The sequence below is a fragment of the Anoplopoma fimbria genome, chromosome 19 (genome assembly GCF_027596085.1).
Source record: "Anoplopoma fimbria isolate UVic2021 breed Golden Eagle Sablefish chromosome 19, Afim_UVic_2022, whole genome shotgun sequence".
NCBI lineage: Eukaryota > Metazoa > Chordata > Actinopteri > Perciformes > Anoplopomatidae > Anoplopoma > Anoplopoma fimbria.
In genome coordinates this window covers 15,909,018-16,053,196 of record NC_072467.1, presented here as the reverse complement: position 1 = coordinate 16,053,196, position 144,179 = coordinate 15,909,018, and the positions used below count along the sequence as shown (strand labels likewise).

Here is a 144,179-nt window from a genome sequence, read left to right as displayed (position 1 = left end):
TGCTCTGACCATCTCTGACCATCTAATAATGATGCAGATGGTTTTACTTTGGAGTTGAAAGCCTGGTGGGCCTCTGCATTAGACGGCAAGGGGCACTGACCAAGCACAGGAATCTGACAAGTTGGAAGTGAGAACAGTTTATCATCTGAGGTTTAAGAAGCTTAAACTGTTCCTATATAGCGGCTTAACCAAAACAGATCATTTTTCTCACAGAATTTATTAATGATTCGGTAGTCCATGTCTGTATGGATCAGAAAACATGATAATGGTCCACCATAGGAAAGGGAATGTTATGATCTTGGTTTTGATTCAGTTTGTTCCCTATTTTATTTTGCAGTTCCCTGCCTCGTGTATCCTGTGATAACTTCATTTCCTGCCCTTGTGTGTTTCCCCGCCAGTGCGTTACTTTCCCTGCCCTGATCAGCTTCACCTGTAACCAATTACCCCGTTTTCTCCTTGTCTTCCTTTGTAACCTGTTTTTTGACTCTGCTTTCGAGTAAAGACTTTCTTTTTCCAATACCTTATCCTGTGTCCTGCATTTAGGTCCAATGTTTTCACTGTGGTACAGCGGTCCTGTTCTTTGTATGTGAAGGGACTGATTTAGTTTGGATTATTTGTTAACTCTTTGGCATGATGCTGTTTTGTTTTTAAGTTCTGTTAAAGATGGCTTTAAATCAAAACTATTGTTGAACATCGATAGTTTTTCTTTTTTTTATTATACACTGTATGCCTTAATGGATGGTTGAGGTTAGGGAAGGTGCTCAAGGGACCAATTGTCCAATATGGGCTCTGTCTGTCTGCTTACAATGTTTCTAGAGTTGCTGTCATGCATTACAAGAATAATTACTTGAAATACTATACATATTTTATTTTATGTTATTTTATTTCCCTCACCATGAAAATATCGTAATTTGTGTTAAGATTTGTTAACATTCCGTTGCCTATTGAGTTTTAGCTCTCTGCCCCTATTGGTCAACTTCATGGACATGATGAAACTCGTCATGTTCTCCACAATTACACATTACCCAATATGAAACAATCGATTGCTGCCCCCAAATCCCATTGTCTTTTCCCTACCCTACCCAAAGCCCTACGTTTGCCAGGTCAGGCTATAATCAGGCTGACATTGTGTAGTCTGAATCCAGCATTAGGTTACAGTGACAAATGAGAAGAGAGTCCTGTAATAAGAGGGGGCTGTCCATCCAGCAACACAAAATCACAACACCAGACACAGACCAGAGATGCAATGAAAGCAGTTTTTCTACACCATTTTGTTTTTTTTGATGAGGAAAGAGCCAGCATTTTGCTAGTACATTATTTGAGTTCTGATAGGATGTGTGTCTTTGTTTATGTAGGTGGGGAAAAGGTGTCTGCTGATGTCTTCACCTTGACTGGAAACCTGAAATGATAACCTCAATAAAAAAGAAAATTTATGTAATGACGAGTAACAAATGATCGTTACATTTATGTATACAATTACCAACTTTTGCCATTAATTGCGTAAATCCATTGTTTTTAGCATTGTTTGAATACTAGAGTACAGTTTTTGAATGAAATTTGTGATAACACTATAGTCAGATGTTTGTTTCACCTCAACCTCCTCCCTATTTGGACTTTTTTGCTCTATAACAAAGACCATCATTATTACAACGGACACTTCATGACACTTTTTCCACATAAAAGCATACATTTATAGTTATTAGGATGGACTTTAATTGGGGCAGCAATACATTCCTTCGAAACAGGTTTTGTTCATGTGTATGAACATTATTTGTCAGGTATGTGGTTGCACTGACGATTACATTGCCATGAATAATAATTTTCTATCTCTTGTGATTTAAATTCAGTTCAAATCCTACTCTCTATAGCAGTCCAAAGGTGAGCTGATAGAAAAAGTTGTGGGTGTAGAAAAAGAAACTGCCTTAGAACCCTTTTTCTCTGCAGGTTGTGGTGTATCACCTTGCACGTACACACACACACACACACACACACACACACACACACACACACACACACACACACACACACACACACACACACACACACACACACACACACACACACACACACAGACTCACAATCATAGTCCCGTTAAGACCACAATAACCTAATGATCTTGTCACCACTCTTGTTTCAGTGGTGGAAGGTAGGAAGCCATCATTGATCACTCTCCAAATGCTCTCTGATGATTACCGTTCCTATTATGCTGTTTGATGCGGACAGTAATTGATAGGTGCTGACATGATGTGGATTGTGTGAGATGTAATGGAATGAAACTTTTCAGAGCAAAACTGCAGGTCATCTGTCTCGGATCCCCTCTCTCTTTCTCTCCGTGACAGCCATCAGCTCCTCTTTCTCTCTCTTTTTTTCCAGTCTTTTGTTAGGTAAATGAGGAGAGGTTGACCCCATTCTCATTTTGCAGCCACCCGCCGGCCGACGTTAGACAGAAAGAAATGACGGGCTGAATGAATGAATGAAACAGAGGGAGAGACCCAATGAATAGTTTTTTTTTCCTATTCAAAAGTGCCTCACTTCTGAATTTGCAGTGTATTAAATTTGGTTGTACCTTTGTGTGTGTGTATGTGTTATAATATTGCTGTATCCTGAATTTCCATCCCTGGCTTCATAGAGACCAACCAATCCTCACACAATCCCCGTAATTTTTAGACATGATGGACTACTACTGAAAGTTGGTAGTAAATACACATGGTGACAAATGAAGGAAAACCCAACATCAACTGAGTTAGTACAATGTAGTTCCACCACGGGTCTCCTCACAAAAATAGAACTTTTTTTCTGTTGCCTCTGCTTTTACCCGACGGAGGAGAAATCCATGGGTCGTGACGGATGTATGGAGTTCCTGGACATCACTCTCCATTCAGTTGATATGAAAGCGTGCCTTCCAGTCGCAAAGTTGGAGCACATCCGCAAGATTAGAATCTTATTGCAAGGAGAAAAATACATAACTAGGCAGCAGTTAAGCTTAGTTCACACTTGCCGTAGTGAAGCCAGTGCGCTCCAGATGATGACGTAATCACAGCCGGCGCGTGGTGAGCGTAGGCCCGCAGTGGCCGCGCTAGATCTCGTGACTGTCACAAATAGTTCACTGATAAAACACTATAAACATGTCTGGGTAGTCTGGCAAGTCATCTCACACTCGCTGGACATGGCGTCTTCTGTGTCTAAATATGCTATCTCATCTATCTCGTTGATGGGTGCCGCTGTGACCTGCGTTTCTGTTCTTTTCTGCTTGCTCCCTGCAATGGTGTAACATTTTCTACAACGAGCTGATGAGTTCCTCTGAGTCACTTAACTTCTACACGGATGCCGCGCCGTCCATTGGTTTTGGGGGGTTCTATCATGGACAGTGGTTTGCTAGTCACTGTCCTCTCTTTTCACAGTTTGATCTCCATCTGTGCAATAATTAGATTGTGATCTTTATCATCAACAGAGGGCGCTCCTCTCCCAAAGACATCATGCCTTTTATGAGAAACATCACGTGGTCAGCCATCACACATGACTTTATTCAGCCGGTCAGGTGCAGGTAACATAAAAGATGATTCCCGTTCCCGTTTGACATTCCAGACTTTCCGGAGCATCTTTCCACAGCCAGCAGTATCAGTATCAGTTCCCCCTTGTCAGACCCTGATGCTTTTCTAAATCAAAGCTTCATGGTTAAATGTATGGCTCAGCTAAGATGTATAAGAGTAAGGGTTTAGCAGTTTCCACGGTAAAAAGTTATGATTTGCTTGGAGTACTTTTGCTTTGTTTTGGTTCTGTTGGATTGCCTCTTTGACTTGTTCTCATAAATGGTGTGCCTTCATTTGCTACTGCATTGATGGCTGCATTTTAAACCTGCCTATTTTCAAGTCAGACATTTTGCGCTGTTTGATTCTGTTTTCTATTAGCTGTCTATGCTCGCTCAGATGTGGTCAATTTACATCATCTTCTAAATCCTTCAACCAAAATAGACATCACATTTTCCGATCTGGCCTTTCATCCTAGGCATTATATGTTACGTATTATATGCTCGGGAAATGCAGAGGTTCATGCTCTGTTTGTGGTTCGTACATACTGTTGCTCCTTTTAAAGTCATGATTAACTACCTACGTCTAAGGCCCCTACTTGCCCCAGGTAATCTTCATCTGTCTAAATCCTGGTTTAACTATCAATTAGAGGTGATCCTCACAAAAAGCAACTTCAACCTCAGCATTAGTCAGGGCATTCTTTAAGAATAGGTGCTGCTTCTTCGGCCACAAACCAAGGCATCTCATTTACATCCTTGAGACAAATGGGACATTGGTTATCCTCTGCCTTCACCTCCATTAAACATCAGCAAAGCCTAAAAATAAGGTCCGCATTTCTCATTTCCTGGTCGGCAGTGACCTGGTCTGAGTGACCCAAATTTCTCATTTCCTGGTCGGGATTGTCCCAAAATCTCTCATTTCCTGGTCTAACAGGACCTGGTCAATAAGGGCCACTTTTCCCAATTTCTGGTCAAACATAACCTGGTCTAACAGGACCGTATTCTAATTCTCGGGTAAAAAACAAAAACAAAACTAAAATTACTGTCCTCTCCTTTATCCGGTCTCCAGGGATTCTTTAGGTCTCTCTCTGGTCTCTCTCTGGTCTTACTCTACCCCGCTATTCTGTTTTCCGGTCTTAGCTGACCAACTATCTGGGATGAGGTCTAACGTGACCACAACTATCCTGTTCTGCAGTCTAACATGACTCGCAACTATCCTGTTCTGTGGTCTAACATGACCCATAACTATCCTGTGCTGCATTCTAACTTGAACCACAACTGTTCTGTTATGGGGTCTAACAGATTCTCCAATTGTTTGGAACTCTCCTTCAGAGATGAACGACATCCTTCAAATGATATTCCCATATAATTTTTTTTGATGATGGTGCTAAGGAGCAACACGCATCTTCCCAGTGCTGATGTGCATTAATTCTCCAAGAAAGCAGTAAGTGTATAACATTCACTTCTTGGCAAATCCCACCCCCGACACACTGACTTATTCCGTACATCTACATGGTGAGTTTGGTATTTAACAGGTCATTATACACTGCGATGTGGCCTGTGTGTGTTGTGGTTTACACGTTGTTCCGAAATTTCCCAAAAGTGTTTTAATTGGGTTGAGATATGGTGACTGTGAAGGCCATAGCATATGATCATCATCAGTAAGCCCTTTCCTTTCATTTGATACTGGTCTGAAGTCAACATAACCGACATACTTGTATGTTAATGTTAATTGGTTTACCCTCAACTGGTTTAGTGGATGCTGGGAGAAGGGGTCATGAGGGCATAACAAAACCACCAGATAAAAATTCAAAACGTTTTTACGAAACCTTTCTCCATTTTACTGGGATATAAATGTGTAGTATAACAGTATTTGGTGGGACAAATAATGTACTTTTTATTCATTGCTTATTGTATGATCCTTCCTGCAAAGTGATGCTTTCTTGCAGCATGCGTTTTCCATTACACTCATTGTGGCTTTTAGAGGAACTGTTCTAGTGTCCAAATGAATTGAGCTAGCTAGGGCATTAGTCATTAGTCATTAGTCGGGCAAACCCCAGGAGCAAGTTCATTCCTGCCAGCTATAGCTAAGTGACTGTAACTACTGTTTTACAGTTTAAGCCAGTTGCATTTGGTTATAGGTCTTGATTATACAATAGATTTTCCAGACATTGTTTAAATTTGGAGGTTTGGCATAGTATTGCTTAAATAGCTCCCAGAAGAGAGCAAGATAACGGTGACAACTGACAGCTGTCCCCTGTTAATATGTCCAATGTGGATTTAATGCGCACCGATAGATCTGCTCCTCACGCTCATCTCCTGGATAAAATGTCTGAATTCTCACTGTCCTGCGTTTTCATAGATTATGATAACCCGTTCATGGGCCACATCTCTCTCGCCCGTTTGCACATGCTGCCTCGCTTCTGATTCCTTGCGGCAGATTTCCTGCTTGAGTAGCCGGCAGTGTTCTACCATGTGTAGTTGCTGTAGCTGCTTTGATATACGCAGCGGCCATTGGTGATCAGGTTTCTAAAATTGTCCATTTACTTCAATGGAAAACCATAAATGTTGTGCAGCAATTAGTAGGACATCACTATAAAGAAACTGTCCCTGATTGGTACATTGGTTCAGGTCACTGAAGATTGAACGTGGTCATGTGAGGCTGCTTATGTTGATGCTTGCTGCCTGAATGCACCATTACACTGTGTGCACAATTTTTAGGCATGTTGTATTTTTGAGGATTCATTTTATTATTGAACAACTACAGTGCTCTCGGTCAATCCAAAATGTTAATAAACCTCAAACCTGAATATTTAAGAAAGTAAAAGTGAGGTTTTGGCTTTCTTGGGAGAATATCTATGTGTGCACAATTATTGGGCAACTATTAGTGTGCACAATTATTATGCAACTAAATGAAAAACAAAAATTTTCCCATCTCACTTGTTTATTTTCATCTGTTAAAGTGAGAATAATAAACAAACAACTCAAAATTTACAAATAAACATTTCTGACATTTAAAAAAATCAGTGACCAATATGGCCACCCTTCTTTTCAATAACAGTCATTAGCCTTCCATTCATGGAGTCTGTCAGTTTCTTGATCTGTTGACGCTCAACTTTTTGTGCAGCAGCAACCACAGCCTCCCAGACACTGTTCAGAGAGGTGTACTGTTTTCCTTCACTGTAAATCTCCCGTTTAAGAAGGGCCCACAAGTTCTCAATAGGGTTTAGGTCAGGTGAGGATGGGGGCCATGTCATTATTCTTTCATCTTTAAGGCCTTTACTGGCTAGCCACGCAGTGGAGTACTTTGATGCATGCGATGGAGCATTGTCCTGCATAAAAATCATGGTCTTCTTGAAAGATGCAGACTTTTTCCTGTAGGCCTACCACTGCTTGAAGAAAGTGTCTTCTAAAAATTGGCAGTAGGTTTGGGAGTTGATTTTGAGTCCATCTTCAACCCGAAAAGTTCCAACTAGCTCATCTTTAATAATACCAGCCCATACCAGTACCCCACCTCCACCTTGCTGGCGTCTGAGTCGAAGTGGAGCTCTGTGCCAGTTACTGATCCAGCCACGGGCATCTGGTCCGTCAAGAGTCACTCTCATCTCATCAGTCCATAAAACCTTTGAAAAATCTGTCTTAAGATATTTCTTGGCCCAGTCTTGACGTTTCAACTTATGTGTCTTGTTCAGTGGTGGTCGGGTTTCAGCCTTCCTTACCTTGGCCATGTCTCTGAGCACTGAACACTTTGTACTTCTGGGCACTCCAGGTAGGTTGCAGTTCTGGAATATGACAGCACTGGAGGATAATGGGTTCCTGGTAGCTTCACGTTTGATTCTTCTCAAATCTTTGGGAGTTAATTTGCGTCTTTTTTTCTCAACATGTTTCTTGCGACCCTGTTGACTATTTGCAACAAAACGTTTGATGGTTCTGTGATCACGCCCCAATATCTTAGCAATTTCAAGAGTGCTGCATCCTATTGGATTTAAGCATATCAGGTGATGTGTATTTGTGTTATGAGGGAGGGTGTGGCCTAAGGAGTTCAACACCCTATATCAACACCCTATATCAAGGTGTGCATAATTATTAGGCAGCTTCTTTTCCTCAGGCAAAATGGGCCAAAAAAGAAATTTAACTGACTCTGAAAAGTCAAAAATTGTAAGAACTCTTTCAGAGGGCATTCAAGCTAATACAGCTTGGAGTTGGAAAATATGCATAAAATTATGATATGGTCAAAATACTCACTTGCCTAATAATTGTGCACACAGTGTAAACAACAGATTTTGGGACACTTGGGAGCACAAATAATTCATGAAAAAGAAGGCTGCATTTGGTTTGATTGTGGTTTGGGTTGAAATAAGTACATTTGTTACATAACTAGCATTAAGTACGGAAGTTTCATAACGAAACTACTGAAAATAAGTAACTTGGTTTCACACAGAACACTATAAGAGGTCTTCTTGGTTTAAGTCCTGTGTTTGTTTGACCATCGATCCTCCTGTCTCACCAATGCACCAGCGCTCCACTGGCTCATCAGCTGTTTTGCCTGACTCTATTTGCCAAGGGGCAGTTTTGAAGCACCCACGTTTGTCGCAACGCATGTTGGTGTGATCAGCCTCTAAGGGTACCTCAGCAAGTTCTATCAGACGCCCAGGGGCACTTACCGAGTTTGGATATTTGACAAGTTGGGAATAGGTTGAAGTGGTCAGTAGACATGTAAATAGTAACATCCTAAGACCCTTTTGTTTCATCTGTGTAGAGTGTATATAGAGTTTTTTGTTGTTTCATAGTGCCATACATGTGAGCTAAATTTGCCTTTAGTTGCTTTAGGCACTGTTGTTGTACATTAGAGTTGATGCTGTAGATATCAATGCTGATGAGGGGCATGAGCAAGGATCCCTTCTTGTGAATCACCATAGACGATAACAAGTCATTTAATTGAAATAACTTTATTATGGAAACCTACCCAGATCACTGGAGAAGAGAAATACTTTACACTTTAAAATTAGAAACAGATTTACATCCCAGACACAATCTAATGTTCACTTTTTTTAAGCTAGCAGAGTGTTTGTTCTGCTTCCAGTCTTTCAATAGTTGCTTTACTGTAGAATTTCTGGACAAAGGAGCTTTGGAATAAAAATAAACTGAGATTTCCCCCCCCCTAAACATTGTTTTTCAGTTCAAAATCAGAGTCCATGCCAGTTAGCATATCACATCCAGATCTTTTTTTCTTTTTTTTTACAATACCAAACACATATCACCAGAATTCACATTCTGAAATTCTATACACATTCCAGCGTAGCGAGCTTTTGGAATCTGCTGATGAAACTTATTCATAGTTCTTTTCAAGTTTTATTAAGTTCCTCCCTTTAATGTTTCAGTCAATGTCTTTTTTTTCTTTTGCTACAAATACACCAACATGATATAAATTAGGAACAGAAAATGGAGGTAATATGTCTTCCCACAGAATGTCCAAATGGACACATAGCAGTTTATTCCTGTCTGGAGTTCAGCATTACCAAAGGATGGACTACCTTCCTGAGCTTCCTGAGTACGGCTCAGGTTAGACCTTTTCATTCTGGACTTGTGCCAAAGTGTCCTCATTAACTGAACAAGGAATGACAGCTGGGGATGACGTGGCGACAGATCTCTCCAAGAAACTTTGATCCAGTTGTACAGTAGCGGAACTTGTACTGGTTAGTGGTGATATAAAAATCCTTCATTTGGAAGAGTACTTCTGTCCTGCTTGTCTCCAGAATTTGGTTTCAACATTTTCTCGCAAACATTAATGAGAGTAATTCCTTCATATTCATTTTGCTGCAGTGCAGTCTGCTTTAGGTCCTTTTTCACATTCAAGCTGTAGAGTAATGGTAGGTCATGCTTTGATGTCCCATACAGTACTGTTGCAGTAGTCACCCCCAGTGACCACTGCAGGCAAGATCGGTTGCCATGGGAAATGACATCACTGCAGGCGTGGCCAGTACTGTGACATGTCCCCTTCATTTCCTGGAACTTGGACAGGAACTGAGACACCAGGGGAAATCAGACCTGGTGATAGGAGAGCAAAGAGGTCATTAGGTTTGACAGACATGACAGAACAAAGTTTAAAGGTGTTATTTGCCTCAACGCAAAGCAAGTTGTAGAAGTTGCACAGTTACACATTAAGTGTAGAAGTCTTTCCATGATGAACGAGTAAAAGAATCCACATGTGTTTAAACCAAACTCACCATGTAGACATATGGAAATAGCAAAGAAAAGGCATGTAAAGCTACTTGAGGATGCAAAATGGTTTCCAATCACACCAACAATCAATAACGATGATAATGATCACTTGTGGAGATTCCAAAGTTTCCAAAAATACTGACATGACACATGAGTTTGGATGTTAGGGAAAGTGTCTATAAAAGATGCTAAATGTACATTTGATGGAATGGTGCGGAACATGATATCTTGTACTGTGGAATTCACTGTTGTTGTGCAGCTTAAGTGTGTTTGCATCTAAGCTTTTTATTTAGTCGGTAGTTTGTATTTAATGATCCAGTTACTAAGGTTTGCTGCTGTCTTAAAGGAATACTCCCCCCACAAAATGACCATTTGTTTGTATATCAGTTACTCTCCACATGATACCTCTGGAAAAACTTGCCTCCACAACAAAGGGGGAATCCAAAACTGGAGAAGTCTTAAATGAATTGAAGTTAATGTGTGCTTCCCTAAATCATCTTCCCTAAATCCTGTGTTATCCTGGAATTATAATAATAATAAATAATACAATTTATTTATAAAGCGCTTTTCACAGACAGGGGTCACAAAGTGCTTAACAGAAGCGGAATTACAGTCAAGCAAGAAAAATCAATAAAAACAAGACATAAAACATTAAAACGTGTTAAAAAGGTACAGAAGACAGTCAATAAACAATAAAAACATATGTTAAAAGCAGACCTCTGTCTTACATCTGTAAGTGAGGGTGAGAATTTTAAAGTGAATCCTATATTCAACAGGGAGCCAGTGGAGAGATTTGAGAATGGGGGTGATGTGAGACCGTCTATTTGTCCTAGTCAGTAGTCTAGCTGCAGCATTCTGGATTGACTGTAAATGGTTAAGTGCAGATGTACTGAGTGAGGAGAATAGGGCGTTACAATAGTCAATGCGGGAGGAAATAAATGCATGTATGAGCATCTCAAATTCAGATTGTGATACAAGAGATCTCAGTTTGCCAATGTTTCTGAGGTGGAAAAAACAAGTTTTGGACAGCTGTTAAACATGGCGGTCAAACGACAAGGATTTGTCAAAAATTACCCCTAAATTTCGCAGGTTGGAGTTGCCAGCAGAGTTGAGTGGACCAAAAATCTACTCGATCATAGGGACAACTTCATCCGGTGCAATAATCATGACCTCCGTCTTATCATCATTAAAAACCTCACTGGGTTTAAATGAAAGACAGAGTTGTCATCCGCATATAAATGATACGCCACATTGTATTCACTTATAATATTTCCCAAAGGTAATAAATATAAAGAAAACAACAAAGGGCCCAGGACTGAGCCCTGCGGTACACCACATGACAGTTTAGTGGTATCAGACACAAACTCTCCAGCAAAGACTGTAAAACTGCTGTCAGTGAGGTAAGATGAAAACCAGTCCAATGCTATGCCAGATATGCCTACCCAATCACGTAGCCTCTCAATGAGGATGTTATGGTCTACAGTGCCGAATGCAGAGCTGAGGTCGAGAAGTATTAAGACAGAGCAATCATCTGCATCAGAAGACATATATATGTAAGTCATTTGAAACCCTCAGGAGAGCAGTTTCAGTAGCTGTTTATGAAACCCTGACTGGAACTTGTCGTAAATGTTATGCCTCTCCAGTGCAGCAGTAAGTTGGTTCTCCATCTACACATCAGACTTCAAACATAACTCTGATACCTGCCACCTGCAAAAGTTCTCTGACGACTCTGCAATCGTCGGCCTCATCTCCGCAGGCGATGAGAGGGAATACAGAGAACTGAACCAGGACTTCATAGGATGGTGCCGGCGGAACCGCCTCCAGATCAACTCTGGTAAAACCAAAGAGCTGGTGGTGGACTTCCGCCGGGAAAACACTGTCCTCCGGAACCAGTGAACATCCAGGGACAGGACATTGAGATTGTGAAATCTTATAAGTACCTGGGTGTTCACTTGAACAATAAACTGGACTGGACTAATCACACTAACGCACTGTATAAAAGGGTCAGAGCAGACTGTATCTGCTGAGGAGACTGAGGTCTTTTGGAGTGCAGGGAGCACTCCTGAAGACCTTTTTCAACTCCGTGGTGGCATCAGCCATCTTCTATGCAGTGGTCTGCTGGAGCAGCAGCATCTCAGCAGCTGACAAGAAGAGACTGAACAAACTTGTCAGGAAGGCCAGCAGTGTGCTGGGGTGTCCACTGGATACGGTGGAGGTGGTGGGAGACAGGAGGGTGATGGCCAAGCTATCATCCCTGATGAACAATACCTCCCACCCCATGCAGGACGCCCTGGCAGCTCTGTGCAGCTCCTTCAGCCACCGGCTGCTTCACCCCCGGTGTGTGAAGGAGAGGTACCGCAGGTCCTTCCTTCCTGCTGCTGTCAGGCTGCACAACCAGCTCTGCTCCCAGCAGACCACATGACAATAATAACCTGTGCAATACACTACACCGTGCAATAATAGTTAGGAAAGTTAAAAATAGTTAAAATAGTTGTTGTTTTTTTTTTCTCTGTCTGTAAATATAATATTTCAGTTATTGTTTTTTTTTTTTTTTTTTTTTTTTTTTTTTTTTTTCTACTGTTTTTTATTGCTTATTTATAATACTTGTTTTATTTTATTTTTATTTTTATTTCTTTATTTTTTATTCTTAGCTTGTCTTCTTCTACTATGTCTCTTGTGTGCACTTTACTCTACGCTGTTGTAAGTCTGCAAATTTCCCCGCTGCGGGACTAATAAAGGATTATCTTATCTTATCTTATCTTATCTTAACCACAACCTTTTCTAAGATTTTAGAAAGAAAGGGGAGTTTTGATATTGGCCTATAGTTCAAGGGCAAATGGATCTAGGTTTGTTTTCTTTAAAATAGGCTGGATAGTTGCATGCTTAAAATAGCAGGGGACGCTTCCGGTAGACAATGATAAATTAACAATTGATGTTAAAGCAGGGCCAATAGTTGGCAGAACTTTCAAAATTAGAGAGGATGGTAAAACATCTAGAGGGCAAGATGATTGCTTGATTTTCTTAATTAAAGTCATCAGGTCTTGTAGGCTGGGTACCATGATTTATCGGTTTAAAAATTATAATTTTGGGGTGACGTATTCCTTTTAAAAAACGTAATTGTTCTAATTATATTAACAACTGTTCAGATTTTACGAGTATTAGCCGTTATTAACCTTTAATTTTTCTCAGTGTTTCTCCAAATTTTTGCTAAGCTTCAAGTTGGATAGGTTTTAAGATTTTTGTTATTACAAGATTTATTTAAAGGAACATAATTTATACACTCTGAAGTATTCAAACCCAAAATGTTTTAATGGATACATCATTGAATATCATCAGTATTCATGTCTGCCCTGTCTCACTTAACTAGTTATCACCATGCATCCTGCAACAGTAGCCAGTTAGTTACTTCCTACCTGTTGACGACGTTGCAGAGGACGTCATTGACTGGCCGTTGATGTGTGGCTGCATGTGTGGAGGAGTATATGTCTCATAACTTCTTCCATTTACAGTAGGGCTGGTCGGCAGCATGCAGGAATAAGAGGGCTGGCTGGATGCCTGGAAACAAAAAATAATATTACCCATTGGAACAGCAGAATTTACCACCCTTATAAGCCATTCACCGTTGGGTTGGTAGCATGCAAGATTAACACAGTTAACACTAATAATTAATCACTCATTTAATTGTATTATTTACCCACAGAAAAAGTGATGGTCAATGAGTCAAATCAGGGTGAAAAGGCATATTTATTCAAGAAAGACTGCTTGAAATTAGTTTTAACAATTAAATCAAGTGACAACCACCACGGCTAATAAAAGCCAGAGCTTTAATCTGCAGTTTTTTCAATAAGTTACACTCCAAAGTAAAAGAGAATACTTTTTTAAAGATATTCAGCTCTCAGTCTGATGTGTCTTTGGGCATGCTGGTGGTCTCAAATCCTTCCAGAATACTCAGGTACAGGAGTTTTCATGTAGATGGCCTGGCTCCTTAAAGTGGGTGCTTAGACTTAAAAGAGCCCAGCCCTAAAAACATGCAAGGGGCAGCTTTGGTATGGCCAGTGACTACAGGTAGGTGAGTAGATGAAATATGATCCAGGGAGTCCAGTTTGAGAGACACTGTACATGAATGAGTTTCAAAACTAGTCAGACAACACACTGTACAGGGATGTAGAACACTATGTGGAACCGTTTTACAACTCCAACCATTTAGTTAAATAGAAAAGTTGGCCCCAATCATTAATCCTCCATCAAGGCAATCCTAAGAGTAACTCTTTAACAGAAAGGTTCAAAAAGTGTTCTTCCTGAAGGGCTAATGTTCTACCCAGAACCATATTCTTCTGAAGAACCCTTTTTTGGAGAATGTTTTTTTTAATAAGGGGTCTTTTTAAAAATATGTGTTCTATTAAGAAGACCCCTTTCTGGAAGTAAGAGTTCTTGTTGAAAGCATGGGTGTGTATGATGATCAGCCCGGACCATTTAGGAGCCTAAAGAGGTTGTTGGATTCTAGATAAACCCTTATAAATAGATATATAAAAGGGTTCTCGATAGACCCCCTAGGTTGGTAGCAGATGAAACCCCCTGTATTTAAAAGGGTACTTGGTAGACCCCAAGCATGGGTTCTTGTTAGTACTCTGAGAGGCTGGAGAGGGTTCTGGGTGGAACCATTACAACATAGAAGGGTTCTCTGTAGAACCTCTCATAGGGAGTTCTGAACCTTTCACAACTGGTTCTAGGTATAACTAGGTATATATATATATATATATATATATATATATATATATATATATATATATATATACCAAATTAGACTTTCCCTAGGGAACAAGCCAAAGAACCCTAAATGGCTTGCTTGTATTTGCTTGGCCAATGCCTTGCATCCTCAGTTGAGATCAGATTTAACAAAATACGAGCCAGGCTCAACACCTCGCTGGACATTCCTGTGTTTTTTCTTTTCCAGAGCATCCATGGACTGCCTGATTATGCGTTTGAGATTTACGATGAGCCATGTTTTCTGTGACAAACATTCCTAGAAAGATGTTCTGAGCAACTTCGGGCAATACATCAACTGTTCACATGTATATCAGCCAGATAATCAGTCCTTGATTAGTTGAGTATTGTGCTGTCGCGTAAAATAATCTTACTTGCATAGGCAGGCTGGCAGCCATACTGAAGCTGGGCATGGCTGGTATGCTGTAGCTGTTGGACAGAACTGGATCTGACCTTCCCAACATGGATCCTGATGAGAAGGACACTAGAGAGATAAGGATGGGGAAATGGTGAGAACACAGATATTTTTTCAGTATCCAAGGCATCATAACAAACAATATAGTTCAATGTTTCCATGACATTGGCGGACGCAAGGGAGATAGTTGGTCCATGTCACTGTTTTGTAAGTCACTATACCACCTGAGGTTAAGTAGCAGAACCCATTAATTGTAAGTTCAGAGGTATTGAGTTATGGACAAAAGGTTATGGTGTTTTCTAAGGTCACAGTAACCTTTGACCACAAAATTGAATCAGTTCATCTTCGAGTCCAGGTGGATGTTTGTGCAAAATAAAAATATTTGCTTAAGGCAGTTCACAAGAATATTCCAGAAGAACGTACGGACAGACAATCCAAAAAACACAATACTTCTGACCATGGCTGTCGCCGGCGCAGAGGCATAAAAAATGTACGTTTTGTAGAACAACAACTTAAACAATATCCATTAGCTATTATGCTCATAATAAGTGTCAGTCAAATATTATATGTACTTGTAGTACATGTCTTCTGTGGTACCTGGTGTAGTAGGCTGTGGTATTGGCTGGTAAACACTGGTGTTGAAGCTGCTGCTGATAGGAATATGGTTGGAGGAGTTGGAGACCTGACGACGTTGATTTCTTAGCTTCTCCTCTCTTCTCCACTTTGCTCGTCTGTTGGAAAACCAAACCTGCACATGCCAGAATAGAAGTAGAAGTTTAAAGGATGGCATCACATTTTTTTTAAGTCTTTCAAAACAATACTGACATGTTTCATTAATGTCATTAAATGAAAACCACACTCATACATACATACCTAAAGCAATGATATAAATTTATAATATAGCCTACCTGTATTCTTGCCTCTGGAAGGTCTATTTTGTTGGCAAGGCGTTCTCGGGCAAACACATCTGGATAGTGAGTCCTTTCAAACTCTGGAACAAAAAAACATTGTGTCATTACATGATAACTTTAGTTGTGCCACTTCTAATTGTTATACATCAGGAGAGTCAATTTAAGGTAAAAAAATAAAAGTAAAGCGATGCTTTCCGACATTGGATGTAATAAAGTGCTGTGAGGGGCTGTGCTTTTTTTTTTACATACGAGAGTCATGGGTTTTTACAGACTGAATTTTGGATAACTCTTTGTATCACCCTATGAAACAGAAAATAATGTCAACAGTATTAAAAAATAAATGTTCTTCACGTTTTAAGTAATACAATGTTGTATAAATCAGGCTATGAATTATATATAAAGAAATCCCTATGTAAAAGGCTTCAGAATATAGTTAGGAATATAAGTGGAAAGTTTGGTGTATGTAAGTGCTACTGAAGTGGAGCTTTCTGGCTGAGTTGATTACTTAAATCAAGACCATTATTTTTCTAATAAGTTTTCTGAAATTATATGTTTAAAAATGTAAATGAGGAATTATCTAATGGAAACATTGTGTGAATTGAGGTGAAATCCGCTGTCGGAAATTTGTAAAAAAAACACCTAAATTGTATTTTGGATGTTTTCCGTCCACCGTCCATGTTATGGATATAAAATTCCCGAACCCAAATTAAGTTTTGAATAAAATGTTGAATAAGTGATGCAGTTGGTGAAACATTTTAAATTTTATATCCCCAATGCACATAATTGAAATAGCTATTTACAAGGTTAGAGAGTTTGATGACCATGTCATTGTTAAAATACATTGCGAATCTGACCTGGCGCAGGTGAGTCAAAGTTATTTCTACACTTTGAAAAAAAACAAAAACCCAAACATTTACAAAGTAAACAACTCACTACTACTTATAAATGTACATATATGGGTGTACTATGTACTGATGAACCACTACCAGTTACCTTTCTCCAGAGCTTCTATCTGGTCCTGTGTGAAAGATGTTCTGTTTCTCTGCAGTTTCCTCTTCAGCTGAAGCCTCATCTGAGTCTCCTCTGAGTCTTCACCGTTTGAACTAACTGATATGGTGTTCTCCACTCCCTCTGCCTGTGGACACTCTGCACCAAGGAAGGAAGGGAGGAAGAAGTTGGGTTTGGGCTTGAATAGGTTTTGACATCGTACAACGTAAAAAGAAAAATAATGCAATCAAAATGTCCCAGATAAAATCTGAATTTTGATGTATATGTATTTTCAGAAAAGGCACTAAAATATCAAATAAAGATATTATGAGGAGTTTAATTTCCAATAATATATCATATTTCCAGTTTAATAAGTGGAATCTTTCTATTCTCCAGCAATCAGATGCATTTAGTGGAGTAAAAATAGCAATATTTCACTTCGAACTGTATTGGCTAAAATGTAATAAACATGAAAATGCTTAAGAAAATTCCAGTACCTCAAAACTGTGCGTACATGAGTAGATGTATTTTTTGAGCAACTACATGATCATCTTAATACAAATGTTGTATAAGAAAAAAACAAACTATAGCACTAAAACAGCTTTGAGTAGGTGATGACCTGAGAAATTCGATTGACTGGAGGTTTATTAGAGTCGGCAAATAAATTAAAATTGTATCTACAGTACACCCTTGAGCCACCTTATGAGACCGATTCTAATATAAAAAGCTAGAGTACATTCTGTTTGTTTACTGATGAGAGAGGAAAAAAAAAAATCCTTAAATTAAATTAAAGTATTACATATGTGTATATGTTTTCAACAACTCATGCATAAAACAAAACATCTCTTGAAATGGCTTGTTTACTTTTACAAGATAATATATTATGATGAACGTTAATTTAGGCACAAATTCGTTCCTCTCACTGTGTAAAGATAATGCTGACTTAATGCTGAAAAAAAAAAAATGGGTATCCAGAAAAAAAGTTTTGTGAAACACTGCTCTAGCAGGTTAGCAATACCAACTAAATCAATGGCTGCAGTACTTCACTCAAACCCAGGCCTTGATCAGTGTAGACAATAAAATATGTCCCATGCAAAGACGAGAGAAGGCACAGGGCAATCCAGAGTGGAGATCTCCAACATGAGATCCCTGAGCAGACGGGAGCTCGACTCTAGCTCCCTGTGGAACTCGTGTTATTTGTGGTGCTAGCCTAATTATTCATTATCCCCAGCAGACGGAGACTGCAAAACAGAATGAAGCCATTGCTCAGTGTCACAGTCAGTCAGGCAGAAAGAGACACAAATGAGAGCAGACGCCCCCCTCCTCCCTCCCCTACTCACACACACACAAACACACACACAGGCACAAACATGCTGTAGACGGATGGGGGGCAGCAGCCGTGGTAGTATAGCATGACTTTGTTTCTCTGTTGTAATCCCAGGGTGCTGGAGGAGGAGCAGCAGCATATGAGCCTCCTCAATACAGCAAATGGGGCCCTCAGCTACACAAACTCAGAAGGAGCTGCTTATATCAACTCTATACAATGCTTCCTCTGTCCCGTATAATGTGAATTTTGAAAATAATTGAATGCATGGTGCAACGGGTCAAATCTGATTTATGTAGTCTGCAGTCACAGTCAGTAATAGAGACACTAATACATTAAACGTGTGTGACTGAGTAAGAAGGGGATCACTACATTGTTATCGTAATAATCCATTGTTGACAAACAAAGATGTGTCCTGTGCTGCTTTTAAAAATAACGTAGATTTTTAATGGGGGAAATTGATTCCACATTAGAGAGTCCAACTGGTTTAAGCCTTGAAAAAAAAGAGAAATGAGCGGAATGACTAACACACAACGAGATATGCCTTGTTTCCCTTTCAAATATGGTGAATAATCTCTTTAAGGTTTTTCATTTCAACATCATGATCAAGAAAATAATATACAAAGGCAAAATAATGTTAACTGAAGGGCCACTTTCTAGGAATTATTTTAGGAACTTTCAAATGCAGGGGACGGAGTTGGCCCTGTTGTCTTCTCATGACAACTGAGTGGCGTATGAGGTTTGCTGGGCTTGGAGATAATGGTTCTCAACCTTCTTTATGTCAAGTGTCACTGCCTTGCCCCCAAATGGGGTCCCTTGTGTTTCTCTGTCTTTCCCTCTCCTGCAATGTCCCAGGTTGGTCCCTCTCTGTGTTCTGTGTGTGTGTAGCTCCTGTCCTGATGTCTACTGGGGTCCCTGTTCACCTGCCTTCAACAAGCTCCTCACCTCTCCCTGCTCCCTGCTCTGCACACACCTGCCAGCAATAAGCTCATCACATTTCAACCCCAGCTCTCAGCCTGTCTTCATGCAACGGTTCGTATGATATCTCACAAAAAAGCTACTCCTCATTTTTTGTACATTTTTGTAAGAATGGCCAGCACGTGTCAGTTTCTGCTCATTAAATGCATACAGTCTTTTAAATATAAATTCTTCACAGGAAACAGCTTACTTAGGGTAAGAAAAAGAACACAAAATACATAGTAGGGTTTAGCAACAAAACCATTTAGTTAAGGGTAGAAAGAGAGCAGGAAACAGTTAGGTTTGAGCAACAAAACTACTTTGAGGAAAAGATCATGTTTTGGTAAAATGATTTACTGTTGGCTTCTCGTTTCACGCGGGGTAGACTAGTTGTTGTTTGACTCATCCACCTCTCCTCCCCTGGTGCCCGTCCTATGTGGGTGTTTGTGGTCTTTATAACAGCTCGATCAGGATTTTGTGGCTAACACATTGATATATTGGTATTTGATATTGATATTTATGAATTACAGCGTGTTTTTGTAGGTGTAGCTACAAAAGCTGTATGAGAACAGCTGCAGCTCTTCTCTCATCCGGTGCCAGGTCATTGTTTCAGCCATTGTGGTTAGCTCATATTTCTGGCCCCTTGGTATTTCTGGCACATCTCTAATCTGCCACGCTCACACCAAGCCCTCACCTCTGCTCCACCAAGCCTCCATCAGTACTGTAGTAGTAGTAGTAGTAGTAGTGGAGTTAGTGTCTTACCAGTGTTAGTGAGTGTAGTCCCAGCGTACCACCCTGAGCGTCCTCCCCAGGTGGTTTGTCCATTGAGCATCTTGAGTTTGTCAAACATCCCTTCAGCTCCCACTGTGCCCATTTGCTGCTTATCACTGGCCAGGTTCCTGAGCACTCGATTTATTGATGAAACCTGGTGATGAGTGCCGAAACGTGATAACATTAGAGCAACTATTTTGTTTCATATGTAAGGCATTGGTGGTCAGAAACTTAGGAACCAAACATTGTCAAAAAATGACCCATAGTCAACTATCAGCCGGCCTCGTCATGTCCATTTACAGAACCACTACAGAACATCAGTCATGTTAGTGTCTTTCAGTTAGCTGGATACTCTGTTTATCTCGTCGCATTACTTAGTTGTGAAAGTATCCTAGTGACATTTGTCCTTTTGTACCAGCCATCACTATTTGAAAGGGTTTACTGGCCTTTTTTGCTTCTTTTTACTTTCTTAAGTCCATATCCATTCATGAATTGAATTAATAAAGGTTGGGCAACTGTTCCACGTACAGAAATTTAAACCTGTGTGTAGAGATGTAACAAAGGCATTATTTGTTTCACGCGGAAGAATATAAAAAATATATTTATATAATTCATTGGTGAAATGCAATTTTTAAGTCAAGATGAAATGAAAAAATGCCTTTTTAACCCTTTTGGGATCACAAATCCGGTCATATTTAACAATATAAGCAAAAAATAAATTTGTTCAAATTTTATATTTAAAATCCAATCATCTTTTGTTACTGTCAAACCAAATATGACGTGTGCTTACAAAAACAACTACCAACCAAATCAACCTATATCATAACTCTCATCCATCAATCAAGCCCGCCCACTTTTTAGGTTCCAATCAAATGTGAAGGATTTGATTTTAATCCTTCTTGTAACTGTACAACGCTCAAATATTCAGGTTCATTTGGGAATACTCACAGAACAGAAGCTAAAGACACTCTAACTTCTGTTGTACTGGGAATTTAAATACGTTTTTTCTAAGCCATCATCTGTCTACTCAAAAAAATAGTACCAATCCAACCAGCAACCTGCTATATATAGTACAATAACAAATACATCAGCTATTATGTACAAGGTTTTTCTATAGTCTAGCTTTCCTTGCACCAACCTCTGACTGACATGACTTGGCTGAAGAACGGAGGGGTCTTACACTGGGTATATTGTCGTTGGTGCAGACTCCCTCTGCCAGCAGTCGGTCTCTGATCTCCCAGGCGAAAATGGACGGGCACTCCCTCTTGTAATGAGCAATTTTCCCCACCACCTCTGGAGTGGCCACCCTGGGTTTACTCCCTCCTATGGCCCGAGGACGGATCGAACCTGTCTCGTAATACCGGCCCAAGATCTTACTCACACAGCCGTTAGACACCTGGACACAAAAAAAGCACACATCAAACATGTTATTCATATCTGGGGCAAAAATTGATATTGGTATCCAAAAAGTTTCTGTTTGGTAGATTGATCTGAGGAATGATCATGGCAATGGTTGAAGAAGAACCAATTAAACACCTCAACATGTGTATACAGGTGTTGAAGAGTCCTACTGAATGTGTGAAAAAGTTGCATGAAGCCTTAAGCATTTCTAGGGAGCAACGCAAAATCTGATAAATTGCCTCAAGTGATGTCACCTGAGTCAGCGTTTGTTTGAGGCTGAAGTGTACAAGTTTGAGAATAAAAAAATCTGGGGGTGTGGAGTGAGAAAGAAGTGGGCTGACCAGACATCTGCAGGACGCTGCTCATCTCGCTTGGAGTCCAGAGGCTCCATCTGACATTAGCTGCTACTAGCATAACATCCCAGATTCCCAACGTGATCATGAATCCCACTGCATTTATTGGCAAGACCTGCGTAGCTGGTTGAGGCAGAGGATGGTTAAGGTCAGGCATTGGCATAACTAGTTAGGGTCAGGATAGCCCATCACTCAGGCCATCGGACCTGAACTAATCAGGTTACCGGTACCTGGGTGAGCATGGACAATCAGAGCACTTAAATGCTACCCAGGTCTTGCCTAGAAAAGCAGTGGGATTCATAGTAACACCTGAATTCCCCACAGAACTGTTTGTTCAAAGCTAGGTTTGACAAGAAGGGGAAGGAGTAGAATAAAAGATAATCTCTCTGGTTCTGCTGCATTTATTTTGATAGTTTTTTTTGCCAAACTTTCCATTGAGTCCAACAATGTTATTGAATAGCAATGCTAAATCAGTTGACTCGGTGGTGGTTGTAGGAACCAGGAAACGGGCAGTGGTGTCCAATGTCAATGTCAGATGCTTTGTTAACCCAATCATCCACCCGACCCTCCTTTACTACAAGGAATACAACGTCACACCACCTCCTTCTTAGTTCCTTGTTTGTTATGACTGTAGACACCATGTAGACAATCCAGGAAATGACTGAAGCTGTCATTTTTCCTGGGAGGTGATTGACATAAGACTTGCACCTGGATGCTATACCCCTAACTTCTAACCCATTGCAACATTTCTACTGCATGTTTTTTTTGGGTCACCCATCCGTAGGTCCAGTATCCACTACCACTGTTAGTGCCGCTTCTGAGAGTATCAACTCTAAGCATGACGAAATTACCTGCAGTATTCTGGATATGTCACAAGGTCGAGCCCCACTGTGTGCCAGCTCCACTATCTTCTGCCTGGTAGAATCAGGTAAAGGTCTCCCATTCACAAACACACCTCCCAGCTGGTTTATTCCACTGTGACCTACACACACACACACATAGTAGAAAAAAAAAGGTTTTCAGCAATGTGTTTACTGCTCTATAGAAAAAATAATGAAGCAACTAAAGTGGTAATGAAAAGTGAAGTCTAACTACAATGAACTGAAATGCCACACTGATCAGGCACATACGGAGGATGGGGGGGGGGGGCATACAGCAAGGAACACAGGTTAGAGGACATGAAGAGAGTATCTGAAGCCACAAACATGTAGTTTCTCATGTATTCTTACGAAGATATTTTCTTCTTTACAGAACATGCTAGATTTTAGCATTTAAAAATGTTCAAATCTGGTTTCTAGAGATGTGAAAAGTATGTTAAAACATAACATTAAATTAGTTAATACCATGGGTGGTTTATGAGACAATGGGCCTCTCGGATCAGGCATGCAAAAACTCCCTTTTTTTTATGACTTTTTGTAGTTCTCATGCATCTCTCTTTGGTTTTGTGTGTCTTTGTAGTCATTTTGTTTCTTTTTGTAGTCGTATTTCTTCTTTTTATAGTTTCTTTGTGTCTTATTGTAATCAATCTAACACTTTGGGCCCCTGGGCACATTCAGAAACCCATCATTGGGTATTACAACAGTGTTAAGTGATGCTTTGATGCCATTGGCCCACCCCCCTGAGAGGACTGACCCCTGTCTATGCTGATGTCATACGTGACTTAATTTACCCCTTTTCATCCAAAATTACGATGTTTATCTGTATTTTTTAAGGGGGGATTAACCTGTGCATTTAAATATATATGTCACTATATAACTACATAAAACTGATGATTAAACCATTGAATTTGATCTGAAAAGAAAATTTGGGACTGAATCAAAAATTCATTTTACTGTACCTCATATGAAATTGTATTTTTAAGGAACTACCAGGGAATTGCAGCCCCTCAAAGTCAAAAGGCAAAGACAACAACAGCACTGTCCTTTTATGCTTAAGCTTTAATTATTAAATTCTGTTCGTTAAGCACTGCAGCTAAATTTCCAGCTTCAATGCGGAGGGAGACGAAAATAGTTGAAAGTGACAGGCATGGAGCTGCAGACCAGCGTGTCGTTAGGTTTCTCTGTAGAGCTTAAAGCGCTCTGTTTACTGATCAACATGTTGCAGGTCTGACATGTTTCTCTCAGCAGCAGCAGACCACAGTCTGTTCTGTGACACAGTGCAGGTTAAGTAGGGATTTACACTGAATCAATTGTCTATTGTCTGTTAATGGCTCTGTGGGGGAAAGCATATTGCAGATTTATAAACCTCTCAACGGGACATTAATAAATCATACACACAGACACACACACACACGCACACGCACGTAGTGAGAGCAGTGAAGTGGGGCTGCTGTAAATCAAAAGATCAAAAGGGGTTTCACTATAAACGTTCAGTTCAGTCATCATCAGAAAGATGACTACCACATATATAAATAAGAACAATGTATTTCTAAAGAATTATATACAAGCAGGGTGGGAATCACTGCAAAAATGTATCATGTTCGTCAAGACATTTCTGTCCTAAAACATTAAATTCTTTAAAAACAATATTTCTTTGTGTTCTTTATCTTGTTTCATAAAGACATCGGCTTTTTCCAGAAGTGGGTGTCTTTATTTTCTGACAGGAACTAAAATAATAAGACTAGAATCAAGAAATGGTGATGGACATAAAAGACATTTTTGCAAGGTAAAAAATAGTTTGTCCCCCGCCGAGACTGGCCACTACAGTCATACTGGAGTTGAATGGAGCTTATATTAATCTTCACCACTTTGATAACACATAGGCAGCAATAAAAACACTTAAACATGATGGACACTAACCAAAAACAAGAAGGAACGTTGTCCGCTCATTGTCCGACATCATTAATGCATGGTTGACTTTGTTTAATCTGGACATGTTCTTTAGTTTCAGTGCCCACAGTTACCTGCAGGCAAGGAGTGCCTTTCTTTGAGACTGTCCTCCCATGAAAATTGACAGCATTACTTCTTGTTCAAATACCTAAATGTGACCTGTGTTTATGTTACTGACAGACCATCTCTAAAGGCAATGAAATATGATGGTTAAGGATAAATGTGGAAGTAGTGTGGTGTTGTAGCACCATAAACATGACTGCACAGAAGTTTCTGTAGATGGTCAACAGAGCAAGTGATCTGAACATGGGAGACAGCTGCTTGTTTCCAACTATGATTGTTCCCTAACCAAAACCAAACCAAACCCTAAAGCACAGGGGCGGTAGAAGCAACAGCGGTGACAAACGAGGGATGTTGGATGAGAAAATCTCACTTGTGCTGACACACAACATATACTTTGTTTAAGGCTATCAAATTGCTGCATGGGAAGATCATGCGTTCTGTCACGTGCGTGTTCGATGTGTCTCTCCGTATGTCTGTCCACAACTAATCTTACATTCTGCTGGACCCATCGGCCTAATATTTTTGGTGCTCATTTATGAAGGTATGCTCAGAGACCTCTTCTGGGTTCGGTGATTTACATGTTTTGAAAAACGTATTCAATTGGCTGTATTATACAGTCATTGAGTGCTGACTCCTCTTAACCAGCCGGTAAGGGTCGCCAGGCACTGCTTCAGTAGAAAAAGGTTCTGGCAATCGGCTTGGTTAAAAAAAGTCTCACCTAGTTTGTTACAGGCCACATCATGGCCTTTGTCTTGGCTCACATGCTGACATCCTTAATGTTTTTTTGTCTCATTTTGAACTATAGCATCTGCAGATTAATTCTATACCTGAAATGTTATGATCCACTAAGGTAAGGCACGATACAATATGAATAAATCCATTTTTCTAGTTTGCACAGTTTTTATGTAAATGCCTCATGTGTTTTCAAAGTGGTAAGGAGAGACACAGGAGGCGGAGGACATCCTTTCAGGCGTACGCACAAATAAAACAGTGACAGAGAGAGAGAGTGTTCCTTCATAAAAACAGACGCCGTTAGTAAAAGCAGTAAAAACTGAGCTAAGTTTAATCTATTATATTTATTCCCATCCATGTAGAGGACAGAGGGGAGAGGCAAGGGGAAAGTCTTTATGACCCTCACCCCCTCCTCCATCGAAGAAGAGCAAAAAACAAAACAGATGGAAAACCTGGAACACACCTTCCAATCCACCTCACACCGTCATAGCTTTGAACTTCTCCTCTGGCTAATTAAATTAAAAAAGAGTCGTGGCCCGCGTCAAAGCTGGCTGTTTTTACTTTGTGATAATTTCCCCCTCTAACTCTCCCTCATGCTGCCTCACATCGCGTTCACTCCCTGCGTTCAGGGGTCGATCGCTTCGCTGTAGAAATGTTAATCACGATGTCATTTCCCAGAGGAACACACCCGGGCTTTTCCTCTGCTGACACACAATTAATAGACATATGGAGTCAATTTGGCTGTGGTCCCCCTGTGACACACACATACACACACACACTCAGAGAGAGCATAGCAGGCCCCTGGGAGTAGCTCAGCAGCTTTCACTTTAAATCAGCTCATTCACACTGAACCTGACTTCAATTAACTTTCACTTTAACCGTGTACTGTTTTCTCCACATTAAACAGCATAATGCATCGTTTTCACATAATCTCCAGAACGATCTGATGTGATCTGCAGGACGACATCATTATTCTGTGCCTTCAAAAACTGCTGCAAATCACTTTCGCAAAACAAACCAGTTTTATGACTTGATACTATGATTAAGGTTTGGTTGGCACAAAACAGGATTTAGCTAGGTTAAGTAAACTAGGTTAAAATAGGAATATGGTTACAATAATAAACACTTGGTTAACATCGGAATAATACAGCCTTTTACAGCCAGCATCAGAAATATGCTGCGTATGTTGGCAACGGCAGCATCATTTTGCCACAGCCATCTGGACGAGTTAGCAAGCTTTTAAAATTTAATTAAATGTGTTACCCGCATCGACATGTCACAATGACATATGATTCCAACCCACTGATCTCAGAGGAAGTCTCAGTAAGTTGGATAAATCAGAATTTTTTGTTTACTAATGAATCAACATGCATTGACACTAGCATTCTCTCTGATCATCTAACTCCTCCTTTTATCAATATTTCCTCAATATTTCTTGAAATATTATGACTTTATTCTCATTCAATTACAACTTTTCTAGTACTCCGACTTTATTCTCGATTTCTCAGAGAACACAGATATGTGTGACATGTTGCTACTGTTCAGAAGGTTTTAAACATGAACAGAAATCTTCCTAAAACACATATGTGCTATTAAAATCCATAGGATTTATGAATTCAAATGAATGAACGTATGATGAGGTTGAAGACGCAAAAGAGGCAGGGAAGGAGGAGCAAATCATGGCTACGTGTGTTGACTCAGCTCACTTAAGATGATCTACAGGGGAATAATATTTGTAAGCAATATAGAATTATAGAATTATATTCCATTATATTTTGAATAGTGACCTGGCGCCTGAATTTTGTGTTTTCCTTTCCTGAAATAAAGACATTTTCACTGACAACTTTAAGTGACACATGTTACAATTTTACTAGCATATATAAAAAAAACTGCCAATAGCGAACTTTCTTGTAATAACATTACGTAACAAACGTAACAATGTTAAGTAACAAGCGTAACAAACAAACTAGCATAAATAAATAACAACCACCCTTGGCGTGCTTTGTTACGTATTGTTACATTACAGACGTAATGACATTAAATAACATGCGAAACAACATAACTGGCATGAATAACTGACAAACCACCCCTTAGTGTACTTTGTAACAAAATGTAACAGTGCCAGGTGTAAAGTCAACATTTACTTTTGGTTTCACATGGGACACGAACAGCGGTCTCCTTGGTGAAAGTGTTTGTTGGTCCCATCCACCACTCCTCCCATCCACTCTAAGTAGACTTTGTCACTTGTTATACTCATCATTATACCAGCTATTGATATACTACATCACTTTCCCTGACTGAATGCAAAAACAGCGACATTCAACGTATCACTGATTTGAAGAAAAGGACCAATGCCAACACTTTTTCCTGGTGACTGGGCTTGGTATAATTCAAGCCTACACAATACTGGGAAAATACATTCTTCTGCTCTTGTTTCACCAGTTAGTCTGTAGTCATGTCAGCTAGAGGCTCACTCTCTTACACATGCTGCACACACACACACATGCACAGACTGATTCATAGTAAAAGAGAGTTAAAATGCTGAACAGAGCAGGCTGCAGACTGACTGAACCCACTCTCATTCCAATCAATTACTAATGTAACCTGTGCTTCACTCACTAATGATCTTAGCAAATTAATATTGGTGTTCACCTTCAGTTACACCTCAACAACCTTCAGCTGCTTTATTTTCACTATATTGGAATTAGAATTGATTAAAGTGGAGGTGACATGATAATAGTCAGACAATTAACCTGACGATACTGCCAAACGGAAACCGGGGCCAAAATTGTTGAGCAACACCATCTATGAAGGCAAAATGTAGAAGCAGTGTAGTGCGGGGCTGACACCGGTCACAGGAGAGATGCAGGACAAAGAAACAAGCACACACACAGAGAGAGAAATAATCCACACACCTTCACTGCAGACAGCGTGGACCTCTTGTCCCGCAGTAAGAAAGAAGAAATCAGGTGGAGTTCATTGTCAGACCACTCAAAAGGTTTTAAACAGCCCAGATATTTTCTTAACTATTTATGATTCACAATGCTATTCAAAGGGCCAATCAGTAATTTAATTTAATGTTACTATGAGGAACTTTTACTAAGGGATTATTTTGGTGGCCCCTGTGTCCAGCAGCGTGGTGTAGGTGTTGGCTCCCAGCAGGGACCAGAGGAGCAGAGAGGAGAAGCTCTGCTCCTGTTGACGGGCGCAGAGCTTCTCCTCCTCCCACCAGAGCTCCGATCTGGGTCTGTCTGCAGTGGGCTGGTCTCTGCTAGAGGCCCGCTGGAGTCTGAGCCAAAGGAGTTTCGGATGAACCTGGGTAATTTCGTCTGATTTTGCACGGTATCCGACTTAGTGGCACCGATCACAAGCATTAAGAATAACGATAAAGCAATAGACAATCTTCTCGCTGATGGTCTCCTTTACTGATGGAGGTCATATAGAGGATAAGGATTAAACTAAAACTGATTCACAACCAGTTAAAATTTCCTAGTAGTAACTTTGTTATTTTGTTGGAAGTTATTTTGAAATAATACTGTATGTAATGTCGTCCATGAAGCGTCCAAATAAGCATCTAAGACCCAAGATGTGACAAACCAGAATTGGTCCATATTAAGAGATATTTAACAGCACCAGAAAACATTACTAACTAGAACTTCAGATGGCTGAAATGATCAGAAACTGAATAAGTAATTGGTTCCAGTTTTGGATGTTGCTAGTGAAGCTATGCTGTTGGTTGCATTCAATTTTGTTTTCACGAATTCCAATCCAGCACTTTGTTGTTTTTGGTGAGGGTTGATTTTTATTTGGCCACTAGGAGTAGTTTCCAGATGGAATATCTAAAAGTGGGTTGGTGTATAAAAGGAATATGCTTGTATTTGTAGGCTTATATAATTCATTTACTATTAAAACACAGTTTCATATGATTATTCAAAGCACCTAAAGATACAGAAACATCAAAAGCATAAAAAACGTTTGTGGTATAACTCACTGTTTTGCATCATGGAGGCTACACCAGTCTCCCAGCTCGTTTGACTCCTGAAATCTGCACAGAGAGAGAAATGATATGTGACTGTGTTATAATATTCAGCACATGAATAGACAGTTTACCACACACACCTGTCTCTCCATAGACCACACTGAATCGGAGTAAAGGAAGAGAGAGCATCCTCTCCAATCTCCACAGGTGGATTCTTGAAACACACACAACATTAAACCTCAGACACTGTCTGGACAGAATGGCCAAATGCCAAGCCGCCCTGTGATTGGTTCATATGCTAATGTATGCTAATGTCCATAAAGTTATGAGGAAAGACTTAAGTCCCACTCTGGGAGTCTAGCTCTCACACATCCAACATAAACGTTGCTACTACACACTGAAGATTGGACTCACATTTCTGTCTCTTATTGTACAGATCTGGACATTTTTATTGTTTCTCTTAAAGACATTAGTGTCTGACTTTGAAATACAAGCTATGTGTTTATCAGACAAAGCTGAAGCTTCTGCAGAAGGAAGGCTCTCTACATTTCTTTCTTCTCGTGTTTGTTTTTCTGTCGGTCGGAATCTGTTTCTGTGTGTTGCTGAACCATTTCATGCCTGCATGTTGAATATACTCACAACCCTGTCTCCTAAAAAATGTAAAAAATATTCCAGTTTACGGTTTGCAGTTTGAAACACGTGGTTTACATATTCAATTGAAATAAAACAAAAAATGCTACAAAACTACTTGGTTGTGTTCAGCAACAAAAGTACTTTGTGTTCATCCTTTGAGTTAATTTGGGAAATGAAAAGTAAACTCTACTGGACAAAAACCTTTCTTTTTTTTTTTCCTGTCCACCAACCTCAGACTAATTTGATAGGTTTTTGTGATACGTCAAAAGCAAACGTTATCCACAACAAAATATATGAGATTTGTTGTATAGGATGTGTGTAGTTTTATGAGACAGGGCCGGGCATATCAATGCTGTATAAGAATATATCTGATTTTGGCCTGACAGCATTTAGGGGCCAGCTGTTGTACTCTATAGGAAAATAAAGTAGCGTATGTTTCAAGTACATTTATTACAGATTATATTAGGGGGCAAAAGTCAGATCACACCCAAAGTTTTTAGCAGATATAATTCCAGATCACATATACTTGTTGCTGTTAAGGCCAAAGGAAGAAGTCCAAAGCCTGAATAATGGAAGTTAAATGAAACACACATGAAGAAATACAAAACAAAGGACAAATGAACCCATAAACATGACATTTTTTATTATTAAGGAATGATATTTCATCCTGTTTCATCCAACAGGCAAACGCATAGCTGATTCTGCCCTTTTGCCCTTGTATTTGATAGATCAAGTCTTACTTTATGATTAGTGGGATCATCATTAGGGTTAAAAAGGTGCCATAATACCAGGATTTGTGACAAGAACATTTGGAGAAAATAAAAATAAATGAATTGATAATAAATGAATAACACTTTTGCAATGGTTATTTTACTTATTTTGTCTGTATTTGTATATATTATTAGTTATTTAATATAGTCCTATTTATTTATTGAATTCTGAACTTGGAGCGTCGCAAATTTGCCAGATATAAAAAAAAAAATAAGGACATCGGAGTCACTACTCACTGATATTGAAATCGAATAATAGCATGACAAAATAAAAATAATTGGGTCTTTATCTGAAGGATTGCAGAATGAGTGATAATAACCGTTTGTGACCTCGTGTTCAGTTCCGGGCAAGGACCTTAAGTTTCCTGTCTATAAATGCACATGTTAAATAAATCATGATAGAAAGATAGTAGATCATTGTTCACCAATAAATAACTGTCCATTATCACAAAAAAAATAAAGGGCACTGATGTGAAAGGATGGTTGGACTACCAAGATGACCAGTTTAACTATCTGTTGTCATTAGAGCGCGCAGAAAGCACATGACATTCATTCTGCTGCATCCCAATACTGAAACCCAGAGCCCTGTTAGGGTTGGCTTCAAAAAAAAGCTCTCCAATAAAGGCTTCAAAGCAACTACTTTTCTGAAGCTCTTGTCATCAACAACCTGCATAATGAACGTGAAGCGGCTCCACACATACACACTAACACACACACACACACACACACACACACACACACACACACACACACACACACAGCCCGGCTATAGGCACCTTGTCCCCGCTGTAACTCGGCGCCTTTCTCCCTGTGAAAGGAGACAAAGAGCCGGAGGAGCGGAGCCGCGGCTCTGCTCGGTAAATACCCGCCGGGGCTTTGTGCGGCGACGGGGTTTTTTTGGTGTCGCTGCCTCGTTAGTTGCGGCTCGTTAAAAAAAAAAAAAAAATCTGCGACACAAAACCGCGGCGGGGAGCCCAATTTGAGCAGCACAGCCCGCATAAAGGGGGTTCTGTTCAACACGCCGATGACAATATAAAAGTTTCATTCAGCCGCATTCAGCGCGCTGATATGAGCAGAAAGGAGCCGGGAGAGGCGCGCGGAGCTCCGGCCAACACTGCTGCTGATGTAGCCGACTCTAAAAGCACGGAAGTTATCCAACCACATGTTCAGAATAATAAAAACATATAGTAAAAAAAATAAAACAATGGTAATGACAAAACAATGTAAACATTATAATAATATTTAATTCCTACACACAAGTAACGGGACACGGGCTGTAATAGGCCTAAGTAGAGGCCACATTTATGCTATATATCTATATACAAAATATTTAACGGGATTTTGGAACACCACGGCAATATCACCCGTTTTGTCAATACTTAATAAACGTCACAAAACAAATAATTATATTTTTTTGTGGTTTGCAGGCGTTATCCAAACCGTTCAAATATGAAGCAGTTTTGACATCTAAAGGTGGGTAGACAAAAACTAAAATACGTTATAAAATTACCTTTACCGGGATAGATAAAGTCGTATTGAACTGAATATAAGTGTTCTGTTAATCTCTTATATTTGTTGTGTTTTGTGTATTGAATGCGCCCGTTCACATGGCGCGTTTAGGCTTTGTGTCCGCTGTGTTTTGCGCCATTAGAGAAGCAAGTTCCTGACAACTTTTGTTGCAACGGCGATGGACTGGACCAACTTCCCTTGAAATGAGGAAACAAAACAACTTCCATAAAAAAATGAAATTAGGTTAATTTGACCCTCAGTGGATCAAAGTCGAGCTGTGTGTGCTGCTCTTGGATCAGATTTATTTCAGAAAGCAGCCAAGAAACTGGACAATTTTGGAGCATCAGATTCTATTAGGTGAGTCTGTGTTTAGATAATATGAAATAGTTTTTAAGCTGTGTTAAAGGATGGTGACGTGATACAAAATAGCAGCCAACAAATAACAAATTAACCTGTAATGATGTATTTCATATCATTTAGTATTTTAGTGTCCATAGTTAAATACCTTCTGTATTCAGCCAATGCAGCTTCTAATGACACTTTAAAAATGATCAAAAAGCCTAGAATTAGAAATTTAAAAATAAAAACAACAAATAGTGATTATTGTATGATGACATATAAAAATGCTCGTTGGTTAGGCTGCCCCGCTCACTACCGGCGTTAATAAAACGGCTCAGGTGCGTTCATGCACATCTCGCGTTTCCTTCGGAACATATGGGGGCAGCGCGCTCCCGTCCCTCTGACACTAACACACACACACACACACACACACACACACACACACACACACACACACACACACACACACACACACACACACACACACACACAAAATGTTCCAGATTCACACAGTGGATAAATTCACTTCCGACCTGATTAATCATGCAGTTAATTGGATTCGATTTAATTAAGACGTTAATTAACCGCCGACTTAATTAGATCATCAATTAAGACGCACTTTATCGTCTTGTATTTGGGATTTTAAAAAGCCCCCGCCAACTTGAAACAGAATGTATTGTCGGCATATAGCAATGATATTCATAGTCATAACCTCTTTTACTATGATGAAGGATTTTTTTAATGTGACTCCAACTCGAATGTCTTCATGTGTTCTGTCTTTTCTTTCTATGCTGTGAGAGTTGTGATGTAAACATTAAGGCCTTTAGGCCTCCATGAACTCCAACTCAAAACAAAAGTGAGAGGCCTTCATTGGATGTTTGAACTGGTGAGGGTATATGACCAGATACCGCCAAGGATGGTCTAAGTATTAATTAAAGAGAAACATATTCTTACCTAGGCCCTTTTTTTAGGTCACAATAAAAAACGACGTGGTGCTCTTTACGAGCTACAGATAAATAAAGAGGCTGTACTTTGACCCTTTGGTGTTCGGGTCAGATAGAGCTACATTTTCCCCTCACATACAGAATTAAATATGATATATGTGGGTGTCTTTATAAAGTTCTTATCTTATCTAGGTGAGATAAACATGGGTTCACTTGTTTTATTTTACCATATTATTGATTTACAGTTGTAAGAGTTAGCGGCCTTGTTACCTCACCTTTTGTTTTTAAATGGGTATTACTTCCTGCGTTTGTAGCCGTAGGCTTAATCCTTTAAAATAAATCTGTCAGTCACTGTCCAGAAACTGAGATCCTGGTCCAGAATATTTGAGTTTAAGAAGAGTGTTCACTTGACGTTGATCCACTGATTTCATGGCTATATGGAAAATGTTTATTTTATTTATTTATTTACCAGGGATAGTGCACATTAATTAACTCTTCAGTTTTCACCTTAGTTAAAATGTGCCAGATCTAGCTAAAGAGCAATTTTTTGTCTAGTTCTGGGCTGGTTATTATAATTTAATGGCCTAATATCATCAGTACAATGCTACAGCAAACACTGTACAGCACAATACAACACTATATTATACAATACAATAAAAAACATAAATACATTACAAAAGTAGCAAATTTGAAAAATAAAGAGAGTATATAATGGCAGTGCCAGAGATGAGGTAGTGTAACTACTTGTAATTGCAGGTTTGGTTTGCTTTAAGCCATCTCTTTAGTGTATGTTTAAACGTTATGTAATTAGTGCTATAACTTGAATGTGAAGTCAGTCATGTACATATGAGGTCCAAGAAAATAAATGAGGCCTGAGAGGTGTGAAATAAAGTCAGGGTAGATGACAGAAATGGTTAAAGGTCGATATACAAATGAAAGGTGAAATACATATCGTCAAAATGAGATTGTTAAATGAGGTTCAATAACATTTCCAAAGGGGCAATAACCCAACCATTTACTTATTTCTCAAAAATAATTTCTGGACTCACAGAACCATGACACGGGAATATTACACGCTGCGTTTAGGTATTTAGGAGGGGACATCGCAATAAACGAGGACTTCCAACGGCTCATGCGTACACGCACGCGCACGTACACTTGTCTTCCTCCTCTTTCTAACCCGGTGTGTTCGGGGGGATCTCAAGCATCTCTCTGCTGCCGACCAGCCTTCATAATCCAGGAGACAATCTGAGTTTATGATTAATCCACACCGCGTGCGCTGACGGAGAAGCGTGGTGCCGAGCGGGCGGCAGCACCACGCGCTCTCGGCGCGAGCGTCAAAGCGACAGGGAGTTTGTTGTTTTGTTTTTGCCAGAGTTGTGTCCGTGTAAGACCGCGCGATGTGCGGATATAAACCCAGAACCGAGCTCTGCGGTCCGGCCCGGAGCAGGAGGCAGTTAGGCTTCAGCTGAACGTGTATTAACTCGACCATCGGCATCTTTATGTCTGAATGTCATGGCAAGGTATTGGACAACACATGTTGAGTAGCGTGTCATGAATGAACTTTTTCTTTTTATTAAAGCTGGACTCCGTGATTCAATATCAACTCCTGCAACACAAGCATCTGTTAATTTGACCAGATATTATTATTATTATTATTATTATTATTATTATTATTATTATTATTATTATAATAAATCAATACAGATGTTAGACGTGATAAATCATTTACACATCCAATCATTTCAAAAGGAATCCACATTTCTTCTACTTTCTCTCTCTTTGGATGTTTGAACGGTTGATTCACAAATATTTTTTCTGCCACCAAAGAGGCAGAGGCAGTGATTGGAAAACTAACTTTCATAAAACACTTTTTTTGTCGCCGTATCCCTTAAACATGTATTGCTTTTCTGCTCATCTTTTCCTGTTGATCATCTGCTCTTAAAGCTGTAGAATTGTCCAGTTGTAATATTTTAATTTCTTAATCTTTCTTTAAAAAAATGTCTTCTCTCTTTTGTTCTTTTTAAACTTTAGACCACAAACAATGATGTCTTCGCTTTCTTTCTCAGTTCAGGTTCCAAATTCATCCATCTTCATCTTGTCCTTATCTGCTATATACACTTTTTTATAAGTCCATCATCAGACTGATGGAGAGAGAGAGAGAGAGAGAGAGAGAGAGAGAGAGAAGGGAGAGAGATGAGAGGGATAGAGGGGGAGAGAGAGAGGGGAGAGAGAGAGAAAAGAGAGAGCGAGCTTACCTTTCTGTGGCATGCTGTAGAGAAGTAAAGTTTTTGGTTCGTTTAGTTTTCCAACAGCTCCTTTCTTCTATTCTTTCCTCCAATTAGTTTCTCCTTGACTGGGAAGACAAGTGCAGAGAGAGACAGAGCTGCTCCTCTGAGGAGGAGGGAGGAGAGAGCGGAGGGAGGGAGGGCTAGCGAGTGGGAGGGACGAGAGACTGCCGGAGAGAAAGAGGGTGAGGAGAGAGAGTGGAGGGGAGGGAAGGGGATGAAGTGTTTGAGCTATGAGGGGTGAGAGCTGAGAGTTTGTTCATTAGAGCGAGAGAGAGAGAGAGAGAGAGAGAGAGGGAGGTGTGTGTGTGTGTGTGTGTGTGTGTGTGTGTGTGTGTGTGTGTGTGTGTGTGTTTGTTTGTGTGTGTGTGTGTGTGTGTGTGTGTGTGTGTGTGTGTGTGTGTGTGTGTGTGTGACTCCTGTGATCACTCTCCCACACTTGATCCCTTCCCTCTGCTTCAGTACAGTTCACCAAACTTTACTAGCAAATACTCAGGATAAGACAATACGGATATAATTCATGTAACAGAGTTAAAGCTACAGTTGGTAACTTTTGTCATAATCACTTTTCGTTATATATAAACTCAAACTGTCACCTTATCCTGACAGTAGGACATAAAAACATAAAATCTGTGCAAAAATCAGGTTCCTCTTCCTGGTTTTGGTTCCCTTAAAGGCATTTGCAAAATTCCACCACGTCCGAAGGAAAACAACCAATTAGAGCAACCACAAGAGACAAAAAAACACTACAAAGACACACAAATCAACAACAAATAGGCTGAAAATGTGAGTCAAAGCAACAACAAAGAGATTCAAAATGTCTACAAAGAGACTCAGAACAGACACAAAGTGACCCAAAAAGACTACAAAGAGACCAACAAAAACTACGAAGAGATGCAAAACAGATGCAAAGAGACACTAAGAAACTCACAACGAATATAAGAATAGTTCATAACAGCCTCAAGAGACACAAAATGACTACAAAGAGACACAAAGCAATCATAAATTAACTCATAATGAATACAGAGAGACACCAATAAAATAGAGGGAGACTCAAAATCACTTAAAAGATACACACATAAACAACAAAGAGACTCAAAATTATTACAAAGAGACTCAAGTCAATAACAAATAGAATCAGTATGTCTACAAAGAGACACAAAACAACTACAAAAAGACTCGAAATTACTGACAAAAAATCACCACAAAGAGACACAAAGCAACTAAGATAGAGATTTCTAAACGGCTTCAATAAAACACAAAACAACTAAAAAGAGACTTAACAACTACAAAGAGACTCTTAACAAGACTGAATAACTATAAAGTCTCTGTGTCTTGCTCCAATGTAGGAGAGGTGTTGGGGCCTTTTTACCCACGGGCTCATTGTCTCATAATCTGCCCATATGCTTGTTGTTGTACAACGTACAGTGGACCACGACATTGGACAACAGGGTTCAACCCCGTCCTGAATGGTCCGACAGGTATAAGCCTCCTCCTGTGTGGATCACACTTCCTCCGATCCCTCTTCAATAACTCTATCTGTTGCATGTCTTTGCAGTCACAACATGATGAATTGTGCAAACAGATATTATGGCTCACAAACTTTACCTCTACTCAAAGACATTCATTCAAACATTATTACATTCCAGTTGCAACAGCTGGCTACTAGGTCCATTTGAGAAAACTGATTGCCTAAAACATTTAAGGTTGCATAAACACAATATAAACACCCAAGTCTGACACAACTTAAAAGTTATTTAGTTTAATTCTGAATGCTCATAACCAACTCCATAACATGTTAATGTTCGAACCTTCACAGCTCTCAAAAGAGAGATTACTCCTCTCCAGTTACTTTTGTTTTTCTAAGTTTTCAGAAAGAAAAAAACTGAAATCAGAAGTCAGTCAAATTGAATTATAACAACGTGTTCAACAAATCCAACGGGACAATGAAGTATAGAATCCTTCTATTATGCAAAATAGGATATGACATACACTGTTACAATGTGGACAATCTTTTGCACAAATTGTATTAAAAACTACATAATCAAACTACATAATCAAACGTGTCTTATTGGTGTGATTTGCACAGGAGCTTTTTAATGACACAAACATCTGAAGTGAAAACTTCTGAGGGGCCATAGTTCACTGTATGATCATGATGATCTTATAGAACAAAACGGGTAGACAACTTTCCTCCAGCTTGTTTTTCAAGGCCTGCAACATTCTACCACTGAGATTCAAGCTAGCCCCTTTCCGTGACAAACATTTATATATATATTAGCGAGTGCAAATAAGCTAGTCGTTGCGGTGTTTGACGAACATTATTAGGTATGAGAAGGGGACTGTCCATTGTTCCAAAGACACATGGTTTCGAAACACCAATAGTCCAAAAAGAGTCGCATTGTATGGAAAATATTGTCCAATAACCTGTTGTACCGAAAACAAACACTAATTTTCCGAAAGACCCATTGCTCTGAAAATACATTCTACGTGCAACAAGCAGCACATGTTGAAACCCTAGACTTTATATATATATATATATATATATATATATAAATGTCTAGGGTTTTTCGTGAAAGGTAAGAACAGAAGTCTAGTCTAGTCTTTGTTGCCTTTGTCAAGTTTGAAAGGAGTTAATAAACAAATAAAGTTTTCTAGCTAAACCTATGAAAAATTAATTTGTAGATATCCTACGAAATCAACTAATTTTGTTGTATAAACCTAACTTAATATTTAAAGATATTTTTCCTAAACCTAACTTAGTTGTTTATTGTGAATACAGAAGTTTATTTTGAAATGTCTGTATGCATGAACCAAGTAAAAATTGCCACACGTTGCTGGACAAATACGTTTTCATACTGCTTGTACTAAGGAGCATCCGTGTTTTTGTTTCATAAATCAAGGTGCACAACTTCACGGTTGATGCTTTTATCAGCTGTGCGAGAGCTGAGGAAAATCAACCCTGTTCTGCCAAAAGAGTAATCTTCTTTTTAGACGCAAAGTCTTCATAAGAAAAACAACAGTTCAAAAATACATTGACGTGCATATTGATTGCATGAAGAAAACGCAGCCAGTGTAAAGGCTAAGTCAAGACATTTAATAACAATAAAAACTTACCTTTGTGGTTTTGTGGTGGAAAAACTGTACATTTTTCATGACTCTAAGATCTTGTTATCAGCTAAAAAAAACAACAATAGATAGAGGAACATTTATTTTAATTGCATGTACTGCGTAAGTGTTCATACTGAGTCACACAGTGACTTTCTAAAATAACTGTTACAATGTTTGGCTCAGGGAATTTCAGGGAATTCAATATTCACACAAGCAGATATCAAGCTTTTCGATTAATCGATTAAAGAACTCCTGGTCAACATACTTAACTTCACATCAGAATCATTTGCACTACATTTAACTCACTTTCTGCGGAAATAAAAGCTTTCCCTCTTTTCTCTATGTAGCTGACAGAATAATAATACCTGCTGCCTGTTCATGTTCATACTAATCACGTATTTCACCTTGATGTATCATGACAACACAGTGAGCCCTAGAAATAGTCTTTATATGATCTTTATATATAGCACACATTGCTTAAGTCTTTGCTCTCAATCAGGAACAGAAAGTCTTTTAACCTACTTTTTGTCATGTTACAGTGTTTGAAAATGTTTTAACATTTTACTAATTTACAAGAGTCGGTCAGCCTGTCCACATATTGATTGGGCTTGTATAAACAAACTGTCATCACAAGAAAACAACTGCATTGGTTCACATTGCTGCCCAGATAACGTTTTTTAATCAACATAATTTTGATATGGAATGTCTCAGTTAAATGTTCACTGACATAGTTTGTCATCTGTTTTGTCTACAGTATCCAATTTTGCAGTAGGATAACTGTTCGAAGCAACTACAGCGTGGATACATATTTTTAAGGATATATTTGTACTTGCAGCATAAGGGTAGAGAAAGATATTGGTCTAGGTTAAACCTAGAACCTAAAATGTTTTTGGTACGCAGGCAGAGGACCAACTACCACGATCCTTCTGATCCAAAGCAGTCTGTCTGAGGTAAACTGTTGTATAGCCTAAGCTATTGTAAGCTATTTCATTGAATTTCCTTTTTGTGAAATGCTCTCAGTGAATTTGAGTTCCCTCTGGTAAGCAGGTACATGTCTCGGGCTTTTATTGTGAAAGGTCAGAATGAAATACATAGATCTTGTCAGGTTGAAAGGAGTAATAAGGTTATCCATCTTTGTTTGGACTACGGAGCCGCAACTTTTTAAATAGGTCAGTTCTGCATGTGAATGGTTGATGCGGTGAGAAAGCTAAAAAAGACGCGTTATATTCACATATTCTGTGAAAGAAAGTATCATGACAAAAACAACACATGACTTGTGAATTATTAACGACGCGAAAGCAGTGTGTAAAGGCTTTATGGGAAGTTTAAGGAGAAGCTCTCTAATGTCCTCTGAATTTACCAACAAAAGGCATGATTTAATTGGTAGCCCTCTAGTACTACCATTAAAACAGTATTGCCGATCTGGCGCCACTATTGACCGGAAGACACAATAAATCTGCACCATTCCAAACTGCCACAAATCACGCTTGAAATAAAATGGCCTGGTCTGAGCAATTAGAGCATAAATTGCACGTCTATTTATTAAGTCATTTAGCATGTTATAGCACTATTTATTTGATTTGTTTGTCATTTCGTGCTGCATAGGGACGGGTCAAACAAACACACGACTTTCCCCCAGGAGACCTCTGTTTGTGTCCCTGTGTGAAACCCAATGTCAACCGTTGACTTATTTACGTTGACCACTTAATTTACGTACATAACTTAATTCACATAACATTTATAATTCTTTCAACTCAAATTATGATCTTTTACAAAACATAACCAAGTGGTTTTGTTTCAATTCACAATGTTAAACCTTTTGTGTTTGAATCTGGGACCGTGCGTCTGCGTGTGACAAGTTGGGAATGAGAACGTGCTTAAATGAGTCGAAAGCTAAAAATGTGAAGACAGGACATGCAAAATGTCCTTAAAACTGCCGTGCTATTTATCCATTCCATGAGATCACATTGAATATAGATCTATTTTATGATGTTACAATACAATGGCTAAGGTTTGGTTGATTTAGTCACAAAACGTCATGGTTTGGGTTTAAATAACATTTTGCTCCTCCCTGACTTGATACATTACTACGGCCACTAGAGGGCTTTGTAGTTTTGTTGCACTCGCTAAATCGATTCATTCTGTCATTCTTCTTGGGAGGACCGTCTCAGTGCTCCTCATTTTCACACAGCATTTGCATATGCCACGGGTCGGCCCTGCCATTAATTTAATTCAGAGCAGCGGCGTTCAAAGCATTACTGTAATTGACAGTTGTAAGTGTGTTCATATTTTAGCCAGTTCATGTCAGCCACACATTTCAGATTCGGTCTCCCCATGGCCGCCTGTCTCTCTGCGCTGAATGAGAATGAAGCAGTGGGAGCTAATGTATGATCAGATGCTGCTGACCTGAACATTAAACTCTGTCCTGTGCTCTCTATTAGCCTTATTAATGTTTTTAAATTCACGTCTGTAACAGGGCGATATCTCTCAATCCCCTCCTCCATCCCTCCCTCCTCATTCTCCAGCCTCCCTCCTCTCTTCCTCCGTCATTCCCTCCCTCTGTCCATCCATCTTTGCTTTGTACCAGTCCTCACATCAGGGTCTGTGATGCAGTGATATCTCTCTATCCCTTATTCCTGCCACAAAGCACATGCTGTGCAGTATGTTTAGAAAATGAAACTGAAAGGTATAAAAACATGTTGAAAAAGAAATACACAAAAAGAAATACAAGAGATACAAAGTGTTATAGTGAAATAAAAGTCTTCTTTTTTGTTGTTTTGTTGTTTTAATGTGTTCCTTTGTTTTTTTATTCTATCTGTCTGGGTCATGATTTGGTTTAAATATAACCAAAAAAAGTGAGGGAAGCTAGAGATTTAATGAAAATGGTATGGTTATTACAATGGTATTGTAATAATCAGCCTATAATGCAATAAACTTAGTAAAAGTAAAAAACAAAACATACAATTTCACATTAAAGAGACAAGTAAAACATTTCCTCAAATGTAATCAACCAATGAATTAGCAGTGTTGTTCAGTAACAGGACAAGTAACACTTAATTTTACTTAATCATCTTATTTTAGCTTATTATTAACTAGTATGATAAGTTATTACATTTTATGCCTCTGGAATATTACAACAAACACAATAGTCAGGTGATTGCATTATCAATCAGAAGGTTGATCCCTGTGTCCTTGAGGGAGACACTGAAGGCAAGGCAAGTTTATTCATATAGCACCCTTTTTAAAAAAAATTAAAAGTAATTTAAATATACTTTACATCTTTTAAGGGAATAGAAAATAAAAACAATCTTAAACAGAATGAGACAGGTATAAAATACAAGAATAAAAGTAACAGTGCTACGATTTAATAAAAGGTAGCGGCAAACAGAAAAGAGTTGCAGCTGACCTGCAGTTTTCCGGGAGTTTGTTCCAGATACAGTATATGGGCCGTAACAACTGCATGCTGCTTCTCTGTGTTTAGTTTTGACACTGAAGACCGAGCGAGGGCAGACCTGTCACAGACCATCTGAGAGGTTAGGATGGTTCATAATGTTGCAAAAATCATAAATTAATCACCCAGTGCTTTATAAACCAACAGTGGTATTTTCAATTATTTTACCAAGAGGAGGACCTACTGCATCCTCACTCCTTATTTGACATCAACACTCATTAAGAATATGTATGCAACACACCCACCCGCAGGATTACGGGCAGAGCATCTGACATCTCATAAAGCGCAAGATAGTCCACATTTGAGGGAAGGAAGAGGAGGTGGATGGGTCAATCAAACACAAGATTCTCTTCCAGGAAACCACTGTTCGTGTCCCATGTGAAACTAAATGTAAAGTTAGCATTTTGTCACGTCAGTTGTTCGTCTTGTGACCCCTTTAGTCACGTGAGTCGCTCGGTAGTGTCATGAGCTATTAGTCAAGTTAATGTCAACCAAGCTATTTTCCTAAACCTATTTAAGTGGTTATGTTGCCTTAACCTAACTTGCTGTAAAGACAGACGTTTATTAACAAACATATAACGGCACACCGTCACCGTCCAAACAAAACAGTCACTATCGGGTATGTAGAGCATCATAGCTTGAAGCTTAGTGCCACTGACCAAGCTGCATTACCCGACGCATCAGAGTTCAAATGTGTTGGGTGGGAAGCAAGTGTAAAGACGTCAGAACTGTAGTGATGTGATCCACTTTCTTTGTCCTAGTGAAGACGCGAGTTTCAGCGTTCTGAATCAGCTGTTTATTCAAATTTTTAGGGCGACCTGTGAAGAGGGGGTTACAGAAGTCAGGTCTACTGCAGAGAAATGCATGGACAAGTTTCCAAATCCTGGTGAGACATAAACCCCATAATCCTTTATTAATAATGACGGTGATTGTAGGCTGACTTTGTAAATGTCTTAATGTAGCTGTTGAAGTTCAGGCTTAACTGCACTCTGGTCTGTGGTTTTCTAACATTGTCGATTGAAGTTGAGCTCTAACTTTTTAATAGTTCCTCCTTCTCTCCAAAAACAACTACCTCGGTTTTGTTTTTGTTTAATTGAAGGAAATTCTGACACATCCAGTTGTTGATATGGTCAATGCATGTATTGGACCCTAGAACACTGTTGATATGGTTATGTAAATGTTTGTGTCATCTGCAAAGTTATGGTAACTTTTTTTGATGTTTTCTATAACCTGAACCAGCGGAAGCATGTAGATGTTAAACAGAAGAGTCCCCAGAATGAAGGCTTGGGCAGCGCCGCAAGTCATATTTTACCACTCAGATGTGTTATTATCTGTAGACACAAAGTCCCCATCCTTTAAGTAGGATTCAAACCGGTACTGTGCTAGAAAGTCCCACCTGGTTTTCTGCGTGGGACGAGTAATATGTTGTGGTTAACTGTGTCAAATGCAGCAATGACATCTTAATTATGTACTAGTATGTATGTGACGATTGAAATAAGGTTTAAGGGTTTAACATTTTTTGTACCAGTTTTTAATTTATTTTGGTCATTAAATTATCAGCAGTTATTACATACTGTAGCCTACGTCTCTACATTTCTTTTTATATGTATTCAGTACATTGCATTTGATAGTAACTCAACACCGAACAAAAAAACGACAAAGGACATGCATTTGAACTAATTGCTAAACAAGGCAGGATTTCTATTTAAATACCAGCAGAGTGGTAAGTATGACATGATTATGGACTTGGACATTATACTAAACCTAGAAGTAATCCTGTTCAACTTCAATGTTTTTTCTACAGACCCTTCTGGAGCCAGCAGTTATTTGTCCATGCCGGTCACCTCCCCCAGTCTTTTATAGGACAATTTATCATACTAATTATGATAGGAGAATTGTAGCAACAACATCACAGCAGAGAGTGCTTGTAGCAACAGAAAAGATCCAAGTACCACCTAAGTGTCTCATGACATGGAGTAGAAAAAAACAGCATCGCTGTCATCAGGGAGCAGATCAGTAGCCCTGCAATTACAGCTGCTGTCAGAGGTCTGCTTCATCTCTGCAAATGAAGAGGAGATTAATTCACTGGCACTTTCTGATGGACAGCAGCTGAAAGAAGAGACAGCAAACCGCTTGACCCTGGCTGACAGAAACACATGTCAACACTGCTCTCTGTCCTCAGCTCCTCCTCTGCTTCTCCTCCATCTCCTTCCACCCCACCCCGCCCCCCACTCCTCCTCCTTTTCCAGCAACTTCCTCCTCTTTGTCCCCCTCCCTCTGTCGTCTCCGCTCCGGCAACCTCTGCCCCCTTCCAACTTTTCCTCCGATTCTACCTTTTTCCACCTCCACGTCCTCCCCGTCCTCCTCCTCGTGTCTCAGATGCCGAGATTCTGTCTGATGCTGACAGCTAACAAGTAATTACAGGTAATCATCTAAATGGACAGTAATTACTTCGAGGAAGGAGGGGCTGGAGTTTGTCTTTACAATATTGTGAGTTGGAGCCTAGCCCTTGACTTGCTTTTGTAAGTTCTTAACCCAGCACAGCAGCACACATACCCACACACACATGCACACTCACACTGCTTGATTGTGTCACTGTCAGGTACATTTCTTTTACTTTCGTTCATTCAATGATTGTTGTGCAAAGACCCTATGGTGTAACCCAGAAAATAAGTTCTTGCAATATTCAAATGAGAGATGGTGACTCATGTTCAAAGATGGTCTCTGGTGTCGTTGAATGTCTGAATGGTTTCAAGACCAGTAACATTGTTAAGTAAAAAAAATTATAAATGTCATCATTTACTTTTTGTGTCCTGGTAATTTGCAACCAGACTAATATTATAAAAGGATTATGTATGCAGAGCTGTCGTCACATTACCAAGGCCCTTACTTAATAATTCTTATTCCTACATGCTGTGCTGTCCAGGGTTTATGTCTTACAGTCAGAAAAATATATAGCCACATTAATATTCATAAAGATCTATGAAATATGAGGCCAATCAATTCAAAATCACTCAGAAAAGTAATTTGATTATTGGTGCCCCGTTTTTAAAAATATAGACAGCCATGCGATCATTTAGTCAATTACTACTATTATTTATGTGATATAAGGGTTGTTACCTCCTGAGAGAAAACAGGATCAAATCTGCACGTTAAACTACGTCCGTATGAGTAGAAGTCACCTGAGGGTCACATTGGACCTTTAATGTAAATTGGTTACCGGCGTGGTAAGCTGAAGACATTGCATTTTTTGGCTTTATATACTATCATTTAGAAAATGAATGTCGTTCATAAAAATAACTCAAATCATCATGACAGAGATGGCTTTTATAACTGAATCACCTGTGTTAGATGCCTTTTAATGTAGTCAAGGTTGGTCTTTATTTTTTTGCACGTGAGGAAATACAGTGATGTTCATGTTTTACCATTAATGTCGGTTGTGGGCCTGATAGGAGTAGTGAGTGAGGAGTCAGCAGGCAGTCGATGGCAGAGTAAAACAGGCAACAAAAGGTGTTTTGAGAAAGAATGAATCACCGAGAAAAAAAGAGCTTCTGAAACTGGCCACCCTAAAAATGTTGCTGTTTGCTCCAGCAGAATGAGAGATTAGCTGTGGATGGACACAGATGTTCACAATCACTCACAGACATATGCACACATGCAAATGCTAGTGTGATTGCATGATTCTCCTGGCAGAATTAATAACAATAGAAGCTTAAAACAAGGCACTGGGTAAAATGGATGAAAAAAGAGGTGTAGAATTCACTAAAATCAAGATACAATAAAATCAAAAACAATGTAACAAATGTGATTTGATATCATAAAAAGTGAATATATATATATATATAAGTACAAGTGTATGTGAATAAATATGTGTTAATGTAAGTTATTGAATTAATTTACTGCACAAAACATTCATTTGGCTATTTGCTGTACCGTCTCACAGAAACCAGCTGCAGAGCGGGTTTCATCAGCGGGTTGCATCTTCATCAATTTCCTTCTCTGGTGGTGTGTACTGTCGTGCTCTTGACACTGAGAGAGACATCATTCATCTTTGGAGCTGTGACATCTCCCGTCTCAGTGTGATGGGTGATCTCTCTCCTCGCTCTAATGACAATTATCTTTAATTTGCAGAGTCTCAATTAACGGCTTACTGCAGGTCAGTGATTAACAATTAGCTGATAAAGACCCTGACACGCTAACAGGACCGGGAAAGGCGGCTGAGAGGCCACATCACAGAAAATGTTCAAATTTATGCTTTTTTTTCCTTCTTCTTTTTTCAAATGCAAATATTTACAGTGAGAGGGCTCAAAGGCATTTGATAAACATGGAATTTGAAGGAATATCTTCTATAGTTTGTCACAGTTTACTGCTGCGTTCAAAGCATGATGATGGTGCAAAATATCCAACAATCCTCTCAACAGGCCTAAGTATAACATATAAGAATGCCTCACTGTATGCAGTTCAAAATGTATTGAATTTATTATCTCTTCATTTTATTTAGCATATATTCCACTCTGTTTTGCGTCGGGTCGAACAACACCCCTTAGCTGTGATTTAACCACAGTTAGGCTGGCTAACGAGGCAGTTGCTAGGGAACGGCGTTTACTATGGACAGTGGTTACTATGGGGCGTACACCAGCAGCCAGTTTATTTCTTTTTTTTACCACAGGCTTGCGTTATATTGATTTCATTATTTGGCTTTTTATTTAAAAAAAATTGAATGTTGCCATTTATTGGTGCAGACTTGATGAACTGCCAACTGTCAGTAGGATGACTTTGATAACAACTTGTATGAGGCTTGACTGTATTTGTTAGGTGGAGGTGTGTTGCTTGGCGTGGCAAGGATGGATGGAAATGAACACTTCCTCCAGTCCCCGAGTTTCAGTTGCCAATAGCTCTGGAAAAAAAGGTTTGATACTTGGGGCCACTTGGTGTGAAGGGTTAATGACTCACCAACAAGCCTGTAAGAAATCAGATACCTACCGTAGTCCTATTGCTAAGATGAACATGAGAACTGCTGTAATCTTTGTTGATCTGTTTAAGAAACCAAATTTTATATAACAATAAGTTGGCCTTAATAGAAAAGCTTGTTCTATCTGTCTTCACAGTACAGTTGTATAACTATCTGATTTGAGACGGCAGATGGGTCCAACAATCATGGCCGTCGTAGGATCAGCATCGGTTGGGACCCTTTGTAGTTTAATTGTTAAAAAGCTCCAACATTTATTTAATACAATTAACTCAATAACTTTCCAACATATTTAGGTTAATAATTATTATTGTTAATTATAGGTTTAAAATACTTTATCATGTTTTCCTTGACAAATATCCAATGGTGGTACAAGCAGCATGAGTTACAACCAGTGAGGGTTTGGTACAACAGCAAAGCATGGCAAGCAAGTTTCTAAAAGGACTGTAACGTAAAGCAGATGACATGAGATGGGATGACCTGTCACACCTGATGCTTGACTTGTACTCTAGATCAAAGACTTGGGGCATCTCTCGCAGATGATGATCCAACTTCAGTCGCACCTTACATCCCAGATACAGAAACACAGTCAGACAGTATGATGAGTTCTGTTGGGTCAAACATGAATCCAGCAGCGGAGCATCAGACCTTGAGCCTGGTGTCCGATTGCTCTTGTGGCTGTGCAGTGAGGTTTTTCTCACACATCCCACATGGCTGTGACCAATTGAGCTGCTACTCTCGATTTTCCAAACGTGGGTTGTTTTTTTAAACACGCTGCTCTGATTACTTACTGCCAAGTGAAGGGAAAGGTACTGGTTACCTCAGTTACGTGTGCATTATACAAATAATCTAAACTCAAAAATCCTCAACAACAGTAAATGGCGGCCTGTGAACTTGATTGCATTTGGAGAATAAAAACAGACACACACACACATACACATACACACAAATACTCACACAGAGCAAAAAAGAACCTGCCTTCCTCCTACCCCACCCCTCTCTGTCACCACACACAAACACACACACACACACACACACACACACACACACACACACACACACACACACACACACACACACACACACACACACACACACACACACACACACACACACAGACAGTTAATAGCTGCTAAGAAATCACATTTGGTAAATTGCATTGTGGCACTAACCTTTTCTCTAGTAATTAAATGAGTGAGGAGAGGAGGCCTGCCTTAATGAAGTCAGCAATTTACTATTACACACATACACACACACACACACACACACACACACACACACACACACACACACACACACACACACACACACACACACACACACACACACACACACACACACACACACACACACACTCACACATCTACCAACAGAGTCGGCTGGGGTAGATCAGCTTATGAAGTTTTTTTAAACAGGATGTTTTAATCTCTTGATAATGGAATTTGCATGTAGTTTCAGTATTTTTTTTCTTCATCATTAAGCTGATAAACTCAACTATGAGTGTTGTCGAGTTTCAAATCTTTGGAGTGGAAACTTTGGGGATGGTGGGGCGGCTGTGGCACATGAGGTAGAGCGCTTGTCCCGTAACCACAAGGTTGGTGGTTCAAACCCCTCTACCGGCAACATGCCGAGGTGTCCTTGAGCAAGACACCTAACCCCAAGTTGCTCCCCGGGCGCTTCATTGCAGCCCACTGCTCCTCCGGGATGGGTTAAATGCAGAGAAATAATTTCCCCATTGTGGGACTAATAAAGGATTGATTATTATTATTATTATTATTACAAGTGCGCTGGGTCTCGCCGTCTTGATGCCAACGCACCGAGGCACCAGGCATTCAGCTAACTTTAATGTAAAACCATCCACGTCTGTTTTAGATGGTCGGAGCAAATGGCGTAGGAAAAAGTGTGAGAAAGTCCGATATGGTTGGAAGGGTTGGGGCCTGGGACAAACACAGGACTTTTACTCAGGAGACCGGCATTGAATTAATTTATTTTTACTGACGTTATGTTGCTTAACTTTATGTCACGTGACGTGATGTTACTAGGTCACATGACATTGCGTCTGTAATGTTTCCGTCGTGTAATTATGCACCAGACGAAAAACGACTTAAGGAACCCTCTAGACTAGATTACTGCAATTCGTTATTATCAGGCTGCTCTAATAAGTCTCTTAAATCTCTACAGTTGATCCAGAATGCTGCAGCACGTGTTCTAACAAAAACTAAGCAAAGAGATCATATTACTCCGGTATTAGCTTCTCTGCACTGGCTCCCTGTTAAATCAAGAATAGAATTTTAAATTATTCTACTCACCTATAAAGCCCTAACAGGCCAGGCACCGTCTTATCTTAAGGAATTTATAGTTCCATATTACCCAACTAGAGAGCTGCGCTCCATCAATGCAGGGTTATGCTTGTGGTTCCTAGAGTATATAAAAGTAGGATGGGAGCCAGAGCCTTCAGTTATCAGGCTCCTCTTCTGTGGAACCAGGTTCCAGTTTCAGTCCGGGGGCAGACACACTCACCACTTTTAAGAGTAGGCTTAAGACCTTCCTTTTTGATAGCGCTTATAGTTAGGGCTGGTTCAGGTTTGCCTTGGTCCAGCCCCTAAATATGCTGCTATATGCCTAGACAGCCGGGGGACTACCTAGGATACACTGAGCTCCTCTCTCCTCTTCTCTCCCTCCATCTTTATGTATTAATCTCCCATTTATGCACATTACTGATTTTGCTTCTTCCCGGAGTGCTTTCTCGCCTCGCAGGTTCCCATGAATTGGGGTTATATCTGGACTGTCATCGTGCCTCCTGCTGTGGCCCTGCTGACACCCACTGCTACTACCATTATTATTATTAGTCACATTATTATTAGTATTCCCTGTACCATTACGCATATTGGCTTTGCTTCCACCCTGAAGCCCTTTTTGCTTTTTCGCCTCCAGGTTTCCCGAATCGTTGTGGTACCTGGACCGTGGTCGTGCCTCCTGCTGTGACCTGGCTGACACCCACTGCTACTTCGATTATTATTATTAGTCACATTACTAATACTATTCCGTATATAATTACTTTAATTTTACTATAGTCATTGCTGCTTTTATAAGTAGTCTTCATTTTTTCCTTCGTTACTCTGCTTACTACTGTGATTATATGAATAACTTATGTCATATACATTGAATGTGTTGCAACTCTGTTATGTTGTTCATTCTGTACACATGACATCTATTGCATTCTGTCCATCCTGGGAGAAGGATCCCTCCTCTGTCACTCTCCCATAGGTTTCTTCTTTTTTTCTCACTGTTAAAGGGTTTTTCCTGTGCCGATGTGAGGGTTCCGGGACAGAGGATGTTGCATGTGTACAGATTGTAAAGCCCTCTGAGGCAAATTTGGAATTTGTGATTTTGGGCTATACAAAATAAACTGAATTTAATTTAATTGAACAGCATCATGGTTTTATTCCTGAGGCTCGTATACACACAGTTATCACATTTTGCTGACTGAATGTATTTCTGTACCACCGCCAGGAGGCGTAGTTTCACTGTGAACATCATAGCATCCATAGCTTAAGTAACCTTACAGACCAAGTAGTTTTTTTCTAACCGTGAACATTTCTTGTCGTTAACCACGTGATACAACGCTGAACCTTCTACTTCAAGATACTACGTAAAAGGCTGTCCAGGGCCTTTGCCAAGACTGTAAAATATGCTGAGAAGTGATGAGATCACATTGTTCTCGGACAGATTTTGAGGGGAGGACAGTGTATCGTATAGGGACTTAATTATGAGTATGGTGTCCAATAATGCCACAACGCCGTACAGGTCTACCGTGGTGGAGATTTACAGGTCAATATATTCCAGCTCTCACCAGTGCTCGTGAGCTTTGGGTAATGAACAAAATAATAGGATCACAAAAGCATGAGGGCAAAATGAGATTCCTTCGCAGGCTGGCTTCAGAGATAGGACAAGGTGAATAGCTCAGACATGAGGCAGAAGCTCGGAGTAGAACAGTTGCTCCTTTGAATTTAAAAAGTCAGAGCAGGTTGCCTCCAGGACGCCTCCCCCTAAAGGGGATATTGTGAGACAATGGGCCAGACCCAGAATACGCCGGAGGGTTTACACATCCCATCAGGCCTGTGCACTATTTATGGTCACCCAAGATTTGTTTGAGGACCTAGATTATGAGAAGGCAACACGTTCTCATTCCCAACCTCGGCAAAAAACAGCGCTTGATAAGTGGCCTTACGCTTCAAGCTATGATGCTTCAGGTTCTCCTCTAGCATCTCATTATGATGCATAGTGTCTTTTTAAATTCAACTTCTGTATTAACAGGAAATGTACAGTTTATGCTCTTTACATGCATACAGTTTATTTTCAAAATAAACTAAGCATAACCAACGTAGGTTAACTAAAACGTTTTTAGCTTTACTTGGTTAGGTTTAGGCAACACTGTGGCATTAGTGGTTGGAAGACTAGAAAAGCACTGTACAAGTACAAGTCCATTTACAATTTACAACTACTTAGCAAAGCTTATGAATAGATTAAGGTTTGGGTTAAAATAAGTGTTTTTTTCTTAAAATAAGTATGCTAATGTGGTAATTTATGTATGCGAAAAGGTAACTAAGAACAAAAGTAAGGTAAAATAAGTCAACTTTGACTTGGTTTCACACAGGACCCAAATAGATACACACATATATGTATATATATATTTTTATATAAAATATTTATTTATTTATTTTATAACTTAAAACATACACTCAACTCAGGAAAGGGAGTTGTGATATCATGACGCGCTGAGGGTGGTCCTGCTAGCATTTATATCTTTTTTACATTAACCAATAACTAAACGGTGACCTCAGAGGAGGTTCGGGATACAGAGAAACAAGACATATAATTAAATGAGGTAAAGACCGATTGAGAGTACAGATTATACATGTACATTTTGAATAATTGCGCTGCCCCTAGCTACAACATTACACCACTTGCTGTCTGTGTGAAAAAAAGATGCTGGCAGATTTAGACTGTGTGCTGGCACATGCTCTAGCTCTCCACTGACTGTTGACCTGTCTTCTCTCTGTGGGTCAGTGGGCCTCCAGCTGCTCCTGCAGTCCTTTTGTTGGTGTTCTGCATGTGTTCAGGGGTTCAGTGTGTGTGTGTGTGTGTGTGTGTGTGTGTGTGTGTGTGTGTGTGTGTGTGTGTGTGTGTGTGTGTGTGTGTGTGTGTGTGTGTGTGTGTGTGTGTGTGTGTACTGTATTGTGGGGGAATGGATGGCATGCTTCAGTTGAGGTGGAACAGCTCAGCAGCTTGCCTCAGCCCGTTGTCAGCAGTAACAACACACTCTCCTTCTCATCTCATTCTGGCTCAGGCCTGGAACAAAGCACTACAGGGGTGAAATGTATTTTTCTAAAGCAAAGTTAGGTATTTGACATTAATACTTCGAATATATGCAAGTTCATTGGTTGATGTGTCCATGCTTCAAACATAATACTGTGATACACTAAGTCACTATTTATCTTGATTAAGGGTCAAAGCTGGACCTCACTGGGTGCATTACCTCTGTGTTGGCAACCCCACTGCATCAACAAAGTGGTCCTGAAGCTGTTGGCTATCTGAACAAGTGCTTTTAGCTGCCTTATAGAACTATAATGATTTTGATTATGCTTTAGCTGTGGGGAAACAAATTAACCTTGATCTCTTAATCTGAAATTTCAACAGTGTCTACTATAGTCATAGTCTAGTCAGCCTGGCACTGATCTGGGGGTTTAGGGAGTCATGAACCCCTTCTCAGTCACAATTCACTGGATCTCCAGTAGGCTTCAAAGAAGTTCAACGCCACGCTTGTGCAAATAATTGTGTACACGCACTTTAAGTGACAGCCTTTAAGTTACATTTAAGATATTTATTGATTAGATTGTTTGATATATTCATTCCAGAAAGTAATTCTCCAAAACCTTCAACGTATTATTTTTCCGATAGGGTTAGAAAATGTGAGTTTAAACAGCAAACAGCTGATTTTACAGCTTCCCCACCCAAAAGTTATTTGTCATGTAATACTATCAGCTATTGATAGGTGCCGGCCATTTAATTGGCTAGCAGGCTTATTCTTGTCCAAACTACCGTATTTGTATTGACCTTTATAAATCAAATATCGGTAGACCTCTACTGGGTTCCCTTCTTGCATCTGTTTTTGACGTGTCAGGGACAATATGTCAGTTTCCACTCGTTACATGCAGTTCCTTTTCAAAATACATATCCAGAATTTGTTTAACGGTGTACTTGAACAACAAAACGTTTTTGTATACTTGTTGCACAACTGCCGTTCATAAAGTTCAGAAGTTACGTAATAAAACTGCACTAAAGTAAGTCCATATAGACTTTGTTTTACACAGGACATGAACAGCGGTCTCCTGGTTGAAAGTCCTCTGTTTGTGTGAGCCATCCAAACTCCCTTCCCACCAGCCCTATATAAACGCACTCACTCTTTATATTATGCCAGTTGCTTTGAGCGTACAATACTGCTGTTGATGGGTTTTCATTGGAATTAGTTGAAAGCCCGGTGCTTCACAAACAGATGCTAAAGGCTGTGTTGGTATAAGACGCCAAGGGTCACTGACCAAGCGGGGAAATTTGACGAGATGGTAGTGAGAACGGGTTGGTGACATATCCTAATGCATTGAGAACCTGCAATGTGCGTGCCAAGACAGTGTGTGGGCGTACATATAAAAAAATGGGTGCAGGTGTTTTGATGCACATCATACATCACCAGATTGTGTTGCCCTTAAGAGAGATAACACGGCTCAGTATTTCTAAAACCCTGGCAAAAGCACTGGGCCTGGCAAGGTAAAGAAAAATAGTTTTAGACGCAAAAACCCAAATCATATTTTCGGTTGGGCTTTCACAAAACAATAACCAGTATGTTTGAATGTCTCCAAGGATTTAAAAACAGTTTGCATTCAGCTTCTTTGGCTGCAGATATATCAATATCATTGTCAGCCCCTTCATCAGTTTGCATTTGTTTTCTGGCCCTATCTTTAATATCAGCTCTTTAATCCCATGCACTTAAATTGTTGAAATCAAAGATAATACATTTACAGACGATTCAGAGTGATTCCCTCTTTGTAAATTCATCACCCTCTCTTCAGAGCATGCTCTGAAAATCAGTTCTATTCCTAAAAGACCGTTTCATTAACTTTATCCATTTAGTTCAAAATTGAAAATCTAATTGGGAAATCGCTGTAATATCTGTGCGTATGCATATGTGCGAGCGTGCGTGTGTGTCCAGTGAATAAAAGAGAGCTTTTAATTGCATTGTTCTTTGATCAAGGCATGTTTATTAGTGGGTGAAAGTCACATTAACCTTTCCATCGGCCCTGACATTTCCTCTCCTCCTAAATGGAGAATTAAAGACCATTGGAAAGTCATTAGTGAAATTTACTGCTTCTGTTGGCTGGTCAGCCATTAGAGAGGCTGCAGGACCACAGAACACCATTCACAGTCCTCTGCCAAGTCACTTTTTATTGTTTAAAGGAGAAGTATGTTCAGATGAAAAGATTTTCCTCCCAGAAAAACAGTTGTTTCTGTCAGTCAGAAAGCCAACATAGGGGAGAATTACTGGTTGATTTGGTAGGACAACAACTCACAATCTAACAACCAGGCTACTGGTGATTTTTACACCTACACGACAAAATGTATGGCCAGCTGTTGGAGAGCCAGCTTTGTGATATTATACCAATGTTTAAAAGCCCTGCAGTGTCAGGGCTGAAGCATAGAGTGTATAAGAAGTGCCTGTAAAACATACCCTGCTTTATGTTCTATTTGACTCTAAATGGACCATAATTAACTAAATGAACAGCATGCTGTATTGAAGAAAAACTTGAAACTAGAGATTGAGACCATAAACTCATGTTTACAATGTTTACTGAGGTAATAAATCAAGAGAGACATTTTCTCATAAACTTCTATACAACCAGAGTCGCCCCATGATGGACATTAGAGAGAAAGCAGCTTTAAGGCTCCTTAAAAGCCCTGGTGCTGAATCATCTGGATCAGCGCACTGAGTTTGCTTTACCTTGTGTTTCATGTGAATATAAGTAAAGTTCGGCAGCAAGAAAATTATAATAGTTTGTTGATGTTATTCTAAGAGAGCTTTTTTTTGTCCTGTGAACTTACACAGAATGATCAGATTAATCTGAACCTTCCCCCATTGGCTTTACAAGGCATTATTTCAACTTTACTGTGGGGGTTACCTCGCACCGTTCTCATGGCATCATTTTGTTCAACAGCAAGCAGCTGTTTTCAGCGAGGAAAAATAAAAAAGCTCTAAACTAGAGATGGGGTGTTACCATTCTTCCTTCCCGAATCCGATTTCTGAACTTGCATGTTGGCCAATACCCAGTACAGATCTGATAACAGTGTGATTAAAAACACGTTGAGAAAAAGCTATCTTATCCTTGACTAGAGTCTTAAGTAAAATTCAAGAATTTGTGTAATTATATTATATCATAATACATTCACTAGTGAACTATATGGAGATGTATGGGGGGTCGGCCTCACCAATTGTGTGTGTGTGTGTGGGGGCGGGGCTATGAAGTACTGTGTGTGTATGTCTGTAGATGTATTTATTTATGTATCTATTCATTCTATTTATATAATTTTTTTCTGTTTCTCCTTTTAATTTTTGTCTTGTATTTCACTGTTGAAAACCAATAAACTTTGCTCACCAAAAAAAAACCTTTACTGTTTTACTGGTGGGATTTTCCAATGTAAAATTATACACTCTCCCAAGCACCTGCCCGACCGATACTGCGCATGTACAACTCTCAACGCAGATGAGAAAAAAGATAGATTTTGGACACTGCATTCATTTGTTGAAGCCACAAAGTGAGCCATCTCGCCTTCTCCGTTGGGAGAAGACATGTCTTGGCTATTTTCACATAGTAGTAGGTCTACTGCGAGCATTGAAGATTGGGCGTGACGTGGAATTTTACAAGTTCTTTCCTTCATTTCTTTTCATTCGTAATGAGGTTGTGGGGCGTAAACATTCATTAACCTTAACATTATTTTCACCTTAGAATTATTCATTTCGCGTTTTTTCCTTTTCTGTCAGTGTACATCCATGCTGGAGTGTGAATGTCATGGTAATCTAAGGCTGTGGCTGTCTTTCAAAGGGACCTTTGTGATCTGATGCCCCAGATCGGACCTTGGCTGTATCCTCATGTTTGTGTCCTCACTTGACACTTCAATGCCACCTGCGTGATTGGATCTTGATCGGATATATTGCTGAAAAAGGGCGGATAAACAAATTTGATCTCCTGTAAATTCTTCACAATAAAAGAGTTATCTACGCTGCTTACTCTGCCTCCCTGTAGAAGTGGTAGCCTTGTTTTTGCTGAAGAATAGCTGATCCTTCAATTCGGTGATAACACATTTTCCTATTTTCATTTTTTTTGTTATTCAAAAGCTTTTATTTTGATGCGTCCTGGGATGATCAGATGAAAAAAGTTGCATTGAAAAGACAAGTGTAACTACAGCCTAAGAAGGGATTTCTACCATTGTCTTACCACAAAAGTGGGCTTCTGTCAATCTGTGCTGTTCACGTGTAGACAACCTCCTCTCTGATATGCCTGACCCTTACATGAGATTACTTCAAATATGCAGTGTAATATCATTTCAATTTAGAAATTAAGGAAATGAATACATGAAACAAAGCAAGGCTGACATTTTCAACATTTCAATCAGGTCCTAAAATGTTGTTTTGATGAGTTTATTGAGACTGATATGATGATTGCTGGTCAGTGTGTTTTCAATACTTGTACCTCTTACAGGTTTGTTTCTTTATGCTGGATATAGAAACAAGAGCCCAGTTTTTGTGTCTCCTTGTATTTGTTTTGTGTCTCTTTTTTATGGTAATTTGATGGCCCTTTTTAAGACATTTTGAGCCTCTCTGTAGTTGCTTTGTGCATGTTTTTCCACTTTTCATAGTTGCTGTGTCTCTTTGCAGCTGTCTTGTATGTCTTTGTAGATGTTTTGTGTCTCTTTGTAGTTGCTTTGTATTTCTTTATAGTTGTTTTGTGTCTGTTTATAGTTACATTACATTACATTACATTACAGTCATTTAGCAGACGCTTTTATCCAAAGCGACTTACAGGAAGTGTATTCAACATAGGTATTCAAGAGAACTACTAGTCACCAGAAGTCATAAGTGCATCTCCTTTCTTAAACAAGCATCTAAAAGCATAAACCAGAGCAAAAGTATAGTGCAGAAGCAAATTACTACAAAAACAATAATTGCAACAAACTAATACGAATACAATAGGTGGAACAAACTAATACGAATAGGATAAGTGCAATAAACGAATACGAATACAATAAGTGCAGCGAACTGATACGAGTACAATAAGTGCAACAACTAATACGAATGCAATAAGTGCTACGAGGAAGGCTCAGGGTAGTTGTAGTTGTTTTGTAGTGGCTTTATGTCTCATTGCAGATCCTTTTTGTCTCTTTGTAGTCACTTCGGGGCCCTTGTTCCCATGCCTGGTAAACCCGTTAAGTAATCCATCCATGATTCTACCTGATCGGACACAAGCGATCTGCAGACACTGAATGTAGTGTCTGTCCAATTTTTCGCTGACAAAATTTATCTTATTCCCATCAGACCTGAAACCCATCTGTTCTCTAACTAAAGCTCTCTCTCTCCCTCTTTCACACACACACACACACACACACACACACACACACACACACACACACACACACACACACACACACACACACACACACACACACACACACACACACACACACAGACACCATCTCTGCTGTAGAACGACACAGGCAAACCCTTCAGAGCACATGTGTGAAACGTACTGAAGACCTTTAATGGGCTCTGAACTGCTTCCTCTCCTCTGTCCTTCCCTGACTCCTGCCTTTCCATTGCTCTCAGTTGATCCTTGCTGTTTCACTGTGGATCCAATAAAGGCACAGCAGAGGGGACAGGGTGAGGACAGCAGAGCTTCAAAGAAGGAGACAAACAGAGAAGAGAACTTGACTAAAGCTTCCTGCTGGGGGTGTTCTGCTCGAGTACAAACACCCAGACGTCTGTGTAAAAAAGTAAAGTATATAAACTAAATAGTGACCAGTTATGGCAGAATTAATGCTGTCGCAAACATGAGCTCTTAGAGTAACTTATAATCACATTATAAGGTATTATGAGAGTGAAAACAATGCATTATAGAAGGATTTTAATCTTTTACAACAGAAATAATATTAAACTATGATTTTTGTGTCAGTGAGTGACCAGGAATTTAAAAAAACACTTTATAATGTGTTTAGATAGATAGATAGATAGATAGATAGATAGATAGATAGATAGATAGATAGATAGATAGATAGATCAAGTACAGAGAAACAGAATAAGATAATAAATAAAACATATTATACAATAAAATTAAATAAAAATAAAAATGTACAGTATATTTAATACTCTGAGGAATATATTAATTATATCTTTAATAATAACAGATGCATTGTACTTCATTGTTTTCAATACCCAACAAGTATCCTAACAGCGTAGATGCTCCAATGCTCATATTCAATCACTGAAGCTCAGAGTAGCAGAATGAGCACACATTAATAGTTAGCTCCCAAAAATTAGTAAATGCATTATTTTGGTCATATAGACCTTATCAGGCCCAGAAACAGTTTGTCCTAACTTGAATCTTGAACATACAGTATATGGTTGTATTGAACACTGAACTTGTGACACCGACCTGTTGGATCTGTTGATGAAGTGTTCAGCACATCTGGCAGTGAACGGGGTCCCCTGGTGGTGAGGACAGACCATGGGACAGAGCATGGGACAGACTACGGGACAGACAGAACTCCCTCACAACAGGCCGAGACACAGATGAAGGCCGAGCACTGAGCAGGTGCTGAATGTGCTGCAGGTCAACCCGAGTTAGAACAGAAAATGTATTTTTTCATAATGATTTATTGATATAGGTTTTCTGTTTTGTTTATACACTCTCATTAGAAACATATTGAGAACTATTTTGCATTACAATGCATTACATTGCCTATAATAACTATAATATTTCCATATTATTTGAACTATATTGTTAGTTTTATATATTTTTAACCAGGCAAAAACATAATTCTCCCTACACAGGTCAATTTTGAGATTTTGGGCTATATTTTGCTTCATTATCTTCTTTCAAGACTAGGGGAAAACATCCAAAATATACATTTAGGTGTTTATTTTACAACTTTGTAGAGTTCTCCTAAATTCAACAAAAGTTAGCTTTACATATTGCCTAATTTGCATAAACATAACATTTCAGAATACTTTAAAAAAAGACTACTCTTAATGTGAGTAATCCACAAGGTTTCATGTTGATATCTATTAGTTATTTTTCTTTTACCCTCAGTGTCTCCCCTTCACATACAGTACCAGTCAAAAGTTTGGACACACCTTCTCATTCAATGGTTTTTCTTTATTTTATATTTTTTCTACATTGTAGATTAATATTGAAGACATCCAAACTATGAAGGAACACATATGGAATTATGTGGTAAACAAACAAATGCTCAACAAACCAGAATATGTTTTATATTTTAGATTCTTCAAAGTAGTTGAATGAGAAGGTGTGTCCAAACTTTTGACTGGTACTGTATATATTAGGCTAAATCATGATACTTTTTTCTATATTTATTATGTTTCTCTCAGACTGAGAGTCTTTAGGTGCTTTCATGTTTCACTGAGTAGAGGTGGAGTGTAGCGGTGATATCACCCATCCATTGGATCGAGTTCTTGGTCACCTCCTAAAGCCCTTCTCCCCCGATCGATCGGTTTACTTTAGTCATTATGGGCTATTGAGTGTAAATTGACAAGGGTGCAAATTAATTTAAAAGATTTCACTGAAGTCTTGGAATGAGTCTTGAGTCACGTGTCGATCCATAAATATTGCAATATGTTTAAAGAGCTGTAAGAACAAACTTTATTATTAAACTCAAAACATGCTGTTATCTGCTAAAAAACAGCAGTTGCCTCCTTCAACAGCAACATCCTGGCTAATGTTTTGGTACACATATGCATTTTAATGCAAACCTCCAATAAGCCTTAAATGCTCCACTCCCTGGCCTTCAATCTTTCTCTCCCAACATTGTATTTTTTTACATCCTAACAGTAAATGCACAGCATTTTCTCTGCAGTTGGAAATGTCACATTGATCACTTCCTTTATGTTAATCGTTTATGTTATGAGCTGCATGAAATCCTTTGTGTCCTAATCTTAATGTTAAAAAGGACTGTATATGTACCCACTAAGGCCGGATTCTGTTGTGTATACAGATACAGTGGGTACGGAAAGTATTCAGACCCCTTTACATTTTTCACTCTTTGTTTCATTGCAGCCATTTGCTAAAATCGAAAAAGTTCATTTTTTTTCGCATTAATGTACACTCAGCAACCCATTTTGACAGAAAAAAACAGAAATGTAGAAATTTTTGCAAATTTATTAAAAAAGAAAAACTGAAATATCACATGGTCATAAGTATTCAGACCCTTTGCTGTGACACTCATATTTAACTCACATGCTGTCCATTTCTTCTGATCCTCCTTGAGATGGTTCTACTCTTCATTGGAGTCCAGCTGTGTTTAATTAAACTGATTGGACTTGATTAGGAAAGGCACACACCTGTCTATATAAGACCTTACAGCTCACAGTGCATGTCAGAACAAATGAGAATCATGAGGTCGAAGGAACTGCCCAAGGAGCTCAGAGACAGAATTGTGGCAAGGCACAGATCTGGCCAAGGTTACAAAAGAATTTCTGCAGCACTCAAGGTTCCTAAGAGCACAGTGGCCTCCATAATCCTTAAATGGAAGAAGTATGGGATGACCAGAACTCTTCCTAGACCTGGCCGTCCAGCCAAACTGAGCAATCGTGGGAGAAGAGCCTTGGTGAGAGAGGTAAAGAAGAACCCAAAGATCACTGTGGCTGAGCTCCAGAGATGCAGTAGGGAGATGGGAGAAAGTTCCACAAAGTCAACTATCACTGCAGCCCTCCACCAGTCGGGGCTTTATGGCAGAGTGGCCCGACGGAAGCCTCTCCTCAGTGCAAGACATATGAAAGCCCGCATAGAGTTTGCCAAAAAACATATGGAGGACTCCCAAACTATGAGAAATAAGATTCTCTGGTCTGATGAGACCAAGATTGAACTTTTTGGCGTTAATTCTAAGCGGTATGTATGGAGAAAACCAGGCACTGCTCATCACCTGCCCAATACAATCCCAACAGTGAAACATGGTGGTGGCAGCATCATGCTATGGGGGTGTTTTTCAGCTGCAGGGACAGGACGACTGGTTGCAGAAGGAAAGATGAATGCGGCCAAGTACAGAGATATCCTGGAAGAAAACCTCCTCCAGAGTGCTCAGGACCTCAGACTGGGCCGAAGGTTCACCTTCCAACAAGACAATGACCCGAAGCACACAGCTAAAATAACAAAGGAGTGGCTTCGGAACAAGTCTGTGACCATTCTTGACTGGCCCAGCCAGAGCCCTGACCTAAACCCAATTGAGCATCTCTGGAGAGACCTGAAAATGGCTGTCCACCAACGTTCACCATCCAACCTGACAGAACTGGAGAGGATCTGCAAGGAAGAATGGCAGAGGATCCCCAAATCCAGGTGTGAGAAACTTGTTGCATCATTCCCAAGAAGACTCATGGCTGTACTAGCTCAAAAGGGTGCTTCTACTCAATACTGAGCAAAGGGTCTGAATACTTATGACCATGTGATATTTCAGTTTTTTTTTATTTTTTTTTATAAATTTGCAAAAAGTTCTACATTTCTGTTTTTTTCTGTCAAGATGGGTTGCTGAGTGTACATTAATGAGAAAAAAAAATGAACTTTTTCGATTTTAGCAAATGGCTGCAATGAAACAAAGGGTGAAAAATGTAAAGGGGTCTGAATACTTTCCGTACCCACTGTATATTGTGAATTATTTTCATAATTCCTTTACCAAACACTGGTACGTATACAGCTATTGCAAATTTTTTGGATGCTTTCCAATGTATATTAAGGTCTAACAAAACATTGTTATATATGAAGATGAATTGACTGCTATAACGATGCAGAGATATTAATAGATAGTATGCCTGTGTTCAGAAGTTATTTTGTATGTGTGTAATAGATGCAATTTGAAATATACACCCTGAAAACAGTAAACCTATCTACTTCATGTTGTTTTTATTTTTCTATATTTGCAAAAATTCTTAGTGGCGATAACTTAACGATATGCTTATTTTTCATATTCTAAAAAAAACCTTAAAAACGAATAAATTAAAATATTTATATATAAACAAATTACATTTTACCTTTATCTTGTATTTTGGTCATAAACATATTACCGTGTAATATGTATTTTGATATTGTCAAGTTTGCTCATGTGACGACATGAACGTGTGTGTGTGTGTGACGAGAAGTGTTCTTTGAGCGGACAGGACCGACGGTGACGGAGTGAAGGAGGGGTTCAGTACCGGCGTGTCAGCGGCAGCAGGAGGAGGGAGATACGGCCACACAACCACCGCTGTTCACCGCTCGCTGCCCGGTTCTTGTGTTAAAAAAATGTCTGCGATTCAAACGCTGAGAGCTTTCGTCAACCAGCGACTGACCGCGGCTGTAGACGAGATATTCGCGCTGCTGGAAACGACCATATCAAACTACGAGGAGGAGATCGACCGCCAGCGCAGGCTGCTGGAGGATGTGGTCAAACCCGACGTCCACCCCAGCAGAGCAGGTCGGTGGAGGTCCACAGAGGAGGTCGGATTCACCGCTTTGAATAAAGGTTAACGTCGCTCTTCACGGCGCAGAGACGCTGGCTCAGTCTGTTAGCGAAAGGCTGCTAGCTTCTGTTCTTGCAGCTGCGTAGAATTTATCCACGCCGGAAGTAGATCAGTTTAGACCTTCATAATAAAAGCGCAAAAGCATTGCGATTAAATGAATGAATGGAACGGTGTGTGAGAATAGCTGTGAATTATATTGTTTGACCAAGGTGTTCTACCAAAAGATAACAGTTCGACAAAACAGTTACTTGATTAATTGTCAATTTTTTTTTATACTAAATTAATTGTTTTAGTTTTATATTTTAAGGAAAAATGTTAAAATTCCTTAGTCCCTAAGCTTCTAATATTAATACTTCTTGTTATTTAAAGTCCTCTACGCTGGTTAATCTTTGAATTTTACAAGACATTTGACATTCACCATATGCACTTAAAATTTGTGACGTGATTTATTTCCTTCTTGCTGACAGACGGTCGAGAATCAAGAAAATAATCTTCAAGTTAATCGATAAAGTATCCTATCCTAAATAATCTTTAGGTTATGATGTAGAGATTTATCACTATAGGTATATGTGTCAGTTGACGAGTAACAAGAAATTGCAGCACAGAAATGCCAAACTAGGTTTGATGTCATTTAGAAACTGTACTAAGATTACATATTTTGTCCACCAGAGAGCACTAACCAGTTGATGTTTACACTGTAAAACTCTATATTGATCGCAATGCTCTAAAAAAATCTAATCTAAACATCTATACATAAATCATGTATAAACATGATTTATTTTTTCTCACTTTGAATATCTGCTATTTGTAAAACACTGCATATTTGTAATGATTCATGATTTAAAAAACAGATGAATTTACTTCCATTATCTTTTATTAATTTAATATTAGTAACAAATAGAAGAGATATGTCAACTGGAGGGTTACATTTCCCAGCATTACAATAAGAACCAAAAGCAAAATAAATCAAATTTGGCCTTTAGCAGCCGGTAGTAAAAACACATACATATTTACATAAAAGTGGCCTTTTTTCACAAATAAATAATATAGACTTCCCTAAAACCGGTTTTCGAACCCAAGTCTCGTACAAAAATAAGGCTTTCTGGAACATGTGGTAAAACTATACATAGAGGGATGAAGTGCGCAGATACGGTGAGACAAGATTCTGTAGGTGTGGTTGTCTATGCATAGCGTGCTTGGTTGGAGAGGATCGCTGTGTCCATCAAAGCGCAAAAGCTCTGATTCTCAATTACTGAGTAGGGTCGCAAATCCTTGGTAATAAAAGTTGCAATCTACTTCGTGATTCACTTCGCCCTTACAGAGTTGGGCGGAAGAAGAAGCAAAATGCTTCCATATGTTAGCTTTTAAGCCAGGGGGTGCCGGTCGGATTTTATCCATATTCGGCTGCTCAAACTCATCCGCCCTCACCAAAACTCCACTAGTTTTTAGCCTAGCATAGAATGTAAAAATAACGCACATGTAATACGTCTGTTCAAGAGAGAATCGCAATGCATTGAGACGATCACCTTCCACGGCCGACCAACCAGCCAGACCTGCTGGACTAAACGCCACCAAACTGTTCCAGAGAGGAGAGGGAGGAGAGCCCAGATGGAAGCTAAGCTAACCCTGCTAGGACCTGAGGCTGCTCCACCACCCAGCATGCTGCTGTCTGTCTGATGTTCAGTGGCAGGAAAATAAGATGGATGATAGCAGGTGGAGGTCAGTGAAAGTTGAGTCCACATCCTCACAGAGACCAGGATCCATCGTTCATCCTGGATCAAGCTGCAGTAGAGGAGCAGACAGCATGACAGAGAGCAGGACTCCGATGGGACCAGAGGAGCTGGACTCTGTGTTTACATCATGATGCTTGGTGCTTAAACATATTGAAAATTGATGGACAATGTTTTTACTCATGTTGAATTTTTAATGTGAAGACATCGGCCATATTATCTGACCAAAGAATTGGTTTTGTTGCTGCTGTTTACATTCTATATGACGCAATTTTAAAAAATGTACTACTGTTTTTGTTTGTCATGTGTTTGTTTTGTAAAAATGGACTCCATCTGTATTTCATTGTGCATCCCTGTGTTGCATAATGTCAATAAATGATCCTTGAATCCCTGAAGTTTGTTCTCTTTGAGACGTTTCGGACGAGATTGAGGGAAGCTGTCTCTATGAACTTTGACATTAGCAGATGCCATCAAACAGCACCCTGTGATGTAGGAATGAAAAGCATGTGTGCAAAGTGTCGTTACGGTTTATATTAACAGGTGATTGTCTGTATTATATTTTTACCTCCAGATGCCAGAAACCAGAGTATCAGGAAAGAAGGCAAGGAATCGAGGACCACTCTGGACCAGGAGGACCCAGAGCCCCGGCACATTAAAGAGGAACAGGAGGAGCTCTGGAGCAGTCAGGAGGAAGAGCAGCTTCAAGGATCGGAGGAAGATGAAATCACCAAGTTCCCATTCACTGCTGTTTCTGTGAAGAGTGAGGATGAGGAAGAGAAAGCTCTGCCCTTACAGCTTCATCAAAGGCAGACGGAGGAGAGTGGACAGGTAGAGCCACCAGCCTGTAGCTCAGCTCAACAGATGGAAACAGAGACTGACAACAGTCATCAGCTGCTGTCTTTACACTACTGTGAAACAGACACTGAGGACAGTAATGGTGATTGGAAGGAGACTACAGAACAAGAGTCAGGTTCAGAAACAATGAAAAACGAGAGCACTTTGAATCATACTAAGTCCCAAACCCTAGACAGACCGTTTAGTTGCACGGTTTGTGATAAAAGATTTGGCTGCAAAGGAAATCTGCACGCCCACATGAGGAGCCATACGGGGGAAAAGCCTTTCACCTGCACAGTTTGTGACAAAGGTTTTAGTGCAAAGGTCAATCTGAAGACTCATATGAGAAGTCACACCGGGGAGAAACCATTCAGCTGCTCAATGTGTAACAAAAGTTTTAGCCAGAAGAAGACATTAGTTATACACTTTAGAAGTCATACAGGGGAGAAACCGTTTAGCTGCTCATTCTGTGGGAAACGTTTTAGTGAGAAGGGAACGTTGAAGAGGCACATTAGAGTTCATACAGGAGAGAAACCATACAGTTGCACTGATTGCGGGCGGAATTTTAGTTTGCTGTCGCATGTTAAAAGCCACAAGTGTGCTGGTGCGAGCTGTGACAAGTGATTCTGTCTGGACTGTGTTATCAAACGGATTGTTTCGGGATAAACTGTGTTCAGATTAATCTCTATAAACAGATTCAGCACTAATATGCAAACTGTGGTATCGGCAGCATTTGGTTTCAGTTTGTAGTCAGGGTATTGATCAATCACTTTGTAGCAGGCTTTGGTTGGACGCAGGTGTAGAGAGCAAAATAGGCGGAACCATTGATGGAAATGTAATATCAGAACCCATCGACTATTGTCGTGACGATGCTTTTTAATGGTTTAAAATGAGCTCATAAACTGGCTTCTTGAGTAGCAATCCGGTCATACATGTCGTCTCTCAATTCCAACTCTAGTCTCGCATTTCAATGTGCTAACCAGACTGTTAATAATAAGCAGCACCTGCACATATTTCTAAACATAATAAGCAAGCAATGTCAGTAGAGAAATGTCTACAAGGTATGTGAGGCCATGAAAAAAGTCTCTCCATTACATAGTCCATTAGAGGGCACTGACAAGTTTATTTTTCTACTGGTATAAACACTGCTCAGTAAACATGGTCACAATATAAGGGATCCTTCCAGTAAGTGGTATTCAGGACCTCAATAAAGGACAGCGACAAATGGTCAACGGGTCGCCCTCCTAATCAGTTAACAAAGTATGATACTCATAAATGTGAAGCAATATGTATGCCTGTGCCGAATATCAAGTCTACTTTAAAAAAATGTAAGCATACAATCATGCTGCATTTTTTTGTGGCATGTTAAAATGTGCAACATGCAAGAGCAAGAACACCAAATAAATGTACGCCCAATTGCAGTTGCCTGCGCCACTGGACTGATATATTGATTGTTGATTTTTAAACTCACAAATATCTATCAGCATCGGCCACAAAAATCAAGTATCAGCCGGGCTAAAGCGCCAACACTGAATGAGCCGGCCTTGTTTGATGTAGTGCTAAAGTTGGCCTCAACATGACCTTACAGGTTGACTGCTGAGAAACATTTCTCAATCATGTATTTGGTGTAATTAACTGTAAAGCAGCTGGTTTTCTCAAACATTATTTTAGCTATTTTTTGAGAGTGAAATTTCACACATTGATGCACTAATTAGTTCCAATCGCCTCATGAGTGTGACAACTGTAAATTTGTAAACATCTGTGAATTCATTGGTGCATTTTGTTGGTCAGTCTAAATATTTACATTTATTTGTTACTCAATATCAGAGTTTTATGTCCCTGTAAGCTGTACCACCCTTCCACTACACAGCCATAGAGACAAATAAAAAGAATATTCAAACCAAATAAGTGTCTCTTTTATAACTGCTAACTCAACAGCAAGAACCCTTGCCTTTTTTTTCCACATCTTGTTCAATTTTAAATATGAAAACAACATTGAAGGAACTTGTTAATTTAAAACAAAATGCTCACATATAGACCTCTTATCGAACACATTTTCATGGTCCATGGAATGAGTCCACACTGCCATATTGGCATCTTATAATAAACAAATTGCAACCTTTGCGTGACGTACTTGCCAGATCTTGGATTCTTATTATGTCAAAGCCCTTAAAAACATCATTTTTTACTAGAAAAGCACTATAAAAGTACAGTCCATTTACCATTTACCATTGACATGGCATTGTTAGCATCCACCGCACAAGTGGATCTTGTGCATCCTACAAACTGCAGTTTTCCTGTCAACCATGCATTAGTTGTTCACATACAGTAACACATGGGGACCTCACGGAAGCAGGATTGTTGCTGTTTCTCTATCAAGTCTGACTGCGGTAGTGGCCATGCTTTTTCAAAAAGGGCAGCTGTAGGTCACCGTTAAGCTTCACTGTGTTGTCTTAGGATGAGCACAAGTAGGAAAAAACTTCCACCCCCTTATATCATTACATATTAGATATGTTCTGTTATTAGAGATGCTGCTTTTTTACTCAAATTCATCCTGAACATTGACGTTTCTGTTTAGGTGTGAATGGCCCATCAGGAAGTCATGGTACTGTAATGGTCCTCACAAATCTGATGGTTCACAGTTATGTGAATAATGTTCCAGATCACTGAGGCTCGTCTGGCCCGGTTTTGTTTGTTTCAGTGCAGTGGTGACATGCTGATACAAACTGTGGAGGCAGTAGTTAGTGAGATATCCTGGAATATCTTGAAGATCTTCAGCATCATCACAATCTCTTTTCTACCGCAAAAACTGTATTTCTGTTCAAATTATTGCAAAGAAATACATAAAAGGCCTCTCAATCTCAAAGTCCCGGGCTGAATTTCAGGAACAGTATGCATCTCTGTTTCTGTTTATGGGCTGAGTAATAAATCAGGGTTAAAAGTGGAGCAGTTTGATCAAATAATCTCAGCTCATTTACCTGCATTTTCCATTCTATCTAGCATTTTTGTTCTTTCTAACAAAGCAGCGGTGTGGTTGAAAGCTCCTGAAAAAGATAGTATTTAATACTGATTTAAGAGTATTCTGCTAGAGTTTTTACTATATATTATATTAATATGAAACAAAGTGGCCTTGACGCATTTGAAACATTTATTTCTGTCATTTTCTATATGAATGTTTTCATTCATAAGATGAATGTCAGTCGTTGATGCTGCTGAATAGTAGTAGAAGCACCATTGGGCATTAATTGGCAAAAAATGTGTATTAAAATAAAATTGTTGCAATCATTACATTGGAGACCTTTTAATTTGTAGTAGTAGAACGTAATGCTAGTCATATTATTGCAGAGTAACTTCATTTGTATGTGATGAATTTTGTAATTGGTACTTGGGTCATTCCCTTCTTTAATTTAATTTAATTATTTTACATTGAAGGGATGGTTTAATCAAACTACAAAAGTTACACTTACTCCCGAGCTATCTAGCCAGATAGTGTTGCTTTAATATATTTAACATAATCTAATTATTTGGTAGATGGGAGTCCCAAAGAATGAATTTTGGATTAATCAGAGCCATGGGGACACGGTTTCTTAACAGAGATGTTGCTGTTGTATTAAGAAAAATGTAATTCTCAAGTGCTGCGAGTACAGCCAACTAAATTACTTTCCCCTCCATTCTATTTAAAACAGCAATCTCAGACTGATATTTCAAAAAGGAGGACAAATAAAACCAAAACTATTTGCAGGGAGAATGTATCTTTTAAGGATGATTATGGATATTGATATTTAAAAGTTAAAGAAATGATTTATTGTTTTTAAACATAATAATTTAAAATAAACTAGCAATCCTTATAAGAATCACATATATTTGGTTATCTAAAAAAAATGGGACAAACATATTTAGTGAGCAGGCCATTTAAAAAGTTGTCAGATTCTTCCAGTAAAATTCCGAATATTAGAACATTAAAAAAATGTTTTTGTGTTGTTTGGTTAAACGTTTCTAGGGTGAGGATTGGTAGGGCTGCGTTGTGAAAACTTATGACTCCTGACCATAGTGTTTTTAGAATCCTGGACCAAACTTATTTAAGTGGACAGCTGTTTTGCATTACTTTTTGTGTTGAAACAGGTTAGTGTTAGGTGCCTTAACAAATGGGTTTCAAAATAACTTCAGTATTCAGCGTCTGTAGCATGTCCTTTCACAGCTACAGATTAAATTAATGATTAAAAAAAATATCTAAAAAATAATACATAGTACACCCATTTGAACTTAAAGTTTAGAGTCAGTTAACGTTAATGAGGATGTAGATTTATTTTGAAAGACTCGGGCCGGAGTGGTTTTTGGATTGTTTTAGTTCTAACTAACTACTACTACTAGCGTAGATAGTGCTATCATTTCGACAGTTTAAACATTTTTAAAATGGAAATGTCGGGAGTGGCGGAGACTGGACGTCTCACCGCGGCTGCCGGGGAGAGATTTGGACTGTTTATATAAAGATTTATTCTGAAAGACTTGGGCCGGAAGTTGCTTCGTTTTGCAGCTTCCCAAAACACGGAAGTGTTTTCAGGTTTTTAGTTCTAACTGCGTAGATAGCGCCGTCCATTCGACTCTTTAAACATGTCTAAAGTGGAAATGTTGAGAGTGGTGGTGACCGAGCGTCTCACCGCGGCTGCCGAGGAGATATTTGGAGTGTTTAAAAGAACCATCGCGGAGTACGAAGAGGAACTGTCTCGTTCGAAGCGAGAGAACGAGCGTCAACGCAAACTGCTGGACGCTGTTCTGAAGCCCGAAGTTCGGTTATACAGAGCAGGTTAGTGGCATACAACGACGTTTAGCTCCACATTACTTTCACTCATGTGACTCATTTTATGCCCAGAACGGGCAGGAGGCTGAGCCTGTGGCTGTGCGTTTACCGCGTTTATCTTTCCCGAGAGGCGCTCGAACGAACAACTTCAAACTCGACACACTGCGCTTCCTCGTGACCTTTGCTTGTTTTCAGGAGAAAAAACAACAACAACAGGGACAGACATTCCCGCTAACGATGTTTCAAACTAAACGTTGTGATCTTATCTCTGTCCCCAGATTGGTCACATATTCACAAATATAATACTGGTGAATATTATATTTGCTTCCAGTCACGTATCGATGCGTTACAACGGCTTATGTCACGTATATAACATGTTTCCGGTTTATGTGAAACAATGTAGATTGGGCTTATCTCAGAAAATACCCAAACTTATTTACCGATGTGTTTTCATATGCTATTATGAGAAATATTTGTATACAGTGACGATCAGACAATTATTTTAAGGTGCACTAAATAGTTACTAACACAGAGCCAGGATACAATCAGTACCGATACTGAAAGTCTGAACTTAATGATACTCAGCGTCATTCTCCTTCCATCCCATATTGGCCTCTTTGGCGGCCCATGCTAATGAGGATTGGCTCTACAGCAGCATAGTGTTGTATGGAGATGAGGAGAAGGGGCTCTCCTTCTTTAGTAACACAACGGCCCTCAAAGAGACACAATACAAAAGAGAATAGTCTTGAAAAACTGGTGACCCATTCACATTTCTAATGTGGCAACAAACTATATGATCATTCATACATATACACATTTTTACATTTTTTAAGACTTGTCAGAGCAGCAGCTTCTCAAATCATTTCTGCAGTGCATTAAAGAGTAGACCCTCTGTCTACCAGCATGCAGTGAGGAACTTTACTGCCCTCGCTGTTCACACACTTTAGGACGAAGCTTCCCATTATTGCCCAAAAACAGACCGCAAAAGTCACAGTGCAGTTAAATCCATCCAAAGTCTCCCTAAAAATGAGACAAAGTGTCTGTCCTCTCTGTCGGCTCACCAACACACGCGCACACACACAAAAGTTGGTATTTTTATTTGCTTGAAATGGTTACTGTGTTACTGTCTGGATGTCACATTTCATAAAAGCCATATTACACGCAATGCCACAATTATTGTGTACAAATAAATACATTAAAGAATCTGAACCTTAGGCCTGAAAATAAAACAGGATTCTCTTTCACTTGGTTTTGGATTTCGTCATACAAAACGTTGCAAATGAGAGACCAAGATTAAACAATGATGTAATTTCTCACATTCTTTGTGTAGCCTTTTCTCTCTCTCTCTCTCTCTAGGCTAGATAATTAATGTGTTCATGGTAAATAATTAAACATGTTGTAAATGCAAATTTCCAGTCTGAGATGAAGTCACCATACTGGATCTCAGGCTGGTGGTACTCCGATGCCCTGTAGTGTCCCATCTTATCACACACACTTCACTTTTTTCATGCTGTACTTGGTGTGTTGAGCTGTGTTGAACGTATAATCACATTTCTTTTCCTGACCTGTCTACATTCATTTATTTTTTATTTTTGTTTTATCTGCAGATGTTCAGCTGGACTCCGAGCCTCCACAGATGAAAGAAGAGCAGGAGCACCACCGCAGCAGTCATGAGGGAGAGCAGCTTCAAGGACCTGTCCCTGTGAAGAGTGAAGGTGACGAAGGTCAGTCCTCACAGCTTCATCAAATGCAAGAAGAGAACAGCGAGGCAGAGCCTCCAGCCAGCACCTCAGCTCAGCTGATGGAAATGGAGAGCAATGGAGAGGACCGTGGAGGATCAGAAACAACCAGGAGCCTAGATCCAGATAGTCTCTCACAACCAGCTAATGATGAGGAGACTCCAGATTCTTCCAAACAAGCTGACCCTGTGAAATACACCCAGGCAGGTGTATCTGCCAGTCAACCAGCTAGGTATGACAAGACTTCAGACTGTAGAGGGCCTGAGATTGAAGACAGTGATGGTGGACAGGAGGAGACAAGGAAACCTCAGTCAGATTTAAAAACACAGACAAACAACGGTGGCGCTCGAGGTGATAAAGAATGTAACACCGGCAAGAAGTCTTTTAGCTGCTCCAAGTGTGGTAAAACATTTAAACCCAACAGAAAAAGTGCTCCGGGAATGGAGCCGTTCATTTGCTCAGCTTGTGTTGAAAGATCCCTGCAAAGTGCACGTTTAATCACAAAGAAGATAGCTCATTCAGGGGAAAACCTCTTCAGATGTTCAGTTTGTAAGAGACAATTTAGCTACAAAGGAGATGCTGTGAGACACATCCGGATTCACACCGGAGAGAAACCCTTTGGCTGCTCAGTGTGCGGTAGAAGATTCACGCAGAGCACAAGTCTGGACTCCCACATGAGAACCCATACAGGAGAGAAACCGTTCGGCTGCTCACTCTGTCCAAAAAGGTTCATCCGGAGTGGAGTTCTGGACCGACACATGAGGGTTCATACAGGAGAGAAGCCTTACAGCTGCTCAGAGTGTAACACAAGCTTTACTCTGAGTCAGTCGCTGTTAAAACACATGAGGATCCATACAGGAGAGAAACCATTCAGCTGCTCAGTTTGCGATAAAAAATTCATTCAGAAAGGACACCTGACGCAACACATGACGCTCCACACGGGGGAGAGGTCGTTCAGTTGCCAGGTCTGTGGTAGGAAATTCTCCAGACAGTCTCGTGTGAAAAAACATAAGTGTGTTACTGAGAGCAGCAGCAGTAGTAAATGAACTGTGGAACCTTGAATGTCTTACTATCCGCCCAATATGGATAATGTGGTTTAGGTTATAACATCATGAATGTATTTGCAATTGGGCTGCTTATACAAATTTGATCTAACACATAATTTATTAATTATGTGGCTGCAAACAAAAGAGCCGCCAATTATTCAGCATATTTAAGATATTAGGAATCTTAAAATTTTTACTTGATTGCAGATATAATAGATTCATTAAGAAATGTGCCACTTTGCCTCTGATGCAGCCTCCTCTGTCTGCAGTCAACCGTCTGTAGTCTTGCTTAATGTCCGGCCCACAGCAGCGTCTCACACTGTTGGACTGGTGCTGCTCCAGTGAGTGAGCGGTAGGCCTGTAACGATAACTCATGTCGTTGGACCTTATATTGTCCCAGGATAATTGCAAGAACATTATGTGTAATTTTTAACTGATAAAATCTTTTTATGTTGGCATTATAATGCAAGTACACCTTTAACGAAGCTGTGAACTTTTAATAAGAAAGCTATTCAGTGAAAGGAATTGGAATGTTAAAAAAAGATGCTAATAAAAATGTGCAATATCTGCACAATGCCCATGTCCTTGTAGAGACAACCCTGGTGTTTTCTTCTGGCATAATGTTGGCTGAAATGTTCCTGACCTTATTTAAACAATATTGAGATTATGTCCAAATAAAGTACGATAAGATGATTAGGTTAAAAATGATTAAGGTCATGTTCATATATAGTTCGATAAATCCAAATTGTAAATAGGTCATGTCATGTATAATTATTAAACAAAAAGTCGATAACGTTAAAATTATAAAGATCATACCATAGATCATACAATTAGTAAAACATTTTTTAATAATGGAATGTAAAAATTGAAGATGCAACCACAGATGTGACTCATGACCAGATTATCATAATTTATAAAATTGCAGCGCAGTGGTGATAAAGACATTTTATACACAAGACGTATATGACGCGGACCCATCGATGGGCTTTAAACCCACATTGGACCCGTTCGTATGAGTCAACCGTCACTCTGTTGGTCTCTGTCAGTAGAAACGTCAGTCTGAGGTGTAGCTCATACGCATCACTGTTAAACCTGAGACTTGTACAGCAAAACTGGGCTTCATGAAAACTTCTAAAAGTGCAGTATGGGAGTGTTTCACTCAACCAACAACAGGGAATGGAAAATGCACTGCATACAAAGAATGTATCATTATGGGAAGAGCAGTGACTCTTTAATTAAGATAATGTGGAAAAGTTATCTTTTGCAGCATTTAATAAAATATGATTAAAGTCATTTAAACAATGTTTTGTTATTCCTGATATTGATCCCTAAGTTTTCATTTTACTGCAAATGTATATTTTTTTAAATATTGGTTATCGTCATCCTTGATTATTATCAATCGTTATCGGCCCTGGAAAAAACAAAACGGTGGAACCCCTGCAAGTAAGAAGTTAACCTATGTAGTATGATTTATAATATGAAATACATTTCTCTTCATCAGATGGACAGACAGACAATAGATGATGGTGAGGTTAGCAGTTCACAGACCACACCGCGTGATCTGTGTGTGTGTGTGTGTGTGTGTGTGTGTAAACCCTTTTAATATTTCACTTAACTTATGTTAACATTCAGTGGTGGATGAGGTACTCAGATCAACACTTAAGTATAAGTAGTAATACTACAGTGTAAAATACTCTTTTACATGTAAAAGCTCTGCATTCAAAATGTCACTCAAATTAAAGTAAAACAGTATTTTCATCCATAATATTTCCTTTAAGGGATAGTTTTGAAGTGGGGTTGTATGAGGAACTTATCCATAGTGTATTGCCTACTGGAGATGGCAGTTTATAGAAAGGAGCAGGAGTACTGACTAAATGTCACAGTATAGTCATAAAACAGTCATAAGAAATGTCCTAGTGCCGTTAGAAAAAGAAATATAGTATGTCATGAAATGCCATAAAAAAAATATAGTGTCAAATAAAAAATGCTATGAAAATATCATAGTATAGTATGCCATAAAATAGTGTTCATAAAATAGTCAGGATAGTATTGAATAAAAATCATATCATATTATGAATAATAAAATGTCAGCAATGTATGTCATTAAGAAATGTCATCTAAAAAGCATAGTGTGGTATGCTATAAAGTATAATTGTATAGTGTTTTCATGAAAAATGTCATGGTATAGTCATTAAAAATCATGTTAAATGACAGTTAATAGAGCACGGAAATTTCATTAAAATAGAATAGTATGCCATAGAAATGAATAATATACTATCTCACAAAAAATGGTATGGTATACTAGGGCATAAAAATGACATGTTATAGTATACCATACAAATGTTATTAAAAGGTCATAGTATAGTATGCCATAGAAAAATCTATAACAGTATTCATAGTATAGTCATAAAAAAGTCATGCAATAATATGGCATAAAAATGACCAACATATTGTATGTCATAACAAATGTTACAGTAACAATAAATAATATAGTAAACCATGAAACATTTCATGGTTTACTATATTATATATTATCTCTTAGAAAATGTCATAATAAAGTCATGTTAATTGTAATAGTAGACCATGTCATTAAAAGTAAAAAAGTAATTGTAGAGTATGCCATAAATGTTTTTAATGTATATCATTATTTGTCAAAGTAGAATATGCCATAAAAATGTGATCGTATAGTATGCCATCAAATTTAATAATGAGGTTTGTCATGAAAATGTAATAGTAGAGTGTGTCATACAAATCATAGTACTATATGTTATAAAAATGTCATAGAAAGTCATAGAATAATGTGCCTTAAAATCTAATAATATAGTATGGCATAGAAATGTCATAGTATATGCCATACTATGCCATAAAAATGAATATCAAAGTATGTTATGAAAAGGCATAATTAAGTTTCCCTTAAAACAATCAAAACAAAAATTAGTAAGTAGGTTTAATATGCCATTTAAATAATAATATAGTATGTTATATAAATGTCATAGTATATTCACTCAGTCATTACAAAAGGTTGTTATATAGTATGCAAAAAAGTGCTTCATTAAAGATTCCATAAAACAGTCATAGTATGGAAAATGTGAAAAACAAGTCATAGTATAGAATGCCATACAAATCTCATAGTATACTATGCCATACAAATGTCACAAAATGTCAAAGTATAGTATGCCCTAAAATGTCATAAAAGATGTCGTAGTACATTATGCCGAGAAAAATGTAATTAAAAATGTGCTAGTATAGTATGCGATAAAGATATCTTAAAAAATATCATGGTATAGTATGTCATATTAATGTCATAGAATAGTATGCCATACAAAGTCATAGTTTTACATGTAAAAAATGTTCATAGTATATTGTGCAATCAGAATGTCATAAAAAATGTCATAGAATAGTATGCCATACAAATGTAATAAAAATGTCATAGTATAGACTGCAATAAAAATTACATTAAGAGGTCTTAAAAATGTCATAATATAGTAGGTCATATTAATGTCATGAAAAATGTCATAGCATAGTATGCCATACAAATGTCTTCATAAATGTCATATTATAGTATGCCATAGAATGACATAGTGTAGTATGACATTTAAAAATGAATAAAGTATGCTATAAATGCAACTTCTTATGTTGTCCTTGTCTTCTTCTCTCCTCAGGTGATTGTCGAGTTTCCGGACCAAAACTGAAGTCAACTGAGCTTCTTCAGATACTTCATCCACATCTTTGTGTACTTCTTCTGCTCTATGAATTTACTCAGAGCGGTCATAAAGCCTTTTTCAGGGTCACGCCTCAAGCATTTTCAATTAAAAGTAATTATTAACCTTTTCTGGCAACAACACAATTCTTCTCTTCATGTGTTTGCCTTCTGAATATTGGGTGTTGGACCTCAAAGATCACTGCACCATCCATCTGTATTATAACTCTTTAAAATCTCTATTGGACGGGACATTCCTGACACAACAGAGTTTTGAATCTTTCAGCAAATTTTTCACTGTATCAGTAGTATCAGTATCTCATCCTGGTCAGCTACCGACCTTTTTCAAATAATAATTAATTTACAATTCAATTACTTTGTACATTTTTGATGTACTATTCTATGCAATTTTCATGAATGTTTTTTTAAATATTTTATAATAACATTTCCATGACTTTTTCCAACATACTATAATTTCACTTATTTTGACGTACTATACTTTGACGCTTTATGACTTTTTCAGAATACCATACCAGGACTGTTTTTTTAACATACTATGACAATTTCATTAATATTTTCAACTTTTTATGGCATACTATACTATGAGTTTTTTATTACATTTTTGACATACGAAATGACAACATAATCGACATAATATACAATGAGGTAATAATAATTATATTTCGACATACTATACTATTATATTTTAATGACTTTTCACGACATATTATATGATTTTTTTTATTGACTTTTTTGACACACTATACTATGACAATTTTATGACTTTTTTCGACAGTCAACTTTTTTATGTACTATACAGTGGTTTGTTTTAGACTTTCTGACACACTTTATAATGGCTTGTTTATGACTTTTTTTTAAAATGCTATACTATGGCATTTTATGACTTTGTTTGACATAGTATATTATGACTGTATTCTACATACTATACTATTCCATTTTGATGAATGTTTTCATCGTTCTATATTACATTTCCATTCCTTTTGCCAATTTATTATGATTTGACTTATTTTGACAAGTATTGTCAAGTTTGGACTTGCAAACTTGCTAGTTCAGACTTGGATAGTTCGACTCGGGAGTACAAACTCCCGAGGATGGGAGGACGCAGTACGGTCATTTTGCAATCGGAACAGCAGCGAACTTCATGACGTCACCAACTCAGCTCGTCGGACCTCTCATATCTCCGAAAAAACGTCGGAGCTATTTTCAAGTAGGCTTTATCTTGATAAATCGACCGCAGATTTGAAGTCTTAACAACTACATTCTCGCTTAAAAAAATCTTAAAACTAAATTCCGTTACACAACAACAGCAGTATTTAGACAATGATAACTGACATTGTCGTCTCTTGTTTGCTGGTGAAATGCATTCTGGGATACTTGGCTGTCCAAAGTCCACACAAGTCTCCTCCGATGCATCCCCGATATAATGGGCGGAGCAAGGACACTTCCGGGTATTTGGACCGTACTTGGCTGAATGCGAACTTGTGTTTTGGAACAGTACTTGGGCCGCGCTAGATGACGTTTCACAAGTTCAGGAGGACACAAGTACAGAGAAGTTCACATATTGAGAAACGGCCAGTGATTCCAGTTGGCTTAAAAGTGTAACATTAATTAATTCCAATAAAAAATACATTATTCATCCATCAAGGATCTGAAAAAATATTTTGTATATTATAAGAACCACATGAAATGGATAATCACATTTTTTAATAACAGAATCATATTTATAAATGCTCCTGTAATCAGTATTTCCCCAGTGTCTTTAGCGCTCGCACAGTTAGTAATGAGCCTCACAAACCTGGAGAGGGGTGTAATATATGTTGGAGCCCCTAATGCGCTCCATCATTGTTCGGCTTGGCTTATATACCATTTTACCTTTTATAGCATCAGCATCTAAGCATGCAAGTGTGATTAACTGAGCTCGCTGGTGTTGGGCTGCTTCGCTGGGTCGCTAGCTTTAATCTGTATCATACTTGCTAGATGGCTGGCTAGCTAGCAAGGTAGTTTCAGTGTGCTGCTGGCCATCCAGTCGATCAGGAGAAAACAGACTGACTACTAAACCCACCCAGTTTCTGAAGAGGAGGTGGTGGTGGACGGGGGCCGGGACAACCAGATCTGGGGGAAGTGAGTCAGGAGCTGATGAGAGCAGAGAGCGTTTGTCAATATGTAATTTCAATGTGTACATCAATTACAGAATAATAATATAAATAATACGTTTGACTGAATAGTATTTCTGGTGCAGACTAGCAAGGGTAGCAACATTTAATGGACTAATCCATAGTCACTAATATGAGCCGTTAAATAAAGGTATGGCTCTCTAAAGCTGAGCCAATAAAGGCCCTGGCCACTAGAATGTGCCATTATCTACATTAACACAAGCTGTGAGTAGCATTCAGATGTGGCTACATCCCTGATCACAGCACTGACTGGAACGGTTTATTCTCAGGAGTGATGGGCTGTGGTCACGCCGCTCTCACCAGAGCACTTATGGTTTTTGACCTGAGAATGATAATTAAATCTTCTCCCACAAACGCCGCAACTGAAGGGTTTCTGTGCCGCGTGGACCTGCATGTGCTTCTTCAGATTCCCTGCTTCACTGTATCTTTTTACACAGAGTGAGCAGCCAAACGGTTTCTCTCCTGTGTGAATTCTCATGTGTATCACCAGCGCCCCTCTGTGGGTAAACTTCTTGGAACAAACTGGACAGCAGAAGGGTTTTTCCCCTGTGTGAATCTTCTCATGCCGGCGCAGGTTTTCATTCTGGCTAAATATTTTGCCACAAAGTGAGCAACTAAATGGTTTTTCTCCCGTGTGGACTCTGACGTGCCTCTTCAAATCTGCCTTTTCAGTGAAATGCTTTTCACAGAAGACACAACTGTATGGTCTCTCTCCTGTGTGAAATCTTAAGTGTCTTTTCAAATCAGATTTTTGACTGAAACCTTTTGCACAAATTGAGCAACTAAATGGTTTCCCTACTATGTCAACACCCAGGTTTTGTATGCCAATAACTGTTTCCTCCACTGGATTAGAAACGTCACAACCTACAGAGCCATCATTGTGGGTTTCATTACTTTCTTTCTGTAAATCAAAAGCTGGACCAAAGATCCTGGCTGGTTCTGATCCTCCACAGTCCTCATCAGCTTCTCTTTTCATCTGTTGATCAGTTTGTGTTTGATGAAGCAGTGAGGACAGTGCTTTCTCTTCCTCATCCTCACTCTTCACAGAGACAGCAGTGAATGGGAACTTGGTGATATCATCTTCCTCCGGTCCTTGAAGCTGCTCTTCCTCCTGTTCCTCTTTAATGCGTGGCGGCTCTGGTTCCTCCTGGTCCAGACTGCTCCTCTGCTCAGACGATCCCACTTCTTCAACCGCCAACAGCTCTGGATCATCTACAATGGAGGACAAGAACAGACTTAACTCATATTGATCAAGCCAATATCAGGATTTCCTGCAGTATATTATTTCAGAAGACGCTCCCCTGCTAACGTCTTTCAACATTAAACTTGTCCAAATATAACATAACTTGAAATAAGATGAGTCAGGATCTGTTGGATTCAGCTTAGGAAATTGTTTGGTGTTTTAGTTTGGACTGAGAAATTATCAAAAATGTCTTTGTCCAACTGGAAAATCTCAGGATTGTGTCAAACCAACAATAAAATGTATATAATTCAGTTTGCCCTGTGTGGAAAAACATGGCCAAGATGTTCTTAATGACACAACATTCTGTTGTCAAACTAATTCACAGCTATAAAACAGTGATTAGGTCATGGTTTATAAATTATATCTGCTCACCAGTGCTTGAGTAAAATACATTTTCTAATACAGAAGGGCCATGTTCTCCATATGTAGGTAACTAAGCTAGCTTCATTCAAATTTTCTGGATGCCATCCAGAATATAATTAGTGATACTCTGATTATTTAACACAAGTCTGGATGCCATCCAGAATATAATTAGTGATACTCTGGACGAAAGAAACTGTATATATAAACCCTTTATTATAATGAATTCCTTTTTACATTACCACTGCTTTTCCTCAAGATGAGAGAAGGGCTCTGTCTTATTCCTTTCTTTATGTCTACTGTCATACTTTTAATGGTTAATGGACTGTACTTGTATAGCACTCTTCTAGTCTTCCGACCCCTCAAAGCGCTTATTTACACAAAATATCATCATTCACCCATTCACACCCATTCAAACACTGATGGCTGAGGGGATACTAAGGTGCCACCTGCCCATCAGGACACTAGTTAACAATCACATTCATTCACCACAGGAACAGCCTGCGGGAGCAATTTGGGGTTAAGTGTCTTGCCCAAGGACACATCGACATGGACTAGAGGAGCCGGGATCGACATCCTCCCCCAAGGACGACAACAAGCACCAGGTATATGTCAACTGTAAGAAAGCAATGCTGATCATGGATTCATTTTTAACATTTGACGTTTTCAGCGCCCGTGGACATAAATATTCTTCTGGACGCAGGTTTGAATCCCAGTGATCCCACTTTCCAGTGATCCTTTCCAGTAGGGGTCTGTGTCCTGTTTGCTGGTTCTTTGTCTTTCAGGTTGTTGATTGCTGCTAATGAGCCACACCTGAGCATCATAGCGTCCCCGTCATAAAGACTCAGCACCTGAACAGGGAGGCTGGCTCCTCCTGGGGCTTTTCCATGGCTGACCCAGCTGCTGTTTTGTTTGCTTTGTTTAGTTAATGCGATTTGTTAATAGTATTTGTTAAATAAATGTACCTATTTATTAGATTTACACCCGTCTTGTCTCCTTCATGTTGCAGCCTGAGAGCCGGGTTGTAACAGACTGATTATCGTTAGATAGTAGTGGCAGAGAGATTATCAACACAGAGCCCATAGAGCAAGGTCACACATAAAACACAAAAAAACAATGTGCAAAATAAATGTAAGAATGTATATTATAAATGTTGTATAATTCATAAAATGGGCTCAAGATATACACATGACAAAACATTCCCTCTCTCTCATTTTCTCTTTTCGACCATCCATCTCTTTTTTTCCTTTTCGTAAAAAGCTGACCCCTGGAACTCTTTCCAGGTCATCTTCTTCTTCATGCCCCGATCTTTGTAGAGGGAACAGACTTTAGCGGGGCAGTAAATGTACTTCCCTGATACTCCAGGGAACCCAGTGTGGATGTGAGGACTGTTCGGGCCCTGCTTCAGTTGCATGTTACAGAAGCGACACCTGCGACCCGCGGGCTGCAAGTCGGTCCTTTTCCTCTTTTGCTGTCCTTTCTCCTCCACCCTTTGCTTTGTGGCGTCTAGTTCACGCTGAAAGAACGGTGTCTCAGCAAAGTCATTAAATGGCATCTTTGGGTTTCTTAGACCTTCAGTACCATACGCTTTGAAAACTTTAGTGGAGCAGTAGAAATATCTGACGGGGCCCTGCTGGTAGAAGAAGTGGATGGAGGAACCGTCATTCTCGTGCCTGGACTTGGGCTGGCCACAGGAAAGACATGTCTTTGTCTGTGTCTTCTTTTGCATCGGCGTCTGCTTCTTCTTTTGCATCGGCGTCTGCTTCTCCACGAGGTCTTGAACTATTTCCTCAATATTGGCTTGTAAAGGCAGGTTAACTGCAACAGGCGTGGGAACAACTGGCAAACTGGTAGTCTCACTCTCCTCTTTAAGAGAGCACCAGAGTTCCTGCCTCTCGTGCAGTTTCTCTTGGCCGTCTTTTACATACTGTGAAATATGGAGTTCTGTCGTTGGGTGGAGCATGCTGCTTGGGTCTGTTAAGGAGTCGTAAACTAGTGCCGCGTAGTCCCTGTCCACAAGGTTCAGTGTGTCCTTCTGCCCGCGGTGTTTATTGAGCAGGTCGTCGATGGCTGCCTTCATAGGGGCCGGCCACCTCTTGTGGTCCAGCACAAACACCCTCCAGACGTAGGGTCCAGATGGAGCGCTGGTTGGTGAGGACAGCAGGGGTGGAGACGGCAGACATGTTGTTTCTATCAAAACATAGGACAGAGAACCATCAGTCACTCGGACCGTATATGGGTGAAACCCACTTTACACAACTCTTTTGATAATAGCTGACTGGGATGTTAATATTAAAGTCTATTCATTCATTTTGTCACATCTCTAAGAGGGGACAGATGCAACACATCTATTATGTTTTTTATTAAAATAAATATGATTGTAATCCAGTTACTACTATCTAAATCTACGGTATGTATAACACATGCATAATGTGTATTATCTTATACACAACATGACAAATTGGTAATAAACAAATATATATAGTGTTCTCTGATCTTAACAGTGGAGAAAGAAGTCATCGGATAAGTACTTCGGTAAAATTATTTAATACCACCATGCAGTGAAGAAATACTAAAATGATGCATTCAAAATCTTTATGTCTCTATATTTGTGTTTATGTTTATATAATGCAAAAGTCCTTAAATAAATGTTATCGGTGGATGGTAAGCGTCTTTACAGGCTACGCTAGATAGGGCTAGATTCTATATCTGAATGAACATTAATATGAACTCACCGTGATGCCTTCACTTGAGGAACCAAGTTTGGAATTGCCAAATTCAACGCACCACAAACACAAAAACACATTAAACTGACAAATGAATCTACTCAAATGAAATGTTAATGGCTTACAGTTAAGTAAGGTTAGCATGTAAAGTTAATTCATCCAAAAGTGCTGTCAACATGAAGCTGTTCGACACATTATAATGACGAACAGCGACTAATGCTCAAGTGAAGCTCTAGCCGATGTCAGCTGCTGTAGATTAACTATCCAGGCTGTTAATGACAAACGCTAGAGCAGGGGTCTCAAACTCGCGGCCCGCGGGCTATTTTTGCGGCCCGCTAGACGATATTTTGTGGCCCCCACCTTAATATGAAAGTTTAATGTTAGTGCGGCCCGCGAGTTTTGTTAGTGCGGCCCACGAGTTTTATATGAATGGCACTTTACAGTGTTGTGTGCGGAGCTGAACGAACCTACCAATCACGGTGGGTATATGGCTCTCGGGGGCGGGACATCGACCGGGCTTGATGCAAGCAGAGAAACATTCTCAATGAGTGACAGTGACAGCAGCGTTGCCATGGAGAGTTACAGCAGCGTTGTCATGGAGAGTTCTCCTCCGTGCCTGGCTGGCTGCCTCGTTTCTATTAAACGCGGACATTCGTCCCAGCGCTGCGTTCACAACACCTCCAAAAAAAAGTTTTTTAGTTGCTGCCCAGCGGGACATTATACGTGTATATGTCTCTCTCTGACAAAATAAATCAAAGTGATGCGTACGCGGCGAGATAAAAGAAAAGTAAGAAAATAATGTAGCCTAATGTGGTCTGCAGTCACATACCGACACCTGTCCGTCGGCAACAACAGTCCCCGATAAAGCAGAAGAGCTGCTGAGTTTGTGTCCAATGCACGGCCGCACCACAGCCAAGGATATATTTCAGGAGCTGTGCGAACAGACTGGTGGGCATTACCACGGATGGAGCCCCGTCTATGACCGACTGGTAGCGCTGGTTCAAAGAAAGTTAGAGGAAAATGCAGATCGTTCTGCAAGTCGTTCTGCACTGCATCGTACACCAACAGGCACTGTGCAGCATGTCATGTCTGTTGTCCTGAGATGTATCAGTTACATCAGGTCCAGGAGTTTACAGCACCGCCAGTTCAGGGCCTTTTTACAACATATGGTGATGTACTTTACTTTAGTAAAAGTACATCATTTAGTAGTGTCCTGAAGAGATTTTTTGACTTAAGAGCAGAAGTGAAGAAATTCATGGAAGATGACAGAATGGATGTTCCTGAACCTGATGATCCAGGGTGGGTTATGGACCTTGCATTCCTAGTGGACTTAACACAGGAGCTGAACATCCTTAACCTGAAGCTCCAGGGCCCTGGTCAGCTTATCACTGCAGCTTATGAAAATGTGAAAGCCTTCTCCGCTAAACTGAAATTGTGGAAAACTCAGCTTTCTGTAAAATATCTCAGCCATTTCACAACATGCAGGTCTCTTGTGGAGGAGGGCACAGCCTTCAGTGGTGGTGAATATGCCTGTGCTAGTGAAAACCTTCTGCAGGAGTTTGATCAGCGTTTTGCTGACTTCAAGGCACGCTGTGACACTTTCCAGCTGCTTGCTGACCCCTTCTCAGCTGATGTGGAGAGTGTCCCAAGTATGTTGCAAATGGAACTTATTGACTTGCAGTGCAACAGTGATCTAAAAGCTAAATTCAGAGAGGCACAGGGAAAAGCAGACATGACTGGACAATTCATGAGAGAATTACTTCCATCCTTCCCTGAGCTGTCAAAAATGTTCAGTCGGGTAATGTGCCTTTTTGGAAGCACGTATCTGTGTGAAAAACTTTTCTTGACTATGAACTTTAATAAATGCAAGTACTTAGTGATGCCCATGTTGAAGCTGTACTCAGAGTTTCTACTGTAACCTTGATCAGGGCAAATGTTGCTCAGCTGTGTGAGCAGAAGCGCTGCCAGAAATAGAATAAAGCACAAATGTATTCAGGGATTGTATGTGTTGGTTCAGTGCAATGTTTCAATAAGTTATTAAAAACATGGAAATAAAAAATTAAATTTTCAAAAATATTGCGCTTTCTTGTAGTGCTTGAACGTTGAAGTGGCCCTCCTATGAGACGACAATACCAGCAGTGGCCCCAAGCCAAATTGAGTTTGAGACCCCTGCGCTAGAGCAACCCGTTCATGAAACAGCTACAAAAGGCCAACTAGTGGCCATGTATATATCACATCCGTACTGGTTAAGAAACACGATAGGAAAGGAAAGGAAGTCGTTTTAGGGTATTTAAGCTAAAGATTTCCCCAATGCCGTGTGGGGGTCTGAGGTGAAGCAAGTACAGTAGAACCAAGTACTGGTTTTGTTGAATTTTTGTTTCAATTTTGTAGTAATTCTAAGCAAAATTTAGATTTTTCCTGCTGAGTTTGGCGTTTTAGTCTTCACCATCTAGGCTTATAGCCGTTGCCATCTTGGGTTTTAGCAACCAGTAAATGGAAGTGACCATATTTGGTCGTATACAGCTCTGATTGTGGTAGCAACATAAAATAATTTCACACCTATTTTGCCTGTGTGAAACGCTGCATAGCAGTTGCATTCTCGTTGCAAGCAGACAAGCACACAGGATTTCCCAGGGCAGCCTTGTTCTCGGCAACGAATCAGGTTTTTAAAGTCTTCCAATTTCTGGACATAACTGCTGCTGTGTGGACTGAGATGCTGGTTATTGGAGCGACCTTGGGGTTTTCGCCTCGTGGTGAAAGTTGTGCATTCTACTCCTGCACACGTTTGACATCTGTGTCACACTTGGTCAAGTATGCCTGAGCCACTTCTGTGGGAAACGCAACGCTGCATGATGCCATTTTCTGGTGTACCAGACTCACGGTTGTCTTGGCGATACAATAGCCAGCTGTTGGCTAGAATGAGATCAGTGAAGTGCATCAGCATCCGAACGTCTTCCTCCGTCGTGTGACAGTCACATATGGTTTTACTTTCTTGCACCCTCGCTGGCAGGCTTTTTTCCTGGCGGTTGAGCAAGAACAGCGGAAAGCATCAGGACTGGTTTGTTGTCGTACCACTTCACTACCGTACCTTGCCATCTCCCCTGGTTACTGATGCTGAGGTGCTCCTTCCTTTATGTTTCATGTTTTGGACACTTGGTAGCTTCTCCAGTGCTTTAGTGACCCATGTCTTCATTACTGTACCATTCAGGTACACCTGCTTCTCCAGCATGCGATCCACAGATTTCAAGGTTTTCAAGAACCAACCACAGTACACTTTTGTGCCAGGATTCAGAGTTTTATCAACTCGCCACAAGATGACAGACAAATTGTCCATGAATGAGGCCAACGGTTCTAAATTTAGCAGAATTACGTAATATGGTGCAGTAAAACGGAAATATATGTCCCCAAATGAGGATCTATGGTCTCAGGTTTATGCAACCAATGAACGGAAGTGACCATATTTGGACTGCGGAGGAGTTGCATATGGCTCTGGTATTGGTATCTGTGAAGCCTGCCCTAAAGCATACCCTGCTTTATGGTCTGTTTCACTCTAAATGGACCATCATTTACTAAATGAACATCATGAATGAACATGCTGTATTGAAGAAGAGACAATAAATTCAATAAACTCATGTTTACTGAGGTAATAAATTAATAAAGAAGTAGTCATTTTCTCATAGACCATCTATTCATAACGATGTGATTCAACTGAAAGACAACACATGATCATTTAGTACCCAGTCCTACGATGACATATCAGTAATGAGCCTAATAGACTTTTTTGTTTACTTTTTACAAACCTGCTTTGTTGACTTCGTCATCACTCTTCACAGACCCTTCCAGAAGCTTATGTAGACCTTGGATCTCCTCCTTGTACTCTGCTAACATTGTCTCAAACATCCCGAATATCTCTTCAACAGCTGCAGTCAGTCGCTGCTTCACCAACACCCTCAGCCTCCTGGCTGGTTCTGGTCTTCCACAGTCCTCATCAGCTTCTTTTTTCATCTGTTGATCCTTCTGCCTTTGCTGGAGCTGTGAAGACCGAGCGTTCTCAACCTCATCTTCACTCTTCACAGTCACAGCAGTGAACGGGAACTTATTGATATCAGCTTCCTCTGGTCGTTGAAGCTGCTCTCCTTCATGACCACACCTGAATTCCTCCTGTTCCTCTTTGATGTGTGGGAGTTTTGGGTCCTCGTTGTTCACACTGAGGCTCCACTCCTGCTGCTCACAGGGAACCTGTTCACTGAAGATCAGATGATGGACTTCTGGAGAGAGGAAAGACGACACAAGGAGGAAGGTAATTATTGTACAGAATCAAATAATTACTAAACAGTTGTAGTGCATATCATTAATGAACCTCACGAAGAAGTTTATAGATTATTTAAACTGTACTTTGCGGTAGAAATCATAGTTCATTATGGTAGTTTTTTTGTCTTTGGCTGTGGGTGCTCAAGCGAGGTGCATGCAATTTTCGGATTCCCCCACAATCGTTACGTTTTCCACACACACACTCACATCTGGTTATGCTAAAAGTTATATGAAGAAGCTGCAACCCCAAATCTGGCATTAACTCTGAAGGCTGAGACCACATCTCTAACAGCAGCACTCCATGTCTTCACACTAGCAGCAGAGGAAGGGAGGATAGAGGAGAGGAGGAACGATGCCACAGGACTTTGGTAATAATTAATGAATAATTAATTATTACAACAGTACGTTCTGTTGTTTTTTTAACCTTGTACATGCTTGTCAATGAAAGGAATTAAGTCTGGTGTTACTAAATTAGTCTACAAGTTTACCACAATGAAATGTATTCTTTTTGTAAGGATTGTGAAGGCTCTATAAACATTAGTGTTAATGGGAAAATCCCTTGCGTTAAAAACCCAAAACAAGACATTGGCCCTGGAGGGGCTCTGAAAACCCCAGAGGTCCTGCCAGATGCGGATTGTGGCAGGGCCTCAGGGATTTACACAAAAAAAGCGGCATCAGCGCGTAGGAAACAGATTGATGTCGGAGCCTGAGACATACCCATACAACCATCTAAAAAGGCTGGATGGGTTATCATTTAATAGTCAGAGCACCCAGGGCGATAGAAGACGACACTACTTATACCACTGAGCATTACCAAAAAACATGCTCAGGTTCTCCAGCTGTTTGTAGTTTTTTGCCAGGTACATAACTTTCAAAACACACGTCTTCATCAGAAGGCCACCTCCAGTTCTGCCGAGTGGCGGCTGTGGCGTAGTGGAGAGCAAGGTAGTTCTCCATTCAGAGGATCGGTAGTTCAATACCCGGCTTCGGCAGTCGATGTGTCCTTGGGCAAGACACTTAACCCCAAGTTGCTCCCGAAGGCTTGCCATCGGTGTGGACTGGATGTTGCATGAATGTTAGTTAGAGTCTGATGGTGGCACCTTGCATGGTAGCCTGTCATCAGTGTGTGAATGGGTGAATGATATGTAATATACTACTGATTGTAAGTCGCTTTGGATAAAAGCGTCTGCTAAATGACTGTAATGTAATGTAATGTAATGTAAGCCGATGCAGGAATGTCTTAAAACTTGCATTCTCTTTACTGACCAGCAGGGGGCGACTCCTCTGGTTGCAAAAAAGTTTCAATGCCCCTACTTCTAACATGATTTATTCCCTCAGTAAACATGTGAGTTTATGGTCTCAATCTTTAGTTTCAGGTCTGCATTTTGCCTAAAACAAAACACTGAAAAAAAATGATTTCTCTGGTTGCAAACAGAAGTGAGATTGTATAAAAGTCAATGAGAAAATGACTCTACTTCTCTCTTGATTTATTCCCTCAGTAAACATGGGAAACATGAGTTTATGGTCTCAATCTCTAGTTTCAAGTCTTCTTCAATACAGCATGATGTTCATTTAGTAAATTATGGTCCATTTAGAGTCAAATAGACCATAAAGAGGAGTATGCTTTGGAACGGGCTTACTGTGATGACAGGTCGCTTTCTACAAGAGCCATATCCCCCCTCTCGACGTCCCTACTCCCCATTCCAAATATGTAACACTCAGTTCACTGTAATCAAAGATGGTGACGCCGAACTCAGGGCTTCATAACGACAAACCAATTGGTGACGTCACGGTGACTTCGTACACTTCTTATTCAGTCTATTATCTTTATCCAGGGACATGACATAGTACTGTAAATTTAAACATTTGTCCAAATACAATAACAAGAAATAAACAAAATAAAGACAGAGAAATTATAGGAGATACAGCATAGTGACCTGAAAAAACACAACTTATGTAGATGAAGATTTGTCAACCAGTAGATATTGTGAGATAATGTTTTACCGAGGTAGCATACTCATTCAGACTGAAGTGTGATAATATTGTATTTAATTCATTGAGTTAGCCAAAATAGTTACCTCCTCATTACTCTGCTTACTACTGTGGTTATATGAATCATTTATGTCATATACATTGAATGTGTTGTATCTCTGTTATGCTGTTCATTCTGTCCACATGACATCTATTGCATTCTGTCCATCCTGGGAGAAGGATCCCTCCTCTGTCGTTCTCCCATAGGTTTCTTCCTTTTTTCTCCCTGTGAAAGGTTTTTTTAGGGGAGTTTTTCCTGTGCCGATGTGAGGGTTCAGGGACAGAGGATGTCACATGTGCACAGATTGTAAAGCCCTCTGAGGCAAATTAGTCATTTGTGATTCTGGGCTATACAAAATAAACTGAATTGAATTGAATTAATAGTTATTTTGAAGACACACAGTCATAGCTATAGGAACGACCTCTATAACATTATTATACTTACGCTACAATCTCTTTGTGCGACAATAGTCACTTTTTACAAACCTAGTCCGAGTGAAAATGCTGAAGCAGTCAACTCTTCCGCCATCAGTTTGTGGCGATGGACCTCCTCAGTGGAATAACAAAGATCTCGGCTCTCTGCTCTGGTTCTCTGAAACAGCTCCAATATCTCCTCAGCAGCCGCACTTTGTCTCCGAGTAACCAAATCTCTCAGCGTTTGAACTTTAGACATTTTACAATGAAATAGCTACACTTTATCCTCCTCTTCCACTCAGCCAGACACACTGATGAGAAGCGTTAGGGATTCACAAAGAAGGGCTCGGCTAGACACTTGTTGCTTCTACATCAGAGGCAGTTTGGTTATCGCTAACTACGCAGCGGAAATATTTCTTCATCGGCCTCGTCGTTATCCGGAAGTTTTTTTTAATTTTTCAAAATAATAGTCTTCCAAATCATAAGTCTCCGCGAATTACATTTATGTTTCAGGTAACCGCCTTCATTATAGACGAGAGTAATAGAGAAATAGCATTAAGTCTTATAGCATAAGTATAAATATCATATAAGTATTTTAACCCAAAATGTATTCATGTATTTCTGGTATCTTTGCATATTAAGATTTCACATTCAAAATGTATGATAACTTCATAGAGCACGATGCTTTGTCTTATTTTTCAAAGAATAAATATTAGAACATGCCAAGGGGGCACATTCACAAGGCAAAATGCAATATAATATACAATATAATTAAATAAATAAATAAATATAAAATCTGAGAAAACATTAAATGTGTATAAGATTTTTCAAATTAGACAAAGAAATGGTTTCATTTATATGTATGTTTTTAACCCTTTGTAAATACAGAATAGTGGTTTGCCTCTATTGGATTTTGACCTGTGAGCATAATATTTAGCAAAAAAAGCAAAATACTGTAAGTCACAAAAAAAAGTGCCAGTCTTCTTTCTCAACATATATCAATAGAAAACATTTTCAAACCTCAGGGATGTTTGAAAATGATATATGGTTATTGATACAAAAAACATCTTCAGTATTTCACCTTATTTTTAATAAAATATCATTGAAGCAGGATTTTTTTTATTTATTATTCTGAATGTCACAGCAGTACGAACTGTGATATGCTGGCTTACTGCGGAACATAATGAACTGCTTTTACATGTCCTGAAGTGCATTTGAACAGTGACCATTGCCATGGTATGAGTTTGTGTATTAAATGTGGAAATCCACAGCAGCAGCAGCTTTACAACTGCGGGCTTCAGAATACACTTGGGACTATACAAGAGTAAAAAACATTTTTTTCGAATTAACTTAGTTTCTTTCAATGTTTATGTAAAATGATCTCGCCATTTCTACATTTTCTAATTAACACTTCATATCTTCTGCTGTTATTCCAACATATCAGATAAGACTCTGTATGGGAACCCAGATCAAGGCCAAATGTTTAATCAGGACATCCCAACATCAGCTAAGCAGTAGCTGAATAAAATGAGCTCTGTTCCTCTCCTCTACTGCATGTTACTTAAAAAAAACCCACATCATTGCAAATATCAAAAAGAGTATTTGTGTTTGAGGACAGACTTTAACAGACAGTAACCGTATATGCATTCTCTCATTCACTGTGATAGAGTGGTGAAGGTGGTGAGCAGGGTGGCAGCAGAAATGGTTTTGGAAGATGTGTGTTACTGAAAAGGAGACTAAGAGGTCCTAATTAGCCTTTTCAAACTTTAGATTTTCCATCAGATAGCTAGACAGTAAATGTTTACAAGGTGAAACTGTAGTGTTAGATATGCTTTCTGTTTGGTTTGTGGTGTAAAGAGGAGTATGCTTTGGAACGGGCTTATTGTGATGACAGGTCACTTTCTACAAGAGCCATATCCCCCGTCCCGACGTCCCCGATCGTTAAATTTGAAAAAAAAAAATCCGAAGACATTCGTTGATAATATGCCTATGCATACATGGTAAAATGGACTGTACTTGTATAGCGCTCTTCTAGTCTTCCGACCCCACAAAGCGCTTTTTACACTCCATGTCATCATTCACACACTGATGGCAGGGGCTACTCAGGTGCCACCTTCACACCAGGACACTAGTTAACATGCATTCACATAATGCATAAGCTTAAACAGGCCCTATGATGCTATTTTTCGGGTGCATATTTTTACCTCAAGTTATAGTTACAACATGTTTACATGCGTTAATGCTCATAATCCTCCTTGTTTTTCTCATCCTGGCTGTCCTGCAGCACCTCTTCTCACCCTCTCTCTGAAATGCTCCATTGTAGCGCTTGCTCCTCCCTCCAGAAAACAAAGTCTGCCCTGATTGGTCAGCTAGCCCGCTCTGTTGTAGTTATTTCACATTTCTTAAAACTCTCCCTCTGGAGCATGACAAATAATCAATAGGCCAAAATGGAACCCAGACCTACTGGGTGAGAGACTGCTTTCATAACCACTACACCATGGTAGATGTGAACTTCCACTCCGTCTCTCTCTTTTGTTGTTTGAGGGCCAAACTAGCCGGAGAGTTTTACATCACTCCCATAACATTGTGTCTTCATAAAGTTACAGAAGTGAAGGAGAGAATTCAATGGAGCCGTTTCAGGCAGCTCAGGAGCAGTGATTCTGAGGGGGAGGGTAACTCCTTTTAAGCATGGACTTCAGGTTTAAGTATTTCTTAGACATTAAAGAACCATTATCTGTCCATGCTGCAGTGATTAACTAAAATGAATGATCAGTCGCAAAAAAATCTGTTTGACAAGTCATCAACAGTGTGAGTGGCATTAATTCAAGCCAAAAGAAGTTCATGGGGTCTTGGAATATCAACTTTTTAAGGGTCGGTGGGAAAGGTGACACATTTGTGGTTTTTGAAATGTCTCTCTTGAATAAACCGTCTCCCGCACTCATCACAACCGAGTGGCTTCTCTTCCAGGTGCACTTTCTTGTGTCTTTTGAGATGTCCTTTATCGTTGAAACTTTTGCCACAGATCGAGCAGCTGAATGGTTTCTCTGCCGAGTGGCGCTTCACATGTTTCCTCAGATGCGCCTGGTGACCAAACTTTTTCCCACACTGCGAGCAGCTGAAGGGTTTCTCAGCAAGGTGGCTCTTGGTGTGGACAATCCACACTCCTCTCCTGTGGAAACACTTGTTGCACACGGAGCAGCGGTAGGGTTTCTCTCCCGTGTGGGTCCGTATGTGTTCGATCAGCGATCGACTCTGTTTGAATTCCTTTTTACACACCGAGCAGGTGAAGGGGTTGCCCTCTACGTGACCTTTCATGTGGACAAATAGTGATCGCTTGTGGGTGAACATTTTACCGCATATAGGACAAATAAAGGATTGCAGTTCTGTGTGGACGGTCATGTGACTGTATATGCTTCTCTTGGAACAAAGTGTTTTACCACAGACAATGCACATTTTTTTCACACTTTGAGAATTGGTGTTTTTCAAAGCATTTAAATGTGACTGAGTTTCCCTGGTCTCTGTTGAAACGTCATCGCTGTCCTCAGTCTCCGATTCAGAGGAGACTGAATGGTTGTTGTTGCTGGCTGGATCTGATTCTGTATCAGCTGTTGTTTTCATCTCTAGAACCGTCTGCCTTTGATGGAGCTGTGAGGACCAAGCGTTCCCCTCCTCATCCTCACTCTTCACAGAGACAGCAGTGAACGGGAACTTGTTTATATCATCCTCCTCCAGTCCTTGAGTCTGCTCTCCTTCATGACTGCTCCACAGTTCCTGCTGCTCCTCTTTACACACCATCACCTGCTGGACATCTGCAGGTGAGACGGAAACCCAGGCATTAGAAATACTTTATTGACTTCTTCAGATATGCAACCTGTTCAATTACTGTCTTCATCTTTTTGTGATGATTTTTTCCTTTCTAATTCACAATTGTATGGATTTCTATTGATTAAAACAAATTCTTGTCTTACAAATTTTAATTATGTATCAGGTCATAATTTCCTCTCTTATATCTTTTACATGTTGCTGTGAAAACATCTGCTTCCAACAACTGAATCAAGTCTCAAACGTCCCCAAAACTAAATTTAATAACATTATGTTTGAACGCATGATGATAACGTAATAATTATCTTTGCTAAATACTCATCGGGGCTATGAAAAATTGCTAATATTTATGTTTGAATATTGGTTCTTAAAATAAACAGTTTTCAAATAACTATTTTTGTGCATTATGTCATGACACCTTGTCATAACTGGCAGCAAGTGACGCAGCAATTCTCAGTGCGCCATTTTGAGCTGACGTTTTGTCCGAACCCCTTCTTCTCTATTTTTTCCCTATCGCTCACTTTGAAAGCATAGTGAGGAACAAAGAATGGCTGATTGGCAAAAGTTGAAATGAGTCCTTTTAAATTCTTATATCTGTTTTTTACTATTCAAATATATAATCAAATTTTGAATATTCGTTGTAAGCCCTCTTACTCATTTGTACTGGATTAAGCATGAATGCATCATAATGCAACTCAATGGAACCTCCATGCGTTAGCGGTTAGCTCTGGTGCTGTTATCTAGCTTTACTAATTTCACACAACTTTGTTGTTCAAAAAATAGAATCATCAGGGATAAGCGACTAAAAAGCGTTAATGCTAATATGATGGTTAAACCTGTATAATTGCAATAGTGTAATTGTTTTTGAGTCGTTTTGTTGTTTTTGAGTCGTTTTGAGTCGTTTTGTTGCAGGCTTAACTGTGTTGCGATAACAGAGGGCCTTCAGGCCACAAGAAAACGCTGTGGGTCATTTTTAACATAGCAGAGATAAGTATAGTAAACCTACCAACCTGCTCTGTGCAGCCGAACCTCAGGCTTTAACACAGCGTCCAGTAGTTTGTGTTGCCGGTCGATCTCTTCCTTTGAACAGGAAAGTTTCTTCTCGTACTCCGCCACCGTTCTTTCAAACAGCTCAACTATCTGCTCAAGATGCTGCTTCACCAGCAGTCCACCAGCCGTCTGCTTTAACTTCACTGTACTGAGTCCACACCTCGGTCCACTCTTCACAGGGACAGCAGTGAACGGTAACTTGGCGGTATCATCCTCCTCCAGTCCTTGAAGCTGCTCTCCCTTCTGGCTGCTCCAGAGCTCCTCCTGTTCTTCTTTAAGGTGTGGAGGATCTGGGTCCTCCTGGTCCAGACTGGGCTGCCACTCTTGCTGCTCCTCTTTACACACCAACACCTGCTGGATGTCTAACAGCACATAGAGAGAATCATGGTAAACTCAAACCTGTTGAAGAGCTTTACTTACAGTGCCGCACTTAATTGAAACGGAAATATCTAGTCAGTAACATGTTCACGATTACAGAGTGTATGATGATTGTTGTGAAATGAGCGCACAGACCACTGTCTGCACACAGAGATGTGGAACAAGCAGCCAAACATTTGTGCAACCTCCCTTTAAAAAAAAGGTATAGATTCATTTATTCCATTTCAGATATTATCACAATTAATGAATAGTTTATAGTGCACCTGGTTTGTTTGTATACTATGGATATTTTTTCATTCGTACAAATACTCAACAGTGTTACTAAAACATGATGATTAAATACCTGGGTACATACATTATTCACTGCAGTTCAGTACACCATGCAGAGTAGCTGGCCCAAAACCAGCACCTTTTAGTACCTTAATCATCTGTTACACAGCTACACAGATTATTCTTAAAGTGCTGCAGTAATGAGTCCTAACCACGGGTCATTATGTCATTGTGACAGCATTGAAATGTTGCATTTGGGCCAGTTCTATTTAAGTGAAGTCCAACTATAACCCATCATATCTGCGTTGTTTCACCCTAGACTGAAAACACTGCACAAAATTTAAAAAATATATATATATTTTTTGGTTTATTATCTTAATGTGAGCACTTGTTTTTCTTGTTACTGGTCTAGGAGAAACAGCACAGATCTGATGGATTAAAGTGGAACTTGACATGCCCGCCCTATTAACTTCAACAGAACGCTGTGAAGATGATGTAATCAAGCAGTCCTTTTTGTATAGGTTCTTGCCCAGTAAATCACTAATACCTCTGATTGAGTTTGTTTATAGCTGTGTACTTTTTTTAAATTTATTTTAGTTTTACTTTGTGTCTACGTGTATTATACTAGCCTCATATGTTCTGTATCTGCTGCAAATGTTTACCTGAATTCTTTATTTATTACATTTTGGAAAAAAAAAAATATATATAAAATCAAAAAGACTCTTTGCCCAGGAAAAGTAGTTAGCATTTTCTCCATTTCCGGTTCCTTCGTCTCGATGTTAATGGATTTTGGTTAGATGCCTGAAGGTCTGCGGTTAAACCAAGCTCAAAATATTTAAAACGTTTGTTCTGCGATATAAAAGACGTCAGTAAATACCTCCCTCGTGTATTTTGAAGCTTGTATTGTGTTAAAACGCCGACTAGTCCATTAGTCCGGCATAGAGTCCGTTACAGTCTCGTTGTGAGTACTCACGGGCATGCGACCGTGTTGTAGTTTACTTGTACGTCATCCCTGCAGCATTTTATTAGAATTAATGTTATTAGTATTATTAGCAGCTATTTAAATATGTTGATAGCCGAATAACGTTAGCTTTACATGGATAAAATATAACCTACATCAGTTTTCCTGTTATACTTGATATTTGTCATATCGCCACATGTGGTGTGGGACAAAAATGCATGCTATTACTTACTCTTATTGAAAATAAAGAAAACGCCTCTAACGTCACATACCTGCCTTGTTTCCATCCTCCAGCAGTCTGCACAGACGATCAATTTCATCTTCGAGATCTGCTACGGTGGTTTCAAACAGTCCACATATGTCCTCTGCAGCTGCAGCCAGCTGCTGCTTCACCAACACGCTCACAGTCTGGTCCGGACACATTCCTCCCGCTGACCTCAACCACTGACAGAAAACACACCGAAATAGAGTCCGGTCTGTTGACTGTGGCGACAGCTAACGTTAGCTTTGAGTCCGGGCGCTAAATTATCGAACGTGTTTATAACGAGTCTCACAGATTGTTTCTTCTTCTTCTCTCATTTTGTTGCGGACTACAAACCAACGTTGAAGCTGCACGCCGCCGCCTACTGTACCGGAGTGTGTGACGTCATGGCGTTATGACAGTTCTGTCATTGGGACTCGTTATAAACACAAGTGATGTTCACCATTTTAGCAACTCGACCTACAGTCTAAACTCAACTCAAATCTAGCGTTAGCTGGGACTACAATTAGCTTGCTAGCTGCAAACGGACCGCACAAAAAAAGATGGGTTCCTTTTTCTCGGTTCAGGTTAGCACATATTGAATTTATTTCCAATTATATTTGAATCGCCCAATCTCAAAAATCACAAATTTGCCTCTGAGGGCTTTACAGTGTGTACACACATCAAGGGTCCAAGCACACAACATCCTCTGCCCTAGGACCCTTGCATGGGACAATGACCCATATATACAGTTTAATATAAACGTCGCAAATTTGTGATATTGGGCAATTTAAAAAATTGAATTGAACTTTATGTACCAATTTTTGAAGAATCTCCACCCTCAGTGTCTTTATTCCATATTTCCTGCCAGGATATGATTATTCCATGCTGTATTACTTGATCATCATTGTAAATCATTATAAGATTTTTCTGTTGCTCCATCATCTGCATACAATGACAACCGTATACCTTTGCCTGTATTTTCATAGATATATTAAAAAGTAGTGGACTGGTGACGCTACCTTAAGGTATCCCATTTATGTCAAAACTTTCTGATTCTACTTTAAAATCCACGATCCAGTTATATAACCTTCCACCTATGTCTAGCTTGGTCATTTTTTATTAAAAGTCCTTCTCTCCACATGGAATCATAAGATTTCTCATTCTAAAAGAAAACTAAAGTAATTACTTTGTTGGACCCTTCCGACTCCCTTAAGCGTTCTGTCTAACATTTTATATTACATCAGGTTTTGAGAGCGTGTCATAGTTACGCAGATGCTTTTACATCGTAGTCAGTACAAACTAAAAAAACAAAAAGGAAAGGATGTTCATTTTCAGTAGAGCGTTTTGTTGTTCTTTACTCGCTTGTGTGTACAAGTATACGGTTGTTATTTAAGTACTTTGTAAACCTCACGTTACCTACATCCTTCTCTAGAGCTTTAGCCACCCTTAAGAGTTTATTCAACTGTTCAGGTGTCTGTATGTGTTGGGCCAACCATGAATAATGGAAGCAGAGAATCATACTGTTGTGGTAAAGATGCTATAGAAATACAATATTTATTCAGAGTATACATGGAAACACACATTTTATCAAGCAGGAGAGACTGCATCATTGCTTCACTCACAGTACAAGAGGATGTGTCGTAAGCAACATCATAGCAATTCAAATTCAAAATAGAAACATTTCTTGAGAGTAAAACAAGTCGTCATTTTCGAAGTTAACTAAAAATAGCAAGCTACAGCTGCAGGCAAACCATATAACATCAAGAATAGAGAACTAATGCAGAACTACACTTATTAGAAAACTAGCATTTGAAGAAAGGCCTGCAATAATGAGACATTTTCAAATCATGTTACAGGAAAAACACCGCGTAGCTACAGGCGCTGTTCTACACCATGGAGCCAAATATGTAGCAAAGTAATTTGCTAAAACGAGTTGTTAAACTGCTTCTCTTGAAGTAGATGTGCATACAATTAAAAATGTGTCCACAATTCTGTATTAAGTGGTTATGTTTGTAAATAGAGAAATTATTTTTGCACTTCCAGTTCCCTCATCCCAAAGTCAATGTGTTTTTGGAAAGTGTTTGATTAGATGTCTGAAATAAGGTCTGTGATAAACACAAGCTGAAGAGATTCAAACGTTTTGTTCTACGATAGAAAATAAGTCAGTAAATACTCCACTTGTGAATTTCAAAGCTTTTAAGTGACGTAATAAAACTGCTAAACGTCATCACTACAACAATAGTCCTCCTTTAGCTTAGTGGTGGTGACATGAAGTCATGTGACCGTGGTGTGGGTCCTTTATAGCCTAATGTTAGCTTTTTACTTTTGCTGATATATTTAAACATCAAAAGGCATAGAAGTGGTGTTCATTTGTGAAGAACATCTTGATGGACAAAACGTGTCAGTATCATAAATGTTTGTATGACAGAGATTATTGCTGCAATACTCCAGAATCCAATGGGAAAATCCACATTGGCTGTTTGTGTAGAGAAACAATGTGATGCTAACATCAAGTTGGCCTACAAAAGAAACATGATCTATATATATTTCTACATGTAAACACACATCTGCAGATGTCAGTACATGTTTGTAAGATTCAGAAAACACATATTCATGAGTTTATTAATGACAGAAACATTGAAGTATTAAACTTCATGGGCTTGGAATACACCTTAAGAGTGCCTATGATTGGCTGACATGATAGGACAGCCAAAGGAGAATCGTGTTTTAGGTGGAAATTATCAGTTTTTTCACAGCTCTTGAAGCTTTATACAGCAGATCCTTAGTGAATATCCCTGCTGAAAATTGTGTGTTTGGACTCGTACACTATTTTTATTAAGGTGTTCCTGTTCAGAGGCAATGACTGGAAACAGAAAGCAGGTGCAGCAGTATTATCACAACACACTGACCTCGGCAGCAGAGGACGCCGGGTCCACAGTTTAACGTTAACCATCACAGTGTGATCTTTAACCACCAATTTTCAGTAAACGTGAGGTCAGGACATCATTTATGCTTTTCTAGTCTCTGATCTCTGATAATGTTATTTTGTAAACAACCAATTTGTGTTTGGATCAACGGGGAGAGCTGGTAACGTTAGCAGCACCGCTAACAGCTAACGAACGGAGGTTCAGTTCAGTTTCATAATGATGCTTTCAGGCTCTGTTCAGTGAAAATGAGTATTGGGTGAAGGTAAATTATAACGTCATGATGTGTTCACATGGAATCTCGTAAAATGTAGTGTCGGTAATAAACTTGAATAAATCCAATAGTGTGAAGGAGATATTTTTGCAATAATATAAAATAGATTTTAGAGATGAGCTGTTTACATTAGCTCTAAGCAGATAATACATAATTAAAACTACAAATGACAAGATTTGTGTTAATCAATAAAAATACAAGCCCTTATTTCCCTATATTTGAATAAAACACTATAAATTAATAACAAAGTAAAAGTAAAATATTTTGTATTTTTGATGGTTTACTGACTTCAGAGCGGTTTAAATAATTTTTGGGAAGGTGGCAAAAAATGAAATAGTCTGGATCCTTGTCGAGCAGCTGGTATGATCAAACAAAAATGAGATCTGTATCTGCCAATATTGATCATCAATGATCGGCAATTGGTATCAACAACAAATAAACACGATCAGGGATGTAAAAGTTATATTGTCCTCTTTTTTTTCTTTTTGTGCTGATCCGATCCGTGCCTCTGATCCATGATAGGATCCGAACCGTGAGTTTTATGATCCGTGGCACCACTAGTCCGTATGTGACGAGTTGAGAATGAGAATGTGTCGACACATACAGCAGCAATGCTACAAATGTGTTATTCTTTTTTCTTTTTCTACACAACTTTACCTTTCTGTTTCAAATAGTTGCCTCCTGCAAGAAATAAAAAAAACAAGTTCCAAATCTTTCTTCTCTTCAACAACAGAAAACAATTTCTTCTGCATTTATTCAGTGGCACTTTGTGTGACTGCTCTCATTTATATCGTTGGACTTTTTACTTAATCCATTTACAGTGAGTACACATTCTAAGAATCTTATACAGATACAGTGGGTACGGAAAGTATTCAGACCCCTTTAAATTTTTCACTCTTTGTTTCATTGCAGCCATTTGCTAAAATCGAAAAAGTTCATTTTTTTTTCGCATTAATGTACACTCAGCAACCCATCTTGACAGAAAAAAACAGAAATGTAGAACTTTTTGCAAATTTATTAAAAAAGAAAAACTGAAATATCACATGGTCATAAGTATTCAGACCCTTTGCTGTGACACTCATATTTAACTCACATGCTGTCCATTTCTTCTGATCCTCCTTGAGATGGTTCTACTCCTTCATTGGAGTCCAGCTGTGTTTAATTAAACTGATTGGACTTGATTAGGAAAGGCACACACCTGTCTATATAAGACCTTACAGCTCACAGTGCATGTCAGAACAAATGAGAATCATGAGGTCGAAGGAACTGCCCAAGGAGCTCAGAGACAGAATTGTGGCAAGGCACAGATCTGGCCAAGGTTACAAAAGAATTTCTGCAGCACTCAAGGTTCCTAAGAGCACAGTGGCCTCCATAATCCTTAAATGGAAGAAGTATGGGATGACCAGAACTCTTCCTAGACCTGGCCGTCCAGCCAAACTGAGCAATCGTGGGAGAAGAGCCTTGGTGAGAGAGGTAAAGAAGAACCCAAAGATCACTGTGGCTGAGCTCCAGAGATGCAGTAGGGAGATGGGAGAAAGTTCCACAAAGTCAACTATCACTGCAGCCCTCCACCAGTCGGGGCTTTATGGCAGAGTGGCCCGACGGAAGCCTCTCCTCAGTGCAAGACATATGAAAGCCTGCATAGAGTTTGCCAAAGTTAATTCTAAGCGGTATGTGTGGAGAAAACCAGGCACTGCTCATCACCTGCCCAATACAATCCCAACAGTGAAACATGGTGGTGGCAGCATCATGCTATGGGGGTGTTTTTCAGCTGCAGGGACAGGACGACTGGTTGCAATTGAAGGAAAGATGAATGCGGCCAAGTACAGAGATATCCTGGAAGAAAACCTCCTCCAGAGTGCTCAGGACCTCAGACTGGGCCGAAGGTTCACCTTCCAACAAGACAATGACCCGAAGCACACAGCTAAAATAACAAAGGAGTGGCTTCGGAACAAGTCTGTGACCATTCTTGACTGGCCCAGCCAGAGCCCTGACCTAAACCCAATTGAGCATCTCTGGAGAGACCTGAAAATGGCTGTCCACCAACGTTCACCATCCAACCTGACAGAACTGGAGAGGATCTGCAAGGAAGAATGGCAGAGGATCCCCAAATCCAGGTGTGAGAAACTTGTTGCATCATTCCCAAGAAGACTCATGGCTGTACTAGCTCAAAAGGGTGCTTCTACTCAATACTGAGCAAAGGGTCTGAATACTTATGACCATGTGATATTTCAGGTTTTTTTTTTTATAAATTTGCAAAAAGTTCTACATTTCTGTTTTTTTCTGTCAAGATGGGTTGCTGAGTGTACATTAATGAGAAAAAAAAATGAACTTTTTCGATTTTAGCAAATGGCTGCAATGAAACAAAGGGTGAAAAATGTAAAGGGGTCTGAATACTTTCCGTATCCACTGTATATAAATCTTATGTACATTTAGAGATTCGAGCACACATTATTCTTCTTGTGAATACAATCACAAATGCTGCTAAACACGCAAAGCAATAAAACACATTACCAGCTTCCTGTGCTCACTCACAACTATATGAGACACAGATTCGGAACCCTCCGCGCACATTGCGACATATTTGGCCCCAAACATTCACCTTCCCTCACAGCTCATCAGCCAGCTGCTCTCCCCAGTTGTTGGAATGTTCTGAACAAGGACAAAAACACAGTTTGGGTCGGCCTGAGCTAGTGGGCTGCTATCAAGACTCGCTCCACAGGAGGAAGAGTTTCATAGTTGCTAGCGTTAGAGGCTGTTGGTGCTGTTGGTGTGCTGACCCGAGCGTGGCTGAGCGAATGTGCTGTTGTTGTTGTTGCTGCTCCTGCTACAGTTCTCCTTACCCTCTGTAAAGACCCTGCTCTCAAGATTACGGGCCTTGCCCTGCTCTTCTTTTAAGAAAAGGTCCACCAGCAGTATCTTCTCCTTGTGGATCTGGAGGCTGATGTCTTTAGGGATGTCTGGAATCAGCCAGTCCACGATGTCGCTCATCAGCATCACAACGTTCTGGTAGAGATGAATGCAAGAGAATTGTGTCACAATCATGTTCTTTTGTTTTCTCTTATTCATGTTGTGTTGTTCAGTCAGACTTACTGAGTGCCCCTAACTACGCCTGAAGCAAAGGCAGCAGAGCTCTCCACCTGGCCATGGGGACTGGTGGAAACTCATCACTCATTAATGTATCTAAGTACTAATGGGATTGTCATGACTTCTTGTTATATCCCCGTAGAAAGCGCCAATAAGTGTGCCTGAAGAAAGTGTAATTCAAGGATCCTAAATATACCATAAAACGTTTAAGGTGCTAAACGCAAAATTGGGAGCACATTTATTTGCCTTTCAACATTGGCAATGGCCGAGCCAGAAGCTAGCAACTAACAGTGCTAACGTCGCTAACAGTACATACAACCGCAACAGGGCTGACAGAGCTAACAGTGTTTATATGAGAGGGACCGAAGGGTGGGCTCTACTCTTCCACATGACGCTGTTGATCAAGAACAGCGTTATCAGCTGTATGAGAGCAGTGCAGAGGGGCGTCTGAGAGCTAACCGGTCGGCATGCTAACATGCACTAAAACAAGCTTGAGAGTGACTTCACTCTCTGCTCAGGTAGACATTACTTCACCAAATCTTTACATAGATAACAGTTATATGATGCTATATTAATGATCTTAATATCGTGTGTAGAAAACCTTCAACCAACCATAGCCTCTAATCTAAAGTGAACTTTAACCCAACAACTATTTTCTTTATGTATTGAATCCATCTTTAATAGTTGAATATCAAAGTTGAACTTGATACTGAGGGATATATTGAAGTATATAACTACTGTGTTTGTCCCGTTAAATGTGTGTATGCTTATCAAATACATGATTAACCTCATGATTCATTTATATCTGATTCTCTGAATTTGAGAACTAAAAATAAAATATTTCCATAAGAGGATTACTGCCAAGTTTTTTATATATATATATATATATATATATATATATATATATATAAGTTTGTATATTTGATATATATCAATCAAATATATAAACTTGGCAGTACACCTTTTATTAAAATATTTTATTTTTAGTTCTCAATTTCAGAGAATCAGATATACAGTCCCTGACAAAAGTCTTGTCGCTTGGGTACAAGTTGACCTTAAGTGCCCCTCAAATATATTTGTAATCAATTTTTTTTTACAAGAAATGGCTAATTTCAATCCCAACAGCTTTTGAAATAATGTTTTGGTGCCAAACGAAACTGCTGAAAAGCATTCTAACGTTCACAGCTTGGTAAAGCCCACTGAGTCAGTTTTTGCAAAGACAAAAGTCTTGTCGCCTTGTCATATGATGCACCCAATCCTAGATTACAGCCTCACCTGTGATCAATAATTGATCAATCAATTAGTGGGTGTGTATAAAAAGAACCCCAGCACACCAGACCTTCACATCAACTGCAACTTGACCTCTGACAACATGCCTAAGATTCACCCTGAGACCAAAGCGTTGATTATCAAGAGGCTGAAGACCAGATCCACTGCTGAGGTGGCTGACACCTTCAATGTGTCTCAGCGTCAAGTACAAAGAATAAGAAAAAGATTTGAAGAGACTGGAGATGTTTTTGACAAGCCCAGGTCCGGCAGACCCCGCAAGACAACTGCTCGGGAGGACCGTTTGTTGGCTCGAAAATCCAAGGCCAGCCCCTTTTCCACTGCAGCAGAGCTCCACCAGGCCTGGTCACCTCAAGTCCCCGTGTCAACCAGGACAGTTTGTAGAATTCTGTCTCGAAATGGCCTCCATGGTCGAATCAGTGCCCAGAAACCAGCACTAAACAAAAGGCAATTAAAAAAACGTGTGGCATTTGCCAAGGCCCATAGCCTGCTAAAAGGATGGACGCTGGAAAAGTGGCAGAAGGTGGATTTCTCAGATGAATCTTCGGTTGAATTACATCACAGCCGCCGCAAATATTGCAGGAGACCTACTGGAGCCCGCATGGATCCGAGATTCACCCAGAAAACAGTTAAGTTTGGTGGCGGAAAAATCATGGTCTGGGGTTACATCCAGTATGGGGGTGTGCGAGAGATTTGCAGGGTGGAAGGCAATATCAATAGCCTAAAATATCAAGAAGTATTAGCTACCTCTTACATTCCCAACCATACAAGGGGTCAAATTTTGCAGCAGGATGGTGCTCCATCGCATACTTCCATCTCTACATCAAAGTTCCTCAAGGCGAAGAAGATCAAGGTGCTCCAGGACTGGCCAGCCCAGTCACCAGACATGAACATCATTGAGCATGTCTGGGGTAGAATGAAAGAGGAAGCATGGAAGATGAAACCAAAGAATCTTGATGAACTCTGGGAGGCATGTAAGACTGCTTTCTTTGCTATTCCTGATGACTTCATCAATAAATTGTATGAATCATTGTCGAACCGCATGGATGCAGTCCTTCAAGCTCATGGAAGTCATACAAGATATTAAATATGGCTCTCACAGCACCACTACTTAATTCACTGATGTTATGCAACATATTTTTGTATTTGAAGTAAATTATTTGTTCAATTTTCACATTACTCTCTGTAGGCGACAAAACTTTTGTCTTGCCAAAATCTGACCTTTCTGTGTTCATTAAATGATCAATCTTTCTTCAGTGAAGCAAATTTATTTTAGTATATTAAACATAATTTGGGAGGGTTTTAGCTTTCATATGAGCCATTTCTAAAACCAATGGATAAATTAAAAGTCAGGTTATAAGCTGTTGTTTCTACAAAATGGATAAGTGACAAGACTTTTGTCAGGGACTGTAAGTCCATCCATCTTCCTCCGCTTATCCGGGGCCGGGTCGCGGGGGCAGCAAGCTAAGGAGGGTCCTCCAGACGTCCTTCTCCCCAGCAACACATTCCAGCTCCTCCGGGGGAACCCCGAGGCGTTCCCAGGCCAGACGAGATGTGTAATCCCTCCAGCGCATTCTGGGTCTACCCCGAGGCCTCTTACCAGTTATCAGATATAAATTAATTTGATATATAAAAGTTGGTGTTAATTCTTGAGTCCAAAATTTGATGGAAGTCCTAATTCCCCTATTGCTGGTTGAAAAAGTGAAGAGGCTTCTTAGAGGGGACTTTTAACATACCAAATACAGTAATATTCAATAAGGTATGTGAGAGTTAAATACAATTTCTAAATATTCTCATGCTACAATCTATTTCCTACTTTTCTGTGTGATTCATCTTACCTGGAAAACAATGACAAAAGCCAGTCGGACAGCCAGCACTGCCCAGAACTCCTTTGAGATCTCATATGGAGTGGTAGACCAAGGGGGTTCTCTGTAGTCCTTATACCTTTAGACAAAAAAAACATTTCATCTTCAATTCTAAAGAAAGATTGTTACTAATAATATCATCCACCAGTGTGATCCAGTGACCCGGAGTTCCACAGAACTTCAGAAACTTCCTTGGAAAATGATATCTCCCAAAAAAGCTTCAGGATCTGAAGGTTAATGTTCTTTTATCTAAATATCAGCATGGCAAGATTTTACCAGCACAGTGCCAGGAATGCAAACCACGGATACGATGAATGACGACGTTGTTTCGCATTTCCACAGTGCAAATATTGAAAGTCAGGTGGAAAGAGACACTGTATAAGTATACCAGACAATAAGATCCACTGAAGGCGGGTGGGAGGGGGTCCAACAAACAGAGGACTTTCACCCAGGAGACCGCTCTTCCTGTCCAGCGTGAAACCAAAAGTAAACGTTGATTTAACATTTGTTATGTAACATTAAGTAAGAAAGTTTGCTAAAGGCGGTTGTTATTTATTTACGCTAGTTACCTTGCTACGTTATTATTTTAAAAGGTACAATTGGTAATACCTGACCACATGCTTAAAACAGTGTTTTTTAGCGTGAAATTGACGGTCGTGAACTGAGAATGATTTCCCACCTGCACATCTCGACGGTGTAGCCGAGGTACAACGGGTCCATGGGCTCTTTGCCTTGCTGGAAGTGGCTGACGTTAAAGTAGGACAGCGTGTTGTTGACAAATCCATGCATGGAGCCGTCGGGGCTGTACATGTACTGGTAGACCATCCGAGGGATGAAGTCTGAGGTGAAGGAGATGACAAACGCCTGTGTGGTGGCGGTGTTGGGGGAGTGGGGAGTCAGAGATTAGGGAAGGAAATGGAAGTTAGAATGCTTAAACAAGACGGTGTGGAATGTAATAACATACAGTGCCAGGTTGAGATGAAACAATCCACTCATGCAAGGGATGAAGCCTCTGCTGGCTGACCTACATGTGTTTAAAATCTTAATTTAAAAGATTAATATACTTATCAGGTTAAGAAACCTCTCAGGTTTAAGACTGAATTGCACCTATAAATGAAGGTTGGGTTTACTCGACAAACAGTTGGTTTGAACTAAGGTCTCTCCCCTAACCCATCAGATAGCCAATCATAGTTTAGGATAAAGCAGGTGGCACCTCAACACCAGCAGGCCATTCCTTATGTTGTTCTGGAATACAGTGAAGACGGTTAGAATTCTCCTACTTTTACACCACTCTTTGGTTGACTGTTTGGTTGCTGCAGTATTCTCCAGCCTAATAAAATCACACAGGCCGTTTTCTTTTTTTTTTTGTTGCCACCAGCAGTCACAAAGTGGAGCCCTCATCACTACTCTGCAGTAGGCAGTCCCAAAGCCATGTTACTATAATGAATTAACACCGCTGCTGTTAATTAGACAGTTTAACCATCTAAAATAAAGTTTACTGCTGATTGCTATCGGCCGATATTCAGTAAAAATCCCTGATGACGCTACATTGTGAACAACAAATCTGAGTTACAATTGAAAGTGGGAGAGCTAGTTAACGTTAGCAGCACCAGAGCTAACAGCTAATGTTCAAATTCGGCCAACTAATCTGATTGTAATCTGTCATTGTTTTGCATACAGATTACAATGATAGACATTATACAATCAAGCCTATGGAAAGGAGGCATATGCTCTATCAGTTTATGTGTGTCTGAAAAAAGAATGCCGCTGTCTTTACACTGTAGTTCACACTACCAATGGGCCGCATGCAATAACAATAATAAGTGAGATAACTTTAGAAGAGGTTCATGCTTTTTCAGGGGGAACTATTGATGTGTACTAATACGTAAGGTTTTTGCAGCAGGTTAAAGATATTTAGCATAAAAAAAGTATCTTCAAATGTATATATTATGAGGACTACCATGATCAGTGTTACTCAACCTTCATAAATGATGTCTAAATGTATTACCAAATCACTATAATTAATTTTAGTGATTCATTAAGCTTTCTGCAAACCCATAATCTAAAAGTGTAAACGATTGTCATGAGGAACAAAAACAATTATTATTACTATTTCAGAAGCCCATGTTATCCGTGTTAGGGAGCTCTAGTAGTTCACTTATAGTTCATTCTCAGCTAAAGGAAAACAGGATAATGCTGAAATAATTTTCCAGGACATTTTACTATTTCTGTGTTTCCAATGAGTGAAATGAAAATAGTTTTCCAGGTTTTCAAGAACATGTGGGAAACCTGTATTAGTTCACCCGTGACAAAACTATATGATCTAATGAGTCATCAATCAGCCTCATGATACACAGTAATGAAACATGGGTGGTCTTTGATTCACGCTCAAGTGTCACCCAGGTATTTATCTATGTGACCGCTCTAATTCTGTTTCGTTCTAGTGCCGAGGACACAGAGTGTGGTACTGACTCATTTCCATGTATTCAGGCGTTAACCCGTAACCCTCGTATCTCTGCCAGTTCAGAACGTTAACTTCCCTGCGAGGGCTTCGTTGAGTATGTAAGGTACGTAACAAATGTTTACTTGGTTTCCCAGGGGACAAGAACATCGGTCTCCAGGGTGAAAGTCTGTGTTTGTTTTTCCCATTCATTCACCCTATCCTCCCAAAGCGGACTTATCACTCTTGATAAAACTTCAGTTGCTCTGACTGACTAATAATGAAGCAGATGAGTTTACATTGGAGTTAGTTGGAAGCCTGGTGCGTCTCTTACAGACGCTAAAGGCTGCCTCTGACCAATCGGCATTATTTGACAAGTTGGAAGTGAGAACTGGTTGGTTTCCGCTCACACAAGGCAGACTCAGCAGATAGAGCTGTGTCTGTCGGTCTTTGGCCAGTGCTAAATAGCATTAAAGTTTACTATTTTACTGTAAACATCCTCAAAGTAAAGTGTATTTCAGAATCAATTGGCTGTACAGAGCCAAAACAAGTAAAAATACATTCATATTACTCTACATGCATTACAATCAATTAAAAGGAATACATGCATGTTTTACTTACATTAATGATGACGGCCACATTTGCTACCCCTCTTAGTAAGTTGTACCATATACCTGTAGACAAAACAATATGTATCAACTGCTGGACTTTACAAATAAGACTTCTATTTTCTACAGTGAAGGGAAATGTTTCTTTGCAGTTTGTTTGTTGAAATTAATATATTTACAGGAACATTTACAGGCACATTTCACCAAGATCTAACCTGTTCTATCAGGTACTTTCCTGCATTTGATTCTCTTTCCATTAGAGCTACAGTATTACTGATGAGTATAACCCACCAATGTCTTTGGCTCTTGCTGCCACTGGTCTTCGCAGCTCGGTCACAAATTTCTTGGCATCCAGTCGTATTTCAATGATGTTGTTGAGCAGAGCGAAGAGCGGAGCCAGCGGGAAAGAAGCCACAAACAGTGTGACAAAACCAAACTGGATGACTGGACATAGAGGAAGATAGAATAATATATCAGGTTATATACTTTCATTTATCAAAGCCCTATACAGTCTATTCACTTGAATACTTTGTCTTTTCATCACATAAACTATAAAAAATGAAAATATATAAAAGCTTGATGTGTGGTGAGGTTGTGCGCATGTCTTACTTCAGACAATGTTTTAACATGATAAGATGGAAATAAAAAATAAATTGAAGGTACATATTGTTTTCGGGTCTGGTGTAGTCAATGTCTCAGGAACACCTGGAGGAAATTTCATTACATCTGGACACAATGATGAACTGGTTAAAATTTGGTGGTCAAAGGTCACTGTGATTTCACAAAATATGCTAATATATGCTGATTTACTAATTATGACAGTTTTAAACAAATGTCTAACAGGATAAAATGATGGAGTGATGACATTATGGACAGACCTGGATGAAGATTTGCCAGGATAACACTTTCTATGATGCCTATTTCTATAATGCATTATAAACATACTTTAAAAGTTTTATAATCTGCATATAACACTGTATAATGATAGTTATAACCACTCATAAATAGTCACAATGTTTTATAACAATAATCATGACACATCATTCAGTTTTGTATAATTTCTTAAAAGGTCAAGTATCAGAATATTTCATAATTGTGGTCAATCAATGTCTTTTTTCAAGAATAATAGTGTATAATAATTCCAATAGTTGTCATACATAATAATTCTATAATGCATTATAATGTGATTCTAAGTTACTTTAAGTGTTTGGTGTTTGCTTTAAGTAAAGTAAAACATATTTTTAGAACATTTTGTGTTGTTCTTGCATAGATTTAATAATATTTTTTCACTTTTACTTAAAGTCGCAGTGAAACAGTGTCTTAATCTTCTGTACTGTGAGTGTTCCTGAGGGAAACGGAATATGTGTGCAGTAAACATTTACAAGAAGGATTCAAATAAAGTCCTTCACATTTTATTGGACCAAGAAAAAGTGGGCGGGCATAGAGTGTAGCACAATGAGGATCTACAGAGGACTAAGGCTCCATTATTGCTTAAAATTGCAGATTGATTGATGGATGGATGTCATAATATTATCGGTTGTAATGGTTGGTACCGGCTTACGTAAAAACATTTTGTATTTTGTTTTACAGGAATTAAAGATGCTTGATTTTGATGGGTTTTTTTTATATATATCGTTAAATATAATATAATAATATATAATATGGACAAGTCTAGGCAGAAGTGTTGACGTGCTCGTGCGCCCACTTCCACAAAGCGAGACCTTTATAAAACAGAACCGTGCGTGTGATATTTTTAGTTTTAGTCCTGAATCACACAGTTGCACACAGTTTTATGCATCTGGCCTCTGGTGTCAGCTTTTAAAGCTAACCTACCTACTGAAAACACAGATATGCTGCTGATGCCCTCTAGGTGTCAGTGATGACCTTGCTTCCCTAATAACTCCCAGAGCCTAATATGGAAGCATTTGGTGCATGTTTGTTGTTCGTTCACTTGGATAAGGGGCAGAGGTCATGGTGCTTGATATGGTGTTACTTAAAAGGAGAGGATGACTTTATTTTTAACTTGCTCTCTGTGGTCTACCACAGCACTATGACACCGACAAGTACATGAGGATACAAAACTATATGATCTGATGAGTCAGCCTCATGATACACAGTAATGAAACATTAGTGGTCTTTGATTCACTCTCACGTGTCAGCCAGGTATTTATCTATGTGACCGCTCTGCTTCTGTTTTGTTGTAGTGCCGAGGACACCGAGTGTGGTACTGACTCATTTCCATGTATTCAGGCGTTAACCCGGCAAATGGCTCCAGGAAGTGGTCAGTTTCGTATCTCTGCAGCTTCTTCTGTCTCTCTTCTTCTTGGAAGGCCCCTTGCTTTGACCGAATGTAGCGAATGAGCTTCTTCAGCTTGCTGAGGACCACACACACACACACACACACACACACATTAAATGTGAACACAAAAGCATGCATGTCTCTCCTTCTCTTCGTGGTCTGCATCCATGCATAAAGGTTTGGATTTATATAGTGTTGTACGGTTTATTATTTTGCTGATAAGTTCTGTGAGTCTGTTGATCTAGGGGATTGTAACAATTATTTATAGTTATGTAGCCATGGTAACCTACTGAAAACGATGTTTATTCTGTGTTTCTCAAAAATCGACATGCTCGTTTCTGTTTAACCAGCTGGTTTGCTTAATCTTTGAACGGAGATGGGTTTGTTTAGTTTACTACTGGAGGATTTTTTCCTCACTTATAGGAGTCGGTGATTTCAGGTTCATGACAATGCGATCTGTGATGATAAGCAACCATCAAAGTGATGCATACTTACGGGACGCCGATCTCAAAAAGGTTGTTCTGAATTAGCTGCTTTCCCAACATGGTGATGCTCAGCTGGATGCACAGCTCCATCAGACAGCCTCCATGAGCACACTGTAGAAACAGAACAAACATCAGTCCACCAAAGCAACAAGGTGTTTTAACAAGGCCACATAAAGTAGAATGACAACACACTGTAAATGTAAAGGTTTCAATGATTGTTGATCAGCGGAAAGGTTTTATCAGTGACAGCATTTGGCTACAATTTCTGTTTTGAAAAATTATCTAAAAGCAAGTAACACTTAGCTATTCAGCTTACAGCTGGAGGAAATGACAGATAGTTTAAGTCTATTTGTACAGTATAAACTTTCTAATAGGCCTGTGTACAACGGTTGGGTTTATTTTGTTGTGAGATTAATTCTAAGTCAATATATATATATATTTTTTTTCAAACCGTTGTTTTTGTCATGAGTACTTTCACACAGAACGAGAATATTAGGAAACAACAAGGACGATTTTCTGAGCTTTAATACCGAGAATAAAGGCATCAACCAATAACGTTGTGTTGAAAGGACATTTTCTATACTTACTCTATAGTGTGCAACAACACGGAGGATCTGTAGTGCCAACCAAGACAGAAAACTTTATTGCTCTTTTCAACCTTGACAAAGGGAGCACTGACCAGATCCACTTCTTCTGTTCTTACCTTTCACAACAAAAGCCCTGGATATATACATTGTAGGTGTTTACCAGAGGGAACTCCAATTCACTCAGAGCCTTTCACTTAAAGGAAACTCTACTATCTTACAGTAGTTTAGGCTATACAACAATTCAGCTCAGACAGACTGACACTGCTCTGGGTCAATAGGATACTGGTAGTAAGTCTCTCAGGAAAGTATTTTGCATTTTCCTTTCATTTATTGTCATTTATTCATCAGGCCTGAAGTTTGAAAATACTGCTCCCAGTACTTCGCCAAACAACTTGATGATTGTTATTTTGCTGGTAGTTTCAGCCCCCACTGGTTGTTAGTTTTCCAATATATAAAAGTTGACAAGGCTGAAGGAGTTTTGTCAGTGCAAGGTTGTGGCTATTACCTGGAAGCAGTACATGACAATGCAAAGTCAAAGTACACACCAAACATAGCAGGTGTTTTATTAATATTTCAAAGGCTGTTCACAAAGGTAAGAGTGAACAATGTAAATGTCAAGAAAGTGGAGTACAAGGGTGTTAATTGTTGTTCTAAGCAGGTAATAAAACACCTCTGTGTGCGGTTACAACAGGTTTTCTTTGCAGATAATTTGTAAAAGTGTGAACTAACCTCTTCCATTCTGTAGGATTCAAACACATACAGGTAGCTGCCAGGTCTGCCTACCAGTCTAGAGGGGAAATGAATGAACGGGTTGAAAGGTGTTCTTTGTCTTCATTTATACATTTTGCCATTCATTGATATTATATAAGAGTGGTTAAACATGTGAAAATGACAGAAAAAATAACTGAAAGCTACAAAATCACACATAGAGATACAATGAGACGACCAACCTTCCCCTGAAGAAAGCAATGTAGATGATTGGGGTGAAAGCATTGACAAACTTGAGAATAAAAGTCTTGAAGATCAGTCGTTCCTCAAAACTCTTGTCTGTTTTAGGAACCTCTAAAGACAAACACATTTTGGAAATTGCAGTGAAAAACAGGCAATAAAATAACCTCTGATTATAGATTATAATTAATTATAATTGATTAACTATTTATCATTTGCAAAATGCAAGAGCTGTGGACTTGTTGTGAGAACTTATAGTATACAACGTGAGAGCGTGTAGAACAAGAGCGTGTGAAATTTCAACAACAGAAAATATTCACACTCACGTGTTCTGAATGTCTAGTCATAGATAAAATATTCACAAATGTTATAGATGCACAGCACCAAAATGAGACTGCAGTCAACCCAGCTTCCTCTTTGATTTTGATGCTTGTCTATTCTGGTAGTTACGGTACGGGTGCTTTAAGCGGCAAAAAAGGACTAAGGAATAACTATTTTAGCAATAATTTATGATATTTGTACTAGAACTCTCTGATTTCCGCCTCACACTGGCTTCTTCTCCATAACAGCAGCAGCTGAGGCTCATGGATATTGTAGTATTTAGAGACATTGTTTTTTGATTTCTTAGACATAAAGACTAATTAACTAAAACTTATGTATAGAAAAATATACCTATTTTTATGATTCAACTATGCAGTAGGTCTGTGTTGAGGATATAACATTGAAATATACAGTAGAAACCACTTATAGTGATCATGTCTGTCCGGGTCAAATTGATCACTATGAGGGGATGATTCTGTTTATCTTTATTTCTCATGCAGAAATGAGAAATATGTTGTCATGTATAAGAAGAACCAAAATTAACACTGTAAGCAGAAAATGTGATTAATATAAGTAAATGATTTAACCTGCATTTGTATAGGAATGATTCTGCCCTAATCTTTCTGATCAATGAGCAGTTGATCATTGTAAGAGGTTTCCACTGTATGTATATAAAAATCAAGTGAAATGTGAATTTTGAGTGTGGAAAATAATTTTGGAAACAGGGCCTCTGCCCACTTCCTGACTCTTATTTAGAAAAGTGGTGCACTTCCTGTAACAAGCACTTCCTAGTTTACTAATCTCGAGCTGGCATTATTGCCACTTAACAGGTGGTTTCTGCTTTAACTACCAAAAGGAAGAGATAACAGTTCTCTTGGTTTCAGTTTTTGTAACTGAAACTTAACATAAGCTTTGTTATTTCCAATGCTGAAGCTTAACACAAACAGATTCAATAAAGGATTCAGATTTGTTAAGGGGATTCACTACTGGATTATCTCTTTCTCTCTCTGAGGCATCTCTTTCAGCGTGTTTTAGTACAAATTAAAGGGTAATAAAGATGTGTATTATGTCATTTCACTGTTCATATAAATTACAATGAATTACTACCTACATCTGAGAGAGACACAATCCTGAAATTAAATTACGATATTTCTTATATATTTAAGAAGGCATTCAAGCAATATTGTTACATGTGATTGTCACCATATATATGAATTACAAAAACACCTGAATACAAACTGCTTATGCTTCATCTCCAGAACAAAAACACTGCACAGTCTATAAGTTATTTCTCTATTCACAAAGTCACAGACACAATATCAAATCATTACAATCATCACCCATTAAGCAAAAACAGTCTCAAGAAAAAGGTGACTGCACAATGAAAAATAAAAGTGTACCAGAGTGTCCCACTAATTTCCCTTTGTTAAAAAGTCTCATTGTCCACTTTTACAACGTATCCTCATACAACTGTTCGTATTGTATCCTACATCTTGTTTAGGAAAAAGTTGTGGTTTGGATCAAAACAATGACAGAAGTTACTTCTTAAGTACCTATTTTTTGTGACAAATAAATTAACATTGACTTCTGGCATCAGATGGGGAATGACAGCTGTCTCCCGGGTGAAGGACTTTTGTGGGATATCTACAAGTTGCAGTATTTATTTTGGTATAGCTATGAATGCTGGATGAGAACCAACCTGAGGATTCCAATGTGACCTAGTGACCTAGTTACTCACCTAACACAGTCAGCCATCTTGCCACAGCTCCATACACCTCATCCAGTATGAGGATGACCACCAGGTTGATGATGGCCGCGGTGGTTTTAACCGTCAGTTGTGCGTTGCTCCGTGTGACCGGATTGGAGCTCATATAAAGAGCGGCTTTAGTGGAGATCCGGTAGAGGATCACACCAAATACGATGGCAAACGTAACACCGATCTGACAATGAAAAGAACAGAATACAACTGTGAGGGGGGGAAAAGAGACAATGATTCAACCTTGTTTTATGCAGAGAATCGGCTTCTTCTTACCATTAACAGCATCATGACAATGTTAGTCATGTAGGCTGGGAGGCGGTCTTGACACGTGAGCTTTTCAATCGAAAAGTAGAGAAATAAAAATTGGAAACAAAGCATGTAAACACACTATCTGTAAAATAATGTAGAGGTGAAAAACAACTGAAAGGGTGTAAAAAGGGCAAAATAATTGCAATAAACTTGTTATACATACAACTTGAAAAATGCAAATATGTAGAGCCTACCATGTAATTACCTTGTGCTGTGATTTCTGATCTTTGGTCAGAGACTTCTGCATGACCCTGAATTCATATTCGGCCCTGGGGTGGTCCTGTGACGGTGGCACAAAACAGAAATGACAGACATAGACAGTGAAACACAAGTAGGATATCAGAAGGAAATGTGGCCGAAGTAGAAGAGACTATTCTGTTCAAGAGTCGTTTTAAAAGGGCATTTAAGTAAATTGACAGCTGAGATCGGCTCCAGCACCCCTGCGACCCTTAACTGGATAAGCAGGTTATGGAAAATGGATGGATGGACAGCGATCAAATAATACACGTGATGTGCAACACCACCTTATTAAACCATGGAATTTGTTGGACGAATAAATAAAGTAAAAACAAAAAAACTCCTGCACACTGTCGCATATACTGGTTGTACTTCATATTTGTTTACAACGTCTTACAACGTTTACAACGTCTTGGTCATCATGACCCTCAGGATACTTCATCAGATATGATGAAGCACAAAGCTTGTTTCTGCCGCCGATTCAACATGCTCAATCCGCTGCCAACACGGTAAGCTCCCACAGCGCCACCGCATATTGGGTTCAGGCGCTCACCGACAGCCTGAAAATGTCCGACAGTCGGCCTGGTGTGTCAGGCCTTTACAGGTGGCAGTTTTTTTCTCTGACACGCTATTTATTAGGAACAACAGTAGAGTCCATACTCACCACCTGAACCATTGGTGTCTTTCAACATAGCACAGATTTTAAATGAAACATTGTGTAAGGACGTGAAATAAACACTCAGAGCTGGAATAAAAAGTGACCAGGAAGAAAAAAAAAGCTTGCGGTGAAAGGTCAGGAAATAATGGCAGCACTTCAAGAGAGGAAAAGTGATCGTATTGTAAAGGTTGATAGCAGCAGGTTATGGAACCTGGGGGTGGGACTTTCTGTAATGAACTATATAATGAAACCACTCTTATTCTTATCCTGAAAAAATGTGTTATGACTGGTGAATTAATGTAATTATCAGATATGTTTTACAGTTTGCACAATCTATGACATTAATCAGTAAAATCAGTAAAAAAAATCCTCTGTCTGACTTTGTGATTCCACCCTTTGTTCATTTTTGAGGCTCTAGTTTGTGAGGTGTATTGAACAGAAATATATTTTAATGTGATCCCATTTGCCTTATTCTGTCCATCTCCTGTCATAGTTTTCTGACATCCATCCCAGGCTCCATTCAGTGTGACAGTCGCAGAGAGAAGCAACAGGTAGAAAAGCCAAAGAGCGAGATATATGTGTTTTAAAAAATAATCCATTTATTTTACATTTTTCATTCTTATTGATTGAGGTAATTTGGACTTGTGAACTGGCTGCTGTCATGTGTGTCACACACACACATTGCTACAAACCATTCTTCTTGTGTTGGTGCGTAAGAAATGGTGTATGCATAATTTATGTATGTACACATTATTTATACAAAAACAACAGCAACATAATATAAAGAACATACATATTGTTGTTGAGGGATTGATCATAGTTCTTCCATTTTAAAACTTGCCTTTACATGATTATATAATGCCCTATCAAGAGGCTGGATATACACTGCATAAGCACACAAATAAGTTATGTATAAAATAGATTGATTAAATGTCATTTTATTCTTCTTTTTATGTAAATATAATCATTTATTTTAATGATATGGTTGTTTTTCTTTTAATCCTCCATCTCCCTCTGTAAGTGTTGGGTTTTTTTAGCTTTTAATATGAAGCACTTTAAAAAAATAAATGATTAATGGCATGATAATGTCCATGTATGGCTAAATGTGGGATTTAAAATCAGGTCTGTACGTGTTCATGTGTGAACAATGTTAAAATGAGAGAGATTTATAAAAAAAAAAGAGCTTGGCTTGAATGTTCATATATCTGTGTGCATAAACCGTGTTTTAATGTAGAATCAGCACTGAGGTGGATGTATGGGGCACCCTGAAGTCTGGGTCCCACAAATTCTGATTGGGTGTATTTTTTAGAATGCTACCTTTACAGTGTAAATAATTGGCCTCATTCTAATATCTATACTGTGGAGAAAACATAAATTATATTGCGCAAGTAGAACAAAGACTCCATTTGCAAATAGCATTCATAGTTACACACATTAGTCTTGTATGATGTGTTTTGATCAGAGGTTGGCAGCAGAAGCAGAAAGACTAAAATAAAAAAGAGGAGTTTATCTGGTTAAATGAATTCATCCAAACCTTGAGAGCTTCCTGTGAAAAATAAATAGTGAGAGAGAGAGAGAGAGTGGTGTTAGTAAAATCAAGAGCATCAGATTATTACATTCATTTCACTTCGTGTATTCACTGTGTTGAAGAGGAATTTAATGTGATTTGAAAACACTTCTTCAGTAGCTTAAAAATGTCCTGGACTACATCATTTCTGGTTGGTTTCCCATTTGTTTTAAAACGAGTGTGTTGGATTTGGGGGCATCTAGTGGTGAGGTTGCAGATTGCACCAAACTGACGTTTGTGTATGAAATCTACGGTGGCTGATGTGAAACGCAAATGGCGAATGGTTATGTTATCGTGACACCACTCACCTCCTCGTCTTCAAACCCAGTCAGGTCCCATTCATAGTTCAGTCTCATCTGCCTCCTCTTCCAGTGCTCCATGAACATGGCAGCTTTGAACCATATGGAATATAATTAGACCAATAGACAGAGGCACTTTTTTTTTTATTCTTCCTCTTTAAATCTTTTGTATTTGGGTGACCAGGTGCACTGGCGGTGAGGCCAAGACCTCCTCTTTGGTTTACTGTTCATTGTTTCACGATCATCCAGTTTACACTCGGTCAACAGTTTTTTTTTTGGCTAATATAAAGCTAAATCGCTGTCAGTGATAACCTGTTGGTTCCAAAATTGTGTTTGCTTCTACACTGACTGTTTACCAGCATGAGGCCAGAGCCCGCTTGAATGTGATTGGTCAATACACCTCTGACTACAAACGGAAACCAGAACGCTTCTGATACCAAAATCTAGTCTCGCATCCTGCAGTTTCTGCATTCATATCCAGATTATGAATGCAGGGGGCGGCTGTGGCTCAGTGGAGAGCAGGGTCGTCCTCCAATCAGAGGATCGGCGGTTCGATCCCTGGCTCCGGCAGTCCATGTCGATGTGTCCTTGGGCAAGACACTTAACCCTGAGTTGCTCCCGAAGGCTGTGCCATCGGTGTATGAATGGGTGTGAATGATTAGAGAGACCCTGATGGGCAGGTGGCACCTTGCATGGTAGCTCCTGTCATCAGTGTATGAATGGGTGTGAATGGGTGAATGATTAGTAATGTAAAAGCGCTTTGAGTGGTCAGAAGACTAGAAAAGCGCTATACAAGTACAGTCCATTTACCATTTACAGTCCATTAATAGTTAAGTACAATAGGTGAAGAGTGATGGTAAACACCTATCAGCATCTCTGATATACAGTATTTTATTATTTGGATAGTTAAATACTGGTTCGATAAGTTACGCTGAGGAGTGCAGAATTACATTAATTTTTTCACAGGATCCTGACGGGATCTGGGCTGAGATTTTAAATGTGAAGTGGTTTGTGTTTTTGATGAAATATAACAAACTTAAGCTCATATGTTGTTTATTTTTCTGATGGAAGCGTTCCTCACAAATGTGTTCGAGGACCGTTAGAAAGTGGAAATTCCTACGATATTATCTGTTTTTACAGCTTCTGGCTTTGATAAACTGTGTTTTTTTTAAAGAAAACATAATTTTCAAACCCTGCGGTGGGATTTTGGGTACAAGACCTCGTCCTCTAACATGGCTGACTATTTAACCATGGTCTATCCATGTCGAAAACAGTTTAGCACATAAAGATGTTCATTGACAAGAGGTCAAACTGAATTTGAATAACTAACATTATGTCCTTTCTTAACACATTCCAAAAACAAAATCATAAGAGCGATATGAGGAATAGATGAAACAGTGTGTTTGTTTGCTTAAATGTAAGCCCTGCAGCTAACTACCCTAACTTACTACAGTAGTAACCAGGTCATACCTAAAAGTAAAAGAGTAAGTGTATCATTAGCTATCTATATTTTGTCACAGTTAAATTAGTAAAAACTTTTTAGCTGGCAAAATCCAGACGTGGACTAGAAATGAGAGGCCTGATTTTTTTACCTCTGTCTGAAATGTACCAATGTAAAATATTGGACAGATGTAGAAACAGTAACAAAGGGTGACATGGTTAAATTATGCTTCAATTCTTTTACGACTCAAAACTGACCACAAAGATGAACTAGGTAGGCCTCATAGAGTGGACAGTATGTGTGTATACTGTGTGTATTTTTGAATGAGTCACTTTGCGTTCTCTCACCCCACAGAGCCATGAATATGGAGAAGAAAACGGTGGCAGGGTTGTCGAACAGGTGACTGGCCCGGGCGGTCGCACAGGCTGTGCTGAGCTTCCAGTAGCTGCACACTCGGTCACACAGAGGACACATGGTTATGTTGTTCCTCGGGTGGCAGATCTCCATGCTGGAAAACAGGACGCACACACACACATCAAGCCACATGTACACAAACACACATCCACACAGCCCATATCACACAGAACAACACATTCATATTTCAGAAATAGACGTGTACACTAAAATTATCTTTCTTTTAATTTAATATGCACAATTTAACCGCTATTATGCTGCAACAACGAACAGTGCAGATATTATGAAAGAAGAAGAAGTTATCATAACTATCATCTACTCAGTGTCCGGCTTGTAGTCTTTGGACAATATGACATTTTCATGTCATGATTATCCTGGCCAAATTAATTGCAATTAACGTTATTATCCAAATAATTATCAAAGTATGCTCAAAACTCCTAAAAAGGCACGGAAATACACAGCAATCACTTTACTTTACATTTAATTGAGTAGAGAACATTATTTTGCAATTACAATTGGCCATGCATAAATAAAGGATATTAAAAATAGTCGGATGCGGTAGTATTTTCCTAAAAACTATTTTTAGATTAATATATAAAAGAACCCCTCTCACTGAGGACCCACTACAAGTGTGTGGCAGTGAGTGTCTCTGCAGAGACCCTGTCCTCTGCCTGGATCCCCTCTGTCCTTATTATTTCTATGGGCAGTGGGTGTAAGGCATCAGCCAATAATAGAGCCAGCTGTGACTTTATGAAAACGTAGTGACCAGGTCTCTTCGCTGTCAGCGTCAACCTCTCCTCTGCTCTCTGTCATGGATGTATAAAGAGCTGCAGGTGTGTGAGTCTGTTTGACCCCGAGCTCTATTTTTCCCTTCCCTTTAAAAAAGGGATACACTATATAATTGTATATTGTCCCATGACTAATCTGGACTATGATCCATTTGCCTACAGGGGATACTACATTCCATGAAGACAGTGAGAAAAGGAAGAGGCGTCTGTGGCTCAGGAGGTAGAGCGGGTTTTCCCAAAATCAGAAGATTTGTTGTTTGATCCTCCTCTAGTCCATGTCCATGTGTCCTTGGGCAAATTACTTAACCCCAAATTGCTCCCAAAGGCTGTGCCATGGGTATGTGAATAGGTGTGAATGTTAAATATTCCTGATGGGCAGGTGGCACCTTTCATTGTATGAATGTGTGAGGGGGTGAATGACATGTAGAGACTAGAAAGTCCATTTACCATTTACTAAACAAACAAAAAAGGTAGACAAGAATGGCTTTTAGTTGACATTTGGCCATTTGACACAAACATACATGTCACAAGATGGTGGTGTGAGGCCACACAAAGGAAAGTCCCATAATTCATTAAACAATGTTATATGTTTACAAATGAAGAATATCTTTATATTATTAGAAGACAAATACTGCGTATGTACCTATATATATATTATGAAAACTAAAGTATTGAAATAGGTAGGATATTACTACTGCAGCCTTCTGCCCGTTAAACACAACAACACATTAGGCTTTGTCCGTAGTACGATATATATACCAGAGTATTTAGAAATCTCAACGGTAGGATTTTCAATACTGTCATAAATAAAGAAGCTCATCTTTCCATGATGCTGAATTGATGTGATGTATTGCAGTGCATAACACGCGCCACCAGAGGTCAGTCAGTACCGGTGGAAGAGGCAGCTGAGCTGAGAAAGATGGTGACTACGAGTGGTGGGGATAAAGTTACAGGATTAGTGAAAAGTAGAATGCCTCTGCCCACGTTTAGGGGTATTGTAGGTGTGTCTTCCTCCAACTATAAAAACTGGTTATAGCCACATGATTCTATTCAACTGCCCGTCTGACACCACCACCTGCATATCATCTCCATTCAGCCCTCTGACAGAAAGAACGCTGTGTGTCCAACGTTACAGAGTGTGTGGTCGAGTCAGACCAAGAGAGAGAGAGAGAGAGAGAGAGAGAAAGAGAGATTGACGGACTGATGAGGAAGAAGCTTGCAGTAACGTTTTAGCAGTGGAGGTATGGGCACTAGGGTTACCCCCCGAAACTCAGTTCTAAATGGGAACCAGTTCCAAAATGAGTAAAATACCTGTGCAATGACTAGGTCCGGAGTTATCGGTTCTGCTTCAGTACTACAAGGTACAGAGAGAGATCTCCTCATCCCAAATCTCCCCTCTCCGTCTCTTTGCCTTTGTCTTTACTCTGACACACACACAGCGAATCTGGCTCAGTACAGTAAGGACACACATCATGACAGAGAGAACACAAAGATCCAAAGTGAGGCTACATGTTACTGCAATAAAACCCTCACAAGTTAAGGGAGGAAACAGCAGCAGTTTATTACAACATCTGGCCAACAAGCAGTTTACAGAGCTTGGTAATAAGCATAGGATAATAAATGAAAAGCTAATGCTTAGCTACTTGTTTAGCTGCAAATGTATTCAAAAGCTATTGGAACTTCTTGTATTGCTGCTCAAGAAAGACTACTTGTTTACATAAGAGATTAATTGTTTTCTTAATTAATTGTCTTTTTTTTCTCACAAAATAATCAAAACGAAGAGTACCAGTAACGCTAAAATCCTAACGATACCAATCCCTAATAGGCGCAGTGCTATATCTTATCTGTAGGCTATTTAGCCTCAGACTATCAGACTAGGAATGGCTGCCTGCTGCTGCTATCCTTATCATGTCACAGAAAGCACCTAGAGTGAATCTTTGGATGTTATTATAATAACCTTGTGCGGCCATGTGTCTGTGTTGTTGTGACGGTGATTTGCACAGTTCTGACACTCGGCTTCCCGCTCTCATCAAGTTTAGGCTTTCTCTTTAGAGGCAAAAGTAACTCTAAAGAGAGAAAATGACCTTGGGCTAGAGTTCAAGTTTACATTTAAAGTATGTTAAACATTTTAAATCGTATTGAATATAATGGCAATAACAATTGAATTGGTGTCTTCCAGATCTGAAAAGATTGAAAGATTAACATCGGCTGCAATCACTCCTTAAGTTAGTTTTCATTGCGATTTCCATCAGGCCATCTCATTGAACACAATGGAGACATTCTGGGACGGACAGACAGAAAGACAGACAGGGGTTCTGTTTTGTCTCTCTGTGTGGTTTGGTGTCCGGGTGAAACTCTGACATTAACACTTGTACTGAGTGTGTGTGGTGTGTGTCTGCGTTGAGCGTAAAGGTGTGCCGGCAGCGAGTGTCATAATATCCTGTGGATGATGAGAAGCAGCTCGAGGAAGGGGAAGAGGCCCTAGTTTCCCTACTCGTTCATCAAACCTTTTTTTTTGTCTCCCTCTCTCTCTATTTGTTCTTCTTCTTTTTTGTATCCACCTGGAGGTCCAGTCAGTGTTGATGGAAAATGTTTGCCGTGGAAGCAAATTAATTCCTGTGTGTGCTGTATTGACCCAGAAAGCTGATCTCCTGCTCGCAGAATCATGGCAGCAGTGCCTACATGTACCAGGATGCTTTGCACGCTAGCTTCTGTAGCCCCAACGCTTCCCCTCCCTTTCTGTGTCCTCTTGCACGGCTGCATCTCTTCTGCCTTATACTCTGGCTCAAATAAACATGGCTGAATATTCTATTCAGCCAAAACACTGTAAAATTAATTTTCATCCATAGCTTCCTCTGCCCTCGTATTTTGGGACGCCACTTTAAGAGTTCAAACGTAGCTAGTTATCAATACAAGCAAAGAGAACAAAGAAGTTATTTTTTGAGTGACACGAGAGCATGCTCTGGGTAGAATAGCCCACACTGAGGGATTTTTGCTTCAATTGACTACATTTACCATCAACAATGATTAGACATGTATTTTACAGAGTTTACATTATCAAGCCATTTCGCCATTGTGAGTGCTATTATTTAATCCACCTCAAAGAAAGGTCGAACCTTTTTGGAAACCAATCAGATTCCAATGTGAAAGTGAACCCCTACATCAATCAAGACAGAAGACAATGCAATGAAGGAATAACACTGTTCCTGTAAAGACGGGTACCTTCAGTAATTAGCGTAGCATAGAAGTGCTAATGCAAGTTAATTGTGTGCTAACATACTCTGCTAATGTTAGCTCCCCAGGTTTTTACGTAAAATTTTAGAAACGTATATCTCCTTGATACCTCTGATATCTGAAACCATTGGTAAGAGTCTATGGAGCAGAGCTGGTAGGTTGTCGGACCCTGCTCAGAGCTGGCCAATCAAATTTGAGTGGTGACGGATTATTTTGTGGTCCTTGTGTGCTTGTCAGTGTGGACAGCAGCGGAAAGTAATTAAGTACATTTACTAAAGTTCTGTACTTAAGTACAATTTCAAGGTACTCATACTCACACTTATTTGATTTCTTAACAAAATAAGATCAATATGTTAATGTGCAGGCCTGATGGTAGCAAACCAGACAACCTCTGTTTGAAAACAAGACAGTGTAGTGCTGCAGACAGTCATTGTGACAGACATGAGAGTGAAATCAGTCTTCTCATCTCACTCTCACACTGAGAGCTTTCAGTACTTTCAACAATATGAAACTGTTCCTTTAAGGTGTCATATTAGGGCTTAATTTACAACGTGTCAAACCATTTTAGTGAAGTCTCTGGATGTCATATTAGATTTCTCTGCAGATCCTCAGATCTCTGGGTTTGCAAAGTTAAATATTGTCACAACTAATGAGATTGATGGCCGAAAGCGAAACCTTACAAAATAGCTTCAGGGAGACGAACAGCAGCAAAAAATGAATGGTTAAAGATTTCAATAAGCTGAGTGTGTTTGTGTGTGTGTGTGTGTGTGTGTGTGTGTGTGTGTGTGTGTGTGTGTGTGTGTGTGTGTGTGTGTGTGTGTGTGTGTGTGTGTGTGTGTGTGTGTGTGTGTGTGTTTTTACTTGGTATGTTGTCATCGACTGTTGCACATCCATACAGGAACACAATGACCCCCACTAGAGAGGCAGGAATCAGCATCTGGGTATACAGACCCAACCAGGCAAAGTACAGACCGATCTTCTCGCCAAAATACTTCCTAGACAACACAAACAACGACGCAAATCATTTGGATTATACAGACAAATCTACGGCCAGGGCAAAAGTCCTACTCAACTTAAATCAACGAATGGTTCTGTACCAAATATCGTTGTTTCAGATTTAGATATGATATGACCTTAAAATCACTAAAACAATACAGTGGTTTTAAACATTCAGGATTAGGAAATCTTCAGGGCTGTAGTCTGTTTGAGTGTGGTGAGCTATACATTAATTGGTTACTCAGCATGTAGCCAGGTGATCATGTACAAGCTGCTACCAACTTGCTCATCACACTAACTCAAATTTCACTTCTCATTGGTCGGCGCCTAAAATGCTTTTTAACACATTAAGGACTTAAATGAAAAAAATATATATATTAAAGACGTTTAAAGATGTTTTAAGGATTGGGGATACACAAACAGACTTCGAGGGGGAGAAAATCTTAAGATCTACTTTTGCAAATTCTTGTAATGTCTGCATTCATCTTAAGCATTTTCATTCGTCTATAGCCACTTTAACACCTCTGTGAGGGTGTGCTTAAGCAAAGCTGTGCTTGGAACATAATGCTAATGTCATCAGCTAACATGCTCAGAATGTTAATATGGTGATGTTGAGCTATGAACATAACCGCATCATCATGAACATAAACACATCATTGTCAATGTAAACATATCACAATGACTTCAATGCATCATACTGGACCTAAACTCATCATAATGAATGTAAATGCATCATAATGACTTAAACGCATCATAATGGACCCAAACACATCATAATGAAAACAAACGCATCATAATTAATGTAAATACATCATGATGACTGAAACACATCATAATGGACCTAAACGCATATTGATGAACACAAACGCATCATATCGAATTTAAATGCATCATAATGACTTAAACTGATTATTATACACCTAAACGCATCACTATGAAATTAAATTATCATAATGACTTAAACAAATCATTATGGACCTAAACGTTTCTAAAGAACATAAACGCATCATAATGAGTTTAACGCATCAAAACTACTCTAACGCATCATAATGACATAATGAACATAAACGCATCATAATGACTCGAACGCATCATAATGAACATAAACGCATCATAATGAAGACAAACACATCACAATCAATGTAAACACATCATGATGACTAAAAATGCATCATAATGGACCTAAACACATCATAATGAACATAAACGCATCAAAATGACTCGACCGCATCATAATGAACATAAACGCATCATAATGAAAGCAACAATTTGCGTCATAATGAAAGTAAACGTATTAAAATGACTTAAACCCAATATAATGGACTGAACTGAAACGCATCATAATGAACTTAAACGCATCCTAATGAACATAAACACATCTTAATGAAAGCAATAAATTGCATCATATCGAATGTAAATGCATCATAATGACTTAAACGTATCATAATGGACCTAAAAGCAGCATAATAAACATAAGCGCATCATAATGAAAGAAAATGCATCAAAATAAGAGCAAATTTATCATAATGAACATAAACCAATCATAGTGAGCATAACACATCAAATAGATATAAAAGCATTATAATGAAAGCAAATGCATCATACTGTAAGCCATTGGATTATAATGAACATAAAAGCCACATAGTCAAAGCAAATGCATCATAATGATCTGGAGTTTTGGATTGTTGCAAAAGCACAACATAAAATAAAACTTGCTTACCCCTGACGCATTTATCTGTGACATCACCAAAAATCTGTCAATGCTATTCGCATGCTAATGCAGAATTCACACTACACCATTTTTAGCTCTGATTTTTACCATACAAACAAGGTTGGCCGTAAATTATATACCTAAATAATATGTCCTTACCGCACAAGTCCAATGGGCTGGTACTTGTAAAAGACACTGTAGTTCGCCCACTCTTCATACAAAAGCTGAGGAAGACAATCAAAAGTATTCTGTTGCATTATCTGTAACGTTTTATCATGCCTTTAGACTTTCTACTGCCATATACTGTTAGTTGGATTAGCTCCTGGATGAATGGTTAATTTGTAACAAACACAAATGTCTCCCATGTCATTTAAATCCATCGTTTGATTGGATATAAGTCTATAAGTTGAATTACATGTTTATAAGTGGAATCAGTACTGTTGGTTGATTTAATGTAATTATAAATATGCTGTTATTAGTTACTTTTGTTGGGGACTATGTTCAGGAGTATGTATGTGGGACTGACTGGCTTGTGTTTTTGACAACCATGAAATTCTATGGCACAGAAAAGAAGATATATCAAGCTTTGGATAAACACATTACTTGAAGCTAGAAGCTAAAGCTACAGATGACCGTGTAAAAGTGAACTACCACACCACCTGGTGATCGAAACAGACGAACAACACTGTTCCTGTTAAGCTGTTTAGGTCTTCATTCACTATTACAATAATTAAAAATCATGTGTATACTTTCAGTATAATTTCAGAAGCTAGTGTAGCATAGAAGCGCTAATGCTAGTTAACAATGTGTTAACGTTCTCTGCTTGATCCAAAGGTTTTAAAGTAGAAACATAACATTTAGAAATGTATATGTCCTTCCAACCCTTCGGGATAACAAGTATCACTATTACACACCGTTTAACCATGACTATCCCCAATGCACTCAACCAGCCTGAACATTGAGAACATCTAAAAACATTGCATTAGAGTCTATGGAGCAGAGCTGGAGAGTTTCGAACCCTGGTCAATGCTCTGCTAGGATTGGCCAGTCTGCGTTTGAGGGGTGGGACTTAGCAAAGGGTCGATTAACATGTTCAAGCAGACCAAGTTTGAGTGGGGACGGATTATTTTGTGGTAAGTGGGAACAGTGGTGGAAAGTAACTAAGTACATTTACTGAAGTACTTTACTTAAGTACATTTTTAGAGACTTGAGAGTACTTTACTTTAGTTTTACTGTTTGACTTTGGGCTACTCCGCTTCATACATTTTACAGCTTTAGTCGCTAGTTACTTTTAAGGTGAAGATTTTACACAATGGATCATAGAACATGCTTTTAAAACACATTGTTAAAGTCTAAACAAGTGGTTTCCAATGACTTCTGAGATCTGACAAAAAGCAGTCATGGTCAGAGTTTCAAATGTCCATGAGTTTTCATCGGCTCCCCAGAATAGTGATTTCTCAGTTGAAACTTCTTCATGTGGTTTGACTTTCAATAAATATTCAAAAGATCCAGTATCTCACCTAAAAATCAAAAATAAGGAAAAAGTCCAAAAACGTTAAGCAGTTTTGTGTGTCAGAACTAGGATTTCTCATGCAAGACTTTTACTTGTAATGGAGTATTTTTACATCGCTGTTTTGGTACTTTTACTTAAAAGGTCTAGTGTTTGGGATAAGGCACTATCCAGTGGCGAGGTTGCAGATTGCAACCAACTGTAACTTCTCCCTTGTGCCAAGTGTGTTGGAGAACTGCAGTGACCGACGAGAACTTGGTTTGTCCGTTCTAGGCTACTATAGAAACATGGCAGCCGGATCTGTGAAGTGGACCTGCTCTATTTGTAGATATAAACTACTCTTTCTAAGGTAATGAAAACACACATCACCTCTTTCTTACAGGTGATTATACAGTAATGAAAATATACTTAATAATGTTTTATCCATGTCTGCCAATAGATCCGCCTAAACACTAGACACTCCTTTCAGTAAAGAATCTGGAAATGTAGTTATGAAACAACTGTCTCACCTTTCTGTCATTGGGGACTGCGCTCTCCTCATTAATATCTCCCTGAAAAAGGAAAGAGAAACACTACAGTTACCGTGCACACTGACTGTAAACCGAGTTTAATTATCTGAAATGGACTAGTAGTTCTCTAGTGCTAAAATCTTTTAACCTCATCTTCTAGTGATTAAAAAAATGTAACTGATTAAAACTGCTTCAAATCACAATCATATGAACGTAATTTACTAGTACTATTAGTGCCAAGATTATTACTACTCACATCATGGAGTGGATAAGCTGCTGTATAGACACCACTACCCAGGAGACTGGTGATACCTGCCGAGATAAAACCAACACAGACGCAGGAGTTAATGTGGTTTCCACATATTTATACCCAAGCTCAGTAAATCTTGCAAAACTCTGAATATTATTATTTATAAGCAGTGTTGTGCAAGCTACCAGAAAAGTGCGGTAAGAGAAGCTACCAGTTATTCTAAATTGAATGAAGCTTCACCACAATGAAGATACCCCCAGAGAAATGTAGCAAGCTAAGCTACAGCAACAAAGAAAAAGTAGTAAACGCATCAATTAAATGTATTTTTTTTTTTTTTTTTTTACAATGAACCAACTTCAATCAAGTTTGGGCCAGTGGAATTCTTCATGCAGTTGTTGATCAGGCAAGTGAAAAATAAATGTGATCTTTATCAGGTGCCAATATTAAGTAAAAATATGCGATTGGGAGCTCGGAGTTAATGATTTCTAGTCGCTGATCCCTGCTAATGCTACATTGTGAACAACAAATCTGTTGAAATCGGCAGGGGGAGAAATGGCTCGGTAACGTTAACCGGTTGGCACCACAGTCTCGCATGGCTACATAACAAAGCTAACAGCATAGGGACATTTGTAACACCTAACTTAATCAGGATCGTAGACCTATTCAAATTTTACTTCATTCCAATACATGCTGTAAATTCAGTCGTCACAGTGACCAGCTCTTATTTCAAAAGAAGAGCCGGTCACTGCTCACCTCCAGTCTAACTTTCAAAACTAGCTCTAAGCAGCTTATAATGCATCTTTAAAACTACTAATGCCCCAAACAAAAATATTGAATCAAAGCAATTAATTATATAAAAATATAATGATTAATTTCAAAATCATTTGAATTGTATGATTTTATATAAATAACCACCAGATGAATATAAATATATATGCCTCAAGAACCCCGTGGCTGGCTACTTTTTTCTAATGGTTGGCTACTCCATATCTTTGTGGAAAGCCACATTCATCAAAGTGTGGACTACACTTTTGCAATGCCACTTTTTGAAGGTATTGATCATGTCTCTCTTAATCTTCTTTGATTCCCTCTTACTCATTACACAGCTCTAGTATTTTGAGGGAGTGAACATGGTATACACAGGGCAGGGCAAAGACAGGTGGTGTGTGATCGATATTGTGATGGGCTAGTCTGGGTCAAAATGCCAGGGATGATATTTTTTGTTCCATTCCTGACCTGCTCTACAGAAGGAGGCCTGTGAGAGACATAGATCCAGACTCACCCATGCTGTACTTGGCCTTGCATTTTGTTCTTTTTAGTATTTCAAAAACCTGAAAGGAAAGGAAAAAAAGAAGAGCTGAATGGTATTCACAATGCTGCTGAAGAAAAAATATCCATAGAAAATATTCAACTGTGATTTATAGACACTTTAATAAAACAATTTTAAAACTCTAATCTGCAATAGCAAAAAATACCACAACCAAATTCCTGGTGATTTTTGTTCAAAAATGGTTCTGACGGTTTACAGTCTTTTAGTCTCAAAGAGGTCACTTTGAGACTAAAAGCTATCATTTTAAATAAATACTGTCAATGCATGTATATTTAGGGATTGGATAACAAAATATACAACCCTGTCTCCTACAAAACTACATTCCCTAAACTGCTACAGGGACGAGATATTTGTCTATGTAAACCACAGAAGTTAGAATCACTCTGGTTCCCTCTGCAAAAAGCAATGGGATTTTTCCATTTGATTTTGGATTATTGTAAAAAATATTCTCTGTTGCAAACAAACGATTATAACACGTTTTGTTCAGCAAGATAATCATCACAAATTAACCACTTTCATTTTTAGGAGACCAGACTGTGTTGAAAACAACATAATGTTTTAAGAAACTGGAAGGTTTCACTTATTATTATCTGTCAGAAAAACGTGTTGGCTAAAAACCACAGTCCTGTATTAGAAGGATATTTTGGTGTTGGTAGATACATCAAACTTCCGTGGACTTACTATCGAACTCCTGGTTTTGCTGTCGAAGAAGTAATCTTTGTCTGAGAGGTCAAACCTGTTTGTTAAAAACACACACAAAAGCACACACACTTGTTACTGTCCGTTAAGGGTTTGGAAATCTTACTTTACTGTCTACCACAGTAAAAGTGCAGTAACGCTTTTGAAAAGAATTTATGATGCTCTTCACTGTTATGTGGCCTGTACAACCACGTTAGGCTACAAGGGTCCAACTCTTTTCCATCAAAGTGTGAGAGATGCACTTACAGGTGCTGTTTCTCCCTGGAGAAAGTGTGTGACAGGTGCTTGATGTTCTTGGGTTGATGTTCCTCAACTTGAGGGTGGAGAGGTTCCACGACTTTACTGACCAGGGAGCTGATCTTCTCCACCACACCGCGTAACTGCTTGACTTCATACACCTAGAAAATATCCAATAGAACAGAGACACACACACACACTTTTCAATCAGGTTGACCTTATGTGTGATGTACTTTAAGAACACAAAAAAGCTTTGGTAGAAATAATTGATAGACTTTTATAATTAGGGGTGCAACAGATCATAAAACTCACAGATCTCAGATCAGATCAGCACAAAAGAGATCCCCTGATCATGTTTTTTGCGGTCGATACCAATTTCCAACCATCAAAGATCCATATGGGCTGATACAAATTGTTTTTGTTGTTTTGTTATAGCAGCTGGTATACAAGGCTCCAGACTATTTTTATGGCCACTGTCCCAAAAATCTTTTCAACCGCTCTGAAGTCAGTGTAAACCATCAAAAATCCAAAGTATAATTCCTTTAATTTGTCATAGTTCTCTATAGTGTTCTTTTTATTCTTATAACACAAATTTCCAATGACTAGGAAATAATATATTGCATTTTTATTGATCAAAGGAAATCTTGTCGATTGGATAAATCATCTGTCAATCAAACTCCGAAGCCAGTCGGGAGAAAAGCAAAAACATGTTTTCAATCATGTGTGGTTTGATTTAGTGGTTAGATTTAGGCAACAAAGGCACTTTGGTGGCAGATCAATAAAGGGTGCAAATCCAGCGCCCCACCAGTCACGAAGGTTCATCAAGAGTCTACAAGCTTAAGAATTTTTATTAAATATTTGAAATGAGTAATGAATTAGTAAATTAAGCTATACAGTATTAAAAATAACCGGAAGTGAATATATTTGGTAGATGTTCCAGTCATGCAATACACACTTCAATTCAACACTGGCTTCCTACTTATGTGCCGCCATCTAATACGAGTAAATTGGTGTAAAAAGATAAGACCAATAAAACAAAGGGAGTCATGAGTAACTGGTCGAGTAACCATCAAGACCTCACACAAGAAAGGCTGTCCGTCTTTGTATTTCAATAGCTTTGCATTTGATAGGCAGAGACTTTAATCCAAGTTAATTTAGGTACCTTTGTTAGGTACTTAGTTTATCCTATGTTTAGGACTTGTTAGGTACCTTTGTTAGGTACTGAGTTTATCTGATGTTTAGGACTTGTTATGTACCTTTGTTAGGTAATGAGTTTATCCAATGTTTAGAACTCGTTAGGTACCTTTGTTAGGTACTTAGTTTATCTGATATTTAGGACTTGTTAGGTACCTTTGTTAGGCACTGAGTTTATCCAAAGTTTAGGACTTGTTAGGTACCTTCTTTAGGTACTGAGTTTAACTGATATTTAGAATTTGTTAGATAATCTGTTAGGTAATCTTAGTTTGTCCCTGCATTTTGCATATGTTTCATGGTAAAATGAGTCCTTTAAAGATGTAACTTTGGCCTAATTTCTTGAAACTTAGGGACAAACGATCTTTTGTACAGACATATCATGGGTCCTCCTCATTTACAGCTAACAAATATCAAAGATGTTCACCTTCATATTCTTGTTTTTACAGGTCTATGTTTGGCTCTGTTGTATTTTGCGGAGCCTGAATCTGAATCACCAACATCACTCACTTCACAGCTAAATCTCAAAAGGATCTTGAGGAAACGTGGGTAAAAACACAGTATTTGTAAAATTATGTGGCCACCCACCCAGCCTGAAACCTTCTTAGACACATAATAATAAACAATATATAATAATAATTTATATACCTTTCAAGCTTAAGCACAAAGTGCTTTCCAGATTGAAAGATTTACAGAATAAAAATTGCTCTTACATTGCTCTAAAATATGGATTTAAGCTAACTCTCTGATATCTAACATTATTTCCTAATAATGTCCCCTAGAAGGTTCAACAACACTGAGTAGAAAGAAACCTACTGAGAGATTAACAAATGGTTCAGTCTATGAACTTCTTATAATACCACAAGTTGGTCCCCCTGTGGACAGAAATTGTTTATAGCATCTGGTCAGACTCTGATACTTTGGGCCTGAGAACAGGAACCGTCTCACGTATTTTCTTTTAATAAATGATTAATGAAGGTACCCACAATGTGCCAGTTATGCGTAAAATGCAGAGTGTGCTCGCCAACAAGTGAACATAATCCATTAACTACCTTTAATTTATAACTTTTATTTTCTATTTTCTTGGGCTGTTGTGAGCCTTTAGCCCCGACCTTCTGCTTACACTGCCTAGCAACAGCTGTGAGCACATTTGATAGCAGGGCAGGGTGCAATCTGCAGCCTCTCTCTTCATTTCTGTTGAGCATGAAAGCAAAGAGTATGAGGAATTTACTGGCCTTAACAATTACACACACACACACACATTTGTGAAGCAGGCCTTTAAAATGTGTTTTTGTGGCTGACATAAAGGTTGGAAACACTCTCAAATAGCATTTTTTTCCACCAACCCTGAGACAAATAAATTATGTGGAAACAGGCCTAATTTTCCAAAACCTTCTCTCTCCTAACTCTTCAAATGTGGCCCTACGCTTCAAACTATAATTCTCGGAGTACCCCTCTAGCGTCGGTTTGGACGTGTCAAGGATGACCTGTCAGTTTATTGTCGTTACACGCATAGTATCTTTTCAAAATAAACTGTGTTCACAGGAAATGCACAGCTTCAGCTCGATACATGCATAGTTTCTTTTTAAAAAAAATTACAAGATGGGTTTACTTGGAAAACGTAGACTTACTGTAATACTGTACAGTCATTGCAATTAGCACAGTTGTTTTCTTTACATTGCACACATACATACAGTAGTAAAGTTGGGTTACTTAAATAGTGTTAACAGAAAAGTGTATTCTTCATTCTTAACCCAGACAGAACAAACGGAATGAGTCTTACCTTCTTCGTGGGCATCTTCAGCTTCATTAACTCAGCTTCTCGACAGAGTATGTTCCAAGGAGCGTGAATCTTCACAAAGCCCACCCCTGAAATCTTGGTCTAAGAGACACACAGCAAACCAATACCAATCAATGTTTGTACTGAAATGCATTTCAAGAATAAAACCGAATATCTGAAAAAACTGCAAAAAAGTTGAATGCAAAAGAGGTCATGAAAACTGGTAATAATGATTATAATGATGCCTGATAATGTGCATAAACAGAGTTTATAAATGACCAGTCTGATGTGTGTAGAGGTGTGTGGTTACTGAGCAGCAGCCTGGTGTCATCTGCATATAAAGATAATGAAGGTGAACACAGCAGACGGCCGTGCGTAATTGCATTGCATTTTCTCTAATGACCATCAGGGGGCGACGCCTCTGGTTGTATAGAAGTCTATGAGAAAATGACTCTTCTCTTCTCTCTTCTCTCTTGATTTATTCCCTCAGTAAACATTGTAAACATGAGTTTATGGTCTCAATCTCTAGTTTCCAGTCTTCTTCAATACAGCATGATGTTCATTTAGTAAATTATGGTCCATTTAGAGTCAAATAGACCATAAAGCAGGGTATGCTTTAGGGCGGGGCTACTGTGATTGACAGGTCTCTACCACTATGAGTGTTTACAGGGTCTCTCTGTCATTCCTCCACAGTCCAAATATGGTCACTTCCATTCAGTGGTTGCAAAAAAAACATTTTAGCGGGAATGTGTCAATAATTTATTAGAGGAATTTATACAAAATATTAACGAAAAACCCATTTTCAGAATTTATACAAAATATTAACGTATCAATATTTCGTCCTACCCATAGTATTCAGTCTCTCTACAGCATTACACTGGGTTTGGCCTTGTTTGCACTTCCGCCTGTGGTCACCAAAATATCAAAACTGACTTGGTCACACGTGTATGTGTGTGTGTGTGTGTGTGTGTGTGTGTGTGTGTGTGTGTGTGTGTGTGTGTGTGTGTGTGTGTGTGTGTTTGTGTGTGTGTGTGTGTGTGTGTGTGTGTGTGTGTTTACAAAGTGAGTTTGTGTTTGCCTTCGCGCCCAGTTTCAGGAAAATAGGAATTCAAGGCCTTCTATGAACAGGCCACCTCAGGTCAGTCATTTCAAGTCCCTGCTATCAAGGGCCATATTTTCTATTTATATGCTGGCATCAGGACATCTTAAACATAGACAGACTATCACCTTCCACTTTACACCTCTGATACACAGATATATCTAAGCTGCAGCCCTGCAAATACTTTTACAAAAATGTCTCCTTCCTAAATTGTTGAAGACATTTAGAAGTGGATGTCTCCAAACTTCTTGTATTTATATAAACCAAGTTGAGGTCACATCCACACTAAGAAAGTGTTCTTACTAAAAAGGCTACTTGTGAAAAGTACTTCACAAGTAGTGAAATACCAGCATTTCCTCTGGCACCTCATTTGCAGACATTCTTCTATCAATCATCTGATCAACTTCCTCTATCCATACTTTTGTCACTCTACCTGCAAAGACAGATCTCACTAGATTGTTAATAAAACAGTTATTTATGTAAGTTAAAAATACTACTACTACTGAGTGTGTTTTTACTTGATGGACAGAGAGGGGACATAGATTGTGAAAGGGGATGGAAGAGGAAAGGAGACCTCAGTGAGAGACAGGTGAGGAGAAAGAATAGAGGAGGCAGGGAGAGGAGAAGAGGAGAGGAGGAGAGGAGAAGAGGAGAGGAGGAGAGGAGAATAGGAGAGGAGGAGGAGAGGAGGAGAGGGAGGAGAGGAGGAGAGGAGAATATGAGAGGAGGGGAGGACAGGAGAAGAGTGGAGGACAGGAGTTGAGGAGAGGAGAAGACAAGAGGAGGAGAGGAGTAAAGGAGAAGAGTAAAGGAGGAGAGGTTTTGTTTTCAAAATCCCTTTATTGAACCTTTGCACGGAGATACCAGATCACTCTCACATCCTGAAGGCCTGCATATTGTCCATCACCTTTTCCTCTGCCTGTTAAGACAAGATTCTTAAAAACCTCCAAACAAAGGAAGTCTGGAGGGAACCCAAATTTGTCTGAAATAGCAAGGTTCAAGCCTTGGTACTTTGCTTCAAAGGATTTTCACGCTTTAAAAACAGCATTCCCTTTCCGTAGTTCTTCAAAAGGTCTTGAAAATAACCCCCCAGCCTGCCATAGTCAAAATTTTCCCGCCACAGTTTCACAATGAACTGGAAATATTTTGACACTTCTCAATGTGAGTGTAACTTTTTTTTGCGGGGTCATCAGTGTTTATATCTATGTTATCTAATTATAACCAATGTGTTAATAATTAAATTGTTTGCAAAAGCACAGTACTTAAAAAGGTAAATACTCTGTCCTGCATTCAAAATGTTAGCCTAGTAGGGTTACTCATCAAGCAGAATGGCCCATTTCAGAATAATATAGTTCTAGCTTGGTCACATATAGTCCTATAACATCATTGGTTTATAATTTTGATGCATTACTATGTTCCTCACTATCATCTTCCAGCTGGTTATTGTGGAACTTATTTTAACTACTTTATATACTACCTTATAATATATCATAGTTTAATAGTTGATTTATCTTTTGAATTTCAATCTTCAAAGATAATTACTAATACTGTCAAATGGATGTTAAAATAAAAGTACTAAATTTACCTCTTAGATGTAGTGGAGTAGAAGTTTATAGTTAAATAAAATGGAAAAGTACAAGTACTTCAACATTGTCCTTTAGTACAGTACTTCAGTTGCCTAAACATACTTGGTTGCATTTTACCACTGCAAGGACAAGTGCACAAAATTGTTTACAAGAGCACAACGTTTTTTATAGAATAGAAGCCCCCGGTTTCCTCAAAGCTCTGAGCTCCACCCACACAAAATACTGTGGGAAAGTTAAGACTTGTTTGATGTTGCTTCTTTATAAAGTTTCCAAAAAGTCTGTTGTTGCTGCTCTGCATATTTCAGTCTATAACTAAGCTTGTCTAATCATTTGACTTGCACTGCCAACCAGTGGAGTAGACAAACTTTGTATCTACTATAGGACAATGCTACATCACAGCTCGGTGTGGTCACCAGTACAGCAGATCACCACCTCCAACATCACAGCTGGGTTCAACCCCTAGAGGCCTGATAAGCTTGGATGTTCCTCTTGTTTTGCTCCTCAACAGTGTCTCCTACTTTGGTGCATTGACTTGTGCTAGCTGCTACATCTTTGCAAATAAAATGTATTTTATGCAGAAACATGTCTATCAGGCATAGCTCTTAGGTGGATAGGGTTTTTTTTTGTAAAATAATAAATGAATAAAGAAGCAGACTCACTTCATCATCTTTCTCCAGCTCCAGCCCCATGTCTCTCAGTTTGCCCTCAAACTCCTCCCTCCTGAGAATCTTGTGATCCTCGTGTCCATTGAGGGTCTCCGCCCGACAGCCCAGCTCTATGTCAGCCACCGGTGAAGACGGCGGGGACGTTTGGTCCCTCGCCCTCTGTGCTTGTTGATGTCGAATGTGTTCGTCTCGGCTCGGGTGGCTGCGCCGCAGGCTGCGGGCGACAGCGTTTTCGGTGAACAGGTGTGTCGCCTGTCTGCCAGAGCGGCCCGCTGCCGGCTTCTTCACGGGGTAGGTGAGGACGTAGTCCACGCGCCGCTGACCATCCTGGAAGTAGAGGCCGTGTTGGCACTGGGTGTTCTCCTGTGGGGTTAGAGCCTTCAGCAGCTGACAGCGTGCACATGGGGACAGAAAGGGGGGTGTTTGTTAACACATTTTTGTTCACATTAAGTTTAAATGCCTTTGGTTTAATATATTCTGCGCTAGGGGTGTCCAAATTACTGCCTGCGGGCCATGTGCACCTTATTGTATGTGGCCCATGAGTTATTTTTATTTTAAAATGTTAAATTATGGGGGTTTTTTCAACATTAAGCCAGCTGTTGGTACTTGGAGGGCCAAAAGAGGACAAAGAAAGACTTGCATTACAGCAATAATTTGTCACATTTTATACAGCAAATAAAATCGAGACAAAAAAGTGTTAAGTTAAAGAAAAAAAAAAGTTCATAATAGGTTTTCTATTAGCAATTACACTTTCAAGACATTTTACTGTACAGGTTTTTTTTAAGTAAAGGGAAAATCACCTCCAATGCAATGTAACACACAGAAAATGTCTGCGTTTGAACTCAAACAAAAGTTTTCTGAAATATTATTTGGTAACCCTTTTCAGGATGACCCTGACTATAACAATGTAATGTTTTATTAATGTGAAAGCTGCTGTGTTCTTGCAAACTTCAACTGGGTACCGAAGCAGTCCAGCCACCGTGAAACTGCAGCCATAGTTACTGTAAGCAGTGTTCTTATACAGAGAGGGATTTTGTCTAACCTATTGTTATCTTTTCCTGAAGAATCATATGATCACTCACGTGTGTGCGTTTGAAACAAGCTCTGGAAACAACACCTTTTATCACCTATGGCCTTTCAGGTTGATATGGGGCTTGTTAGCAAACAGCTGTCTATTTACACATCCTGCAGATCACAGAGCAACATTAGCATTCATTTGGAGTCATGTTTCTGGCAAGTGATTGGTAAGAAATGCAACAATCAATCAGCAGCTGATCAAAACCAGACAGCTTTCAGCTGATCTGCCGTGACCGGTCAATCAGTCTCGTACTTTCAATTTAGTGCCTGTCACTTTCACACGTGTGCCCCATAATACCTTTATGTCGGCAAACAGCGGGACAGGCACCCAGCGGTCAGCAGGGAGGAAGTTCTTCAGCCACTTGATGGGTCAAACGAACACACTTGCGTACCTAACTTACATAACCAAGGTACTCATTTTAACCCAAACCATGACCTTTTCCTAAAGCAGGTTGTTGCCTCAACCTAAGTGACTCCAAGGGGTCGTGACCAAGTGTATATAAGTGGCCAGTTGGAAATGAAAACAGGTTAGAATATAAGTCAGTAACCCATGAGGAAAAGCTTCTTAATGCTCTACTACGTTTACTAGTTAGTCACTAACTTTGTCTATTGCTGTTTGGTGCTGGGCTGGCAGTGTACAATGGAATACACAGTAATATGTCTCCTTTACATGAGCTGCTCAACACTGCTAATGTTACGTTCAAATTAAACCCTCAACTGAGGATCCTCACATGGCAGGTGTAGACAAAAACCCAACTTTCATTTGTCTTTGAAGGCTATTACAAACTAATCTAAACCATTTAGCTTGTGCATATTATCAATGCGCCTCATCACAACTCACTCCATAAATAGACTTACAAAGAAACTTTTCTTATTTTTATGTTTTTCTCTTTTTCTTTGTCGTGGTCTATATTTATATTGTCATATCCACCTTGAAACGAATTATGGGCAATTTTCCTAGTAAAGAACCCTTGAAGACCTCAGTAAGTTGACTTGAGGGCCCTTGGTGGACCAAATGAATTGCGGATTTGGACAGACTTACTGAGAAAGCGCTTGTTAAGTTTACAAGTCTGGAAGAGTAGTGAAGTCCAAATGTTTGGATTCAGCCTTACTTTCAGTCCAGCTTTCTTTTTTTTTGTGAAAACATCTGTATGACGTCAAACACTTTTCTATAATTTAGATGGCATAGATTAAAATGGGGGGGGGGGGGGGGGGGGGGGGTCACTACCAGTTTTAGGTGCCTCCTTTTAAATTCTATATGAGACATTAATAGTGTGTGAATTATGACCTGAGCCTACAGTATTTCTCCCTATGAAGTCTCTTTATAACGGTCTGGCTGCAGATCTTAGGGAAGGTGTCCGCAGATCAAACTACACATAGAGCATGCACCAACATCTAATAGGGGAACTCCACCCAGTTTACACTTGAAGATCAGTTTACTGGTCACGGGGAGGGCTGGGTTCTAGCTTGGCCCAATGTTGGAACCAATTCGCAGTAGGCAAAATATATAAACATTCACGTGGCAGCTCCTCTTTTTAGTTGATGCAAAAGCGCTTAACCTCTGTACTTTTCAAAGAGGAGTAGAGGATTGAAAAGACAAGAACACCTGCTTAGATTACTAAGGACATAAAGCCGCCATTCATTTAACAGTTACACTAAATATAGTACAGTTTTCTGTCCTTTTTCCCCTCAATCAAATACAACCAATGTTCATCTGCCCGGATAGTGTGTGTTTTTCACTCAAAAATCCAAATGAATGACTTTACACTTTCATATTACTATAGACATTCCTCTTAGCTGCCACACATGTAAAACCCTGATGCTAACATACCACGCAGCAATGCAACCATCCTCATATTTATTTTTTAGTTTATACAACTCAAGTCATACTTGACAACATACTTTGTAAATTACTTATCAGGAAAAAACACCCAACACACCTAAATGACATGAATTCTTAACGAAATACACAGTTAGCCATGTTAGCTATGTAAGCTAGCACAGACTGGTAAATAGGCAAAAAACACTCACCAGGGGAATGGAAGACACAATTCATTCATTTCTGTAAGCCATTTTTGGACGTATTTAGTTCATAAGAACTAACTTTATTTCGCCTTCTTAGTCTGCGTGGTTTGCTTATTTTACTGCTTTTAGTTTAATATCGTTGTGCCCTCTTATTCTACTCTCCCTCTGACCGCGCTATTGTTTTTCTCTCTGCAGCGCCACCACTGCCCTCTGCTGGACTATAATAGCTATCGCAGATGGACAAAGAGCCTCGTAATGAATTTACCCGTGGTATGGGCTATTTTTAGTGGGTTACATTGGTTAAAATGACTAACATTACCGTCAGCTGGAGACAATTAAGGTAAATTACTTCTTTAACATGAAGTCTGTGTTACAAACAAAGAAAGACAAAGATATTCAGCAGGCTGAGAGATCTAATTAAAACTGCAATTAGATGTATTATGGGTAATGTAGGATCCAGGGTTCTTAGACTTTGACGCATAATAGGGACTAAAAGTCAAGCTATATTGATATATATCATATAAATCATATATTGATTGAATTTGGACCATTCTTTTTCAAATCTGTCTCTTGTTAGTTACAGGTCTCTATGAAAGTGCAATTACGAATCACAGGACACTGGACTAGCTCTGACACCTTAGTTTCGTCACCTTACGTTGTTAGCTCTGCTAAATTATCAGGGCTTCCTTACCAACCTTTGAGATTAGCACTAAATAGTATTATTAAAGCAAGTATTAAAGTATGTTTTAATACTAGCTGCAGCACAAGAAAAAGTATTTTTAAACTTCTTATTTTAAATAGTATTTTCAGACAACCCTGACTGAGTTATACTGATGGGATGTGTGGATAATCAAGCAGTAGGGGGACAGCTCTGTGTATCACATGTTTAATAATTTAAAATAAGCAACCAAAAACAGCTGTCATACACAGTACAGGACACTGATCACTGGAGACATTTTACACACTTGCAGCACTGGAATACCCTCTACTAAGTACAAGGCACCACAGGCGGATATTTGCAACTCCAATTATGTATTGAAGTGTGCCAAAAATAGTGACTTATGTTATACCATGTGCAATCTTCTAATGTCAGGTAAATCCACAGACCATTTTTGTATTACGGAAAGAACAAGCCGTTTTGGAAACACAGTGAAAGACAAAACAATCTCAACACAAGGTCAGATTTTCTTTTTCTGAAGTAATTTACATTAAGATCCACTGCAGTTGTTAAATGGATCATGTGTTGAGACCTTTATCAACGGCTGTTTCTGAATTCAAGACATGAACAAAAAGCCCTTAAAGTGAAAAAATTAAACTCTCCTCGAAGGAAATATGAATCCTTTTGGTCCTATTTAGAACATTGAATAGTGGTGCATTTTTACCTATTGTGGCCAAAATTAGTATTACAACAACAAACACTTTACCTACAAATCACAACAAATTCAATCACCTGCCAAAAGTTTTTTTTTACCTGTTTTCGCAGATAAAAAATAACTTTTTTGCCCTTCTTATCCAGTTCTTCTTTTACGAGCTCTCTGCTGCCCAGACCACCAGAGAAGACTCATACATTATCTGCAGTTAAGTGCAGCGGGACTTCTCCTGTCAGTAAGCAGAATGGCCTTTTCTTTTGATCTTCCTCTTGGGTTGAGGCAGCGGTGACGGTCCAGGGTGACATACCATCAACACTGTCCAGGAGGATCGGGTACTTTATGTTTACAGCTCTGTGTTTGTGAGTATAAAGGCAGCAGGAATCCTACATGTACAAGACCTAAAATGCTAGATGTTATTATATTGAAAGCTCGGGTTGTGAAATAAACCAGAACAACTGGCAAGTAATTTATTTTTCATTCCTGCTCGGTGCCGTTGTTTAGTTCTCGTTATACTCTACTGCCTGTGTAATGGTCTTGAGTCAATCAAATCTAAATTTGAAAAATGTTCACCAGTGAAATATTTTTTTTCCATCAAACGGAAAAATCTATCTAATGTATTTTTTTATATATAATTCCCCAAAATTCAGACTGGCATATTATATATCTTTGGAAATGTAATTTGCTATTGTAAAAAAATACTTAAATTTACTACATATGTTGGACAATGTGATTTTATTTTTACAATACTAATATCCCAAATAACAATATACTTTCTGTCATAGTGTTACCTGTAACAAGTATTTGTGGACAGTCCGTACTGTCTACATTTCTACCCTTTTTAGTCTCATCTCTCTTTTAACTCCATCGCTGTCCGTCTCTCCTGTGGAGACACTCACCTTAAACTTGCCGTGGAAGATGACATCTTGTAGAAAGTGTGGAGCCTGTTGCTCGGACCCGGAGGTTGGAGAGAGGTCGGCCCCCACTTCTGCTTCCTCTGCCATTGTCCAGGTAGAAGTAGAGATAGCCTGATGTGGTGAGGAGATGTTTCCAACCAGAACAAGTCCGCTTTGTGCTCCTCCTCCTCTCTCCGTCAGTGTCTCCTGTCTGAGACGTTATATGATAGCATCTGCCGTTAACAGGCCCCTCTCCTCTCCTCCTCTGATTTTCTCTCGACTTGCCCCTTTTCTGTGGCTTTGCTCGTCTCCCTTTAAAGCTCTGTGTGTTTCTGTCTCAGTGGGGAGCAGCTGGAAGGGAGCCCACAGCCTTGTTACTTGAGAAGCAGTCTGCGAGCCAAGATCTAAACTTAGACAACGATAAAACTCTGATGAACGCGAGGTGCCCTCCCTCGCTCCCTCAGTCTCTGCTCAACTGTAATCGCTACGGGA

The 144,179-nt window shown here is 39.3% G+C and overlaps 5 protein-coding genes across 13 annotated transcripts; 1 reads left to right on the top strand and 4 right to left on the bottom strand.

Annotated features, from left to right (window-relative positions):
• Nucleotides 1-9,488: 9,488 nt before the first annotated feature.
• On the bottom strand, nucleotides 9,489-35,699 carry LOC129107835 (paired box protein Pax-6-like). 6 transcript variants are annotated; one of them, XM_054619409.1, is made up of 11 exons: nucleotides 35,687-35,699; nucleotides 29,246-29,299; nucleotides 22,483-22,613; nucleotides 21,058-21,273; nucleotides 19,869-20,031; nucleotides 16,832-16,984; nucleotides 15,836-15,918; nucleotides 15,525-15,675; nucleotides 14,887-14,996; nucleotides 13,162-13,303; nucleotides 9,489-9,574 (listed from the first exon to the last, which is right to left on the bottom strand). In XM_054619409.1, exons 1-11 carry the CDS (start codon nucleotides 35,697-35,699, stop codon nucleotides 9,489-9,491), a joined length of 1,302 nt encoding a protein of 433 aa, XP_054475384.1. The 6 variants fall into 6 exon arrangements, with proteins under 6 accessions (XP_054475384.1, XP_054475386.1, XP_054475385.1 ...); XM_054619411.1 differs by lacking the exon at nucleotides 35,687-35,699 and having other exon boundaries at nucleotides 13,162-13,291; nucleotides 22,444-22,613; nucleotides 29,246-29,258; XM_054619410.1 differs by lacking the exon at nucleotides 35,687-35,699 and having other exon boundaries at nucleotides 13,162-13,291; nucleotides 22,435-22,613; nucleotides 29,246-29,255.
• A 34,493-nt stretch (nucleotides 35,700-70,192) lies between these two features.
• Nucleotides 70,193-93,837, top strand: LOC129107833 (zinc finger protein 271-like). Of its 4 annotated transcripts, XR_008531913.1 has the most exons (4): nucleotides 70,193-70,444; nucleotides 72,046-73,142; nucleotides 81,216-81,326; nucleotides 93,828-93,837. XR_008531913.1 is itself a non-coding variant. In XM_054619407.1 (3 exons), exons 1-3 carry the CDS (start codon nucleotides 70,252-70,254, stop codon nucleotides 81,243-81,245), a joined length of 1,320 nt encoding a protein of 439 aa, XP_054475382.1. In that variant the 5' UTR covers nucleotides 70,193-70,251; the 3' UTR covers nucleotides 81,246-81,924. The 4 variants fall into 4 exon arrangements, 3 of the variants coding, with proteins under 3 accessions (XP_054475382.1, XP_054475383.1, XP_054475381.1); XM_054619407.1 differs by lacking the exon at nucleotides 93,828-93,837 and having other exon boundaries at nucleotides 81,216-81,924; XM_054619408.1 differs by lacking the exons at nucleotides 81,216-81,326; nucleotides 93,828-93,837 and adding an exon at nucleotides 76,886-77,177.
• LOC129107946 (uncharacterized) lies at nucleotides 81,334-90,553 on the bottom strand. The gene is made up of 4 exons (XM_054619558.1): nucleotides 90,276-90,553; nucleotides 87,248-87,715; nucleotides 81,987-82,911; nucleotides 81,334-81,337 (listed from the first exon to the last, which is right to left on the bottom strand). Exons 1-4 carry the CDS (start codon nucleotides 90,460-90,462, stop codon nucleotides 81,334-81,336), a joined length of 1,584 nt encoding a protein of 527 aa, XP_054475533.1. The 5' UTR covers nucleotides 90,463-90,553.
• On the bottom strand, nucleotides 92,988-97,203 carry LOC129107832 (zinc finger protein 554-like). The gene is made up of 3 exons (XM_054619405.1): nucleotides 96,957-97,203; nucleotides 95,036-95,437; nucleotides 92,988-94,012 (listed from the first exon to the last, which is right to left on the bottom strand). Exons 1-3 carry the CDS (start codon nucleotides 97,105-97,107, stop codon nucleotides 93,069-93,071), a joined length of 1,497 nt encoding a protein of 498 aa, XP_054475380.1. The 5' UTR covers nucleotides 97,108-97,203; the 3' UTR covers nucleotides 92,988-93,068.
• Nucleotides 97,204-102,874: 5,671 nt separating this feature from the next.
• Nucleotides 102,875-143,795, bottom strand: LOC129107774 (anoctamin-1-like). Its single transcript, XM_054619311.1, has 25 exons — nucleotides 143,691-143,795; nucleotides 138,317-138,709; nucleotides 134,976-135,074; nucleotides 132,011-132,162; nucleotides 131,747-131,801; nucleotides 131,018-131,066; nucleotides 129,742-129,797; nucleotides 129,486-129,527; nucleotides 127,626-127,690; nucleotides 125,624-125,754; nucleotides 120,671-120,835; nucleotides 118,892-118,974; nucleotides 118,551-118,562; nucleotides 116,326-116,401; nucleotides 116,086-116,153; nucleotides 115,792-115,993; nucleotides 113,735-113,846; nucleotides 113,514-113,571; nucleotides 112,208-112,308; nucleotides 111,646-111,788; nucleotides 109,705-109,857; nucleotides 109,427-109,479; nucleotides 107,045-107,229; nucleotides 106,339-106,444; nucleotides 102,875-103,132 (listed from the first exon to the last, which is right to left on the bottom strand). The coding sequence occupies exons 1-25, from the start codon at nucleotides 143,793-143,795 to the stop codon at nucleotides 102,875-102,877; spliced, it is 2,922 nt and encodes a 973-aa protein (XP_054475286.1).
• Between the last annotated feature and the right edge of the window lie 384 nt (nucleotides 143,796-144,179).

Excerpts from the sequence above, each read along its gene's own strand:
- LOC129107835 (XM_054619409.1), bottom strand. Across the intron at positions 13,304-14,886 it reads CTGCCAGCCTGCCTATGCAA|GCATCCAGCCAGCCCTCTTA; the intron begins GTAAGATTATTT and ends TTTTGTTTCCAG. Across the intron at positions 9,575-13,161 it reads CTCTGCAACGTCGTCAACAG|GTCTGATTTCCCCTGGTGTC; the intron begins GTAGGAAGTAAC and ends TCCTATCACCAG.
- LOC129107833 (XM_054619406.1), top strand. The coding sequence starts at position 70,252 with ATGTCTAAAGTGGAAATGTTGAGAGTGGTGGTGACCGAGCGTCTCACC. Across the intron at positions 70,445-72,045 it reads AGTTCGGTTATACAGAGCAG|ATGTTCAGCTGGACTCCGAG; the intron begins GTTAGTGGCATA and ends TTTTATCTGCAG.
- LOC129107946 (XM_054619558.1), bottom strand. The coding sequence starts at position 90,462 with ATGTCTAAAGTTCAAACGCTGAGAGATTTGGTTACTCGGAGACAAAGT. Across the intron at positions 87,716-90,275 it reads AGCATTTTCACTCGGACTAG|AAGTCCATCATCTGATCTTC; the intron begins GTTTGTAAAAAG and ends TCCTCTCTCCAG. Across the intron at positions 82,912-87,247 it reads TGACGAAGTCAACAAAGCAG|AAACAACATGTCTGCCGTCT; the intron begins GTTTGTAAAAAG and ends ATGTTTTGATAG.
- LOC129107832 (XM_054619405.1), bottom strand. The coding sequence starts at position 97,107 with ATGTGTCCGGACCAGACTGTGAGCGTGTTGGTGAAGCAGCAGCTGGCT. Across the intron at positions 95,438-96,956 it reads GGAGGATGGAAACAAGGCAG|ACATCCAGCAGGTGTTGGTG; the intron begins GTATGTGACGTT and ends ATGTGCTGTTAG. Across the intron at positions 94,013-95,035 it reads GGTTCGGCTGCACAGAGCAG|ATGTCCAGCAGGTGATGGTG; the intron begins GTTGGTAGGTTT and ends TCTCACCTGCAG.
- LOC129107774 (XM_054619311.1), bottom strand. The coding sequence starts at position 143,795 with ATGGCAGAGGAAGCAGAAGTGGGGGCCGACCTCTCTCCAACCTCCGGG. Across the intron at positions 112,309-113,513 it reads AATCCTACAGAATGGAAGAG|TGTGCTCATGGAGGCTGTCT; the intron begins GTTAGTTCACAC and ends CTGTTTCTACAG. Across the intron at positions 111,789-112,207 it reads CTTTTTGAGATCGGCGTCCC|CAAGCTGAAGAAGCTCATTC; the intron begins GTAAGTATGCAT and ends TGTGGTCCTCAG.